General features: G+C 41.0%; 6 protein-coding genes across 12 annotated transcripts in view; 2 read left to right on the top strand and 4 right to left on the bottom strand.

Moving 5' to 3' along the window:
- Nucleotides 1-1,882: 1,882 nt before the first annotated feature.
- Nucleotides 1,883-2,493, bottom strand: LOC116883414 (histone H2A type 4). The gene has a single exon (XM_032884542.1). The coding sequence runs from the start codon at nt 2,450-2,452 to the stop codon at nt 2,060-2,062; it is 393 nt and encodes a 130-aa protein (XP_032740433.1). The 5' UTR covers nt 2,453-2,493; the 3' UTR covers nt 1,883-2,059.
- Nucleotides 2,494-2,569: 76 nt separating this feature from the next.
- On the top strand, nt 2,570-3,182 carry LOC116883415 (histone H2B type 1-A). The gene has a single exon (XM_032884543.1). It carries the CDS (start codon nt 2,760-2,762, stop codon nt 3,141-3,143), a length of 384 nt encoding a protein of 127 aa, XP_032740434.1. The 5' UTR covers nt 2,570-2,759; the 3' UTR covers nt 3,144-3,182.
- Nucleotides 3,183-28,425: 25,243 nt separating this feature from the next.
- Nucleotides 28,426-50,793, top strand: Slc17a4 (solute carrier family 17 member 4). Of its 4 annotated transcripts, XM_032884520.1 has the most exons (13): nt 28,443-28,516; nt 29,467-29,632; nt 39,596-39,722; nt 41,828-42,027; nt 43,031-43,264; nt 43,350-43,437; nt 43,891-43,977; nt 45,289-45,407; nt 45,521-45,682; nt 46,600-46,732; nt 46,806-46,953; nt 48,106-48,196; nt 49,706-50,793. In XM_032884520.1, exons 3-13 carry the CDS (start codon nt 39,632-39,634, stop codon nt 49,838-49,840), a joined length of 1,488 nt encoding a protein of 495 aa, XP_032740411.1. In that variant the 5' UTR covers nt 28,443-28,516; nt 29,467-29,632; nt 39,596-39,631; the 3' UTR covers nt 49,841-50,793. The 4 variants fall into 4 exon arrangements, with proteins under 4 accessions (XP_032740410.1, XP_032740413.1, XP_032740411.1 ...); XM_032884519.1 differs by lacking the exon at nt 29,467-29,632 and having other exon boundaries at nt 28,426-28,516; XM_032884521.1 differs by lacking the exon at nt 29,467-29,632 and having other exon boundaries at nt 28,507-28,586.
- A 3,318-nt stretch (nt 50,794-54,111) lies between these two features.
- Slc17a1 (solute carrier family 17 member 1) lies at nt 54,112-87,069 on the bottom strand. The gene is made up of 13 exons (XM_032884517.1): nt 86,473-87,069; nt 83,530-83,598; nt 81,294-81,466; nt 78,954-79,187; nt 78,786-78,873; nt 78,000-78,086; nt 76,065-76,183; nt 75,802-75,963; nt 74,383-74,515; nt 74,144-74,291; nt 62,065-62,155; nt 58,848-58,984; nt 54,112-54,396 (listed from the first exon to the last, which is right to left on the bottom strand). The coding sequence occupies exons 2-12, from the start codon at nt 83,555-83,557 to the stop codon at nt 58,850-58,852; spliced, it is 1,398 nt and encodes a 465-aa protein (XP_032740408.1). The 5' UTR covers nt 83,558-83,598; nt 86,473-87,069; the 3' UTR covers nt 54,112-54,396; nt 58,848-58,849.
- Nucleotides 87,070-100,031: 12,962 nt separating this feature from the next.
- Nucleotides 100,032-122,404, bottom strand: Slc17a3 (solute carrier family 17 member 3). Of its 3 annotated transcripts, XM_032884839.1 has the most exons (13): nt 122,353-122,404; nt 115,254-115,370; nt 112,621-112,763; nt 111,698-111,931; nt 111,261-111,348; nt 105,899-105,985; nt 102,500-102,618; nt 102,213-102,374; nt 101,806-101,935; nt 101,564-101,711; nt 101,205-101,295; nt 100,254-100,390; nt 100,032-100,173 (listed from the first exon to the last, which is right to left on the bottom strand). In XM_032884839.1, exons 2-12 carry the CDS (start codon nt 115,342-115,344, stop codon nt 100,256-100,258), a joined length of 1,428 nt encoding a protein of 475 aa, XP_032740730.1. In that variant the 5' UTR covers nt 115,345-115,370; nt 122,353-122,404; the 3' UTR covers nt 100,032-100,173; nt 100,254-100,255. The 3 variants fall into 3 exon arrangements, with proteins under 3 accessions (XP_032740730.1, XP_032740729.1, XP_032740732.1); XM_032884838.1 differs by lacking the exons at nt 100,032-100,173; nt 122,353-122,404 and having other exon boundaries at nt 100,256-100,390; nt 112,621-112,832; nt 115,254-115,344; XM_032884841.1 differs by lacking the exons at nt 100,032-100,173; nt 111,698-111,931; nt 122,353-122,404 and having other exon boundaries at nt 100,256-100,390; nt 112,621-112,832; nt 115,254-115,344.
- Nucleotides 122,405-142,058: 19,654 nt separating this feature from the next.
- The window catches only part of Slc17a2 (solute carrier family 17 member 2), an 11,475-nt gene continuing 9,354 nt past the window's right edge, over nt 142,059-144,179 (bottom strand). The window contains exons 10-11 of one of the 2 annotated variants that reach the window (XM_032884774.1): nt 143,615-143,705; nt 142,059-142,429 (exon numbers count right to left, since the gene is read on the bottom strand). In XM_032884774.1, the coding sequence (XP_032740665.1) occupies nt 142,295-142,429; nt 143,615-143,705 (226 nt within the window). In that variant the 3' untranslated portion in view covers nt 142,059-142,294. The remainder of the gene's footprint in view (nt 142,430-143,614; nt 143,706-144,179) is intronic. The other variant, XM_032884775.1, reaches the window with a different exon arrangement.

The raw sequence follows: 144,179 nt of genomic DNA, 5'->3' as shown, positions 1-144,179 counted from the left end.
GAAAAACTAATTTGATGACAGCACTTTGAGATTTATTTTGCCTCATAACTTGAAGATAGTATTTAACCATTCTGACTTCAGTGCTCCCTAATAAGAAATCCATGAATTTTCAGAGGAGACAAAACTACCTTTCCTTTAAGATTTTTCATTTGATTTCAAGAGTTGTTAAAATCAAATGAATAGTAAAAGTATATGTGAATACATTTGCCATAAATGATATAGAACATAATGGTTAAAATCTAGCTCCATTTCAAACTGAATTTCAAACTGAGTTAATTGTGTAAAAAAGAAAAACCTGAGAGTTAGCAGGACCTTAGTCTTAGCCTAAGGATTGTTAACTACAGGTTACCTAGACAATATGCTGGGGCAAGCGTCATCAGCAGTTGAGTCTGGACTACAATTTGAAGAGGAGACTAGTCTTAGAGCCACCTTATCGCCCCAAATTGTTTTCCCTTCTGCTTATTGTGTAATTGTTACCCTAAAATATTGACCAAACACTCATTCTGCCTCTGTAATCTCACCTAACTTCTGCTAGTTTGGGGGCGGGTGTGGGGAGGTATTTCATTAGCAGAGTTCCCAGAGTTGAGAGCCGTGGTTTGTGCAGCAGCTTTCAGATTGGCAAAGGAGGCTTTTGTCACAGCATTACTATAAATAAAATAAACACGTTTTTAATCTTTTAAATTGAAGTTTTGTGTTGCCGGATATTTGATCATACTGTGAACCCTGAGATTGTGTTATTTACTTAAAAAACCTGTTGCTAGTTGTGGTGCGGCTCAGCCCTCACACACTTTTAATTCCCACTGGCTGGGATATAGACAGGCCCTTAGTATGACACCTTTAATCCCAAAACAATGGAGGTAACAGTTTGTAATGAAGGTAAGCACTTGTGTTTGAAAGTGATGTCTAATTGAGTGCCAGACAAAGTGGTGATAAAAATTTGACAGAATAGGATGCCCAACTCTCCCGAAAAGAGAAGAAAGCGAAGCTACTTAAGGGAAGAGAGAAGAAAAAGTTTTATTGGGATAGTTTCACAGAGGTTGAGGAGAGGACAAGTTAGACACAGGTGAAGACAGAAGAACCACAAAATTAAAAAGGAGCAAGATTAGAACAGATTGCCAAATTAGTATGAGGCCAAGAAGAGCAATTCAGTGAGAAACTGAGAGAAGCTAGATTGAATCAGTCAGCTTGGAGAGGAGTTTGAGCCAGAACAGCTGAGTTGAATCAGCCAGCTAGAGATCAGAAAGAACTAGAAAAGGTGAGCTTACTCAACATCAAGTCTCAGAGGCTGAAAACATTCTAGGTTGAGATAAGATTGTACAGAGGCTAGAAGCTTCCAGAGCTAGGCCTAGGTTACCAGATGGAGGCAGTAAGCATTTACAAATCAAATGGTTCTATTTTCTAGCTAAAAACTTAATATTCCTGGATTTCAAAAAAGTATGACAGTTGGGCTGGAAGACACAAATATTAAAAACACTTGCTATTGCAAAGGATCTAAGCTTGGTTCCTAGTATCCCTATGGTAGCTCCCAATGGCCAGGGGCTCCAGTTGTAAGGCATCCAACCTTGTGTCCTTGGTAAAGGATACTCCATGCAAACATTCATAAAAGCTACAAGTTGATATGCCTTGTACTTCAGCCCTCAAAACTGACAGGAGTAACTCATTCTTCCAAATGAGCTTGTGTGATCATTCTAGCCTTTTTAGTCCTTTTGTTCCACTGATACTACAATAGTTCTTAAAGGCACTTTTGAGAACTACTTTCAGCTAGGAAGGAGCTCAGTTAGTGGCTTACTTTTAATTCAGTGACACTCAAGTCCCTGAAAGAGCACTGCATTCACACTACCCTAAACACACACCCCCACTTTCCATGGAAGGTCTTACCACCGTCTTGAGTTAATAAAATTGAACAGCTGGTTGAGGTCAAACGAAGCCTGAAATTGAGTCATTGATTATACCTGTTCAGGAGAAAAATTGTCATGCACAACTTTTCGTGAAAACGAAAGGTGGCTCTGAAAAGAGCCTTTTTGTTTTAAGCTGTTAGCTGCTGTCACAAGTGCGGGAGTCACTTGGTCTGGGACTTGTGGTGGCTCTCGGTCTTCTTGGGCAGCAGCACGGCCTGGATGTTGGGCAGGACGCCGCCCTGCGCGATGGTCACGCGGCCTAGCAGCTTGTTGAGCTCCTCGTCGTTGCGGATGGCCAGCTGCAGGTGGCGCGGGATGATGCGCGTCTTCTTGTTGTCCCTCGCCGCGTTGCCCGCCAGCTCCAGGATCTCAGCCGTCAGGTACTCCAGCACGGCCGCCAGGTACACTGGTGTGCCAGCCCCAATTCGCTCTGCGTAGTTCCCTTGGCGAAGGAGCCGGTGCACACGTCCCACAGGAAACTGCAAACCTGCTCTGAAAGAGCGGGACTTGGCCTTGGCACGAGCCTTGCCACCCTGCTTTGCACGGCCAGACATGATTCTTCAAAAGCCTTAAAGCCGTAACCGAGGTAGTGCGTCCACGCCTATTTATAGTCTAATGGCAAATTACACTCACCACCTGATTGGCTGATTGGTGATGAATTAACCAATCAGAAAGCACCACTTGAATTCCCCTTATTTGCATACACGGAACATTTATTGTCCAATCATATTTCGCGTGCTCATACGTCATCCAAGGTCCACGCCTATAAATACCTCTCTTCTTGGCTTGCAAGCGGTGTGTGTTTTCTCAGCAGTTGGAACTGTTTTGAGACGTTGGAGTGGAGAAGCTTATTTTACCGCGATGCCGGAGGTGTCGGCAAAGGGGACTACTATTTCCAAGAAAGGGTTCAAGAAAGCAGTCACCAAGACCCAGAAGAAGGAGGGCCGGAAACGTAAGAGATGCCGCAAGGAGAGTTACTCCATCTACATTTATAAGGTGCTGAAGCAAGTGCACCCGGACACCGGCATCTCTTCCAAGGCCATGAGCATCATGAACTCCTTCGTGACGGACATCTTCGAGCGCATCGCGGGCGAGGCGTCGCGCCTGGCGCATTACAACAAGCGCTCGACCATCACGTCCCGGGAGATCCAGACGGCTGTCCGCCTGCTGCTGCCCGGGGAGCTGGCCAAGCACGCTGTGTCCGAGGGCACCAAGGCGGTCACCAAGTACACCAGCTCCAAGTGAGCCCACAGAGCTCACAACAGACCCAAAGGCTCTTTTCAGAGCCACCCACATCTTCTGTTAAGAGTTGTGCTTACTTCTGTTCCTACACTGCGGTTGGGCATGCGGGCTTTTGACTAGCAGCGCCTGGCTGAGCCTGTGTCCAGGGCTCTGGATTGCCTGCCTTTGAAGCGGCTTTTCAAATGTGGCTTTCACAGGACCACATGACACCAAAGTAATTCAGCACTTAAAGCCAAGGGCTCCCTGGCCTGATCTCTAGTGAGGGAGTCACGTGTTAGCTTACCTGGAAATAGAAGTCAACAGGGCTGCCTTGTAGTGTCAAATGTTTCATAGTATAATATGTTAGCCTTAGCCAACTGACAAACGGTAATAACGGCATTTCTTGCTCCTGCCAAAATGGCAGTTTCGCCGTATGCTTTTGGGTGAGGCTATCTCTAGTCAGGGCCGAGTTGTCAGAAAACACTGAACTATTTCTCCAATCTTTCTGATTTTTAAAAACTTTTCAAACTAAGGTTTTAATGTAATGAAAGCATCGAAGGTTCAAGTTAAATCTTCAAAATAGTCTTTTTTTTGCTCTCGGAGAGACTAAAGATGACGAAGAGCACATCTTTTACTCAGAATCCCCTAACTAGAATATGAATAACCTTTATTCCCATTAGTACTGACGAACACAAATACCACAAGAAAGGATCTTGTCATAAAGGTGAGCCAAGCACAAATTATAACAATGCAAACTGGCAGGCTCAGTGGACAAACTTGATTTCCATTACAAATGATTTGAAACAAGATTTCATATTCCTACTTGGATTGCTTTGTAAGGAGACCTCAACAAATGTGCAATGTTAGAATACTGTCTCTATAACTTGGGCTTAGTAGCTCTAAAGGGGCTGACCTACAGGGTATATTTCCCTCTACACATTGACAACAGAGAAAATCTTTGGTCCTATGGTAGGTTTCCCCAAACCTGCAGCTCTGGCTCTTTTGTCTCTGGTAATGCTAATTACTGAGAGGGCCCAGGAAAGGACAAGCCACCCACGCTTTCATGCAGAATATCCCAGGCTTTCATGCAGAACAGCCCAACCTGATTTACTTGGGATCTGAATTTTCCCAGAAAAATATGGCAATAGTCATTTAGATAGTTAAAGATAGTCTGATTAGGAAGCAGTTTTGCCTGATGAGCCCACCACATCAAACATTACTGCTAACACCAATTTTGTTATCCAATCTATGAGGTCCAGGCACACTACCCAAGTCAAAAGTATGTAGTTCATTATAATATGTGTGAACTTGATATGGCTGTTGACCAGTTTTATTTGGACACTGAATAACTGTAAATGACCTCAGTCTTGAACATGAGGTACTGGGTCAGGCATGAAGCTGTGTCCATCTTCCCCACCATCACAGGTAGAGGCTTGCTGAAACATATTAGACACACATTCCACCATGCAATGCAGAGCTGCTGCTGGGTAAGAGCTTGGTATCCCTGTAAGGCCCCTTTTAGTGAGGTGCAGACTCTGACTGGCCCCTTGTGCTTCCTGGCTCTGCTGAGTGCCAGTAGCCTTCTGGAGCATTTGGTGGTAAGCCTGGCATGGCTTAAATGAGGCTGTGGAAGGACAGCAAAAGGCAAGTGGAATCTGAGCTGGAGTGAGATAATGACCAAGCTCACAGGACCAGAAGCAGGTAGGCAAATGAGGTAGTACTGATAAGTCTTTGGGTTGCTAAGAGACTAAGTGTCTAAGCCACAAATCTGGGTTTAGTGTCAGGGTGGACAGGAAATGTGCTTTAATAGTCACCCATTTTCTATTTTCCATTTAACAGTTACATTTATGGGGAAGTGAACAAAGATTAATTGCAAGAGCCCCACAGACTCGCCCCACAGTCAGCAAAATAAATTCTGTTCCAGGGCGCCTCAGCCGTTGAGATCACAGTCAGAGGAGTGAGATCTGGAGCTGGCCTGCAAGGCACCTGGCCACAAGAAGGTGGCCACCTTCTCTGTCTGTATTCAGCTTGCAGAAATGAGGACAAACTCAAGCTGTTTGAGAGGAGAGATCATTGCTAGGAATGCTGCCTTCTCCCGTGTGCAAATATTAACTGATCAATCACACTTTTGAGCAAATGAACACCCCCCACATGGCAAAGGCCAGCCAGTGATCTGGACTTGGATAAGGGGAAGCTGAAACCAAAGAATCTTGTCAGAGCTGCTTGCACTTCCACAAAGAACATAGCTGGATTGCAGGATCACAGAGCATTTGATTCATAGGTCATAAGTTTAAGAGACCACTGTTTACACGCAATAACATGACTGTGCGGAGAATTTAGTGCTGGTGGTGGGAACGTCTGAAGGGGTTTTCTCTCCAGTGATGGGTGATTCGAGGGTGTAATTTATGATCATGGGTGAGGCAGGTAAAACTGGTCAGAGCAGATCCCGGTAGTGATGTTATTACTGGGGAAAGGAACAGGTCTATATTGGACATTGTTGCAATGATCTATACAGTTCCCAAGAAAAAGTATGGTATTCTAAGGGTAAAATAGTAGCGAACGATTGGATTAGAAACAAAATTAAATTTTAGCTTAATTTTGGAGAACAGATGTACAGGTTAAGCAGTAAAGTGCCTCTCACATCCAGGCGGTAGTCGTCAACATCTGCTAGCCAAGACCTTTGAGGCATCCTGCATCTGTAACTGGACCATGAAAATAAAAACATAAAGACACTTGCAAATCTGTGAAGCCATTTAGTGAAATAATAGTTTCAGTTCTTTGTATTAAATAGGGGTTATATGTCAAGAAAGACGTTTTAATAGTGAAATGTGTCTGATAGGAGGCTCTAGTGCTGGGTAGGAATACTGATCACTGAAGACTGAGCAGTGAGAGCAAGGCAACAGGCTCCGTGATTCCCAGGCTCTGTGATTTCCCAGCACACACCATAGTAAAGAGAAAGAAACAGTCATGCAGCCAGCAGAGCACAGAACAAATCGAAACTCTGCTGTGCCAAGCTGCAAAAATTCCCTTAAACTTTACAAAGTTAACAATTGTCTTAATACCCAGACCCACAGAAATGAACATGAGACACCGCTAAGGGAAATGACTAATCTGAGAGCGTCATGTTGATAGAACTGGAACATAAATTCAGAGATATAGTTTGAAAGAATGTGAACATATTTAAAAATGTCGATGTAATGCAAGCCTCCCTTCCCACAATGTTTAAGGTGACTCTGGAAATCAGCCAGAAGTGTGATGGGCAGGAAGGAAGCTGAAATCAGGGGTGGACTTGCACCCACACACCAGCTTAACTGCTCAGTCTTAAAACTTTAAGGAAAGGACTAATGGGGCCAAATAAGTGGTTAGAGATCATAACAAAACCCTATTTTTGTTTTAGATATATGGTAAGATCCAGTGAAAGCTACAGACTGTTGATACTGTGGAGTTCAGCATAGCCTCCATTGTATGAATCTACAAATCTTTAATATGAATGACAATAACATAAAAATGACAATAACAAACCAGAGTCCATCAAGGAATACAAGGATGCTTGAATATTGTATAAGATACAAATGTTATTCATTTTATAAAAGTAAGAGAAAAGAATTCTATGTCAGACTCAGTAGATGTTTGATAAATAGGATTAGTTCAATGACTTACTGATTATGTTGGTTGGTCTTAGGTCAGCTTGACCTGCAAAGTAGAGTTACTGAATGTCAACTGAGAAAAATGTCTGCATAAGATCTGGCTGTAAGGTGCTTTTTAAATGAGTGATTGATGGGGGGAGGATCCTGCCCATTATGGGTGGTTCTATCCCTGGGCTGATGGTCCTGAGTTCTATATAACATAGCTGAACAAACCATGAGGAGCAAGCCAGTAAGCAGCACCCCTCCATGGCCTCTATATCAATTCCTGCCTTTCAGGTTCCTGCCCTGTTTGAGTTCCTGTCCTGACTTCCTGAACAACAATGTGGAAGTGTGAGCCGAGTGAGATCTTTCCTCCCCAACGTCCTTTTTGGCCATTGTGTTCTTTTGAAGCAATAGAAACTGGGATAAATACTTGTAGTTATTAGAGGACTTCCCCTGCCACTAGTAATATTCTAGCATATCAGATAAACCTTTGAAAGGAAGTTAGTAATATAGAACACCTCAGAAGAAAAAAATAACATGTCAGTGACTTTTGAGATATAATGCCACACAAAACACAAAAGTCACATTGGGATGGATCATTCCTCTCAGAGATTCATGATTTCTGAGAAAAGTTATGGTTACATTTCAAAATAAATTTGTTCCAGTGAATAACATGTGCTTGATGTAATAATTGTACTCATTTCAAAATGCCACTGTTGCTCTCCTTAGCTCATCAAAAATATACTATACAAGATAAATTTTTTGGTACAGAGACAGGCGGATAGATCAGTGGAACAGAACTGAAGACCCAGAAATGAGCCCAAACACTTATGGTCACTTGATCTTTGACAAAGGAGCTTAAACCATCCAATGGAAAAAAGATAGCATTTTCAACAAATGGTGCTGGTTCAACTGGAGGTCAGCATGTAGAAGAATGCAAATTGATCCATTCTTGATCCCTGTGCAAAGCTTAAGTCCAAGTGGATCAAGGACCTCCACACCAAACTAGATATATTCAAACTAATCGAAGAAAATGTGGGGAAGAATCTCGAACACATGGTCACTGGGGAAAATTTCCTGAACAGAACACCAATGGCTTATGCTCTAAGATCAAGAATCAACAAATGGGACCTCATAAAACTGCAAAGCTTCTGTAAGGCAAAGGACACTGTCATTAGGATAAAACAGCAACCAACAGATTGGGAAAAGATCTTTACCAATCCTACATCTGATAGAGGGCTAATATCCCAAGTATACAAGGAACTCAAGAAGTTAGACTCCAGAGAGCCAAATATCTCTATTAAAAGTGGGGTACAGAGCTAAACAAAAAATTATCAACAGAGGAATATTTAATGGCTAAGATGTACCTAAAGAAATGTTCAACACCTTAGTCATCAGGGAATTGCAAATCAAAACAACCCTGAGATTCCACCTCACACCAGTCAGAATGGCTAAGATAAAAACTCAGGTGACAGCAGATGCTGGTGAGGATGTGGAGAAAGAGGAACATTCCTCCATTGTTGGTGGGATTACAGACTGGTACAACCGTTCTGGAAATCAGTTTGGAGGTTCCTCAGAAAATTGGACATTCCACTACCTGAGGACCCAGCTATATCTCTTCTGGGCACACAAAAGATGCTCCAACATACAACAAAGACACATGCTCCACTATGTTCATAGCAGCCTTATTTATAACCAGAAACTGGAAAGAACCCAGATGCCCTTCAACAGAGGAATGGATAGAAAAATGTGGTTCATCTACACAATGGAGTACTACTCAGCTATCAAAAACAATGGCTTCATGAAAGCCATAGGCAAATGGAATGAACTGGAAAATATCATCCTGAGTGAGGTAACCCAACTACAGAAAAACACACATGGTATGCACTCATTGATAAGTGGATATTAGCCCAAAAGTTCCAATTATGCAAGATGCAATCCACAGACCACAGGAAGCTCAAGAAGAAGGATGACCAAAATGCAGATGCCTCCACTCCTTAAAAGGGGGAACAAAAATATCCATAGGAGGGGATATGGAGGCAAAATTTAGAGCAGAGACTGAAGGAACAGTCATTCAGATCCTGCCCCACATGTGGCCCATATACATATAGCCACCAAAACTAGATAAGATTGATGAAGCTAAAAAGTGCATGCTGAATGGGACCAGATAAAGATCTCTCCTGAGAGACACAACCAGAGCATGTCAAATACAGAGGTGAATGCTAGCAACAAATCACTGAGCTGAGAACGGGACCCTTTTTGGGGAATTAGAGGAAGGACTGAAAGAGCTAAAGGAGCTTGCAACCCCATAAGAACAACAATGCCAACCCACCAGAGCTTTCAGGGACTAAACTACTACCGAAAGACTAAACATGGACTGACCCAGGGCTCCAACTGCATATATAGCAAAGAATAGCCTTGTTGGGGCAACAGTAGAAGGGGAAGCCCTTGGTCCTGCTAAGGTTGGACCCCCAGTGCAGGGGAATGTGGGGGAAAGGGGAGTGGATGGGGGTAACAACCTTATGGAGGAGGTGGAGGGAATAGGGTGCTTATGAATAGGAAACTGGGAAAGGGAATAACATTCAAAATGTAAATAAGGAAATATATCTAATGAAAAACGAGATAAATTTTGGTGACAAAAACATTTTTAGTGAGTGTTGGCCGTTTTTCACTTAAAAAGTAAAAGGGTAAGTAGTAAAAGATGGAATGTTCTACTGCAATGAGGCTGTGGGAAGGGGGATTAAAGACTAATGAAATTGAGAACAAACAAGGACAGATAAGATTTGATCTCAAAGCCAAGGAGAACATAAGTATGTCTGATTACTCTCCAGTATGGGAGAATGAGGAGCAGAGAGATTAAGGGTGGATCGTCTCTAGTGTCTTCTTAAGAAAAACCCTAAAGGGGAAACTGCCTTGCTGATGCATATCTGGGGGAATGCAGAGAAAGCAACAGTACAGAGATCTCACATACAAAACGTGTAACAGGGTTGAGAAGTTTTATAAAATTTTTCCCCAAAACAGTCTAAGAAATATCATTTATATCCCAATCACAGTCCCCTTGCAAATCCATCCCCTCATTAATTGGAATATAAATACATTATTAGGGGAATACCATTTACTGTAAGACTAAGTCTCAGAAGAAGTACATGTATATGAATAACAGGTTGAAAAAAGGTTTTCTAGGACAATCTGCTATGGTAGACAAATCCTCAAATTATTCTAAATTATTCAGTTTTGTCCTGTTGCTCTCTCATGTATCACACAGTTGGGAACACCAGGAAAGGACTGTACAACCCAGCCCCCACTGTTGGTTCAGAGTACAGGAGCGTGAGTCATGCGATCCAGTGTAAACAATCTGGTTTACACTAGATCTTCCCAGAGACTTTGAGACATGAAGTCGAAAGGGTCACATTGGTGGTGTACAGGGCAATTTGAAGACTCAGAAAATGAGTGTAGGGTTGTCCCTCTTCCTGCAAGAGCCGCAGTGCTTGCCCTTGTAGTAAATCACATAGATTAAAGTGTCATAAGAAGTAAGAAACTCTGGCTGTTGGCGGAAAGGGTGGAGTACGGTGTGTTTCAGAATCCTCTCAGCAGATGTCACCAGTCCCAGCAGCCTCTGGTCCTGTAGTAAGACATCTTAAGAACAGTCCTTTCCATGGCTTCTCTTTGTTTATTTAATCTAGTTCAAACAGGTCCTTTCATTGCATAGACATCTCTCCAACAACCTCAAGCAATAGCTTTGAATTCCGCACAGTGAAAGTCCTCCCACCCCTGACCCCCAGGATCATGGTGGACATATCTTCCTGTACTGCCTTGTCCTATAGCAGAGCGGAGCACAGGCAAAGGTAGAGAGTAATGGGGAAGCACAGATTTAAGCTGGCAGATGGCAGATTTATCTCTGCATAGCAGAAGGCAATCAGAAGAAACATTCAGAAGCAGACAAGAACAAGAAGGCACAGCTGATCCTTTGGGGGAGGTTTGTTCACCCTGATTTCTTTTTTTGGGCTCATTAATCCAACCTCCCCTCCTGCTGTTAGGAATCCAAGAGAGCTGTGGATGTCAGGCCTGCTAAACAATTCCTTTTGCTGTGCTGTGGCTTCTGAAAGCCTGAGATGAATTAAATCTGGACCATATTTAACTACATCTGCCTGCAGGATCCTATGTAGCAGCAATAAAATCCACAGCCCACCGTTTCCACCTGGGCTTGCAGTTTCTTCTATGATCTAAACTCTCTTCTGTTAACCGACTACTAACGCATGCCTATTGTGTGGCATGTATCAATGACCATTGTGCTGGATAGTTTTATGTCAGCTTGATGCAAGCTAGAGCTTTCTGAAAAGAAGAAATCTCTGAAAGATCAACATTAAGGTATATTCTTAATTAGTGATTGATGGAGGAGGGCCCAGCTCATTGTGGGTGGTGCCATTCCTAGCCCAGTGGTCCTGGGTTCTTTAAGAAAGTGAAAGACTCTCAGATTAAAAAGCAGGCTGAGTAAGCCTTGTGGGGCCGTTCAGTTAGCAGCACTTTCATGGCTTCTGCATCAACTCCTGCTTCCAGGATCCTGCCCTGCTTGAGTTCCTATCCTGACTTCCTTTGATGATGGACTATGATGTGGAAGTATAAACCCTTTCCTTCCCAACTTGTTTTTGGTCACGGTGTTTCATCACAGCAATAGTAACCCTAGCTAAGACAACAATTGTGTGCTACCCAGTGACACAATGATAATAACCAAAGCTTAAGCCCGCTGCCTTTGCTGAACTGCCACAGCCTTATTGACACTTTCCCTTTTAAATCTATAGTAAATTAGAGACTTATCAATGAGCATGCTCTCCACTTTCTCAGAGAAATCTAAGTAGTGTGTCATACAATATGCCTTATTCTTTATTTTCTTCTTAGTAACTAGACCAGAATCACGAACACAAAACCAAGCTTATTACTGGCTGAGATGGAAAAGTCTTTCTTCAAAATTTTATTTATTGATTGATTGATTATGGGTGTTCTGTCTACATGTATGCCTGAATGACAAAGAGGGCATCAGATCCTGTTATACATGATTGTGAGCCACTATGTGGTTGCTGGGAATTGAACTCAGGATATCTGGAAAAGCAGCCAGTGCTCTTAAGTACTGAGCCATCTCTCCAGCCCCAAGCTGGAAGAGTCTTAAATGGAATGACTACAAGTCAATCAAAGGACAAAATTTAGGACCAGATGAGACTCAAGCATCTCATTAAGAAAAAAATACAGTGTGAAAGTACACTTAAAAGACATCCTTCCAGGCACTGGACAAGTGTTATGAGCATGAGGACAGAGAGTGCCACTGGGAAATTTGTTGCACATTAGACAGCGTTTCAAGGAGTTTGTGTATAAAGAAGTGAACAAATGAATCAAGTGAGAATTAGAAAAAAATCCTAAGTGTGAATGTAACTGTGGTTACAATATATTTATATACAAAACTTGCAGAGACTGTGGGGTTGACGTCTGGCTCTGATTTGAAGGGACTGGAGAGTAAGATAATATTTCCAAGGAAGAGAATGTTCAAGCCACATCTGGAGGATTGTGTCAGAAAATGCCACTCAGGGAAATGGTGAAGTTCAGTGAGGGACAGGGAAGACAGTCACCAACACTGAGGAGTGGCTAGAGACGAATTCTCTGAGTGATAAGAAGTGATCTAACCTGACTGGGGAATATGGGGATGCAGTGGGGTGATATGACTAGGGAGCAGCTGGAGGTTGCTTGCTGCAAAACTTTGGGTGGCTAAGGAGTTTGGAACATGTAATCTAAAGTGACAGACAGACAGACAGACAGACAGACAGACACCTGTGAAACAGATGGGTGAGGTTGTAGGGAGCTGGTGTCACCCAAGGGAATCAATGACCCATGGGGATGGATGATAGTGGGGGCAGGGTCTAAGGGAGGAAGAAGTCCACTTTTCCGGCATCTTTCATGTATACTAGAAACCTGGGCATCCCCTGAAGCATAAAACACTACCCAGGGTTCAGATTGCCCAGAGACAGAGCCAATGTTGTGAGTGCTGATGGTTAAGCTTCACCATTACCAAAAAATTAAATGGCATAAAATCACAATAGAGGAAGTTAAATCCAGGACAGTGAGAATGTCTGCTTGCTAGTACCTGGGGTTTACTGCCTAAGCACACAGGCTGCTCGTCAGTGATTCTCTCTGAATCCGAGCACTGCTGAAGGGCATGCAGATATGTGTGGCTACTGAGCTCCACTGTGGGGTGAGTGACTTTCCAGTAGTCTGTAGTCAGGCCACATTTGGTTCCACTCTAGAAATCAAAACTAAAACCCATAACTTTACATATTCTTTTATTGTCCAAACTCATAAAGATCTCGGAAGAAGTGTTAAAAACATAGATTGAGCTTAAAGGTATGATGGTGTATCTATAGTTACATCAGAAACAGCCTCCAGTATGAAGGAAATGTTCTTTTGGTATTCAAAAAACTGAACTGTTTTGGAAAAGGAATTGATCATTCCAGTAACACCTGGGCAAAACTCCAACTCACTTTCATTGTTTGTGGTGAGTTTGTCCTTTCTTTCTTTTCTCAAGAACCAGTACTTGTATCAGGATTGAGCTCATTTAACTGGGGTGAAGTGCCTACCAGAAACACCCCAGGGAAGGAGGATTTGTCTAGTTCACAATGTATATAGTGAGCTGGCTTTATGGCCTCTGGCCCTGGAGTAAGGCATCTGGCAGGAAGGTGTGGTACAGCAAATCTGTTTACCTCTGGGCATCAGGAAGCAGAAAGAAGAATAATCAGGGACAGGAAGTGGACCTTTCTGTGACATAGGCTTACCAATTAGACCCTTACCTGGAAGACTTTCAACCACTTCCCAGTAATACTGTCAATTTAGGAATCCTTCAGAGGACCAATCCACAGGATAGTCAAAGCCCTCGTGGGCCCAATCACTTCTCAGAAATTGAACCCACCACTTGAGGTCCACATCTCTAACACTTTATATCCAAATTGCAACTGTGAGTGTGTGGGTCACTGCTGTAATGAAACGCTAGTGAGGTGCCAGCTGTTCATGCTAATTTTGTGGCGCTTTTGTTGACATTACTTTTGTGGAAAGCAGATTTTACAATAGACGCCAGTTCTTGTAAAGCTCTAAATCAAACGTCGGGGAAGCATTCTAGCTGAACACTTGTTTAAAAATTACATTAAGGGGTTGGGGATTTAGCTCAGTGGTAGAGCGCTTGCCTAGGAAGCGCAAGGCCCTGGGTTCGGTCCTCAGCTCCGAAAAAAAGAACCAAAAAATAAATAAATAAATAAAAATTACATTAAGAAATACTTAAGGGGCTGGAGAAATGACTGAGCAGATAAAGATATTTGTTGTGTAGTCCCTGGAACCTACATAAAGGTGGAAGGAAAGAACTGACTCGCCAAAGGTGTCCTCTGGCTTCCACACATGCACCGTGGCACCTGTGTTGCCACTCCCCATCATGGACATACAATAATAAAGGAGGATTTAAGGAACTGAAAAAGAGAAAATTTCATTAAGGATTTTTTGGAATTTGAATGGTATGATTGTTTGTGGTCTGTAGGTTTATATGTGTATACATTCTTTTTTTTTTTTTTTTTAATCACCCAGCGCCTACTCTAACAAGCACCAGCACTTTGCTTTTTTTTTGTGTGTGTGTGTTTCATAGATGCAGTGTTTACAAAATCTGATCACTAATACTTTTTTTTAATCACATAAGTGAGTATTATAACTTACTTCATTTTTTAAATCTTTTTTAACTTGAGTATTTCTTATTTACATTTCCATTGTTATTCCCCTTCCCAGGTTCCCTGCCAACATACCCCTAGCCCCTCTCCTTCCCCTTCTATATGGGCTTCCCCTCCCCATCCTCCCCCCATTGCAGCCCTCCCCCCAACAATCACGTTCACTGGGTGTTCAGTCTTAGCAGGACCCAGGGCTTCCCCTTCCACTGGTGATCTTACTAGGATATTCATTGCTACCTATGAGGTCAGAGTCCAGGGTCAGTCCATGTATAGTCTTTAGGTAGTGGCTTAGTCCCTGGAAGCTCTGGTTGCTTGGCATTGTTGTTCCTATGGGGTCTTGAGCCCCTTCAAGCTCTTTCAGTCCTTTCTAAGATTCCTTCAACGGGAGTCCCATTCTCAGTTCAGTGGTTTGCTGCTGGCATTCGCCTATGTATTTGCTGTATTCTGGGTGTGTCTCTCAGGAGAGATCTACATCCGGTTCCTGTCGGCCTGCACTTCTTTGCTTCATCCATCTTATCTAGTTTGGTGGCTGTATATGTATGGGCCACATGTGGGGCAGGCTCTGAAATGGGTGTTCCTTCTGCCTCTGGTCTAAACTTTGCCTCCTTATTCCCTGCCATGGGTATTCTTGTTCCCCTTTTGAAGAAGGAGTGAAGCATTCGCATTTTGGTCATCCTTCTTGAGTTTCATGTGCCCTGTGCATCTAGGGTAATTCAAGCATTTGGGCTAATAGCCACTTATCAATGAGTGCATACCATGTGTGTTTTTCTGTGATTGGGTTACCTCACTCAGGATGATATTTTCCAGTTCTACCTATGAATTTCATAAAGTCATTGTTTTTGATAGCTAAGTAATTTCCATTGTGTAGATGTACCACATTTTCTGTATCCATTCCTCTGTTGAAGGGCATCTGGGTTCTTTCCAGCTTCTGGCTATTATAAATAAGGCTGTTATGAACATAGTGGAGCGTGTGTCTTTGTTATATATTGGGGCATCTTTTGGGTATATGCCCAAGAGAGGTATAGCTTTCTTCCATAGCTAGCTATTAAACCTTCACTAGTACATTACAATCTTTAGATTGTATATTTGGCAGAGGTCTGTAGATAGAATGCACATGTGTATAGGGGACACAGAGAGTCAAACGGAAACATTAGCATCTACTGAACCAGAAGAATCCTTCAGACTAAGCTAGAGCCTGGGATGAGCAGCATCTCCTGAAGTAAAGAAAAATAGATTTCCTAAGTTAGAGCAATTTTCCAGCTTTTCTATGTCCTTATATTACAGACCCATATGACAGTTCATCTTTAAGATAACAAACCTGTGATGGACTTCTCTCCTGGATGAGTGATCCAGGGACTAAACACATGCACACGCACACACACATACACACACACATGCATGCTTGCACACACATATATGTTTATGTTTCTGTATACTTATAAATTATATATACTTAACTTTAAGATATCCATATCTCTGTGTGTAGGTATGTGCCATTGTGCCCATGTGGAGGTCAGAGGACAAAGTAACCTATAGAATTTGGTTATTTTTGGTACATGGGACCTAGGAACGGAACTCAGGTCCATTTACGTGGCTTCTTTACCCACTAAGAGATTGTGTCATGCCCACTATTTGAGTATTTATAGCTTCACATTTTATTTTATTATAATAATAATAATAATAATAATAATAATAATAATAATAATAATAATAAATTTTACTACTGTGTGAGCGCTCCCTCTCTCTCTCTGGTGTGTGTGTGTGTGTGTGTGTGTGTGTGTGTGTGTGTGTGTGTTTGTGTAAAAGGTACTCATGGATGTGGTGGTCAGGAGCCCCCTTTCGGAAGTCAGTTTCCTCCTCCCACCATGGGTCCTGGAGATGGAGTTTGGGTCTCAGGCTTGCACAGCAAGAGCTTTTACTGAGTCATGGTTCTGCCTTTCTTATTTTGGGAAAAAAAAAACCCTCTTTTTCTATAAAAAAAAGTCCTATTAACAGATCCTTAGAAATGCATAAGAAAAAGTTTCTGCTTCAGAAAACTTTACAGATACACCTGGAAGCCAAGCTGTACTTGCCTCAGGCAGAGAGGAGAGAATCACACATGAGCAACCTCTGCAGCTCTAACACAAACCCAGCTGGACTCACCCTGGTGATCTGAACATTCACTATATCTGTATGTAAATCCAGTAAAGATGTTCTGTGTCTTACAGAATTAATTGCATTATTCATAACAGGGGCATGTGCTCTAGGGGACAGGAGTTAATGGCAGCTCTTAGTTTAGAAGCTTAGTGCTCAACAGTGTCATCCCTGATGATCTAATAAACTTATTTGAAACATGAGCACCATACAACTGCCTCACAGGACTGACTCTGGAATGCAAAATATTCTTGATCTCCAAAAAAGAAGATAAAACCCATAAAAGTGACTCAGGAAACACAATGAGATCAATAAAACATCATATTCATAAGAACAGATACTGAATACACACTGAGATCTTAGCTATGGTCCGTTGTAGTTGTGTATGCCTTTAACTCCAGCACTTAAGAGGCTAAGTCAGGGAAACTATCAGTGTGAGGCCAGTCTGGACTATATAGCAAGACTCTGTGGGAGAAAGGAAGGGAGGAAAGAAGGAAAGAAGGAAAAGGAAGAAAGATCAAAACGGAAGGAGGGAAGAAGGAAGAAATGGAGGGAGGAGGAAAGGGAGGAAGAAAGAAGGAAAAATAGGAAAGAAAGGAGCAAGGAGCTAGTTATAGCTTGTTCAAAGTTAAAAATCTTAGTAGGTTGGAGATCCTGATACAAATTCTAAAACTGTTGAAAAGATACATTCCCAAATAATTCTAAGAGTGAGTTCAGCACTGAATAGGTTAATTTTCACTGGAATCATCACCTTGCCTCTTCAAATATTCCTATCATCAGCACATGTCTTGAGGAGAATTAAGCCCAGAATCTAACCCATTAAAACCTCAATCACCATGATCCTTTTGGATGACTGAGTCGCATACCATCTTGTGAGGTAGCCAGTTTCCAAGGCAGCACCACATGTCTCTTGTATTTTGTGTTGCTCCCTGCCTGTGCTAGTTGTGTGTCCCTGGGAGTAGAGCATGCAGAAGTAAAGAAGTGATGATGCGCCGTTTTGGAGATGGCTTTGTAATAGTGACTGCAGCTTCTCTAAGTCACAACATGAAAGACAGAGTTGACCCAGCAGTTGATTGATTGACCAGCAATAGACTGCTAATAAAGAGATACCTTATCGCCACCTTGACGTTAATTCTACTTAGAAAGAACCTTTGATACTGAAAACAAAGTCCGTTCAAAACAAATTTCCAAAAGTATCACCAACAGAGAAATACTGGGTACTGTGGCTATAAAGAGGATGCTGGCATGCTTGTAACCCTATGTCTATGAAGGCAATGATGGGGTTGTCCTTGACATTCTTTAGCCAGACAATCTAGCCTAATCCATGTCCTGGGAATTAGAAACACACACACACAGAGAGAGAGAGAGAGAGAGAGAGAGAGAGAGAGAGAGAGAGAGAGAGAGAGAAGAAGAGAGAGAGAGAGGTTTTTAAAGGTTAAAAAAAGAGAGAGAATCTAAAAGAATGAGTGATAAGCTTAGGTTAGGAGAAGCCACCACATTTTGGCCTAAATAGAACCTCAGGACAAAGACCCTGGCCTTGCTGGAGAGTAGGCACAAGTAGAGTTCAAGTGATCTTGTGGAACTTGCTGGGCATCTGGCCTTTCTGGTGCGTGCATGTGTAACTACGTGTGTGTGTGTGTGTGTGTGTGTGTGTGTGTGTGTGTGTGTGTGTGTGTGTGTGTGGCTGGTGGAGGGGCAGCAATCTATCAATCAAGCAAGCAGTAAACCTAACTTGAACCTTTGTCAGCCACACGAGAATTACAAATTGTTTCCTTCCAGGTATGTTTGTTAATCTACTCAGGAATTTCTCTAAGTTTCAATATTTTTAACTGACAAAATGTTTAAACATTCTCAAGAAAGTGTACTTTCTTATGGTTATTAGAGAAGTCAATGAGCTCATATATGTAAAATCTTTGAACAGAGTCTATTCCATATTGAACACCATAGAAAGGCCGCTTTTGTGGTCTCCTTACAAACAACAGCCACTCATGTATGCTCTACACTCTCAAGTGTAGTTGCAGGTAAAATCTAAGTTTACCTGGAGTTCAGTTCTCAGCATATACATTAGGTGGCTCACAGTCATATATAAACCCAAATCCAGGGGCCTCTGAAGGAACCTACAGAATTGTGTACAGACACACACACACACACACACACACACACACACACACACACACACAGAGTTTTTAAAGGTTAAAAAGAATAGAGAACCCATGTTTTGACCACGTGTTGAATGACTGGGTCAAAGTATCTTGGACTTTTAAGTAGAGTGGACTTCTCAGAGTTTCTGTTTATATAGAGACCAGAACAACTTGCAAATTCATTAGATTTAGATTAGTCACCTCAGGCTGTTAGGACAAATCACCATGGACTGGGTGGTTTAAACAATGGGAAATTAAACTCTCATAGATTTGGAGGCTTCGAATTCCACAGTCAAAGTCTGGCTGGCTAAGTGTTTAGTGTCTCCTTCCTGTGTTCTAACGTATGTCCCCATATGACACAGAGATAGGGTAGAGAGAAGGGAGCTGGAGAAGTGAGATGGATAGAGTAAACCCAGGCTCCTCTTCCTCTTCTTCTTAGACACTAATATTGTTGCGGGAGGGGGTCACTCTGGATCCCTTATCTAAAACTAATTATATTTGACAGGCTCCAATTGTGTCTTGTGAAAGTTAAGGCTTCACATCTTAAAACTTGGGGATAGAGCCATTCAGTTCATATTACCCATCAACCATGAATCCAAGCCAGTATTTCCATAATTTCTAATTCAATTTTATCACATTTTTGAAAATCTACAATTTCAGTGCTAAAAACTGCCTCACAGTATTAATTTTTGTCTTATTATAATCTTCTATCTATAAAATCTATTTATAACCTTTATACTTTTTCATTTCCTTTACCAAATATCTATAGGGCATTACTATACATTCTCCACCCCATCTCCTTGGATGCTTTCATTCAAGAAGTCAATTCAAAAAGTAAGTTATAGGGACCTGAAGGGACCGATCAACAGCTCTCTGCACCCAAATCCCATGAGAGGGAGAGCTAAACCTTCAGAGGGGCAGACATGCCTGGGAGGCCAGAAGAGACTACACTCTGCCCACATTTCTGACTCCAGAGGAAAACACCTAACACCATCTGGGACCCCAGGACACAGGCCCTCCTGGTTGCAGCCCTCAGGGAGAGCTCAAAAGCAGCACCCCCACGAGCAACTTGAGCTGCGGGACCACAGGTAAGACCAACTTTTCTGCTGCAAGTGACCTGCCTGTTGGACTCAGGACACAGTCCCACAGGCACAACTGAAGACCAGTAGGCAAGAAAGACTACACGCCTGAAAGCAGAACACTCTGTTCCCATAACTGGCTGAAAGAAAACAGGAAAACAGGTCTACAGCACTCCTTACACACAGACCTATAGGAAGGTCTAGCCACTGTCAGAAAGAACAGAACAAGGTAACACAAGAGACAACCTGATGGCCAGAGGCAAGCACAGGAACCCAAGCAACAGAAATCAAGACTACATGGCATCATCGGTGTCCAATTCTCCCACCAAAGCAAACACTGAATATCCAAACACACCAGAAAAACAAGATCTAGATTTAAAATCACATTTGATCATGATGCTGGAGGACTTCAAGAAAGACATGAAGAACTCCTTTAGAGAAACGCAGGAAAACATAAATAAACAAGTAGAAGCCTATAGAGAGGAATCAAAAAAATCCCTGAAAGAATTCCAGGAAAACACAGTCAAAAAGGTGAAGGAATTAAAAATGGAAATAGAAACAATAAAGAAAGCACAAAGGAAAACAACCCTGGATATAGAAAACCAAAGGAAGAGACAAGGAGCTGCAGATACAAGTATCACCAACAGAATACAAGAGATAGAAGAGAGAATCTCAGGAGCAGAAGAATCCATAGAAATCATCGACACAACTGTCCAAGATAATGTAAAACGGAAAAAGCTACTGGTCCAAAACATACAGATCCAGGACTCAATGAGAAGTTCAAACCTAGGGATAATAGGTATAGAAGAGAGTGAAGACTCCCAGCTCAAAGGACCAATAAATATCTTCAACAAAATCATAGAAGAAAACTTCCCTAACCTAAAGAAAGAGATGCCCATAAACATACAAGAAACCTACAGAACTCCGAATAGTTTGGACCAGAAAAGAAACTCCTCCCGTCACATAATAGTCAAAACACCAAATGCACAAAACAAAGAAACAATATTAAAAGCAGTAAGGGAAAAAGGTCAAGTAACATATAAAGGCAGACCTATCAGAATCATACCAGACTTCTCACCAGAGACTATGAAAGCCAGAAGATCTTGGACAGATGTCATACAGACCCGAAGAGAACACAAATGCCAGCCCAGGTTACTGTATCCAGCAAAACTCTCAATTAACATAGATGGAGAAACCAAGATATTCCATGACAAAACCAAATTTACACAATATCTTTCTAAAAATCCAGCACTACAAAGGATAATAAATGGTAAAGCCCAACATAAGGAGGCAAGCTACACCCTAGAAAAAGCAAGAAACTAATTGTCTTGGCAACAAAACAAAGAGAAGAAAAGCACACAAACATAATCTCACATCCAAATATGAATATAACAGGAAGCAATAATCACTATTCCTTAATATCTCTCAATATCAATGGCCTCAACTCCCCAATAAAGAGACAAAGATTAACAAACCGGATACGCAATGAGGACCCTGCATTCTGCTGCCTACAGGAAACATACCTCAGAGACAAAGACAGACACTACTTCAGAGTGAAAGGCTGGAAAACAATTTCCAAGCAAATGGTTTGAAGAAGCAAGCTGGAGTAGCCATTCTAATATAGAATAAAATCTATTTTCAACTAAAAGTCATCAAAAAAGATAAGGAAGGACATTTAATATTCATCAAAGGAAAAATCCACCAAGATGAACTCTCAATCCTAAATATCTATGCTCCAAGTACAACGGCACGTACATACGTAAAAGAAACCTTACTAAAGCTCAAAGCATAAATTACACCTCACACAATAATAGTAGGAGATTTCAACACCCCACTCTCATCAATGGACAGATCATGGAAACAGAAATTAAACAGAGACATAGACAGACTAAGAGAAGTCATGAGCCAAATGGACTTAACAGATATTTATAGAACATTCTATCCTAAAACAAAAGGATATATCTTCTTCTCACCACCTCATGGTACTTTCTCCAAAATTGACCATATAATTGGTCACAAAACAGGCCTCAACAGATACAGAAAGATAGAAATAATCTCATACGTCCTATCAGACCACCACGGGCTAAAGCTGGTCTTCAATAACAATAAGGGAAGAACACCCACATATACATGGAAGTTGAACAATGCTCTACTCAATGATAACCTGGTCAAGGAAGAAATAAAGAAAGAAATTAAAGACTTTTTAGAATTTAATGAAAATGAAGGTACAACATACGCAAATTTATGGGACACAATGAAAGCTGTCCTAAGAGCAAAACTCATAGCTCTGAGAGCCTGCAGAAAGAAAGAGGAGAGAGCATATATCAGCAGTTTGACAGCACACCTAAAAGCTCTAGAACAAAAAGAAGCAACTACACCCAGGAGGAGTAGAAGGCAAGAAATAATCACTCAGAGCTGAAATCAACCAAGTAGAAACAAAAAGGACTATACAAAGAATCAGCAGAACCAAAAGCTGGTTCTTTGAGAAAATCAACAAGATAAATAAACCCTTAGCCAGACTAACGAGAGGACACAGAGAGTGTGTCCAAATTATCAAAATCAGAAATGAAAAGGGAGACATAACAACAGAATCAGAGGAAATTAAAAAAATTATCAGATCCTACTACAAAAGCCTATATTCAACAAAACTGGAAAATCTGGAGGAAATGGACAATTTCCTAGACAGATACCAGGTACCAAAGTTATATCAGGAACAGATAAACCATTTATTTTTTTTTTTCAGAGCTGAGGACCGAACCCAGGGCCTTGCGCTTGCTAGGCAAGCACTCTACCACTGAGCTAAATCCCCAACACTTTTTTGTTTGTTTGTTTGTTTGTTTGTTTTTTAAATAGACTTTACAACTTTTTTTTAAAAAGATTTATTTCTTATATATAAGTACACTGTAGCTGTCTTCAGACACACCAGAAGAGGGCATCAGATCTCATTACAGATGGCTGTGAGCCACCATGTGGTTGCTGGGATTTGAACTCAGAACCTCTGGAAGAGCAGTCAATGCTCTTAACCACTAAGCCATCTCTCCAGCCCCAGATAAACCATTTAAACAACCCCATAACTCCTAAGGAAATAGAAGCAGTCATTAAAGGTCTTCCAAATAAATAGAGCCCAGGTCCACACAGGTTCAGTGCAGAATTGTATCAGACCTTCATAGAAGACCTCATACCAATACTATCCAAACTATTCCACAAAATTGAAACAGATGGAGCACTACCGAATTCCTTCTATGAAGACACAATTACTCTTATACCTAAACCACTCAAAGACACAACAAAGAAAGAGAACTTCAGACCAATTTCCCTTATGAATATCGACGTAAAAATACTCAATAAAAAATTCTGGCAAACCAATCCAAGAGCACATCAAAACAATCATCCACCATGATCAAGTAGGCTTCATCCCAGGCATGCAGGGATGGTTTAATATATGGAAAACCATCAACGTGATCCATTATATAAACAAACTGAAAGAACAAAACCACATGATCATTTCATTAGATGCTGAGAAAGCATTTGACAAAATTCAACACCCCTTCATGATAAAAGTCCTGGAAAGAATAGGACTTCAAGGCCCATACCTAAACATAGTAAAAGCCATATACAGCAAACCAGTTGCTAACATTAAACTAAATGGAGAGAAACTTGAAGCAATCCCACTAAAATCAGGGACTAGACAAGGCTGCCCACTCCTTCCCTACTTATTCAATATAGTTCTTGAAGTTCTAGCCAGAGCAATCAGACAACAAAAGGAGGTCAAGGGGATACAGATTGGAAAAGAAGAAGTCAAAATATCACCATTTGTAGATGATATGATAGTATATTTAACTGATCCCAAAAGTTCCACCAGAGAACTACTAAACCTGATAAACAACTTCAGCAAAGTGGCTGGGTATAAAATTAACTCAAATAAATCAGTAGCCTTACTCTACACAGAACAGAAACAAGCCAAGAAAGAAATTAGGGAAATGGCACCCTTCATAATAGTCTCAAATAATATAAAATATCTCGGTGTGACTTTAACCAAGCAAATAAAAGATCTGTACTGATAAGAACTTCAAGACTCTGAAGAAAGAAATTGAAGAAGATCTCAGAAGATGGAAAGATCTCCCATGCTCATGGATTGGCAGGATTAATATAGTAAAATGGCCATTTTACTGAAAAGCGATCTGCAGATTCAATGCAATCCCCATCAAAATACCAACCAATTCTTTCAGAGAGTTAGACAGAACAATTTGCAAATTCATCTGAATAACAAAACACCCAGGATAGCTAAAAGTATCCTCAACAATAAAAGGACTTCCGGGGGAATCACTATCCTTGTACTCAAGCAGTATTACAGAGCAATAGTGATAAAAACTGCATGGTATTGGTACAGAGACAGACACATAGACCAGTGGAATAGAATTGAAGACCCAGAAATGAACCCACACACCTATGGTCACTTGATTTTTGACAATGGAGCCAAAACCTTCCAATGGAAAAAAGATAGCATTTTCAACAAATGGTGCTGGTTCATCTGGAGGTCAGCATGTAGAAGAATGCAGATCAATCCATGCTTATCACCCTGTACAAAGCTTAAGTCCAAGTGGATCAAGGACCTCCACATCAAACCAGATACACTCAAACTAATAGAAGAAAAAGTGGGGAAGCATCTCGAACACATGGGCACTGGAAAAAATTTCTTGAACAAAACACCAATGGCTTATGCTCTAAGATCAAGAATCGACAAATGGGATCTCATAAAACAGCAAAGCTTCTGTAAAGGCAAAGGACACTGTGGTTAGGACAAAAGCAACCAACAGATTGGGAAAAAGATCTTTACCAATCCTACAACAGATAGGAGGGCCTTATATCCAAAATATACAAAGAACTCAAGAAGTTAGACTGTAGGGAGACAACAACCCTATTAAAAAAAAATGGGGTTCAGAGCTAAACAAAGAATTCACAGCTGAGGAATGCCAAATGGCTGAGAAACACCTAAAGAAATGTTCAACATCTTTAGTCATAAGGGAAATGCAAATCAAAACATCCCTGAGATTTCACCTCACACAAGTGAGAATGGCTAAGATCAAAAACTCAGGTGACAACAAATGTTGGGAAGGATGTGGAGAAAGAGGAACACTCTTCCATTGATGGTGGGATTGCAGACTGGTACAACCATTCTGGAAATCAGTCTGGAGTTTCCTCAGAAAATTGGACATTGAACTACCTGAGGACCCAGCTATACCTCTCTTGGGCATATACCCAAAAATGCCCCAACATATAACAAAGACACGTGCTCCACTATGTTCATAACAGCCTTATTTATAATAGCCAGAAGCTGGAAAGAACCCAGATGCCCTTCAACCGAGGAATGGATACAGAAAATGTGGTACATCTACACAATGGAACATTACTTCGCTATCAAAAACAATGACTTTATGAAATTCATAGGTAGAACTGGAAAATATTATCCTGAGTGAGGTAACCCAATCACAGAACAACACACATGGTATGCACTCATTGATAAGTGGCTATTAGCCCAAATGCTTGAATTACCCTAGATGCACAGAGCACATGAAACTCAAGAAGGATGACCAAAATGGGAATGCTTCACTCCTTCCTTAAAAGGGGAACAAGAATACCCATGGCAGGGAATAGGGAGGCAAAGTTTAGACCAGAGGCAGAAGGAACACCCATTTCAGAGCCTGCCCCACATGTGGCCCATACATATACAGCCACCAAACTAGATAAGATGGATGAAGCAAAGAAGTGCAGGCCGACAGGAACCGGATGTAGATCTCTCCTGAGAGACACAGCCAGAATACAGCAAATACATAGGCGAATGCCAGCAGCAAAACTCTGAACTGAGAACAGGACCCCCGTTGAAGGAATCTTAGAAAGGACTGAAAGAGCTTGAAGGGGCTCAAGACCCCATATGAACAACAATGCCAAGCAACCAGAGCTTCCAGGGACTAAGCCACTACCTAAAGACTATACATGGACTGACCCTGGGCTCCAACCTCATAGGTAGCAATGAATATCCTAGTAAGAGCACCAGTGGAAGGGGAAGCCCTTGGTCCTGCTAAGACTGAACCCCCAGTGAACGTGATTGTTGGGGGGAGGGCTGCAATGGGGGGAGGATGGGGAGGGGGAAGCCCATATAGGAGGGGAGGGGGAAGGGGAGGGGTTAGGGGTATGTTGGCCGGGAAACTTGGAAGGGGAATAACAATGGAAATGTAAATAAGAAATACTCAAGTTAATAAAGATAAAAAAATGAAGCAAGTTATAATACTCACTTATGTCTTTTTGTTTGCTTGTTTTAGACTGGGTTTCTCTGTGCAAACTTGCAAACTTCTGTAGGCTGTGCTGGCCTTGAACTTACAGAGATCCACCTGCCTCTGCCTCTCTAGTGCTGGGATGCCACTACCACTAGCCTTTTTTTTTTTTAGTTTTAAACTAGAAAATGTTTGTTAAATTTTAATTTGGTATGATATGTTAGTCATTATAATCATGTATTCTGATTTTCTGTAGATAGGCAGAGATTATTTCTAATCCTATGGGAATTCTTTTTTTTGCTTATTAATATACCTTCTTCCCTCTTCCACAGTCTATTTCTTCTTCCTTCCTTCCATCCTTCCCTCCCTCTGTCTGGGAGTTAAGCCCAGGGCTTTGTATATGCTAAGCTAATGTTCTACTCCTAAGCTACGTCCCAGATCTTGTTTGATTTAATTTCCTGCTATGTGGTCTAGGCTGGACTTGAACTCATTATGTAGCCCAGGTTGGCTTCTAATCCATAATCTCCCTGTTTCTGAATCCTGGGTGGTGGGACTATTCACCACAATACCTGGCTGCTTCTGAGTTCACCCTTACTCTGTTCTCTCCCCAACACCATTCTGTTGTTCACTGCTTCTTGTGAGAGTAATTTGAAGGAACCACCTCTTCCTGGGTTACTGGGGCAGGAGTCAAGTCTTGTTATAGCAGGGCTGTAACAGTGTATTTTTATTATAAGCATATCCTACAGTACTCATTTTTCTTTTAAATAAGCTAAGGTATTGAGGACCACTTGACTTCCTAACGAATAGTTTTTATATTCTTCTGGTTGCTTTGGTAGAAGGTCTGTCCACCCCACAGCCAGCAACCCTCCATTCATGCCAGCTCTGCTACTTTGAATATCCCTAAAATCACTTGAGAAGGTAATTTATCAGCCACAGCTCCTAGCTGCTCAAATATAATCCTAACATTTCCCAGACTGTTTCAGAAGCCTTCCACTAGCCAGGGTGGGGTGGGGGTTGGGGGGGGGAGGTACTTCCCTTGCTGACCAAAAAGACTCCTCCACTTGCAAAGTCCCCTCTGGAGAATGCAAGTGTGGTTCATTTGGAAGAAGCATTGTTTGGAGGACAGGGCAGACTCCTTGTTGTACCTTGTTCTGTCTACATTAACAGACTGTTTGGTTCAATTTTTCACTGCTATGAGACAGCATCCTGATGTAGCAACATGAGGCCCAGCCTAAAGCAGAACTTCTCTTAGGTGATCTATTCTCTCCTGTGCTTGATATTTATCATTTTAGAGCAGGTAGAGTGAATTGGTAATAGGAAGAAAGGGTGAGGGGATGGAGGATTTGAGGATGACAGTTGCAATTGTGGATCAATCAGCAGCATTGGTTATAGTGGAGGTGGCAAAGGCAGCAGCGATGGTAGGATAGGGAATATGAAAGCCACGAAGAGCTGAAGACAGGAGAATGAGGTCATTGGAAGAGTTCTGGAGACCTATCAAAGGATCTCAGGTACTACAGGTCTATTAGCTGCAAAAGAGTCTGTCAATGTCTCAGAATCCTGAACAGCACATCTACCATCATGGGTCCTGAGGATCTGATACCTGTACAAGAGCTGCAACACTAGAGGGTATCGCTGGCTCTGTTTTATCCATTGCAGTTGGAAGCTGGGGAGTGCAGTAGCTGCCAAATGCTGAGACCAGTAGGTTAATCCTAGAGCAGTTAGAGGCTGATCTGAGAATATGTTAAGCTATAAGTATCTGGCTTTAATGAGGTCAGTAGGTCTATAGCTGCCCTCTGTGTAAAATCAGTTCTATTAAACATGGATATGGTGGAAAGCAGCCACATAAGAGACAAGATGTAACCCTATCCTATGAAGACTCTAATACCTGAGATCACAGACAGTGATGCCATCAGTGAGCTGCTCAAAGGGTTGACCTGATAGCTCGGCAGGGAAAAATATGTGCCATTGTGCTTGACAACTTGGATTGTATCCTTGAGATCAACCCGGTAGAAGGGAAGAACCAATTCTTGAAAGTTGTCCTTTGACCTCAACAGGTAGATACTCAACCCACACACACTCCAACACATAAATAATCACATAAAAAATAAACTTTAAAAATGAGGCAGGCAAGATATCAGGACACACAGACAATCAGGGAAGATGTATGTGACTTCAGATGAACTTAAAGTATGAGGAAGATTGAAGGAACTTGGTCATGTCATCAATTAAATAATAAAACAAAGTTAAAAATTAAATGGCTGAGCCAATAAAATCCTCCATTTGGAAAGAAAAGGGCTAAAGGCCCTGAGTAATAATTTACTCCTAAGGGTTAGACAGTTGCAGAAAACTGAGAAACCGATAGGATTGCAGCCAGGACTCAGCTCTCTGCCTTCCTCAGGTTTGCTTTCAAGTTCTTGCTGTGGTTTGATGGTGTGGGAACGGACCTTTTCCTGTTGAGATTATAGATGGTGCGCAAGACTGGGTTTCTTTTGGGAGATGGTTCTGATATGTGAGACAGTCTGCTGTCTTTTCCTAAAACAAATGAGGTCCTCAGAAACTCCAGAAGAAGAGGGAGGGAGGGAGATAGACATGAAGGAGGGAGACAAAAGCCAGCAGTGGGTAGGTGGGGACAGAAAGGGGAGGAAACAGGGTGAAAGGGAGAGAGGATACTGTTTGAAGCAATTCGAAAGGAACAGCAATTGTAAACTCAGGGCTTACATTCTGAGGGTTACTGATGCTAGAAAATTGCACATAGCACTCATGCATTTAACTTGCTTTTGTGAGATACACTAATTTGAAGAAACAGGACTAACCAGACTGAGGCGAACAAAACAAAACAAAAACCCCTCATGTCTTAAAGAACATTTTTAGCAGGCTTCAAAGATCAAATTAACCCAAACAGAGTAAACATGGGATTTCCACAGGAGAATGGGGGACCAAAGCAAATAAAACCCCGTATGACTTTATGCAGTGGTTCAGAGTGCTTTTTTCTTTTCCTTTTATGTTCCTGTGAGAGGACTGCTCTCTCAGCTCAGAGACAGCCATGGGACACCAGCAGACTGGGTGTTAGACTAGACAAAGCATCTACCATCTCAGTCAGCATTAGCCCCTTAGTCGTTATTATCCGTACACTTTTGCTTCCTTCCCAGGTAGGCCATTCTTACTTTTTTTTTCTTATTATATTGTACCCGGTGACTCACCAGAGCACGTGTCCTGCATGCGGTCTATAGTCATGTTTCCTGCCCTTCAGCAGCCTTGCCTGACCCTCTTCCTCTAATTGACAAACCCTAGTTACCTCACAAACTCAGGAGACTCCATGATCAGGAGTAAGTTTTTCTGTTTAAGTAGATACAGAGCGGCTAGTGAGATCAGACCTTCAGTCCTGCTGGATGGAGAAAGCTGCAGAAGCAAGTATCCCGTTTATTGCACACATGTTTACTGGATCAGTGAACGAGTCAGAGGTCGGTGAACTCTGAGGCATTGCATCATTGGAATGGTCTGCAAAACTAGAAAGGAAAAAGCTGCTCTGAATCCCATCTTCAGTTCCATGAGTGGTAGACTCTTCTGTTCAGCCAGTCTCCCTAAAGTATGAACAAAAGTCAACAAATCATTTGAGGTTTTCCAGCAGATTGTTCAGGCTTGATTCTGCCAGCCAGTGGTGGGTTTTGGATTTAAAGTTTTTTAAAGTTTATTTCTGAATTCTGATGCAGGCTTGCAGATGGTGTAAGCCAGAATCTTGTCTGTATCTGTTCACTTGAGGCTTTAGTAGTGTTGTGCTTCGATGTTAGGTAACATTTGCACTGTGAAACACAAACCCGACCCGTGCTAATCTTTAATATGAACACATTTTGTATTCCCTAGAGAGAAGAATGGTTTTGCTTCACCTGTACTCAACTTCTGTGTTCATGCTCAGGTAGTAAGATGGCCATTTTCAGACTCCAGATAATCCCAATCTCCTAGGTACAACAGAGAGCACAATGATCCAAACTTTATCTAAAAATAAAGCTCTCCCAATTCTAGGCTGGACCCTGGAAGGAAGAGACTGTTTGGGTAACCCCTCGTTCCCTTTCTTTGTCAGCTACTGTCCTCTCCTCTTATTCTAATTGAAGCTTCTAATTCTCCTAGGGCTGGTCTAGGGCAACAGAGGGTGGTGTGAAGCAGGCAGTATCTGTTTGACTGGGTGGACTGACCATGCTGCGTCTTTTGAATGAACCTCTGAGGACTTCAGTGGTCTTTCCATGAACAGGCTGATTCGTGTCTTCTGACTCTTTCCTCCGCAGCTGAGCATCTTTTAGTCTGCTTGTGCTCTGTGGTCACACGATACCTTCTAGACACTGCTTTTGGGCATATTTTAGAAAGTTGTGACTTTGATTTCTCTTAAGTCTTCCACATCTAGTTGGCTTGGAACATGTAGGTCTTTGCCCCAGCATCTTTTGCACCTGCTATTGTGAAGACATCACAAGCTTTCAGTGGGTACTTTCCCTCTCTGAAATGCATACCAGAGTTACAGCTTGTACCCTCTGATTCAAAGACACATGAACTTACCAGCTACTTTCTCTCTGTCTTTCTGCCTTTCTGCCTCCACCACTCACCCATAACAAACTCTATGGGACATATGTGTAACCCTATAAATGCCCCCTTGCAGGTAGCCAGTATGTGTTGGCCCTGCCTCTCTTCTTCTTTTATAATGTCAGGGTGGATTTTTCCTCCTGCTTGTCCGTCTCAGCCATTTTGTGTCCCTGAGCTTGTTTGGTTCAGTAGCCTCTTTCTTCTGAGATGGCTGCTTTCAAGTTCAGGCAGGGATCAACATGTACTATTTTCGTCTCAGTATGTATTCAATCTGGAAACAAGAGTCCCATTACACATATAGAGAGACACCTAAACACATGCACACACTTATACACATTGGGGTGTCAGCAGAATGAACACTTTCCATACCTATATGTTGTATTCAGAGGTTTTTTTAGGTGAATTTTTGTTACTATTGCTTTAAATTTTATTCATTTATATTTATGGAGTGTGTGTGTGTGTGTGTGTGTGTGTGTGTGTGTGTAAAACCCTAGTACAGACACCAGAGGAAGTCAGGAGAAGGTGTCAGATACCTTGGTGCTGGATTAACATGTGGTTGTGAGCCTCCTTGAACTCAGGTCCTCTTCTGAAAGAGCAGCGTTTTTAACCACTGAGATTCTAAAAAATTATTTTTAATCACAGCAATATTTCACAAACATTGATTAGACACCAGCAATGAAGCGAGACTTCTGTATGACCATTTTTACATGTCTTTCTCACCTTCGAGAGATAACAAGACCTATTAGATAAATGGATCTTAATTTTTCTTTCATAACTTTTAGCTCACTTATGTAGACATAAAATATGTTGTGTGTCTTTGTGTGTTTGTCTTATTCAATGTTTAGTTTACTACAGCTTAATTTTTACCTAACAACTTTGCTTACTTTTTAAAAAATTAATTCTTGGAGAATTTTGTATAGTGCGCATCTAACATAGACATCCCTCCTCAAACTTCTCTCAGATCCACTACCTACTTCTCTATATTCAACTTTGAGTCCCCTTTCTCCCTTTCCCTGCTGGTATTGATTGACAGTAGTTCCTCAGGTAGGAGTGGGACTTTGTGCATACCTCCCCTATCTTTGGGATTTAATGTGGCTGAGCTTGCTCAGGTCCTGTGCATGCTACCATGACCATTGTGAGTTCATATGTGTGGAAAACACTGCATTGTTTTCTTGTTGTCATTAACCACCTCTTGCTCTTAAATGTCTTTCTATTTCTTCTTCCACAATAATCCACGAGCCCCTTGTAAGGAGGTGGATATGATAGACATATATCTATATCTATATCTATATATCTATATCTATATCTATATCTATATCTATATCTATATCTATATCTATATCTATATCTATATCTATATCTATATCTATATCTATATCTATGTCTATCTATATCTGGTTGGCATGGAACATGTGGGTCTTTGCTCCAGCATTTTTTGCACCTGCTAATGTGTATATGATTATATATGTATACATATACACATACACGTATATGTGTATACATATGCATATATGCGTATATCCTATTTAGGGCCTAGCATTCGGCAGTCTCTTATTCTTCACACCTTCATCAATTGTGTATCTATGTTTTACTACAAGTAGGAACTTCTTGTAAGATTTACTAATTTATGGGTATATTAGGCAATTAGGAGTTGGTTTGGTAATATGTCCATTCAAAGGCATGTGACCTGTCTAGTTACAAGTTCTTGGCTTGGTAATGGTGTCAGGTATGAATTTTGTCTTATAGGGTAGGCCTTAAATACATGCAGAAGGTGGTTAATTATACATAAGATATTTATGCCAATGTTGTTCCAGTGGGCATGTGTGATTTGAGTGAGAAGATCTGCTCTCAGGCATTTGAATACTTCTTGGTGGTACTGTTGGGGAAAGATATGCTCCATGTGGCTTGGTTCTGCAACTCTGACTAAGGGTCCCAAGGGAATGAAAATGTGGTAGGCACTTGGGCCAGGTAATGATGGGTGTCAGTAGGGTGACTGTACCTACTTCTTTCGTAGCCCATAACCTTGGCATATTTGTTATGTACAGCACAGGGGAAGAAGTTATCTAGTCTTGATAGGAGGTCTTTGTAGGAGAGCAGTTTCAGGCTATAAACATTCAGGAGGAAGTACAGTTGCTAGATTTTATAAACATTTGATCAATCATTTATATACATGTACTTGGATGAAAGAAAACTTTGCCGATTTCGAGTCTCATTTACAAGGAGAAAGCTTTGTCAATTTCCCATGGATCTGAGGCCTTGGCCCTTGTCATGGCTGTGCCCAAGCCAACAATCAACACTTATTCAGGACCTCATTCATTTGGGCTTGCTCTGCTTCCTAGAGGGTACAGTTAGAGGTGTAAACTTTCTGGATAAAGTATGTTATGGAAGGCTCCATGTTCCACTTCCGGTTTGCACTCTCTACCTGATGCTTGCAAGTCAAGATGTGAGCCCTCAGCTTCCTGCCCCTGCTGTCCTGCCTTTGCTCCACCATTGTGGATTCTAATAGTCTAGAATTGCAAGCTCAAATCAATATCTTTTTCTCTCTGAGCTGCCTTAGTCTTGTTGTGTTAGCATAAGAGAAAGTGCATGATTTGCTTGGCCAGGAGTTGAAGACTTTACAGCTGGGTAAGGTTGATGATCACTTTTTTCTTCTGGTAGTGTTCATAGACCCTTCCAGCACTCTGAAACACAAACCAGGCCTGTTGTAAGAATTTAACTGCTATACCATCTCTCTAGGCTGTCTTTAATCACTTTGGGCATGTTTGTGTAATGCCTTTATGAATCTAGTATATTTACATCTGAGCATTAAGCCTGAGGATGTAGCTTTGATGGGCTTCTCTGGCTATTTATCATTTTGAACCACAAGCTCACATCAGGTGGAATTTCACCTGTAGTAATTGGCTGTGGTCTGTGTCTAACCAAAGAACCTAGCTTACAATCCTTGGTTTTTCACTAGAGGAACAAGAGTTCTTTTTTTTTTTTTTTTTTTTTTAACTTGAATATTTCTTCTATACATTTCTGAGTGTTATTCCTTTCCTGTTTCCGGCAAACATCCCCCCCCCTTCCTTATGGGTGTTCCCCTCACCCTCCCCCATTGCCGCCCTCCCCCCAACAGTCTGGTTCACTGGGGGTTCAGTCTTAGCAGGACCCAGTGCTTCCCCTTCCACTGGTGCTCTTACTAGGATATTCATCGCTACCTATGAGGTCAGAGTCCAGTGTCAGTCCATGTATAGTCTTTAGGTAGTGGCTTAGTCCCTGGAAGCTCTGGTTGCTTGGCATTGTTGTACATATGGGGTCTCAAGCCCCTTCAAGCTCTTCCAGTTCTTTCTCTGATTCCTTCAATGGGGGTCCCGTTCTCAGTTCAGTGGTTTGCTGCTGGCATTCACCTCTGTATTTGCTGTATTCTGGCTGTGTCTCGCAGGAGGATCTACATCCTGCTCCTGTCGGTCTGCACTTTTTTGTTCATCCATCTTGTCTAATTGGGTGGCTGTATATGTATGGGCCACATGTGGGGCAGGCTCTGAATGGGTGTTCCTTCAGTCTCTGTTTTAATCTTTGCCTCTCTCTTCCCTGCCAAGGGTATTCTTGTTCCCCTTTTAAAGAAGGAGTGAAGCATTCACATTTTGATCATCCGTCTTGAGTTTCATTTGTTCTAGGCATGTAGGGTAATTCAAGCATTTGGGCTAATAGCCACTTATCAATGAGTGCATACCATGTATGTCTTTCTGTGATTCAAGTTAGCTCACTCAGGATGATATTTTCCAGTTCCAACCATTTGCCTACAATTTCATAAAGTCGTTGTTTTTGATAGCTGAGTAATATTCCATTGTGTAGATGTACCACATTTTCTGTATCCATTCCTGGTTGAAGGGCATCTGGGTTCTTTCCAGCTTCTGGGTATTATAAATAAGGCTGCAATGAACATAGTGGAGCACGTGTCTTTTTTATATGTTGGGGCATCTTTTGGGTATATGCCCAAGAGAGGTATAGCCGGATCCTCAGGCAGTTCAATGTCCAATTTTCTGAGGATCCTCCAGACTGATTTCCAGAATGGTTGTACCAGTCTGCAATCCCACCAACAATGGAGGAGTGTTCCTCTTCTCCACATCCTCGCCAGCATCTGCTGTCACCTGAGTTTTTGATCTTAGCCATTCTCACTGGTGAGGTGAAATCTCAGGTTGTTTTGATTTGCATTTCCTTATGACTAAAGATGTTGAACATTTCTTTAGGTGTTTCTCAGCCATTCGCATTCCTCAGCTGTGAATTCTTTGTTTAGCTCTGAACCCCATCTTTTAATAGGGTTATTTGTTTCCCTGCGGTCTAACTTCCTGAGTTCTTTGTATATTTTGGATATAAGGCCTCTATCTGTTGTAGGATTGGTAAAGATCTTTTCCCAATCTGTTGGTTGCCGTTTTGTCCTAACCACAGTGTCCTTTGCCTTACAGAAGCTTTGCAGTTTTATGAGATCCCATTTGTCGATTCTTGATCTTAGAGCGTAAGCCATTGGTGTTTTGTTTAGGAAATTTTTTTCAGTTCCCCTTTTTTCCAAATGCTTCCCTAGTTTTTCTTTTTTTTTTTTTTAATTTATTTTTTTTATTAACTTGAATATTTCTTATATACATTTCAAAGTTTATTCCCTTTCCCAAGTTTCCGGCAAACATCCCCTTCCCTCCCCCCTTCCTTATGGGTGTTCCCTCCCACCTCCCCCCATTGCTGCCCTCCCCCTGACAGTCTAGTTCACTCAGGGTTCATTCTTAGCAGGACCCAGGGCTTCCTTCCACTGGTGCTCTTACTAGGATATTCATTGCTACCTATGAGGTCAGAGTCCAGGGTCAGTCCATGTATAGTCTTTAGGTAGTGGCTTAGTCCCTGGAAGCTCTGGTTGCTTGGCATTGTTGTACATATAGGGTCTCGAGCCCCTTCAAGCTCTTCCAGTTCTTTCTCTGATTCCTTCAACGGGGGTCCTATTCTCAGTTCAGAGGTTTGCTGCTGACATTCGCCTCTGTATTTGCTGTATTCTGGCTGTGTCTCTCAGGAGCGATCTACACTTCTGCACTTCTTTGCTTCATCCATCTTGTCTAATTGGGTGGCTGTTTGACTGTGTCTGGTTTGATGTGGAGGTCCTTGATCCACTTGGACTTAAGCTTTGTACAGGGTGATAAGCATGGATTGATCTGCATTCTTCTACATGTTGACCTCCAATTGAACCAGCACCATTTGCTGAAAATGCTATCTTTTTTCCATTGGATGGTTTTTGGCCCTTTGTCAAAAAATCAAGTGCCCATAGGTGTGTGGGTTCATTTCTGGGTCTTCAATTCTATTCCATTGGTCTATCTGTCTGTCTCTGTACCAATACCATGCAGTTTTATCACTATTGCTCTGTAATACTGCTTGAGTTCAGGGATAGTGATTCCCTGAAGTCCTTTTTTTTGTTGAGGATAGCTTTAGCTATCCTGGGTTTTTTGTTATTCCAGATGAATTTGCAAATTGTTCTGTCTAACTCTTTGAAGAATTGATTGGTATTTTGATGGGGATTGCATTGAATCTGTAGATTGCTTTTTTGGTAAAATGGCCATTTTACTATATTAATCCTGCCAATCCATGAGCATGGGAGATCTTTCCATCTTCTGAGGTCTTCTTCAATTTCTTTCTTCAATGTCTTGAAGTTCTTATTGTACAGATCATTTACTTGCTTGGTTAAAGTCACACCGAGGTACTTTATATTATTTGGGTCTATTATGAAGGGTGTCGTTTCCCTAATTTCTTTCTCGGCTTGTTTCTCTTTTGTATAGAGGAAGGCAACTGATTTATTTGAGTTAATTTTATACCCAGCCACTTTGCTGAAGTTGTTTATCAGCTTTAGTAGTTCTCTGGTGGAACTTTTGGGATCACTTAAATATACTATCATATCATCTGCAAATAGTGATATTTTGACTTCTTCTTTTCCAATCTGTATCCCCTTGACCTCCTTTTGTTGTCTGATTGCTCTGGCTAGAACTTCAAGAACTATATTGAATAAGTAGGGAAGGAGTGGGCAGCCTTGTCTAGTCCCTGATTTTAGTGAGATTGCTTCAAGTTTCTCTCCATTTAGTTTAATGTTAGCAACTGGTTTGTTGTATATGGCTTTTTACTATGTTTAGGTATGGGCCTTGAATTCCTATTCTTCCAGGACTTTTATCATGAAGGGTGTTGAATTTTTGTCAAATGCTTTCTCAGCATCTAATGAAATGATCATGTGGTTTTGTTCTTTCAGTTTGTTTATATAATGGATCACGTTGATGGTTTTCCATATATTAAACCATCCCTGCATGCCTGGGATGAAGCCTACTTGATCATGGTGGATGATTGTTTTGATGTGCTCTTGGATTCGGTTTGCCAGAATTTTATTGAGTATTTTTGCGTCGATATTCATAAGGGAAATTGGTCTGAAGTTCTCTTTCTTTGTTGTGTCTTTGTGTGGTTTAGGTATAAGAGTAATTGTGGCTTCGAGAAGGTATTCGTAGTGATCCATCTGTTTCAATTTTGTGGAATAGTTTGGATAATATTGGTACGAGGTCTTCTATGAAGGTCTGATACAATTCTGCACTAAACCCATCTGGACCTGGGCTCTTTTTGGTTGGGAGACCTTTAATGACTGCTTCTATTTCCTTAGGAGTTATGGGGTTGTTTAACTGGTTTATCTGTTCCTGATTTAACTTCGGTACCTGGTATCTGTCTAGGAAATTGTCCATTTCCTGAAGATTTTCAAGTTTTGTTGAATATAGGTTTTTATAGTAAGATCTGATGATTTTTTGAATTTCCTCTGAATCTGTAGTTATGTCTCCCTTTTCATTTCTGATTTTGTTAATTTGGACGCACTCTCTGTGTCCTCTCGTTAGTCTGGCTAAGGGTTTATCTATCTTGTTGATTTTCTCAAAGAACCAACTTTTGGTTCTGTTGATTCTTTCTATGGTCCTTTTTGTTTCTACTTGGTTGATTTCCACTCTGAGTTTGATTATTTCCTGCCTTCTACTCCTCCTGGGTGTATTTGCTTCTTTTTGTTCTAGAGATTTTAGGTGTGCTGTCAAGCTGACAGCACACCTAAATGTGCTGCTGACATATGCTCTTTCCTGTTTCTTTCTGGAGGCACTCAGAGCTATGAGTTTTCCTCTTAGCACAGCTTTCATTGTGTACCATAAGTTTGGGTATGTTGTACCTTCATTTTCATTAAATTCTAAAAAGTTTTTAATTTCTTTCTTTATTTCTTCCTTGACCAGGTTATCATTGAGTAGAGCATTGTTCAATTTCCAAGTATATGTGGGCATTCTTCCTTGATTGTTATTGAAGACCAGTTTTAGGCCGTGGTGGTCTGATAGCACGCATGGGATTATTTCTATCTTTCTGTACCTGTTGAGGCCCGTTTTTTGACCAATTATATGGTCAATTTTGGAGAAAGTACCATGAGGAGCTGAGAAGAAGGTATATCCTTTTGCTTTAGGATAGAATGTTCTATAAATATCCGTTAAGTCCATTTGGCTCATGACTTCTCTTAGTCTGTCTACATCTCTGTTTAATTTCTGTTTCCATGATCTGTCCATTGATGAGAGTGGGGTGTTGAAATCTCCCACTATTATTGTGTGAGGTGCAATGTTTGTTTTGAGCTTTAGTAAGATTTCTTTTACGTATGTAGGTGCCCTTGTATTTGGGGCATAGATATTTAGGATTGAGAGTTCATCTTGGTGGATTTTTTCCTTTGATGAATATGAAGTGTCCTTCCTTATCTTTTTGATGACTTTTAGTTGAAAATTGATTTTATTTGATATTAGAATGGCTACTCCAGCTTGCTTCTTCAAACCATTTGCTTGGAAAGTTGTTTTCCAGCCTTTCACTCTGAGGTAGTGTCTGTCTTTGTCTCTGAGGTGTGTTTCCTGTAGGCAGCAGAATGCAGGGTCCTCGTTGCGTATCCTGTTTGTTAATCTATGTCTTTTTATTGGGGAGTTGAGGCCATTGATGTTGAGAGATATTAAGGAATAGTGATTATTGCTTCCCGTTATATTCATATTTGGATGTGAGGTTATGTTTGTGTGCTTTCATTCTCTTTGTTTTGTTGCCAAGACGATTAGTTTCTTGCTTCTTCTAGGGTATAGCTTGCCTACTTATGTTGGGCTTTACCATTTATTATCCTTTGTAGTGCGGAACAAGAGTTCTTAATCCTCAATCTAAAACTGGTGCAAATTCAAAGCCCCAGTTCTCCAGGAATTTTCAGAGTTCCTATTTTTAGATTAGAGGTTGGAAATAGTGTAGACAGGGTCATGTATCACAGTGAGCAGAGATTCTTCATGTCCCTGGGGCTTCTGGATGTGTGTTAGGATCTTCCTCATAATCTCCTTCCTGGCATGGACCAGCTTTTGTCCTTCAGAGTCATTGGGCCGCAAACCTGCACCACAGAAATAGACCCTGTCTCTATGCCCCACTCTACATCACAGAAGAGTGCATGACTCTGAACTTTTCATTGCAGCCACAGAGGTAGCTCTCTCTCGCTTTGGAGCAATTGCCAAAATTGACAGTTGTCTGCCACATTTTACCTGGTCTTAGTGTTTTTAAGGGACAGTTTCCACCACCACAGAAAATTTAATCTGTTAGAATCTTTCAGATAAAATTTCAAATAAGTAGTTAAAATTTCATGTCCAGATGCTACAAGCATCAGTCTAAAACAGAGAACAGAGATATAGAAAGAAATGCATAATTGACCTAGGCATTTCAGGCTAGATTCCCCCATTCAAAGATAATAACTAATAAGACTTGGGATAACTGTATCTTTCCCAAGGCCTCACATTTTGTTACTAATAGAGCCAAGGGTGGGGACTACATCATATAAAATGTAAGGTGCTGTCCTGACCACGTTTGCTCTCACATGTTTCTATTTTAGTAAGTAGATGCTGGCCCTAAGGAGGAGAAAGTCAAAATGTCTACTGGAGCAGACCTCAAGGCGAGAGAGGGAGGCATTCCCAATGACAGCAATTTAAACATGACCCAAGAACAATCCTTCAAGAAAGGTAAAAATCACACATGGAACTCTGGTTATGAGAGAAATAGGAGACTCATCATCCCAGCTTCCTTTTTCTTGATTGATAGCATCTTTCTCACTGCTGCCAATAGCCAACAGTGCCAAATAATGATGAATCAGTTTTACTTTTAACTATTTCACTCCTCACAGGTAATCTTGAAGGCACACAGACCAGGTAAGAATCATGTGACCATTATTGGGAAGTGGAAACAAAAAACCCAAAACAACTCCAAAAGAAGTAAATAAGCAAAAACAAAACAATTTATAAAAACTAAATGACTAACAAACCCAAACCAGTGTCCCAGCAGACTCTGTCTGGATAAGAAAGCAAGCCCGGCCTTTGGCTTTTTGTCTAGTGCTGGACTCTATTATTATCTAAATCGTTTCAAGTCACTGTCAAGATTGAAAACTTACAACTTTTCTGTACAAAGCTGGCAAGGACAGAATAATATACATGTACGTGTCTACAGATTCTTCTTAATTACACATGCTAAATAAGATTCTACTAAAGTGTTTTGTCATTTGAAGCAGCCTGTGACTAAGAGGAGACTGTTCCAAGGATGCAAGGAGAGTCAAATGTTAGCAAGCCCATCATGAGGCATTCACAGGAGCCCTTCAGCTCTCCTCACAGCACCTACAGGAAGGTTCTTGTACAACCCTTGTGAAACAGAAGCCATGGACACTATTGAAAGTTGCTGTTAGTAGAACATTTGGGATAGAGATCCAGGTGACTGATTCCAAGATTAAAAGACATCTGTGAAAACCCATGAGCAATAACATAGGAGTAAGATAGTGTAGTGTAGTTCATGAGCACGTCACATGCACAAGATGCAACATAAAGGATTGTTTCCAGTGAATTCTCATCTTGCAGAGGTGCTCCCTTCACTATAACAAAATGAAAGGATGATTTCAATGTTGCAAACAGTAAAACAAATTGTCTTTCCTCATGATCGATACATAAATGTATATATATCACATGTCTGTCTGTCTATCCTCTATCTAATCAAAGCTCTAGGAGAAGAAGAAGCATGAAAATGACAGGCACTGTCAGGTATGGTCACACCTGTAGCCCCAACACTTGGAAGGTTGAAGTTGTAGGGTCTTGAGTTTGAGAACACCCTGTATCAACAAATAAATGAACACAGGGATAGTAAAATTAATTTAGTTACATAAGCAACACAAACTACTTGATACAACTTAGATGAGACTTAACTAATGAGTTCAGTTTCATGTTGGGGCAGAGAAAAGACTTGATCTATGGTGAAATCTGGAGTGGACAGCCTGGTCATCCTGTTTTATGGACTATGATGTCAAAATAACAATGACCAAAATGCCATTGTAAACTTTTTCAGATGAAGGAAGGAGACTTTTCAAAGTGATCCTAGACTTAGGCCAAAGGTGATATTTGTTAATTTAACAAGTGAATCTCCACACACAAGGGTGCAGTCCTAACTCTCCCATCTCATCTGTCCCTGACTGAAGCTAGGAAGCTGTAAACTCAGAGTTTGACCATGGTCATCACATGTTACCTCAGGATTTCTCTGCCTCTCAGTTGTGGTCACACAAAAGTGATTGGAACACAGGCAAGCTCTGTGTAAGCCTAGATTACAGTGTTAAGATGAAGACGATACACATCTTCAACCTAACACTAGCCTGCCACTCAAATTATGAACAAGTTAAATATCCTATTGCTAGTTATAAATTACACTAATCTCAGCTGCTTAAGCATGGAATTGAGAGTCATTTTCAACACCCCTGAGCAAACACATGCACATGGATAACCTCTCGCACACACACATGAGCATGCAAGCAACCTCAGCTTCCTGACAGTTCTTGTTTTACACCTGTTCCTGCCCTTGATGACTCATCCTAGAGCCATGAAAACCCCATCTCTGAGGCTGGCTCTCCATACATTCTTCAAGGCTCTTCTTCTGAGGGAAGTAGCACTCCCTCTTGGGAGAATGGAGCCTCCCAAAGAACAGAGTCCAGTCTCCCTATACTTCTGAGATTCCAGAGACACCAGTGTTCTGCCTCCTCCTGACTTAGTACAGGAAGAAAGAAGGCTGACCATATAAATGTTACTTCTTCCCCTAGGCTGCTGCTCACTGCGCCATGGTTTGGCTTTCGTCTTGCATCTCTGTAATTTTTCTGTTTATACCCAACAAATGAACCTGAGCATCGCCATAACAGCTATGGTGAACACCACAGCAGCATCCGGCCACGCCAACGCTTCCATAGAAAGGCCTACCACTGACTCCCAAGATTTCTGGAATGAAACACTACAGGAATCTAAGGTAATGGCTTATTTTGTGAGATTCTGAACTGTTTCTTTGGTTCAAGGGCCATCTTATGAGGAAATGAAATTCCTTTAGCATGAGAACATAAATGCATACCTGAGGAAATTTTTATCTCTGCTTAGTGTCTGTGAGTGAAACCATGACTAGTCAGAACAAAGCATGGTTAAGCACTCCATAAAATTAAATTCTTCTTCTATAAGGATGCAAAAAATCTTATAGAACCACAAAACCAGCTTCACAGATTATGTCTTCTTTTCTCTTCCACATAACGCTCAATATTTCAGCTGTGTTTCTTTCTTATGAGCTTTTCCTTCCATCTGTATCTATCTATAATATGCACAATATATATGTATCTATGTATAACATATAAGGTATAGTTCATATAGACCCTATATGTACATGTATATGATATATAAGTATTCATATGTGTGTGCATGTATACACACATACATATATATATATACGCATACATATATCTGTATGTGTATATATGTGTGTGTGTGTGTGTGTGTGTGTGTGTGTGTATGTGTATGTGTGGTTCGCCCTTCTGAGATGGTATTTTTTCTATGACCATTTTCAAATTCATTATCCTCCTGCTTCAGGCTCCTGAGTGCTGGGATTCCATACATGTATCACCACATATGATGAATGCATCATCGACTCCCTTATTTTAATTGGTCAGTTCCTTGAGTCAGCGTGATAAGAAAGAACATGATGTTCATATCTTTAGGTCTCTTTTTTCCTTATGAAACTAGTGGACTGGAAGAATTGAAGAGAGGTTAAAATGATCTTCGAATTGCTTTCTGTGTCTCAAGTGAATTTTGTGTCTCACTATGAGCCAGGTGTGAGGCCCAGCTGTAATCTCAGGACTCCGGAGGTGGGAGCAGAAGGACTAAGGGATCAAGAGCAGCCTGGGCTGCTGAGAACCTGTCTCAAGAAAAAAATAGAATGAAACGGGTCACCTGTGTATCCAAACAGTGAGAACCCCTTTGTTTCCTAGGCCCCTGTTTACGACTGGACACCTGAGATCCAGGGAATCCTCCTCAGCTCTCTCAACTATGGATCGTTCTTAGCTCCAATCCCTACTGGCTATGTGGCTGGAGTGTTTGGAGCCAAGTATGTGGTTGGTTTGGGCTTGTTAATTTCTTCAGTCCTGACTCTCTTCATTCCACTGGCAGCTGAGGCTGGAGTAGCCTTGCTCATTGTCCTTCGGGTCATCCAAGGCATGTCTCAGGTATCAAGATCTTTACCAAGTATAACTGGCATAAACTATGTTCTAGAATGATCTGATATCTCTAAGAATGGAAAATTTTCCCTAGGTTATGGTGTTAACAGGTCAGTACTCAATGTGGACCAAATGGGCTCCCCCACTGGAAAGGAGTCAACTCATCACCATCGCTGCATCAGGTAACTGGGATATTAATGTCATTTATGTGTACTGTCCAAGAGGATACTCAGCAATGGCCTGTTGTGAGAATGAACGTCTGTATAGTAGTTATTCCTCACTTCATAATACTTGCTTTTAAGAACTTGTGGTCAGATCAACATGTTAATAATACACCAAAAATATTTGTATTTTTGCATACATTCATTTATTTTACCCTCACAGGGACCTTATAAACTATCTAAGGAGTAAGTACATAGTGAAGAGATTCCAAGACACAAATAGATTGATCCAAGACACAAATAGACTGAGAAGTGTCTGAGATCATACAGTCCTTGAGTGAGGAGCAGGCTCTGCATTGTGGTAGTCTGGATCTAAGCCCATTCCCTCAGTCACTGTCACTCAACTCTGTAGGAAGTATACTGATTTCCAAGACCAGCTCTCTTACCCATAGTGTCCTCGTATGTTTTGCTCAGGGTCAATGCTTGGGACGTTCCTTGTTCTTATTGCTGGTGGTCTTCTTTGCCAGGCCCTAGGATGGCCTTATATATTCTACATCTTTGGTGAGTTTGTTCTTTTCTAAAGTCTCAAAATGTTTCTCTATGGCAGATGAATGTGTCTCTGGTTATTGATATCCTAATAGATAGCATTTATGTGAAGTTGGCAATGTACAAAATTAGTCAAAGTGTAACTCTTGCTGATAAAAGAGCATTTAAATTTTAATATTCTTGGAGCTGGAAAGATGGCTTAGCAGTTAGGAGTACTTGCTGCTCTTGCAGAAGACCCAGGTTCAATTCAAAGTCCCACAGGATCGCTCAAAACCATCTGTAACTCAAATTTTGGTAGTTTTCAATGCCCTCCTCTGATCTCCAAAAGTGTACATACATATATGCAGACAAAACACCCATATACATAAAACAAACCTGAAAAAAGAAACTAATATGAATTTCAGTAGTCTAAATATATAGCTGAAGAACCTTATGACTTTAAGGACATCAATATATGCCTTTCTAAGCTAGAGATATGGTAAAGTGATTGCTATGTAGGCACTAGAAACCGAGTCTGATTCCCAGAACCCTTATCAAACATTTTGCACATCTGTAATTGGGGAGGCAGAGACAGGCAGGATCCTGCACTTGTTGCCAGCCAGTTGATCCTCCTTGGTAAGTCCTTTGGAAATGCTGTGTCCAAAGACCAGGTGGATGACACCCGCGGGATGACAGTCAAGTTTAATGGGCCACATTGCTACTCAGTATTGATGATGCTGAGTTCTCCAATGCTGAACAAACGATGTATTAGATAAATTCTGTTTGATGCTTATTAATGTTATTCTATGTATAGAAATGGCCTAAGTAATCAATTGCACATAAAACAAGAAAGATATAAGAAAGGTAGGAAAGGGTTCAGTGAAGAAGGGAAGTACAAGCAGTAGGAGTGTAATCTGGTGGTTAGCCATGAAGGGGGAAGCACACCCAAGCGTAAAGGCATGTGTGGATCCTCAGTATAACAGTGTGCATGTGTGTTTCAAAGCCTCCGTGAACTCAGTGGTTTGAAGCAGCTATTATTCTTCCTGAAGTCCCATTGAACACCTGTGGGGGGGCTCTATTCTCTGTTTCTCTCATCTGCCATAGACCATGGATTCACTGGAGCACTTCCTCCCTAGAGGACAATGAACAAAGGCAGTGTCTCTTAATGCCTCAGCTGGCAGCTGCCCTAGGGCATAACAAAAGCAAGTTGTATGAGCAACACTAAAGTCAAGAGCTGAGGAAGTACCCTCCACTTATACAGAGCCATTCAAGGGTTGGGGCAAGGTATAGCTGGTTATCTATCAGCTATAGTAATCATCAAACTGAAAGAAGGGCCTTCTATCCTAGGTGGAATTGGCTGTGCCTGTTGCCTGCTCTGGTTCCCCCTCGTATATGATGACCCACAGAATCATCCCTTTATCAGCACTGGTGAGAAGAGATACATCATGTGTTCACTGGCTCAAGAGGTACACTAAGGAATTTCCATGTCATTTCCCTCTCCCTGGGTGTCTCTGAGGCAGGGTACAGCAGTGGAGCTCCTATCTTGTGATGGAGGGAATAATTATGGTTTGTCCTTTAGGATTGCTCGCTGGGCTGGTCTCTTCCCATTAAAGCCATGGTGAAATCTCTCCCACTTTGGGCCATTGTGGTTTCATATTTCTGTGAATACTGGCTATTATTCACGATAATGGCATATACACCCACATATATCAGCTCTGTACTTCAAGCAAATCTCCGAGATGTGAGTACAAAAAAAATTGACCTGGCTATTGCATTTCTCGATATGATCTCACTCATGCCCACAGGATGAGGGATTAGGCCAGGATCCTAAGAAATGCAGGTAACTTGGATTCACATTGACCTCAGGGTGGTCCACTTGGCACTTGGGCAGAGATATGGTTCCAATCAGGTCATACTTTTAAAAGTCTTAAAAAGTCTTTAAAAGTCTTATGCAAAAGTTTATACTTAATGAAGTCAACATTTATATCAAGATGCTCTATCGGCAACATTAAAATTTTAAGATGACTAATAAATTCTATTGCAAAGATGTTATTAGATTTTGCTTTTCTTGTCTTGATTTTTTTTCCTGAGATAGACTTTCACTAAGTAGCCTAGGTGTGTGTGGAATTCACTATGTAGCTGAGGCTAGCCTCAGAATATAGATCTTCTTCCCTCTACTGTGGGGATTACAGGATTAATCTACCATTAAGCATAGCTCATAATGTTTAAAATAACAATTTCTAAGTGATCTTTATATATGAAGAGAGCATTTGTTATTTTCTTTTATTAAAAATTAATGAAACCAGATATGGTGGTATATGCCTTTAATCTCAGCACTCAGAAGCCAAAGGGTATAGAATATGATGTGTGAGTTTGAGCCAACCTCCTCTATATAGTAAATCTTGGGTCAGCTAGGGCCACATAGTGGGAGCTTCTGTCAAAAAAAAAAAAATTAAGACCACGATTGAGTTATGTGCATATTTTTTGTAAAGAATTAAATTAAAATTAAAACTGAAGTAACAAAGACTTAATTTACATTGAAAGTGGTATGTATATAATGCAAAGCCACAGACATGGACCATCCATCCATCAGGTTCAGTCAGGTTCAAGATGGGGAAGTACTGAGGACACTTGTATTTACCTGTCTCCAATCTCCAGAGTGGAATCCTGTCTGCCCTGCCATTCATGTTTGGCTGTGTCTGCATTATTCTTGGGGGTCTACTGGCAGATTTTCTCCTCTCCAGGAACATCCTCCGGCTTGTAACCATCAGGAAGCTCTTCACTGCCCTAGGTAAGGGCCCTGCTGGCTACTGTGCTTGTGGGAGCTCAACAGCCACTTCTTAATGTCTTTTGTTCTGCTGTAGGGGTCCTTGTGTCATCCGGGATCCTTGTGCCCCTACCTTGGGTCAGCTCCAGCCTCAGCACTACAATGGCCTTCTTGGTACTATCTTCTGTCTTTGCCAGCCTCTGTGATTCAGGAGCCCTCATTAACTTCTTGGATATAGCTCCACGGTAAGGACCCTTTTGCTTCATCCTCATAGAAGCTCAGTTCAGGTGCAGGAACCCTACCTACCCTTGCTCTGATGCAAAGCTAAAGAGTAGTGTATGGGTCAGGTCACAGGGGGTCATAACATCAGTGCTACATCTCCATCATTCCTGGAAGGGACCCTGGCTATTGGCCATTGTGAATAGAGCCAATCCTAGCTGATTCAAGAGCAGTCTGTGGCCCTGAAAACACTTCACATGTCACATGTCAGTCTCTGCCAAGGAATGCAGCAGATTGGCCACTGAAAGGTCTCAAGAAATCCCATCATGAAGGTCTATGTGAGAATTAAATGAAGGGAAAACAGGGTTGGAAGGGATGTCTCAGTCAGTAAATGCTTGCCAGGTAAGCATGGGCAGTTGAGTTACATCCCTAGAACCCACATTACAAGATGATAAGATAACATAAAATAAGATAAGCCAGGGGTAGTGGTGTGTGCTTGTAATATCAGTACTGTGAAGGCACTCAAATAGGCAGAGAGCCCTGTGGTTTGCATGCAGCCTGTCTAGCTACGGGGCAATTTCCAGGCTAGTGAGAGACACTACTTCTAAAAGACGTATGGATGACACCAGAAGAATGACATCCAAAATTGCCTTCTGGTTTCCATGTGCACTACACATATATGCATGCATACTAGCACATATGTGAATACATATATAGCTACCAAAAAAACAATGGAAAAAGAAACATTACCAGGGGAAAAAAATCATTATGCCTGGTGCAAGCCATGCCAGAAAGAACTGAGACCAGACATAAAACTCCCAGAGCCTAATTCAGGCAACAGGACATACACAGGACACAATGGGTCACTGAGACATGTGGGAAATAGGCTGGTCTCAGAGGATAAGCATCTTGTTACATGAAGTTCTTTAATCAATAAGGAGGAGACTTTTGCATCCCTAAACTGGGCTACAAGATTGGTCTCAATAATAAGAACCAAAAAGGTGACATGTTAGCATAGGCTAGCCCCTGAAAGGCTGAGCCTGTAGCACAGGATTATAAGAATCTAATGATAGCATATTTTGTTCAGGTTTAATGTACACCATCCTAAGAATCCAAAGAGACAAAGATAGAGATAGGATAGGGCAACCTTGGCTTACATGTGGCTACCCATTTCCCAGGTATGCTGGCTTTCTCAAAGGACTATTGCAAGTCTTTTCTTACTTAGCTGGAGGCATAGCTCCTACTGTTGCTGGATTTTTCATCAGTCAGGTAAGTCCAAATGTTATAAGGAATATTAATAAAAGTAACTGATGGTGGTAGTTAGTAGAAGCCAGTCTAAGGCTCAATGAGAAAAAAACCCTCAAAACTCATGAGTCTGGAGCCCCCAGCATACCTTCATTCCCAGCTCAATTTATGTAGGAGAATTCCATATTGCATGGGGTTTGTGTGTGAGCAAACACTCAGTGTAGTGAGTTTATGGTTTGTGAATTTATATAAGGTGAGCATCTCATGTTAAAATGCAGGGTTCTCAGTAATATTCATGTCACTTCTCCTTCAGTGTCATCTGATCATCTATCGTGGTTTCCTCAAACTGAGGGGCCCAGGATTTCTGACAGCTTCTCAGTGCTAATATCTTGAATGCTCTAGGCAAACAAGGATGGAGTAGTTTTTCTATCTAGGAAGCTAACAAGTCTTTGGAAATTGATGTGCAAACTGTTTAATGAATGGCAGACTAAAAAGCTCCCCACGCCTATGTTCCCAAGTATTCGCTCTGCCATTCATGAAACATCTCAGAAGCTCCTGGGAGCCTGGTGCTGGGATGCTGCTTTTTCAGTCTGAAGCCTTCCATCTGGAAGGAGCACTTTGACATAGTTACAATATACAAGGCAAGGTGGTGCATGCTTATAATCCCAGCACTTGTGAGGCCAGTTTGGTCACATTGTCAGAGTCTGTCTCACAAACAAATCCCTGAAAGATGAGAAGGTAAAAATAAACAAATAATTAAACCCAATGACTTGAACATTGCCTAAGAATTATATAAACATAAACTTTACATGGGAAACAATGTCTGTGACATTTATGAAAATCTCATTTTTAACTTATCCATGATGGTGTGTCAGCAACTCAGAGAAAAGACAGGAGATTAACAAAGAAAGGATTTTTGTTTTAATGAAATCAAGTCCCCTCTTGCTCTCGAAGCTTCCATTCCTTTCTAGTCTCTGAAAGCACACTATTAGGGATTGGTTAAAAGGTAATTCTCATATAGACCTTGTTTCTCTTGTCACTTGACTGACTGATCAATTCATTCATTCATTCAACAAACTATTAAATATTAGCATGTACTAAGCCAATTGTTTTAGCAAACAAACACACAAAAGTCTCCCAGCCATACCCCATGAAATCTATATTGAAAAAAGAAATTGACAGAAAACTAAAGTGAATTATAGACATATTATTCTGAAAGAATATCATTCTGTAGGAAACATGTCTGATTTTTTATTGTGTGGTCCACGAGGAATCTTTGAAAAGGTGACATTAAGCAAGTACTAGAAAAGAAAAGTGAGGAAGTGACCCCAATGATGGAAAGTGCCTTCTTGCAGAGGGAAGAGGAGGTATGCGGGCCTGGTGTGGGATAGGCAGCAGTCTGTTCCAGGAGCAATATAGGAGCCATGAAGGCTGAGTTAGAAGAAGGAGCATCAAGGCATAGATCCACAACTGTTCTGAACCATGGGATAAGAAATAAGCCACCGTTACTAACAGGTAGTTTCCTGCCTCCAGGATGCAGAGTTTGGCTGGAGAAATGTCTTCTTACTTGCAGCTGCTATTGATGTAGTCGGCCTGCTCTTCTACCTCATCTTCGGCAGAGCAGAGGTACAGGACTGGGCTAAGGAACCAACATTCACCCATCTTTGAGCAAAGTTAGTAATTTGTAAAAAAAAAAAAATAAAAGGCCTGTTTTTGTGCCTACTGGACAACTAAAACCTTACAACTGGAAGAGGCTTCATTTCCAGGATCATTTAAGAGACTCTGACTATCCGATATTAAATGTATTTTTTTCCATACCTGGAGGCTTCGTAAAGGAAAGAAAAGACTGGTTATTTATAACTGTGTGCTCCTGAAATCACAGGTGTGTCTGAGGTTCTACAAATCCTTTATACTTTCCCCTGTTGCCATGGTAAAAGCATCAGGGACCGGAGGACAGTTTGCCATCAAAGCTAAAGAGGAAGCCAGAAGTACAGGAGTAATGAGTTGGAACCACAGGAGAATGGTACTCTGTAAGCTGTCAGCAAAGAGAACGGACAGCCTGGAAAACAGGATGTTTGTGAGCCGAAATTCTGTGGCAAGGGACCACTCATGCCAAGTGAAGGGGTTAGAGCCACTGTGGCTCTTGGTGTGTGTAGGACTTCTAACTGAAAACAGCCAGGATAAAGAGCAACGAAGAATTAATCTATCATGCAAAAAGGTATGGACATTCTCCAACTGCTATAAGAAGGGTAGTAGAATGCAGCCATTGCAGACAGCTTTCTGTATGTGGATCTCGGCTTAGAAGCAAAACCACCTCTGCAATATGAACACCACCCAGGCACTTTCCGGAGGCCACTCTTCCACCAACAGCTTCCTTCTTTCTGACCACTTTAACCTGGGTCTCTCATCTGTATGTATCTGTATGTAGGTCCGTGCAAATCCCTTATGTCTTAGTCTTAGTGAGTAGAATGGCCTTGTGTCTCTGATCTCATGCACTGCTTTGCAGCATCAGTCTCATCATGGATGCCCTTTGCCTGTTTCTCTGACTCTTATGATCTCAGTCACTGTCAGTGGGCTTCATTTGATGTAGAATGTCTCTTAAAAATGGATGTGAGACCCGTGCTTACTTCACTTCATTTCAAATGTCTCTTTTCATTAAGAATCCCCATGGGTGACACAGGAACAACAAAAGAGAGCCCAAGTGCTCAAACACTAAATGAATATTAATGAATATATTAGTGTGTATAGAGACATGGCAGACATCACAATTGTGAATAGCTTGTAGCAGTTTGCTATCACAAGTCAAGAACACACGGCATTGTGGACCCAGTGAAGAAAGAGTATTGGTCTTTACATTGAAATCAGTGGAGGTAAATGGTAATGGAAAGGGACATAGTTGGGTTCTGATTGGGAGTGAGTGCTGGTGAGGAAAAGGCCTTCTCCGAGGATTTTAAGGAAACAGCTCTCTTAAACTGCATAAGAAAGTTGGGTAGGGGGTTCCAGTGCAATCCAGGGAATGGTGGGGGTGGGGGAAATAAGCAAGGGAATAGCCTGGCTACATTAATACTCTATGAGAGCATAGATAATGTCTATAGCAACAGTTACATTTTGGTTTGGTTTGTTATTAGAACAATTGGGATGCTCGTCACAATGATAGTAATATAATCAATGAAGACCACAAATAGGAACATGGACACAAGGTTTGGATGGCACTTGTGACATCTGGGGTCTAGTTATGAATTTGGAAATAATTTAAACATAGGTCATAATTGACATTTTCAATATGAATGAGAGTGCCTGGGTAGACGGTAAACAGAGAAAGCCTGTGACTAATCCTTCAAGATTTCCAGTGTTTAATGGTCAGCTAGAGGGTGTTTAGAGAAAAAGAGGGAAGGAGGTGTGGGAAAGGATAGGAGGGAAAGGGAGGGAGGAAGAAAAGTATAGAAGTAAAACCAAGAGATTAGCATTAAGATGGAGACCCAAAAAAAATAAATTATGAAGAGTGAATAGTCAATATGGCACCAGTCTGCAGAGATCTGACTAATGGACAGGGAGAAAGAAGAGTGAGAAGAAGGGAGTCCACTCCTGAGACTTTGGAGGCAAAAGAGTGGGTGGGAGAAAGGTGAGAGGGTATGAGATTGAACACAGTGTGGGGCAAGCTTGTCTTCAACCACGAGGCAGAGCTCGTTGAGAAATGAGTGGTAGAAGCGAAAGCACCAAGCATGAATGCAAAGTTCCTGGGAAAAGGCTGAGGAAGGAATGGTGTGACCCAAAGCCTCACTAGGAAGATAAGGAGAATGGAATGAATGAGGGAGGCCTTGCCTTTTCACTAACGGTCCAAGGTCGCATCCATATTTGCTAGTGAAAAGTCTATGATGGGTTTCATTCTCAGTATCTTTTTTTTTTTTCTACTTGAAAGTACAGAGGTGGTTTGTGGGTAAGACAAAAGCTACACGGTTCTTATTAGACAGAAAAATGACAGGAAAGACATGCCCTGCAGGTGGCCAGCCAATGTCTTTGCCTCCCTACAACCCCTGGAACACCCACATTCTTCCTCTTCTGGCCCATTACCCAGCCTGAATATAAACCCAGAAAGTTTCACAAGCCAGGGCATGCATTATTTGAGATATCCTTAGCAAAGTGTGAGATTCTGTTTACAGTAAATACCGATAAACGTTTGATGAGTCCTTTATTGGAGAAGTTCTGGGGTGGTATAGAAGACCAGCTAGGGAGACAAAGGGAATGGGAAAGAGTCCTAGTTTCTTCCCTGTTCCTGTGACAAATACCATGACCAAAGCAAGCTTACACTTCTAGGTTATAGCCCATCATTGAGGGGAGTCAGGGCAGAAACTCAAGCAGGGATATGAAGCAGAATCCACAGAGAAAGGCCTCTTCTAGTTTGGTTGAAGGCTCATGCTTGCTGACTAGTTTACAGGCTCAAATTTTGATAGCTTTCTTATATAGCTCAGGACTATCTGCTTCTGGGTGGTGCTGACCACAATGGGCTGGACTCTCTTGCACCAGTTAAAAATCAATCAATGCCCCATGGACATGTCATAGGCCAATCTAATTTGATCAATACTTAAATTGGGACTCCTTTTGCAGGTGGCTCTAGGCTGTGTCAAGTTCACAGTTAAAGCTAATAAGGACAAGAGAAAGTGGAACCAATTTTGTGGAAACCCTGGTAATTAAGATTGCAGTCTACCATGTTCCAATAACTTCTTTGAGCTACATGCAAAATGGAATACTCTCTTTATCAGCAGGGCTTCTTTTCTCTGGCCTTGTCTGGTGAGCCCAACCCCCCATACCCTCTCCCTGGGGATGGTCAAATAGTCCTTGGCAGACCTAGAAGTTCAACTTCTCTTTCTTGGATAAGAAGGCACCCAGCAAGCACCTAGGATTCTCCATGCCTCTCCATGCAAATGAGGGAGTCCCAGTACTTTAAATTCTAACCAATGATTTTACAATCCCTGAAAACTCCTTCCCACTCTCCAAGTTTCATATCTAGCTCTTGTCCACCCTGAATAAAGTACATGCATATAAGCCCAACCTGAATAAAGATATGTGCACAAAGATAGTTTAAGAGAGCTGTTTCCTTAAAATCCTCGGAGAAGCCCTTTTCCTCACCAGCACTCACTCCCAGATGGACCAGGATCCTGCAAACCTCACCAGTTCCAGACTCCACTTCATCCTTCCAGTCTGGGTGTAGGGGCTCCAGGACATCATAAGGGAGAAAGCAGTACTTCAGAGCCACAGCTGGTCCCCAACATGCATACTACAAATTTTGCCCCAAATTTATACGCCTTGATTCCAGAGCCTACAGACTCTTCTTATGGTGTCAGGAACTTAGGTGTGACACCATCACTCTCTTTGGCAATCCTGGAATTGACCCAAGTCTCATTAAGGTCCAGAGTTTGCTATCCAAGTTCTTCTTCATTAATCCATCCTTTTTCCTCCCAAGACTCTTGCATTTCTTTTGTTGTTGTTTTTCTTTTTTCGTTTTTGAAATTTGCCTATTTTTATTTTATGCATACAAGGCTTTTGCCTGCATGCATGCCTAGACACCATGTGTTTGCAGTGCCCATAAGAGCCAGAAGATGGATGATGGTTGTTAGTTGCCACGTACTTGCTGGGAATCAAACCTAGGTCCTTGGAAGAACAGTTAATATTCTTGACTGATGAGCCACCTTGTCAATCCCTATTTTTTGTTTGCTAATCAATCATCTTCGGGTTCTGCATATAACAAGTTTGAGTTTCTCCCTGAGCCCATTGAAGAGGAAAACAAATTTTTTTATATTTTCTTTCCAAATGGACCATCCTGAAAGAATACAAATAATTTGAGATTTGTCAAATGGTTCTCATATTTACAACAAAGAGAAGTAAATGTTGAGAATTATTTCTAAAAAAGTAAATGGAAAAAATGAACCAAACCACAAACCTTTTCATAAAGTAGTGGAGTAAAATTTTGGCTTATGTTTGTTTATTGGATCATAGGAAGACAGATAAATAGATTCCTCTTTAAAGTCAGAAGTATAACTTGTTACATACAATACACAGTGCAAAAGAATCACTCAGACTAAAGTGGGAGGCAATGACTCCCTTAAAAGCTTCAGGCTACCGGTCTTCAGGTTCATGACTCCCATGACTGCAGTCCCACACAGAATCCTCTTCCTTTCAATATGGATGCTGACCTCATGCTTCTCAGGTGCTCACTCTTCTACTAACTTTTGTAGAAAAAGGAAACAAAAGACAGAGATGTCACTGGAGAGTCCTTGCACCCAGAGAGTGCTCCAACACTTCAAAGACATTTGTGTAGGCTAAAAGATCTTTCTCAAGTCATCTTTCTTGCCCAGTGAGAGGTTATCAAGGCCATTTTCACATGACTTCCCTGTGGACATAAAAATAAACATGACTGCCAGGTGCTCACATGCCACCTTCCTCTGCCCTGCTCTGCCCTGGGAAATGTATGTGAGAATATCTGAGCAGCTACAGCCTTTTGTAGGTCCACTCTCAAGGGCACGAGAACACTCAGTACTGTGAGTTGAGGCTGCATCCTGAAAATAAAACAAACAAATTAAAAACCTACTATGACCATCAGAGTTGGCATACTTGTAGTTTGACATTGCTGCTTTCAAAAGCAGCACCTTGCATTTATAGTAATAATAGGTACATTCTCTCTGTTCCCAAATTTCAGCTCTTAATAAGCTAATTTGTTATTAAGAAAATGAAAATAAAGCCCTTCTTGGTGATTCTCAACCGATCACACACTCCAACTTCTGTGTCCCTGCACTGAAGCACCATCTGCCATTTTCGAGAACCAACTGCCACCTGTAGGGATTGAGGGGTTGCCATCTGACAGCCTAGGGTGACCCTGCTATTTGCCTGTTAGTAGGCATTTATACCAGCAACTCTGACTTCATGCATCCTCTCCAGAACCTGGGAAGAGGTTGCAGCCAAGATGCAAAACCAGAGTGTACCACAGGGCCCTAACTGGAGCGACAGTGGAGAAAGCACACATTATTCTATTTTGTTTTGTTTTTGTGGTCAGGTTTTTTTGTTTGGTTGACTTGATTTTGTTTTTGTTATTTTGAGACAGGGTTTTACTCTGTAACCCTAGCTGTCTTAGAACTCAGTCTGACCTCAAACTCAGAGATATGCTAGCCTCTGCTTCCTGAGTGTCAGGATTAAAGGTGTATGTCATCATGTCCAGCCCTGTTCTAGTCTCCTTTAAATTGATTTTATTTATGTTTAACTTACAATTTCATATTATATATCCAATGTATACAGCACTATGCTATATAAGAAGGGCTGCACACAAGCAGGTAACATGCATTGTGTGCATTCCTCCATCACCTGCCCCTACCCCTTTAATTTATCTTCTTCTCCCCAGTTTGTCCTCAGTGTTACTCTAGCCTATTTAGTTATGATTTTCCTGTCCTCTATACATATGTGATTTTATATATCTGTATGTCTCTATTTTCCATTTAGACATTTTTAGTCTTGTGTGCATGTGTGTTTAAGTTTTACATGGCAATCATACATTGCCTAATGCCTGTCTATCAGCACCTTGTAGGCAGGACAGAACACTCATTAGCTGCAGGTGATTGCCAAGCATTCTACCTAAGGAGGGAAAATGCTGCAGGTATTTGAACACCTCACAACAATATTATCACTGCCTTGACCACAGGTTTTGTCTAGGAAGTTCACTTCTGTTCTCCTATTGTGAAGTGGCCTATCTGTGGCAACATGGCGAGTCTTTGCATAGTAGGCTGAACTGTAATGTTGCAATGGTGCCTCGGGTGTGGTGGGGAATACATAGCAGACACATACCCCAAAGTGAAGCTCTGAGAGAGTTGTGGTGCAGAAAGGCTTTGTAACAACTTGAAAATTCCCGTTTTTACCTGAAGGTCTGAACAATATAAATGTGCCCATCTTTAAATCTGGTCATAGTGGCACATTCATGAAACCCAAGCACTCAGAAATGCAGGTGGAAAACTCATGAGCTTCAGGCTAGCCTGGGCTACATAGAAATTTCAAGTGTAGTCTAAACTATCCTTATTGAGATATTATATTTTAAAAAAAGAAAGAAAATGTGTGTGCAGCCCCCCCAACACTCTAACACACAGTAACTTCCACACAACCCAAAAAATCACCTCTGAAGACAAACCAAGCCAAGAAAGAAAAGTACCAAATAAGAGATCTTTTCTTTTGTCCCTTGCATTGAGTTTTATAGCAAAGGTTCTAAGCAGAGCAATTAGAGAAGAGGAAGGACAAAAGAAGGTTATCCAGATTGGAAACTGAAGAAAAATTATTTATATTCATGGATAGCAAATTCATTTAACTAGAAGTTTGATGGTATCCACCAAAAACTAGTAGGATTTGCTCACTGAAACTGTAGGGCAGGAAATATATAAAAGTTAACTGTACTCCTATTGCATTTAATACAAACATTAAACTGAGAAAATAATTCCATTTAAAATGGGATTTAAGGGCTGGAGAGATGGCTCAGCCGTTAAAGGCTAGGCTCACAACCAAACATATAAAATGGGATTTAAATATCAGGCACAGTGATGTACATTTATAATGTCAGTGCCTAAGAGGATGAGACTCAAGGATCTCATGTTCCAGGCTAGTCTGCCTGGACTCCACAGTGAGCTTGAGGCCCTCCTACCACCACACACTGGATCAAGTTCTTCTATGGGAATTCTTGGGTAACACACATTGACCAAAGTAAATATAAAAATGCATTAACATCAACAGCAAAAAGGTCTGATGAGCAGTGGTTTGTATGTACAATTTGTTGGTTTATCAGCAAATGCATCTCCCCTCCAAGCAAGCAGCCAAGAGCAGCAACAAAACCTCTTTGATCCCATATTTCTTTCCAAGAGTAATTGTCTATTCTGACTGTTTGTATTTCTTTATCCCATTCTCTTCTTCCTTCCTTCCTTCCTTCCTTCCTTCCTTCCTTCCTTCCTTCCTTCCTTCCTTCCTTTTTCCCTTCCTTCCTTCCTCCTTCCTTCCTTCCTTTTTCCCTTCCTTCCTTCCTTCCTACCTTCCTTCCTTCCTTCCTTCCTTCCTTCCTTCCTTCTCTCTTTTTTCTACTGATTAAACAAACATCAGGAAACTACAGAAAACAAATACTTGGCTCAAAGGTTTGCAAGCACAGGAACCTGAGTTTGGTTCCCTGAATCCATGTAAAAGGCACACTACTGGGACACACACTAGTAACTTGAACACTAGGGAAGCAGTGCAAGAAGATCAATGGGTCTGATTGGCCAGCCAGGAGACTCTATCGTGCTGAAGACCAATAAAGGACCTTGTCTCAAAAGAGATGGGCAGCATAAGGATGACATCTAAGGTTGTCTTTGACTTCCATACACACAGACATCTGCATTCACAGGAGCCCATACACACATGTGCATTCATTTCCCTCATGTATAAAAAAAAAAATAAAAAGCAGGCTAACAGTCTTTTTGTCTCTCCTTCTGTGAGACACTGATGACTGATGGTAGTTATCAGAACGGCCTCTTGATTCAATGGGCCTTAAAAACATGGTTATTTCACAACTGCCAATTCTAATTCATGAGTCATTTCTTCTCCTGTCTACTCACTGTTTGTAGTTTACATAAAAAGCAAAGTACCAGATTCTCTCACCTTAGCTGACCTCTTCTCTTCACCATTCACTTAAAAGCTGTTTTTGTCTGGATCATCTTTATGATAGCTCTTGACAGTGGTGAGTTTTAGAACCAATGAAATTTAAGTCCTAGAGAGTATTTTGCAGGGATACTATTTCCTTCACCTCAACACCCACATTTCCTAACCCTGTTCCACATTCCTGAAGAGTGTTCTCATCTCTCTTGCATCTTTCCTCACTGTTCATTTTCAAGCTCAGTTTCCCAAATTTATATAGTAACTCTGATGTCTCCCCAGTGAGAGGCCAAATCTTTTAAGATCAGATTCCATTTTGGAGAAACTGACCTAAACTAATAGGCTGGTACTTAGCATTAGTTTCCAAGTTGCCCTCCCCAACAAAACCTTAGCCTAACTCCAGTCTCTATGCTCACCCCCAACAAGACCAGCATCTCCAGGTTATTGCCCCAACAAACCTGCACTCCCAGGTCACAAGCCCAACCCCTGCCTAATGATCACCAATGCAGAGAGGAGTAGAAATTAAGTTTATGATATGACTCCCAGCATGAGCTAATTATGTTAAAGGCCACAATAGTTCTCCAATTAGATGCTTGCACATGGACTCCCTGCTTGCTGCTTACCATAAAGCCTTGCCCCATAGACATTCAGGGCTCCTCCACCACCAAAACTGTCCTGTGTGATGGCAGTGCATTATGTGTTTGGGGGGATGGAGAGAGAAAGGGGTTGAGCTAGCTGAAATAGAATAAAGACCCTGCCGTGAATTGCATCAAATTGGCTCCTGTCTGGTTTTTTGGGGGTAGGGGTGAGGTGTGGGGTGGGGCACTAACATTTCCCTAGCACTACACCAGAATTACAGAGCAGGCTACCACTGGGCAGTGGTATCAGCATTACTGTTTCAGATTTAGTATGCTCCCCCTCCCCCAGCCCACAGCTCTGATTGCTCTCTATTTCAGCAATTCATCTCCAGCTGCTCTATCCCCTGATCTTCAACTTCAACACTGTCCTGAATCTGATAATGTCTCACCTTCACAGCCGTGTGGTTTTTGTTTCTTTAGCCCAGTCCTGAATATCTCCTTTTGCAAACAGAAGGTAGAAAGCCAGGCATGTCACGTTAATGCCTGCCATCAAGAAGAAGTTTTTATGCCAAGCATATTCTGGATCCTGAGGGATTAATATACAGAGTAAGTATGAGTGACTGATCTTAATCTTCTGTCTTATAACATTTAAAATATAGTATTAAAATAATATGTGTAGTCAACAGGTCATTCAAGCATTCAAAAACTTATAAATAACCAAGTAATTCATCATTTCATTCTACACAATTGTTTTTTGTCTTTCTGTATATACAATTCTGTTTTAACCAGCTAGTGATATACTTCTTTCTTCCTCTCTCTCTTGCTGCTGTTTTGTTTTTGAGACAGTTTCTCTGTGTATCCCTGGCTGTCCTGGAACTTGCTCTGTAGATCAGGCTGGCCTCAAACTCAGATTATTGTGCTTGCCTGATCCTGTCTGCCAAGCACTGAGATTAAAGGTGTGTGCCGCCACCACCTGGCAATATACTAGTTTCTTGTAATTCGTGTATCTTTTTTCTCATGGTTTATTATTTTAAACTCCATGTCTATTTTGAGATATCTTCCATAGACAACAGTATGTTGTATCAGATAAGCATGTATAGACAGGTATGTAGACAGTGCGTTTTCGAATGCAGTTTGCAGATGAATAATTTCTGTGCTCTATAACCAATCTATGTGCAGTAATGATTATTTTTGCTACAATGTCCCTCATATTATTCCACATTTACCGTGGCAGTGTTCTGATACGATTAAGGGAAAGTGCTCCAGGTTTCTTCTTCATGGTGTTCATGGTGTTGGATATGGTGGCATACACCTGAGATCTCAGCATTGGTGAGGCAGGCAAAGGCGGTAAGAGGAGTGCAAGTAAGAGGCCAGCATACTGAGTTCCAAGTCAGCCAGGCTGACACAGTGAAGTCCTGTGTCAAACAAAGCCCCAAAACCAAACCAAGCAAAGCCCCAAACTCCCCAGTTCTTCTTAGCCCTTTGCAAACACACACACCAAATTGTATAAAAACAGTATAATTTCCCACAAAAAAATAATTTAAAGTTTTGATTGGGATTATATTGAACCCACAGATCTTACAACAGAATTAGAAGGCATTTTACAATGTCTAGTCTTTTCCTATAAGAAAATGGTGTCTCCTGACATTTATTAATCTTTTAAATTTTTCTGTAAAAACTATCCTCTGGTTTTCTCCATATATATGTAAATAATTCATTAAATACATTCTTAAAAATATGATTTTTTTAAATTTAAGACTAAAAATGATACACTATCGTTAGTCTCTTCTTTCACTTCTTAAAATGTTTGCATTGTTTCCAGTATCTTTGAGGCTATAATTCTGTGTTTGTTTGTTGGTTGTTTGTTTCAAATTTCTTCAAGTGTTTTGTGATTTTTCAATTTTGTGCTAAATGTACTGAAACCCCAATGGAACAAGAATTCAGGATGTTTCTCTAGAAAAATTTAATTTGCTCCAACCAGAAAGCTAAGGTCCTGAAAAGCAATTCTCGGCATTTGACATTTAGAAGAAACAGGGTTTGATGGGGCTGGAAAGACAGGTTAGAGGTTAAGAGCACTTAATGCTTTTCCAAAGGACTGAGGCTCGCTATTTCTAGCACCCATACGATGTCTTGCAATGAACTGTAACTCAAATTCCAGAAGATATTTTACCTTCTCTTTCAGACTCTGTGGCCACCAGGCATACACATGGTACACAGGCACATATAAAGAAAAACCATCCATATGCATAAAATAAAAAAAATTAAAAAAGATCTGGGGGAGGAACAGGATTTGAATGTGGACCTCACAGTCTTGTTGGTTTATTGTTTCAAGTACCCAGGGGACATTCTATTCAATTTTTTTCTTCCCCCACACTTAGGCAAAGGCAAGATTCCTTCCTGGGCAGAGACAACTTTGCAAAGTTCTGAAATTTTATTTCCTCACACCTTTGAGAAATTAGCAGAAAAGTTTGCTCAGTTGACAATAATTAGGAATTTGAGTGGACTTGGTGGAAGAACATGCTCAGCAAACATTTGACCCCAGATGCCTTGAATTTCCCTTTCCTAGTGAGGCCATTGCTCTTACCAAAGAATTTCTATAGTTTTGTCGGTGTCTTCTGCCTTTATGACAACATAAGTCTGAGAAGCAGGATTTTGGAGGTTCCTCTATGAGCAATGTGGTCACGATGTGTGCTGACCACCTCACCTTGGCCCATGCTGTGTGAGGGAACAACCAAAGGAATTCCCAACACAACTTCTCCACTTGGAGCTTTCCCCCAAACAAACCAGTTTATGAGCTAGTTCAATTGATGGGGATGGGGGTTGAGGTAGATGAGGAGCCTTTTGTATTCTACATTGTAAAGGGTTCTTTTGTCCCCCATGTTGCAGAAAGGAATCTGCATGTGCATGCTATCAATAACGTAGAATGCACACAGTGCTAGCAGCTGGCTATTCTGAGTTAACACTGCAGCCCAGGTAAAGGGGAAGCACCTGGTTGATATAGGCAGACACTATTTAGACTTAGCATTTAAAGAACTGCCTGGTCTTGGGCTCCTATCGAATAAGGAGAAAGTGCAAGGCACAATATCCAGAGAGGCCCAGACATCACAAGTCTCAGAAATGTTGATCACCTGACCAGCAAGGCAAGACTGACCTCCAGAATGATTGACTGCCTCCTTGTAAAAGCAGCTGGTTGCAGTTTTTCTGAGGGTATTGACCCGCTGCCTTCTCAGATGACTGAATCCCACACTGTGAGTAAAATGCCACTTAAAGATGCAATTCCTGCCCCTGCTCACAGCTTCTGTGGTGGCAGGGAGTATGACCTCTGGTATTGCAGATACAGAATGAGGTGCACTCCTTTCTCACTACACACTTAAGCCAGCATGCACATCTGGGCTCTGTGGTTTTGGGTAATTGTTTGTCCATTCGTCCACAGCAGCCAGTGGGCCTATGGTCATTCACCTCTTTGGAATCAATTTTTCTGAATCTCTAAAATGGTCTCTTGTTTCTTTCAAGATGAGGCATGTATTTTAAGACTGTTATTATTTGGGTGTGTTGCAGGATGTGTGTGTGTGTGTGTGTGTGTGTGTGTGAGAGAGAGAGAGAGAGAGACTTTCTTTACACAATCAATAGTGAATAAATAAATATTCATATATGCATGCGACTTACCTGATTAAGGATCAACCCAGCAAGAGTCGAAGAAATTAGGCCCCCAAATATTCCAATTAAAGCTGTGACTGCCTTTAGAAATCCATAATATCTGTACAGAAAGGAAAGAGAACACAGATGGAAAGTGATACTAGCACTTTGGGTACAGCCACCCAATCCAATGGGGCCGGAGGAGGGATGGGGAATACTCATTCCTACTGCTTACAACCATTAACATGGCAACAGCATTCTCACTGTTCTACAGCATCAGAAAGGTTGACCTCCACCGAAGTAAAGAATCTATGACATTATGGAAATGGGGGCATACTTAGAGTAAAACTCGGCAGTGTTTGAGACTCCTAAGCACAGCTGAAGACATTCAGAAGGCGAGATGGGCTACTCGTAGGAACTGGGTGGAGAGTGATTGACTGAAGGACTGTATTTACTTAGTCTCATCACACAGGCCTAGAGTCACTGACCCCAAGGGCAGTTGCCAGTCCCTCGGTGGGAAAATGAGAAGGCTGTTTATAAGCAGCTGTGATTGGTCAATCTGAATGTTCATAGCAACCTTAGAGGGAAATGAACAAGGAAATCACAGTTCATCATAGACCAAGGAGAGGGCAAGTCCACCAGCCACGGAGGGTGAGTTGGTGCTTAGTCAGTAGGAGTTTCATTCAGGCCTGGGAGCTTTGGCCCATTAGCCCAGCCTTAGAGGTTCTGTGTTAGAAGGTCTTCCCTCTCATGAGCAAGAGAGTCTTCAGACTTTTTTGTCTTACTTCCTTTGGTCTACACTGTATCTACTTTGCCTTTACATGTTCAATGTGGGAGGAACATAGAGCCTTTCCTTTAACTTATCAGCCTCTGCTCAGGAACACTGTGAGGTTACAGATTGGAATTTTGAGCTAAGTCATGGAAGAGGTGAACAGTGCATCCTGTTCAAAGAATATCCTATTGTGAAGAAAGCTTAAGCCCCTGAGCAGCCACAGTGATCAGGCAGGAACCATTAGCTGGCCTCAGTTTCTGCAATTCACCTATTTGCCATAGCAACAAAACCCTTGGATGGAGCTGGAGACAGTAATGACTTTCCTGAGCTCTTGTTGATTCTGTCTTTATGAGCTCATAAAAAGTACTAGTTCACACACACACACACAAACACACACACACACACACACACACACCACTAATTTTCTATCACAAAAAGGTTGTATTTTTTCTCTTAATCTTAAGATAAATGTAAACACTTGTATGGGTCCCTAAAAGTATTTAAGGTCCTCTTGAGTCATGTCTTTTGGAAAGTCAATGTGAACCTGTTGTACACTATATTCCCAGCATCCTGTGCAGCTGATGCAGCTGCAGAATTAAATACGGGTTGGCTTTGGAGATGAATAGAGATGGTGAGAACTTCCTGTTAAAGCCAGCACATGCTTAGGCATTTTTTTTCTTTTCCTTTCAATGGCAGACCTATATCACTGCAAACAGAGAACACATTCTGGGTGATTATAGTCATGTCGAGCTAACTGCAGCTTGCTTTATGATAATGAATGTTTTGGCCCCCCTCTGTCGAGTCTTACAGACCATTGATCATTATGTAAACTCAGCTCTCATTAAGTGGTGTCTTACTATGTCAGTTAGGTTAGGTATGCTCATTTGTTCTAACCATCAATGTCATTTCCGATAGTTTTGTCTACCTCTTATTATGGATAATCTGTTGAGACCTGAAAGGCCCTTACTTGTAACTATGTCTAATTATTTAAGTGTAATTCAGTCAAGCCTCATAATTTTTTTGAATTCCTGCAGTGCATGATGAATATAAATAAAAATGTATGGGCTGGCAAGATGGCTCAGTGGGTAAGGGCATTTGCTGTGCAAGTCCGGCAGCCTGAGTTCAACTCCTAAGGTGGAAGGAGAAAACTGAGTTTACATAGTTGTCATCCGACCAACACACACACACACACACACACACACACACACACACACACACAAACATAATAATAAGTAAATTTAAATTACGAGTTTGAACAAAAGTAGGAATCTGATACACTTATCTTTACAATTCTGAATTACATTTTGGACTAAACTTTATTTTATCTGGTGTTATGACAGTATTGGTAGGCTTCCTATTATTCCATTGACTTTTGAATTGGTTTATTTAATCTGTGTCTCTTCTTAGCAGCAAAGTCATATTTCCTTGTAGATTTCATTTAACTAGTGCAAAAGAGTTGGGCACATGACTTATCCCCATTGTCCCAACAACTTTCTCTGAAATTCCTTATGGAACCACGAGATGACCCACCACCCTGCCATAGGCTGGGCAGGTGAGCTTGCATTTCACAGTCCCCCTTCCCATAGTGGGGGTTCTGACACCTGGAAGCATGGGAACCTTTAAATTGCTTGAATATAAGACAGGTTTTTGTACAAGGCTCAGCTGTAATTTGCTTATTCTTCAGCTGGAACAGCCCATGGTTCCATGGTTTAAAGTATTTTGTAAGAAAAAAAATTGCAATATTTGTTTTTTTTAGTTTTAGTTTTTTTGGTTTTGGGGGGTTTTGGTTTGTTTTTTTTTTGTTTTTTGTTTTTTTGTTTTTTTTTTAATGATTTAATACTTGAGTGTAAAATGGTTAAATAAGATCTGGAAAAAATTAAGATGTCTGAACTATGGTGCAGCCCCCTGTGGGAGGGAAGGAGAATTCAAAGGCATGTAACCCACTTACTAATTAAAATAGCTAAAATAATTGAAATTGCTGTTGCAGTTGCCTTAGGAGGACAATATTACTGCCTTATAGCACCACAGGTCATCCTAAGAATCTGCTGGTAACATCTCTTATTGCCCCAAAGGCTTGGCGGCTACTACATTGCCAGGCCGTCTGTCTCACTCAATCTTGTTCTCTCAATGTTTTCATGAACTTGTATCTGCATGACTCTTTTTCCCCTCAGAATTTTCTTTGCTGTTACAAGGAATTTAAGTCCATTGGAATGATGCAGCTTAGCGCAAGTTGGATGTCACCCAACCTGCTTAGATACCTTACATGCTGCTAGATGCTGACAGACAGCATCCCTGAAGCTGGGCCTCACTATAGCTAGTCAGCTTTGCAGAAAAACGTACCTAAGTGTGAAACCTCACTGTCTTCAACCTTTGTTTTCCTACCCATAACATGTGGATAAGATTATTATATTCATGCCGGGGCACGATATGCACAAAAGACATAACCTACATGATAATTATTCATGATTTTACAGATAGACTTATTTGCCAATAGCTTTAATTTTTAAGTGAACACATTTCAATCGATATTGACATTCTATACTTGATCTTAGCCAACAGGCTGAGAAGCACATTCTTTATCAAAAAATTTTAGTGTCTTATAGAGTTCTATACAATTAGAACACTTGGTGGCATTTTTAAGGGTAATTCTTGAAACTAAATAAATAACTGGATACTTTGTTTTGTGGACTTTATATGAACCTGAGGTAAGGACCAGTTTCTTTTCACATTTGTTTTGTTTTGCCTTACTCCATTAGAGGCTACTGCTTTGAAATAATCCTGTGAATATTTTGTCTGTGTTCTCCACAGAGTGTTAGCTCCACAGTTCAATGTGTTATATGTAAGCTGTGAATTATACAGCTGTTTCGGTTAGCCACATAAATCTCTCAAAGGACATTGGTAATAAAAGGCAGTTTTCACACTAAGCAAGTATGAACTAAACTCTTAGGTAGGATCATGCTGTGGTTTGCATGCATGCGCAAGAGGCTTGGTTGCTAGGGGCTTGGTTGCCAGGGACTTGGTTGCTAGGTTGGTACTACCAGAGGTGGTGGAAGTGTGTGACCTAAGGGACAGCTTTTAGGCCATTGGGAGATATTCCCTCAAAGGAGATGGAGCCTTTCTGTTCCTGACTCTTCTATGTCTCAGATGGAAGATGAGAAGTTTTGCTTCATGTTCACTCCTGTCACAAAGTGCTGTCCCCCCCATAGAGCCAAAGCAATGGAGTTTACCCATAAAGGCCTGAAGTCCCCGAACTGTGACTAAAAATTAACCCTTTCTCATTATAAATAAGTTTACTTCAGCTATTAAGTATAGTAGTAGCGATCTGACTAACACAAACTCCTCACCAGCAGCCACAACTTAGAAATTCAGTAGTTGAACATAGATCTCCTTGATAGTAAAATAAGTGAAGGTAGTTATGAGATTAGCATCTGAACATGCATTTAACATCAGAAACGATGATGTAGACAATCCCAGTGACATCTGCTATATGCCAAATATATATACACACTAAGTTATTCTATAAATAGCCCAGGTGGTCTTACTCTTGAAGTCCTGCTGCTGCTTCCTGAGTGCTTGGATTATAAATATGTGCCCAACACATGGCTCCTCAGTGCTCTCAACAACTCTTGAAGTAAGGATTCTCTTTCTGCCCCTTGTGTGTGTATGGATTAAGATACCAACCAGAGGTTTGCTTGACCATGTAGACTAACAATCCAGGAACCTGACTCTGAAATAGGTACCCACTGTCTCTGGCCTACTCTTTACAGGTCTGTTACAGGTGTACAGTCTGTCTCCATGTATAATTGTTGATATTTATATTTGACTCACACAGATATTCCCTCAGAACTGTAACTCTTCTGCCTGTGACCTTCAGAATATTTGAAATTCTGAAGTGCCCCTGAGATCAGGATTGGAGAACAAAAGAGATTTTTTTTTTCCCTTTTCTGTTTTGGGCATTTTGAGATAGGATCTTATATAAACCAGGCTGGCTAGAAATTTGCTTAATAGTTGAGATTGACTTTGCATTTTGCTCTTTTCGCTCTCACCTCCTATTTTAAAATGATTACTTAGTAACAAATTAAGAAAAATTGCAATAATCTCCCTTAAAGAACTAGGAAAGAAGTAGTTAGGAATAAGTTTAACCAAGGAGTTGGATGAGCTGCACTCTAAATCTGTGGGACATTGATGGATCAAACATATGCATAGAGTCAAGAAATAAAAGTAGATATTTATGGCAGGATTCATTTTTAGTAAAATTTCCAAGGGCAGAGAATTGAAAAAGAACAATATTGGAACCTATTAGTATTGGAACCTATTAGAATCAATGTGTGTCTACTAAAAGAAGAAAACAGAATGGTGTCCTTCCTTTAGATAATGTACAGTGCATTGACTCAACAGTTACTAAAACACTGTAGGAACTGGATGCATGCTTTTAATGGGAGCACTTGGGAAGCAGGGGCAGGCAGATCTCTGAGTTTCAGGATAGCCAGAGCTACACAGAGAAACCATGTCTCTAAAACTAAAACATATAAATTTTTTAAAAATGAAGAAAATAATAATAATAATAAGAAGAAGAATGATAAGAAGAAGACAAAGAAGAAGAAGAGGAGGAGGAAGAGGAGGAGGAAGAGAAAGAAAGAAAGGAGAGAGAGAGAGAGAGAGAGAGAGAGAGAGAGAGAGAGAGAGAGAGAGAGAGAGAACTGTAGGAAAACTCCAAGACTGTTGGGAGGGATGCCCTTGAAACCCTCCATTATTGATGTTATTATTATGGTTAGAATTAAGTATGACTGGGTTCATGGAAAATCCCCAGCCAGCTGCAGAAGACTAATACAAATCTGGTGGTCAAGATGAATAATAATATGATACATCAAGATACCCAATGTGATGACCTGTAGTAACCTTCTGAAAAACCAACATCCTGCTGACTAATAGATATGACAAACCTGTGACCTTTCTGACATCCTGTCAACATCAGCTAATTCCTTGACCACACGAATACTGTGTCCTTGGCCTGCATAAATGTTTCATACTCCCCCCCCCTTTCTGTTACCCCTGTTATGGTATAAATTCAGCCTTGGGGAAAAATAAAATTGTCGCCTTGATCAGACTCTTGTCCTGGTGTCCTTCTTCATGTCTCTTGTTCCCCATTCTCTTCCTCAGCACCCTCGTTGATAAATGGCGCCCAATGTGGGGCTGTTTGGAGGTCTCCTGGAGGAGAACATCATCCCCTGTGAATAGGAAAGCTTGTCTTCCTTGTTTGTCGGAGCCTTTGCTCCCCCTCAGAGCCTTTGCTCTCCCCTTGGAGCCTTTGCTCCCCCCTTGGAGCCTTTGTTCCCCTGCTTCTGGCAACCATGGACTGCCGACCTTGGTTCAGAGGCTTGGTGTGAGTTTCTCCCCTGACGACGCAGATCTCAGTGGTGAGTGATGGGACAAGCATTCTACAGTCACCTTTTGTGACAGGACTCAGGGAGTCACTCAGGATGGGAAGAATAGGGTTAAGAAAAAAAAATTAAATAAATTCTTAGATTTTGTAGGAAATATTTGTCCATAGTTTCCCCAGGATGGAACAATTAATACAAAAGATAGTCCAGAGTTAGTGATTGTTTTATGGGCCAGCTAACCCTGTTACTGAAGTCTGCCTTCTATAATGAATAAAAATTGTGTGCTTTTTGGGTTCGAGGTTGCCTCTGCCCGTGTGGATGAACAACCCCACGTATGTGGATTAAAAACCTTATACCCTCATGCTATTGCAGTGGTCACTTTGTCAATCTGTGCTCTGTGGGTGGCGCTCCTGAGGTAGGGCCACTATGGGGTCTTACAACATTTTGGTGCACTTGCCAAGAACTGTGCTCCCCCCAGACCTCAACTGGCAAAAGATTGGAGGTAAGCTCAAGCAAATCTGTGTTCTGTGTTTTGTGTTCTGTGTTACTTTCTGTTTTGTCTCTGTGTCATGTTGTCTTGTCTTTATTTCATGTTGTCTTGTGTTGTCCACGTCCGATGTCTGAAGGGTTTAAGTCTCCTCTGGAGAGGGGTTAGAGTCCCCTCGGTGGTTGCTGTGGGTCCGGTGAAGTGCTGCGACAGGCAGACGTGCTAGTTGTCACAGACCACAGGCCCTAAAGGATGCTCTAGGAGGAGAAAGTAATCTAGAGGACACTCTGGTATCCTATTGGGAGGTGGGATCAGATAGTCCGCCTCATCCCGGAAGCAGCTAAGGTTAAGCTGCAGTTTGGGCCAAGTACTGAAGGTATCAGGCATCTGTGGAAATTGATAATAGGACACCTTGTCTTGGTCTTGTTTGTCTAGTTTGTTTTCTGTGGTATTGTGGAGTGTCTTTTTGGCTTTTGTTTTGTTTTTGAACTTGGACTGACAACTGTGTTTGAAATCATGGAACTGTTTTGTTTGTCAAGGAATTTTACTTGGTCCCTTTGGTATTTAACTTGGAAATAATTTGCTTGAGAGAAATTGTTTTCTGCCCGGGAGTTTTGTCTTTCTCTCTTGAGCCTCCTCCCCAAGGAGAAATGCCCCTCCCTTTGCTCCCCTTGCCCAGTCTAGCAAGGCATGTGTATGAAGGACTCCAGATTAGCGAGTGATCCTGTCTGAAGCAGGCATTAACAAGAACCTGAAAGCTTTGCCTTGGATCCTAAAGAAAGGATCTCCCTGTTGCTTAGATATTCACAGCTTCTAAAGAAGGGATGGCACAGAATAGAGAAGTGTGGGGCTGAGGGTGACAGGCTGAGGGTAACAACTCCAGAGCTGCAGGCTGCACGTGGGCAGTGGCACAGCTCAGGCCTAGCTGTCACAAGAGAAGTTTCAAGGTGATAAGCCCAGCCGGGCTGATGCTTTGACAGCAAAAAGATAGCATGGAGTTAGTTTTTTTTTTTTTTTTTTTAAAGACTATTATGAGACTTTTGGCCCTGAAAAAAAATTCCAGTCGCTGCCTTCAGTAGCTAGACCTTCAACACTTGTTCACAGAAGGAGAGAGTTCATTAAGAGAAGTTCTTTAAGGGAGTCTGCCTTATCTGCTGGCCCTATTCCAAGAGAGGAGTTGATCTCCAGCATTAAGTCACCTTTCCCATCAGTCATCACTGACACAGAGAGTGCCTCTGAATCTATCCCTGCAGCAGCAGTCAGTTCCTGCCCCTGTGGTCAAAATGTCCCAGGTTGGGGGGCAGAGAACCCCCTAAAGTAGTTTCAGAAAGAGTCTGCAGCAGACTGCGAGGAACTTTGTTTTGCCAAAGAGAACAGGCTTTACTCTAGAATGATAGGAGAAAGTCTTGGCACCGGCTCTTCAGCTTACTCCAACTGGAGGCTGTGGCCAAGGTCAGGATCAATGTTTTCTTTTCCATGGCCCTCTGACCCAGTGAGACGGCTTGGTGAAGGGCTGCTACTGAAGTCCTAGAATTCAGAGGCTTCTAATTCCAGGGGAGGCCTATATTTCTATTAAAGATCAGTACTCCAGTGTTAGCAAACTCTTTATTATATATAAGAGACAGGAAGCCCTGCTCAACTGTGACTCCTGCCTTAGGAATGGCAGTGGAAAGAGTCCTTACAGCTAGTTATCTCTAACTATAGCTTACTCTCTGATACCCAAGGCTTCAATCAGATCACACCCCCCTGGGTGAGCTTCCTTCAATACTCAGATGCTATTTTCTTCTGGTCTTTTGGCTCAAGGTCGCCAGGCATGTCTGACAGCCTGGAAGAAACTTCCCCCCTAAAGCGGACAGAGCTATACAATTCTTTTGTCAGCCACGTGGCATCTACCACCCAGGTCCTACCCATCTCTCCATCCTTTTGTTATTAGTTTTTACTGGAAGCCTAGTGTCCTTTGGCGACTGGGTCTCTTAAGAGGCAGAGCCACCGAGCTGACACAGACGGGAGGTACTCCTTAAGGGAGAGTCTAAGTCCAGAGAGATAGCCAGTAACAGACTCCAGCTGCCCCTCTGCTCGCCTTTCTGTTTCACAGGCACAAAGCTTTGTGCTTGTCTTTGCACTGGCCTTTTTGTCCCAAGAAAGCTTCCTCGTTTAGCTGTGTGACTGAATGCTACTTGTCACCTGATCTGGTTGTTCCACCAGCTCTCAATGGACCACCCCCTAGATTTCTTGCCCAGCCCCTTTCCCTTGTTCCTAAGAATTTTATCACCTAATACACTGTGTTGTTTGACTTATAATACCTGCCATCCTACTAATGTACATGTCTCAGATTCCCGTTGTGAAGGTTCTAATTCTAAAACAAGGGGATGTTGCATCCCCTAAATATTAAATTTACCTCTGTGAGTCAAAACCAGGATTGAACACGTTAATATACTTGAGATATTAGAATGTTTCGGTCAGGTGCTGATACAGGGATTATATTTACCATAAAATTGTTAAAAGAACCTGTACATTCCTACTCCTCGGCTTCTGGGCACTCACCCCAAGAAGGAGTCCATGGAGGCACTGACCACGGTGCAGGGCACACGCGACTTCATCTACAGCCTGCACTCACCCGAGAGGAGCTGCTTGCTCAAAGAACTGCACCATTGCCATCGCATAAGAAGAACTGGAAGCTCTGCCACCCACTCCAGGACAGCTGAGATATGTGTTCTTCCACAATGAGATACCTTTCTTAGGGTTTGGCTTTTTGGATAATGCAATTACGATAGTTGCAGGAACCCAAATTTAATTGTCTATTGGAATTATTTTCTGAATGTCAACAATGGCAGTCAACATGTTATCTTTTCCCTCCATGTTATTTAATTTTCAACATATTATTTAATTTTCAGTTATTGATATTGTATAGCACTGAGTTGGGGTTTGCTTTTTCTGACATAACATGCATGGGATACCTATTAATGTCTTTTTTCCCTTGATGGTTATAATTCAATGCTGAGGTTTCTCCAAATTATTTAAGGTGTTTAATATCAGTGAAAATTGTAGTTCCCTGCCTGGTGGCATCCCTTCTGTGTGATATTTCATGGTAAACATTTACAATCATATAAATTCATTCAATTTTTAAACTTTCACATCTATCAAATATGGAGCAGAGTTTCAAGTATATCTGAATATTTTAATTTTGAACCACACTGTCTTTAAGAGTCAGAGGTTAATCAGAAAGAACAATTGTCTGGCCCCTCTTTTACGTAAACCATACATGCTAACAAGTGTATTTATTTCTGATTGGCTTTCTATCTTTAATTTCTCAACTTTGAGTAATCACACTGAATTCTGGTTTGTAAGAGAAAGACAGTGTTTGGATACTTCCAGTGTCTTAGAATATGGTTAAAGAGAGCATGAAAAAGGCCAGAAAAGGATTAAAGAAGAGAAAACAAGAAAGAGAAAAGGCTGAGTACTGGTATCAAAATTGGTTCTCCACCTCTCCTTGGTTGTCCACCCTGCTTCCCTCTCTGTTGGGCCCCCTAGTAGTCCTTCTTTTGCTTATATCTTTTGGTAGTTGGACATTTAATCATTTAACCAGCTTTATTAAACAACAGGTAGATAATATAGCAACAAAACCTATTCAGGTATATTATCATAGGCTAGCTATGGAGGATGTTTTGATGATGGCCAAGCTCACCTACACATCTCCTCCCAGCCTTGGCAAGGACATTTTTGTCCTCCAGCCAAATGAGGCCAACATTCTTTTCTGCCTGCTGTCCTGATGCCTTTGCTGAAAAATCAATGAATTGTCACCCCTGCGTGCTGAGCTGGACAGTCAATGACAGGTAAGAGAGTGATATATTCACGAATAAAGGGCCTAAGAGGGCCGCCATTAGCTGCTGCCTTATCCCATGACAGACCCTGGTCACAAGATTCTCTTGGCTATGTGACAAATATCACTCCAACCTAAGACAGACGCAGTTCCCAAGGGGCTCATTCCAGGACAGCACAACCATTTGGCTACCTTTTCATTTGACTAAAAGGAAGGGGGAGATGTTGGGAGCGATGCCCTTGAAACCCTCCATTATTGATGTTATTATTATGGTTAGAATTAAGTATGACTGGGTTCATGGAAAATCCCCAGCCAGCTGCAGAAGACTAATACAAATCTGGTGGTCAAGATGAATAATTATATGATACATCAAGATACCCAATGTGATGACCCGTAACCTTTCTGAAAAACCAACATCCTGCTGACTAATAGATATGACAAACCTGTGACCTTTCTGACATCCTGTCAACATCAGCCGATTCCCTGACCACACGAATACTGTGTCCTTGGCCTGCGTAAATGTTTCATACTTCCCCCCCCCTCTTTCTGTTACCCCTGTTATGGTATAAATTCAGCCTTGGGGGAAAAATAAAATTGTCGCCTTGATCAGACTCCTATCTTGGTGTCCTTCTTCATGTCTCTTGTCCCCCATTCTCTTCCAGGTACCCTCAGCACCCTCGTTGACACAAGACTTAAGTCTGGACAATGATTTTTTTTTGATACAACTAAAAAAAAAATCTCAAGCAATAAAAGGAATTACTGCAAACTATAGGTATTCTACAAAGCCAAGGAAACAATGAGCAAACAACCAATGCAATGGGGGAAAATGTAAATTACACACTTGAAAGGGGATCATTATTTGAAATACACCAGAAATACAACTCAGTGTCAACCTAATTAAACTTATTCAGAGAAAACAAACAGATACTTCCCCAAAAGGACCTAAAAATGGCCAACACACTCACACAGAGACATGTTTAAGATCACTAACTATCAAAGAAAAGCAGGTTCAAAATATAGTGAGAGTCTACCTTGTACCTACTCCTCCTAGATGGCTCTTACAGAAAAGATGAGAGAGAAGTGTTGGTGACAGGTAGAAACTTGAATTAGTGCAGCTACTAGAGACAATGGCAATCTCTAAATGTAGAAAGGCTATGTGGTCTGCATGCACATTGAATGCTGTCAATTTTTTTAACAATATGGATAAGCCTTGAAGATATAATGTCTGAAATAAGCAATTCACAGACAAGTGACATAATGTCATGTATATGTGAAATATAGAAAAGTTGAATTCATCAAGCAGAGATTAGAATGGGTGTTATAGAGTCTGGGGGTGAAGGGAGATATTTAAGAAGATACTGGCTGAAACATACAAAATTTCAATCAAAAGGAATAAGTTCAACAGATCATCAAAGAATGCAGTGACTACAGTTAACAGCAATACATCGTATGCTTGAAAACTGCTACTATGGTAGATTTTAAACATTCTCACCTCAAACAAAAAGGAACTATATGAACAATATATATGTTACTTAGTTCCATTTAACCATTCTATAATGCATCCATTTCAAAACATCATGCTCTACATAATAAATCCATGCAGTTTTATTTATTGACACAAAAATAAATAAGTTTTAACAGAACCCTACCTGGGAGCAATATCCAAGGCATTGATAAGTTGTCCACAGAAGGAAAAGCTAAGTGTCGAGTTGGCAAGTGTAAGGAAAATGACGGTGCTGTAGAAGTTGTAGCTCAGGTAGAGCAGGCACACGACAAAAATCACAGGACAGAAAATCCCTGCAGAGAGATCCAGAGCATACAGCTAGGTGCTTCTGCACAGAGGGCTGAAGGACTGCCCATGTGTTTGTCTATCCTGGCTGTTCCTTACCTAGTGTGGTGAAGAGTTTCCGGACGGCAACTACGCTGAAAATCTTCCTGGACAGGAGGAAGTCTGACATCTGACCTGCTACGATACCACAGATGTAGGCAAGCAGATAGGGGAGGCTGGACAGCAGCCCATTCTGAGGAGGAAACATCATTCTGAGTGCAAATGGTGGAGAAGGTATCCTGGATGGTCACTGGTTCCATTGAAATTCAGTAACTAATGTGTACTCTGGAGTTGAGGATGTGACTCTGTGATAAGAGTTCTTGTAGGTCATGCACAAGGTGCTGGGATCAGTCCCTTGTCCCATATAATTAACGAATGAATTAAGCATGTACTTTGATACAGGAAACCATCCAGGTATATACAGCAGGGCTGTGACTGGGACCATGAATTCCAATGCAAAGAGAAACATTTTGAGGTTAGTAAGAATTGTCATCATCTTCTATAATTTTTGTTTGTTTGTTTTTGGTGTCATGAGATCTGAAAAACCGCAAGAAAACACAGCTGAGAACAGGATGTGTCAGCCCTGAAGAAAATGAGAGAGATGATATAGATTGTCTTGATGACAGACAATCGCAAGAATTCTCTAACTGGCCATGGTAAGCTCTAAGAATGACTCCATGGTTTCATTAAGATGAAGTTGAGTCAGTGAGAGCATGTGTGAGCAAAGCACTTTTTTGTCCACTAGGACAAAGAGTTAAGTACATGACAGAAAGTTCGACTGCTGGGAGTCCACACTCCATTTTCATCCTTTTTTGATACTTTGATATCAAATTGTGGAAAGTTCCTAGCATAAGCCTGCGAGTTGTGGTTTTATTCTGAGACAATGAGTTGACAAGAGTTGTGAATTATTCCTCTTTATCTTTCCGTGTCCTAGGACCATCATTCAGTCTTTGCCTACTTCCTGCACTGACTAGCCACCTAGTCATGGTGGCCAGCACTGGCTCAATAACTGCTATCATCCCCCTGAAGGGAATGGTACTGTCAATTTTTCCTCCTCCTCCTCCTCCTGCTCCTCCTGCTCCTCCTCCTCCCTTTCTTCTTTGAGATAAAAATCTCATACTGTGACCCAAGTTAGCCTCAAAGTTAGAGCAATCTGCCTACTTCAGGTTCCTAGGTGCTGAGATGGTAGGCAGGCATTCACCACTATACTAACTTATGTGTTAAGTAACATACCAAAGACATATATTAAGGGGAGCTGGGGAACTGTGTGAACGTGGATACATGTGGATCATTGATGTTCCAGACATGATTTATACCAACACCCTTTGTGTGGGCAGAGCACACATGTAGGAAACCATGCATCTCCAGGTGACTAGTCAGTGCAGGAAGTAGGCAAAGACTGAATGACGGTCACAAGACACGGAAAGATAAAGAGGAATAGTTCACAAAGTTAAAAATGAGAACAAATGGTACACTTACCTCTCTAACATTAACATGAAGCGTGGTGCTAATAAATGTTGGCGTGTATGTAACCAGAAGATTGTTCGACCATATGAAAGCAAAGCTATTGAGGATAATGGCCCAGAGTGGAAGAGACTTAAGCATAGCTTTGATTGGCAGAGATTGTCTGCCCGAGTGCACCTGGAAAATAAATCAAGAATCACTCTGAGTGAGTATCAGCTGGAATGTGTTTTGTTTGGAGCAGAATCTAGAAGATGCCCAAAGAGAGCTCGGAGTTCTACCTGTTGCATGAGAGAGGATGTGATGTAATCCTTCTCACTGCTGCTCATATAGGGGTGGTTGTTGGGGTCATCAAAGAAAAGGATGAACCAGAAAAGACTCAGAACACACCCAACAATACCTGTTAAAGAGATACATGTTAAAAGGAAGCTCTATGTAGAGTTCTGGATCAAACACATTTCACAGCATAAGTCTAAGATTCCAGGTGATTTCTTTCCTCTCTAAAACCCTGTGAGGCTCAGACTTTGACAGTCTTCTTTGTAATCACAGCTAACCCTTGATGTAGAATGAATTTTACTGAAATGCTGAAGTGTTGGTGAGCCCAGTGGTCCTAATCCCCCACTCACCTAAGGTTCCCTAATATTGGACCTTGGTAGTTCCAGACTTGTAGTGCCTCTTTACTTCAGGAGCATTCCAAACCAGGCATTTACAGAGCCCAGTTCCTAATCACCATTGCTATTGAGGATGAGTGTGGTGCCCGATAATTGCCCGATAATGACTGCCTTTAGCATAGTGTGGGGAATAGGCATTTGCTGTGGCCCTGCATTCAATCTGTCCCTCTTCCCACTGACTTAGCCATAGATGGCATAAAGAAACATCAACAGCCCTTCCTTCCACCCCTGAGCTTTCCTGTAATTTGGTAAACAGAAAGTCTGGAAAGGGATGAGAGGGAGAGAGTTAGGGAGTTAGGGTATCTTTTCAAACCTGAAACATCTCCCCCCTAGAGATACCTCCTTATGTGTGTTCTTTGCGAATAACCAGGCATTCTTCAGGCATCCAGTCTATGAGATTTTGTGATGGGTTTTGACAACTCTGGCTCACTTGTTCTCTTAGGATTAGGAACAGTGGTATCTCTTGTAACCTAAATTTACATTGTGACTTGTCTCTATAATTCCACAGCCTGTCTTTCAAAGTAATTGCTTGGTAAATGTAATGGTTTGAATGAAAATGGCCCACATAAATTTACATGTTTGAATGCTTGGTCCTCAGTGTGTGGGAAGAATAAGGTGGCCTTGTAGGAGGAAGTATGGTCTTGTTGGAAGAAGTGTATTACTGGGATTGTTTTTGTGGTTTCAAAAGTCCACGCCACGCCATTCCATTCATTCTCTCTCTCTCTCTCTCTCTCTCTCTCTCTCTCTCTCTCTCTCTCTCTCTCTCTCTCTCTCTGCCTCATGTTCTTAGTCTCATAATGTAATCTCTCTGATACTTTTTAGTGCCATGCTTGACTGCCTGCTGCCCTGTTCGCCACCATTATAGTCATGAACTTACTCTCTTAAACTGTAAACAAGTCCTCTAATTAAATACTTTTGTTAAATGAATTGCTTTGGTCATAGTGCTTTGGTCAATAAAAAAGTTACTAAGCCAGTAAATAAATCCAAAGTTTGCCAAAAAAAAAATTCTTATGTTTGAATACTTGATTCCCAGCTGGTAGCACTGGTGTGAAAGGTTGAGAAGTGGATGGAGTCTTGTTGGAGGAAGTTAGTCAGAAGGGGCAAGCAGTACAGCTTGAAATCCAAAGGCAACATCATAATTCACTTGGCAACATATGTTCTTATTCTGTTTATTCTTGTGCAGTGTATTTTTCTCTGGAGACACATTATGTTAGGTTATGGCCTAGCATTGCAGGTGTAGATTATATATAACATACGCATCCTATGACCTTTCAGAAATTAGTATAGGTAATGCTATGACAGTTTGTCCCCCAGAGAGCTTTCTACATAAGATGTACCACACTGTGAACATGTTGTTATGTAGACTGGGTAAGAGATTATGAATTGCATTTCTGGTCATTGGCCCTCTTCAATGTTGACTTCTCTTTCCCTCGGTGAAGACTATGAAGATTTTTAAGATAGGGGTTTCATATAAATAGTAAATTTGGATTTTTGTGTATTCTTATATTTTAATGACTTGCTGAGGTTTTATAAAAAGAGACTCACCAAAGATGTAGAAAACCATGGGCCAACCCAGAAGATCACAGATGAAGCCACTCACAAGCAGGGCAATAAATGGTCCCATTACAAACCCTAATCAAAAGGCACAGAAGACACCCTTGTTAAATTGACAAAGACATCTGAAAGTTGAGCTAATAAGCATCTGTAATGAACAATCTCCAATGAAAGAAGTTAATGTTTCATAATGCTCAGGAGGATTGGAGAAAGTGTTGTTCTCTCTCTCTCTCTCTCTCTCTCTCTCTCTCTCTCTCTCGTTTGAATTAAGAACACCTCTTTTTCATTCTAAACAGATTCCCTGTTTATGCATGTGTGTGTGTGTGTGTGTGTGTGTGTGTGTGTGTGTGTGTGCGTGCGCCCGCGTGCGCCCGCACATACACACACATGTACATTCATTTGGAGGCTAGAGATTGATGGAGTTTTTTTTTCCTCTTAGTCTCTACATTGTTTGAGATAAGGTCTTCCACCAAAATTAGACCTCACTGTTTTAGTGGGGTTGACTGATCAGTGAGCCCCTGGCCTGTCTCTACACCAACTGTGCTGGAGTTATAGATGTGTGCTGTTGTGCCTGGTATTTGACATTGGTCTAGGGTTCTCATGCTTGTGTGGCAAACCCTTTGTTCACTAAGCCATCTCCCCATCCCTAATTAAAGCAAGAATATTGCAGGAGATGTTTCTGAAGAGCCCAACAATTCAAAGCATATGTTTTTAAAGGCTCTCAGAAAGAACATGCCATAAGATGAAAACAGGGCCTGGCCATTCTTAAGTACTTACCTGATAGAGTCATAGAGGTAAGTCTGCCTCGTTCCAAGGGAGGTGCCCATTTGACCCATATTCCATGCTGGCCTGTTGACACTGCTCCCTGAAATGAAATGATGAGGACCTTCTAATTCTAATACTCTGAATTCAAACTCTGTGTCTACTTTAACCATGTCTTCATACCTGGGCTATTCCTTGGAGTACTCGGCATACAATGACCAAAGCTGCTCCGACTTGTGCAGCTGGTGGGATGAGCAGGGACAGCACAGAGCTGAGGAACAATGAAGACCCAATTATTTTCTTCATTGGGTATGCTCCAGACAGGTACCCAACAGGAACTTGAATCACAACCATACCCAAGAAGACAGAACTGAGAATAAGCCCTTGAATATCAAGACTCCAGGAATGCACAGGGTTCTAAAAGAAAGAAAGGGAGACAAGTCTAAGAATCCTGCATTAGAGATGTAATCTGGTGCTTATGGGGCCCAGGAGTGTGCAATCCCTACTCAATCTCTGTAAAGGAGTTCCCACTTCTTTCTAAAGATCCCCCCCAACAACTTTATCATTTTATAATGTCATTTTGCATATTGATATTTATATATTTATATATTTATATATTATCATTGATGTTTCCAATTATATGTTTCCAAATATATGAAATGCTTGGGACCAGAAAGGTTTCAAATTATTTTGGGTTTTGGAGATATTAACAAACACATAATAATATATCTTGGGGATGTGAGCAGTATAGACATAGAGCTTTTGTTTGTTTTTATGTGCTGTGTTGTTTGTTTTTCTCTTCAATGTCACAAAATACTGAACAAAAGCAACTTAAGAAAGGAAGGTTTTATTTTGGTCATAATTCCACAATGCTGGTCATCCCAGCAAGTCAGTTATGACAGTATGGGGGGCAGGACGGGGGGATCCATAGTTATGTCCTTGCATCCATAGTTAGTAAGAACAAAGAAATGAATGGGAATGCCCAGCCTGTTTCCTCTTTTTATTCATTCTGAGACCCCAGCCTACTGAATGCCATTGCCCACATTTAGAGCTTAAGCTTCATTTTCTTTTTTCTTTTTTTTTTTTAACCCTAGCCAGACTAACGAGAGGACACAGAGAGTGTGTCCAAATTAACAAAATCAGAAATGAAAAGGAGACATAACTACAGATTCAGAGGAAATTCAAAAAATCATCAGATCTTACTATAAAAGCCTATATTCAACAAAACTTGAAAATCTACAGGAAATGGACAATTTCCTAGACAGATACTAGGTACGAGTTAAATCAGGAACAGATAAACCAGTTAAACAACCCCATAACTCCTAAGGAAATAGAAGCAGTCATTAAAGTTCTCCCAACCAAAAAGAGCCCAGGTCCAGACGGGTTTTAGTGCAGAATTCTATCAGACCTTCATAGAAGACCTCATACCAATATTATCCAAACTATTCCACAAAATTGAAACAGATGGAGCACTACCGAATTCCTTCTATGAAGCCACAATTACTCTTATACCTAAACCACAAAGACCAACAAAGAAAGAGAACTTCAGACCAATTTCCCTTATGAACATTGACAAAAAATACTCAACAAAATTCTGGCAAACCGAATCCAAGAGCACATCAAAACAATCATCCACCATGATCAAGTAGGCTTCATCCCAGGCATGCAGGGATGGTTTAATATACGGAAAACCATCAACGTGATCCATTATATAAACAAACTGAAAGAACAAAACCACATGATCATTTCATTAGATGCTGAGAAAGCATTTGACAAAATTCAACACCCCTTCATGATAAAAGTCCTGGAAAGAATAGGAATACAAGGCCCATACCTAAACATAGTAAAAGCCATATACAGCAAACCAGTTGCTAACATTAAACTAAATGGAGAGAAACTTGAAGCAATCCCACTAAAATCAGGGACTAGACAAGGCTGCCCACTCTCTCCCTACTTATTCAATATAGTTCTAGAAGTTCTAGCCAGAGCAATCAGACAACAAAAGGAGATCAAGGGGATACAGATCGGAAAAGAAGAAGTCAAAATATCACTATTTGCAGATGATATGATAGTATATTTAAGTGATGCCAAAAGTTCCACCAGAGAACTACTAAAGCTGATAAACAACTTCAGCAAAGTGGCTGGGTATAAAATTAACTCAAATAAATCAGTAGCCTTCCTCTACACAAAAGAGAAACAAGCCGAGAAAGAAATTAGGGAAACGACACCCTTCATAATAGACCCAAATAATATAAAATACCTCGGTGTGACTTTAACCAAGCAAGTAAAAGATCTGTACAATAAGAACTTCAAGACACTGAAGAAAGAAATTGAAGAAGACCTCAGAAGGTGGAAAGATCTCCCATGCTCATGGATTGGCAGGATTAATATAGTAAAAATGGCCATTTTACCAAAAGCTTCATTTTCTAATTATTACTATTATCTTGCCAATAATATTTGACCTCTGTAGAAATTAGCTAACAAGTTGAAGTTTTAAACTTGCACTTTGTACTCTCAATATACCTTTACATTATCCAGCATCTCTGCTACAGACTTGTTAGATAAATGGGGTGGCTCTGTTTTATTCACCATGGCTACCATTGTGAGGTTCAGGCACACTCGCTGAGCCATGATGACAATGTTACAGAAGTGCAAAAGGATAGCCAGTCCATACCGAAAGGAACAGAAACCTGGAACTGAGAAGTCAAAAAAAAAAAAAAACTCAATTAGCAACACAGTTAAAGTTAAATATTCAGATATTTGCAACCCTAGATATCATAGATAGTAAATTAAAATTTTGTTAACATCCTTCTAGAAATTATCATATAACGGGAAAATGTGGAACTGATTTAATAATTTCCTCTTACTTTAAGACATGGTTCTAATTAGAATGTCTCAGAATATGTCTCACCAAATGTTTTGGTGTACGTCTATTTTAAAGGGACCTTTGATGAATACCTTTGGAATTAAGTCCCTTTACCAATATCAATGGCATTTTCTCTCAAAGAAAACACTTTCATTTTCAAACTGATATGAATACTCTCGTTGAGAAACTCATATTTGCACAGTGAGAAAATTTTTTCCTCAAGAAGGTAAATTTACTGGGACATTATCAAGCTATAATAAAAATGTAGTATTGGTATAAAACCAAGCACATTCACCAGTAGGAAAAAGCAGGGAGTCCAGAAATACATGTGTGTCTACAACTAAATAGTGTGTGTGTGTGTGTGTGTGTGTGTGTGTGTGTGTGTGTGTGTGTGTGTGTGTGTAGGTGTAGGTCTGTGTGTGTACCTGTGTGTATATGTAGGTGTGTGGGTGTGTATATATGTAGGTGTGTGTGTGTGTGTGTGTGTGTGTGTTGCATGTTTGCATACATGCTCATATTGGGGGAAGGTGGTTGCACATATGTGGAGTCCAGAGGTCAATGTTGAGTGTCTTTCTCTTTGCTCTTCATTTTTATCCACCTTAGTTTTTGAGAAAGTGCCTCTCTCAGAACCTGGAACTCTCTAGTTAGACTAGACTGTCTGCCAACAAGCTCCAGAAATCCTCTCCTATCTGTCTCCCCAGTACCAGAATCAAAGGACATATTATCACACCTCTCTTTTTATATGGATGGGTGCTGGAGGTCTGAACACAGGTCATGGCTCTAGTGCTGCAAATGATTTTCTGATAGATCCATCTCCTCAGCTTCTAAACTTTTTTTTTTTTTTTGGTAAATGAACTAACATAATTCAATGAAGGGAAAGAATGTCTGCTTCGAAGAATTCTCCCAGGAAAAATTAACATATGCTCATAAAAAGACTTGTAGGAAAATGTTTGCATCAGTTTTATTCAAAATAACAGAATGTTTAGAAAGAATAAACACACTGTGTTGTGCTAACATAAAGCATATTGCTCAGAATTAAAAAGGAAGGAGGCACTGAAAGACCCAACCATCTGGATTCATCTTAGCCAAACATGCTAAGCTAAAGAAACTAGTCACAAAAGGCTGTTTTGAAATCCCCAAACAGACAAAAATAATCTGCATGGCCTCTTCTATCTTCAAAACTAGCATGGGTTAATCTTTACCATGCCAGACCTGCCTCACATCTGTCTGATGGCTCCATCTGTGACCTCTAAAGGCTCACGTGATTCAATCACTTTCACCTGGATAATTTCCCTATTTAACTGGGAAACCCTTTGCATGTACCAGGGTTGGGATCTCTTAAGGGCAATATTAGAATTCTGCCTATCGTGGTCTACCCGTTTGTGTTTATCACACATGTAAAACACAGTCAACTCATCCTAAGCATCCCAAACCACATTTAAGCCTCATTAAAAGCTCATTACTTCAAATTTTAAAATCTCACCATCTTAATCAAAACCTTATAGGAGCAATCCAGTTGGGGCACAGTGTCTATCTGTGGACTGGCCAAAGTAACAGAATGGACCCCCCTATGACTGGCACCATTAAATAATGGGACAGGCCTGGGACACAACTAAAAAGATTAAAATTCTATAAGAGAAAAATGACACGAATCCACAATGGTTTGAAGTTCAGCTGAACAAATATTGAGTTTTAAACTATAAATTTTAAATGCAAATATTTGTGTTGTTAGGTGCATCATAGTTATGGGATGTCAGAAAAACATTAAGCATCATGTAAACACACTGTCTTTCTTGAAATTTTCTGTTTATGTTTCCAGAGAACATATCTCCCTCATGCCATCAGTGGTATTGTGTTTAGAGGGTGGACTGGTGGACAGTGGGACAGCACTACCTTTCTTGGGGAGGCACCGGTTCTCCATTTGAGACGTATCTTCTAATTGATGGACTTGGTCTCCATCCACTGTAGGTACAAAACACACTGGTCAACACAATTCAGGAAGCAACTGACCAAGCGCCCAGGACTTCTCTCTGACTGAAAACCAGGATCAAAGGATGACTCACTGAGAGAGGCAGTGTCCTGTCACCTCCCCTGAAGGCCTTAGTTAAATTCCACTCTCATGATTTTTGTTGTTGTTGTTTGTTTAAAGTATATAGAAAATCTGATAACTATAGAAAACAAGCAGCTCTGACAACCCAGGGATTTTTTGTTTAACCCAATAAAAAATAGAAATAAAATTAAATTAAAGAAATAAAAATTGAGGACATTTGCTGCCAGTAGGCTTGCCCAGCAAGGCAAATTGACAGAAAGCCATTAGGAGAAAGACACTGTAGTGGTTAGAAATGTATATGTACAAAGTGGCCAAATACTGGGAAAGACGTAAATATAAGTATAACTCATTTTCTGTACCTTAAGAGCAGTGAAATATGACTGTCTTCTTATTATCTTATCTCTCTGGAGATAGATCATTCCCCACAGCCCCAAGTGAACCTGTCTGTAGCCTCAGTGACTTACTGCAGCCAAGCCTGCATCTGCTGCTGCTGGTGGTGCTGGCGATAAGGATAAGTTAAAATTCAATTGCCACATAAGCTGTGAACCTAGAATTTGGGATCTGACTTTATCAGTTCACATAACCCTCACATGTCCCCCAGACACCTACAATTTGTGTATTTGAAACATTCTAGAATGAGTAGAGCATCAACCATGATTTTCACACATTGGAGCTTCTTTTGAGCTTCTGTTTATTGTTATTGTAAGAACACATTACATACACAGTACACTAAACACTATGCACAAACCCAGTACATGCATACTATATATCCAAATATATGACACACACAGCATACATACACAAGTCACATGCAAGTGCATATCTTACACACATATACAACACACACAAATAGTACAACACCCCTTCTCACATGCAGCAGAAACATCTCCATGCACAAACCAAACCTACATCTATCTCTATAACATATAATGACACATGTGCACAAATTACACACACCACACAGGGTACCCACTCGCAGCCAAGGATACACACAACACAATACAGATTCACTACACATGTATACACACACAGACACACACACACACACACACACACACACACACACATGGAAAGAGAGAGAAATATTACACACATACTATATATAGAACACAATACACAGATACTACACACACACACTTTTACACATATACACTACACACAGAAACACTATACATATACTATGCATATAACAGTACACAAATACTTTACACACATATCATACATAGAAACATTAGCATTACAGACACATAAGCAATATACCTATGCTAGACATATATACAATCACTACACACATATTACGTACACAGAGAAACACTAAAATGCTATACATACAACACAGAGCACAAATAATACATACACAGAAATATTATGCACTCATAAACATACTATAAACAGAAAGAAATTATATACACACAAACACTACACACAGGAAGAAGCACAATACATATGATATTCATATAATGCAATCCCTGAATACTACACATACACACAGACAGAAAACCACATACACACTATACATGCAACACAGTATACATATATGTTATCCACACAATATGTTCTTATCACACATATAACTATACTACACACAAACTATATGCACAAGAACACATTACATACACAGTACACATAAACACTATGCACAAACCCAGTACATGCATACTATACATCCAAATATATGACACACACACCATACATACACAAGCCACATATAAGTGCATATCTTATACATGTATACAACATACACAAATAGTACAACACCCCCTCTCACATGCAGCAGAAACATCTCCATGCACAAACCAAACCTACATCTATCTCTATAACATATAATGACACATGTGCACAAGTTACACACACCACACAGGGTACCCACTCGCAGCCAAGGATACCATGCCGGCTATGCACATTTACCCTGTCCCTCCACTAGTGTCACACCACAGCAGTCACAGACAGTTCATTACACAGCCCACCTCATTGCTTTCCTTATGTCCTTGAGAGTAACTCACACTTCACACTCATTCCTAAAACTCTTTTCCCTTTCTTCAAGAGAAGCCTCAAAAGACAAATGAATTCCTCTAAAATATTTTTTTGCCCACATTGTTAATTACCTTGGGAAATTATCTACCAGGAAAGGACCCCAAAAACCCTCTGGAGAATTAGATGTTCACTTCATTTGGCACACAACAAGAGTCCCACTGACCTGATTAAGAGAGAACAGCCCTTCCTCCTTCCAGGGAGACTTTTCGCTCCACTTTAGTGAGGAAGTCCTCCTACTTGCTGGTAAATTCTATACCAAATCCTTTGACCTCACCATGACAAGGATAATGTTTAATTTTTAACTTTACATTTGCTCTGGCCTGTGTCTTCTGAGGAGAAGATGAGTCTTGGGATCTACCTGACTAGAACCTCCGGGAACTGATTGGAACAATTTCAAGATTTAATAAACAGATCCCGTACTCTTCAGTCAAGGCAGGATGGAGAATGCCTTTTGGAAATGTTCCTAAGATGTCTCCATTGAGGAGGCCTTTGGAATTCCATGGATTGTCACTAAAATGCTACGGCTTTACACATTCCTTTCAGCTTTATTATCTTTTCCCTCCTCCAACCATCTCTTCCTTCCTTTTCTCCTCCTGCATATTCTTTCCCTTCTACCCTCTCTTCCCTTCCTCCCTCCCTCGCTGTCTCTCTCCCTCCTTCAATCCTCCTCTCTCCCTTCCTCCTCCTTTGCCCCCTTTCCCTTTCCCTTCCCATACCCTCCTTCCTCCTTCCTAACTCCTCAGAGATCATACCTCTTTGACATTTGATGTGCTCAGAAAGCTGCACCTTTTCTTAGGGCCTGCCTCTCAAAGCCGTGACATGTTCTGTGGCTTCTCCTGGTTCAGCTCCGGGCTCTTCCCAATCTTTTGAATTGAATTGTAATCTACTGATCAGTTAGGACCATCTACGCCTTGAGTTGGATAATTTTCACTGTTGATGATTCACTAATACACGTAAACGTTTTAATTTTATTATGCTTTTTCAACGCATGTCAGTAGTTGACAGCAGATTCTCCATGGCTTGAACCACCCCCCCCCCGCCTTAAATAAATGCTGTGGCCAAAGGTGGTGAGGGCCTGTGAGCCCTGTACTTGAGGCCAAGGCAAGAGGATCATGAGTTTGAGGCCAGTCTGGGCTACATAACAAGGGCCAGGGAAGCCCCAGATGCATGATAAGACACGATCAGAAAAGGAAGGAGAAGGGAGAGAAGGAAGGGAAGGAGAGGGAGGGGAAAGAAAACCTTTGCCAAGGAGCTTTGTCCTGTTACTCGGCTGGAGTTGTGATTATTAGATGTGTTGATCCTCTGTGTGCCCAAGAAGTCTGTACTATCTACTCACATAGCTGGCGGCTTCTGGTACTTTCTGGAAAGGGGAACTTTTTAATGATTGAAAGCTCCAAGTTAGTAGTTGTCCAATGTTCACCTCGTGAGTAGACAACACTCCCACTTGGCACCAATGTCCTAAGTTCTAGGTACAAATTACACAAGAGGGACCCATTTTTCTGTTTGCTGGCTCCATTGTCTATTGCCTCACGACACTCTGAAATTGCTTCATCCGGATTCCATGTTTCACTCATTAAATTTTTACCTTAGGGGTTTATCACGGAAAGTTTTCAGACATACAAAAGAAACAGAACAGTCTAGTGTAACCACTGACCTATTAACTACCTTAAACTCTCATTTAAAATTCTCTGTTCAATAGGGGTTTTTTTTGAAGTATTCTAAATCGATTATTAGACATTATATAGTTTCTTCTACAAGAACTTAGCATAGAAACTTAGTTCATTGGAAGAATTTAAAACATAGCTAATGACAAGCCATTTCTTCACCACCACCAATTTAAGCCAGAATAGATTATATTAAGCGCAGGTTTATTGGGAAGCTGCTCTCGGTGAATTCACTGGCCCCCTAAGAAAATCACCATGGGCAAGGGGCAGGGGGAGAGAAAGAATATGCAGGTAGAGAGAAGGGCAGCCAGGTTGGGGTTGTGGTCGGGTTTGGGATATGCCAGGTAGGGACTAAGGGATGCTGGGAGAACCTGGAGGCCAGGCCTGCTTTGGTATAAAATATGCATCTTAGTCCCCTGTCCCTGGGTTCCAAAACCAAACACTAATAACAAAACCACAACCCTTTAAATCTCTTCAATTGCTTCAAAGTTGTCTTCTCTATTCTTGTTTGGTTTTTGAGACAGAGTCTCATGTAGTTCAGACTGGCTTGGGAGTCACAAGGTAGTCAAGGATAGGCTTGAATTCCCAAACCTCCTGCCTCTACTCACCATGTGCAGCAATTTCAGATACGTGCCACGGTACCAGGTTGTGCTGGGCTTTGTGCATGGTGTTCAAACACTCTACCAACTGAGCCACATCCTCAGCCAGCATGTATTATTTCTTTTTAAAAACTGTAAAGGATGTGTATATGTGTGCCTATGTATTAGTGGGGGGCTCTAGAGTCCCTGGTGTCTGTTGTGGTTGTGAGCTGCTTGACGTGGGTGCTGGAAACTGAACTTGGGTTCTCTGAAAGAGCAGGAAGCATTCTTAATCCCCAAACCATCTCTCCAGCCTCCATCATTTCTTGAGAATGTACTTGAGAAATGTACTACCTCAATGAGATAGATCATTGGTTTTACCTTTAAACAAGTCCCACTACTGTAATTGCTAATTTAGGCTCTCTGCCAACCTGCCTGCCTTCAGCGACTCCAGCAGCAGCTTATGTCATCACCTGCCTCTGCCAAGTGTGGCCTGTAAATGGATCTCTCTCTCTCTCTCTCTCTCTCTCTCTCTCTCTCTCTCTCTCTCTCTCTCTCTCTCCCCCTCTTTGTTTCTTTTTCTGGCTGTTTGTCTCTCTCTAGCTCTCATGTCTCTACTCTGAGCTGGCTTTTTGCCTTCCTTCCTTCCCCCAATAAACCTTTCCCACTAAATCTGTTGCCTGGTGTAATCTGTTTAGCAACACGCCTTGTCAAGGGCCCATCAAAGGTGCTCCCCCACTCCCACCCCACAAGTGTTATCCTAACATTACTGTAATGCTATGTATGTTTGTGTCTAGGGGGTGGGGGTGTCTCTCCTGGTGTCTAGCCACACCGAACCCTACTGGTCCACTCCATCCTCAACGACAGAAAGTGGTTAATTTCTGGCCCACCCATCTTTGCATCCAATCCAACACTGGCAGTTGGTAAATTCTCCCCCTCAGTTGGCTTAAATGTTTCTCTGAGTCTCTGGTGGAGGTACCTGTCTCTGACCAATTTCCTTGGGTGAGGCTTTGTTTTTTTGAGCACAGTTTCACACTTTTCACCCTCTGGCTCTTAGGCACTGGCCCCGTACAGTGAAGGTGACAACTCATTGGGCAGCTTGTGCCTTCTCTGTTCAGTCTTCCCTGAGTCCTTGGGATGCTTCAGGACTTTGGGTTTGGGACCTCTCCCTAGTTCACCTATCAGAACTGCATCATTCGTCTCCTCACTCCCTTTGGGATGTCTTTCTTTGGAGACCCTCCAACCCCCACCCCTTTTCCAGTTGAATCTGACCTCAACTTGCTGCGGAGAGATCGGGAAATGTGAAAAAAAAAATCCCCTTTCCTTATTTCTTTATTCCTTGCTCCCTTTTTGGGCCTGATCTCCCTCCCTACACTGCAAAAACTGTTATGTCTGTCAGTTTGTTCTTAAGTGCAACTTGTAACTGATCAGGAGTGGAAAAACCAAAGAAGCAGACCAGTTAGTGGACTCAGCACACTCATCTGTTCTTCCCTGCAGCCTCTGCTCGGAACCAAGCTGCTAATCTAGCCCTGCCGAGCTGTGTTCATTTTTTTGTGAATTTGATGCCAAATTCTAGAGTCCAGTTTTTCAGCTGCTGCTTCTCTCTAGCCCTGTGTTCTCCATGGCTCTAGTTCTTTCAGCCTGCTGACCCACGTGGATGGCTTCCTTCCCTTCTCCCCCTCTTCTGGCTTTCTGCAGCCAGGCTTTGAGTCCACTACGGACTCACCCACAAAAGGCAGTCCTGCAGCCCGCTTGCACTCTCAGCTCTCTTTTGGCGCATACAGGATAACCCCCCTACACCCCTCTAACAATCACACACTCCCATCCCTACACCAGCACACGGTGTTCTGCTTTGCTCCCCCCCAACTCCCCCCCGCCTTTCTCTCCCTGGACTCAGATTTTGGAACTTGATTTTGAATTCTCACAAATCCTTAATAACCACTACTGTCAAAACCAAATCTCCAAATACCTTTTATCTAAACTTGCTCTGCTCTACATTCCCAAAGTCTCTTATTTCTAGGGTTCTATTTCCCTGCTCTTAAAAATATCTCTAATCTCTAGGATTTCTTTGCACTCTGCTCTCAAAAACAGATAGATTATGCTGTAAACTCTTATCTCAGGATTTGTAAATTTCTAGTTTGGTATGGCTAAAAAATCTGTATCATCAGTAACAAAATTTGGCTTTAAGCTTATAGGCTTATAATTAAAATCTGTGTGTGTGTGTCTGTGTGTGTGTGTGTGTGTGTGTGTGTGTGTGTTTCAACTCTTGTTTAGGATATATAAGTGTGTATGTAACTCAAATTCAATTTATATATATATATCTTGGATTCAACTTAATACACACATATATAAATGTGTGTATTCAAATTTAATACACACATATAAATCATTTTTATATTTATATATAAATATATAGTATATGTTTCCTAGTATATATATTCTTGATCCATATATATATGCCGTGTGACTTCACCATCTTAAGATGACCACCTGGTATAAAGCAACAATTGTGAAACTTCTTAGCACTAATTAGCTCTTTATTATTGTATTTCCTTTTAGACTAAGGAAGCAATAAGAAGTCTCAAGGATTGGCATGGACTTTTGTGTGATAATAGAAATTCAGAGTTATATTTGCTACACCATATTGTATATGTGTATATGTATATGATGTATATACTGTATATGATGATGACATTTTAAGACTATAAAGGTCTATTCAGATTAACAAAAGTGAATTTAAGATTTATGTCTAACTACTTATCTCTTTGGTAACTATGTGACACTAAGCTGCTGGAAAAGTTACATAAGTAATAACATATGTTATTGATTGATAAATAAATATATTTGCTAATCGTGATCTACAAACTCCTAAGGTCTACTCAGGTTCACAGCAATATTTGTTTAGCTTCTTTGCCTTTTAAGTTTTGGCTACTTGGATAAACGAAGCCACATTAACTACGATGGATATAACGGTACACCATAAAATGATCGGTAAAGTTGTGAGTCTCTCTATGGCCTTGTTTTTAATATTAGAAGAGTTTCAATTCAGAATCATTATTTTAACAGCTAAACCAAATAGGGGTGGAATGTAGAGTCCTAGTCTTATGAAAAGTATTAATTTACTGTAAACTGTTAAGGATAATTAAGATATACAAGTAATAGCCAGTCATTTTATAAATGACCACATTCTTTATTGTGTTCAGAACTAAACTTGTAGTCCTGCTAAGTACTATCATAATTAATTACAGTAACACAGTTTATTTAGCCTCCTGCATATGCTTTCAAAGTTAACTAACTTTGAATCAAGTAACTAGAAGCAAGCAAATGTTGTCTATTCTGATATACTTACTAGATAGATGATCCTCAAATGCTTCAGAGATTTGCAAAATATGACATTTAAATTTTTTAATAAAACAATAAGCTTTCTGTGATTGTCAGCTTCTGGCAGCATCCTGGTCTCCTCCAAAGAAGATAATGGGCACAGAAGAGCCCCTCCCCAACCTGGAGCTTGATTTAAATGTGGCAAAGATGGCCATTGGATAGAATGGATTTTGCTCTTTACCTAGTCTGCTAACAGCATGCTGTACAAGCTGTACAAAGCAGGACACTGGGGAATTGATTGTCCCACTTTACCTAGGCAAGATAGAACAGTCCCCTTAAGTTTCTACAGGAAAGTGTTGGATCTTCTGGCCTGGCATCTAAAGACTGATTCTGCCTTGGGATCTCTGTTCCCAGTGGCCACAGAGGAGCCTAGGGTGATTGTCCAGGTATCTAGTTTGGTGTCATTATGCAGGTGAAGGCAGGAACAGGATAAAACAAGGCCTGTCATTGGATGAGGAGGAAGGATAGGCAGGAGAAAAGTTTGAGGGAACAGGAGGAGAATGGAACGGGAAGGGAGAGGAAGCCGCGGGGAGAACATGGAGGTTGATGTTAAGATTCCTCTCTGCACATTTACAGGTTGTTATGAATATTCTTAAGGGATGGATGTGCACAGGGTTTTGTATTTCTAGATGAGCAAATTATATCTTATCAATTGGATCAGTGTTATTTTGTTGTGTGTTCTTTCATGTGGCAATTTAATTGAGTTCAAGAGAGTATGAGGTGGCTGGACGCATTAGGCCACCATGGAATTGGGATGTGTTTATCTTGCATGGTAGCAACCTGCCTTGGGAACTAGATGGGTAGAGAGATTGTTGCCAGGTTCAGAGAGTAGCCATCGCTGTGTGATATGGGATGGAGCCTAGCAGGTGAGACATTTTGATGATTGAGATGAAAAGATTTCACAGATGCAATGTGGCACTATACTGCTGGCTATAGTGCGGGATAAAAGAAAACTTTTTTTTAAAATTTTACCTCAACAAAGACTTTTGTCATTTTTAATAGTGTTGGAAACTGGTCTGTACTTCTGGTTTACTGAGGGGAAATTCCTTCTCCGGTCTCTGATGGGGATGATGACTAGACTAGTGATAGCTTTGTCAGTGTAGCAGCAGCAACCAAGGCTTCAGCTGCCTTCTCCGTTCTCTTCATGTGTAACAATCAGGCCTCGGGCCTCACTCCCCTAGAGCTGCTTTCTCTGTCTAGATACAGTTTACCCTGTTACCAGACTCAGAAAAGAGATAAACTCACAAAACAGATTTCAATGTAACTTTTTACTGTTTCTTCATTTAAAGGAACCCACTTTACAGTGGTTGCTCCTAGTAATCGACCACCTGTGGCTCATAATTAATAACTGGATAGGGGGAAGAGTGTAAAGTTTATGTTAGTTTTAAGCATACAAAAGTTTAAGTTGTGAGGAACTAAAAAATGTTTGGGGGTATTTCAGATATGTAAATACAAGTTATAATGTACGGCAAGTTATAAAGGTCAGAGGACAAAAATAATGTGTTGTGATAAGAAAGTGATTAAAGGTATATAAAAAGAATGAAAAATGCTTCAGATTTCTTTCCCTCAATAAACTGCTGTTATATTAAACCTTCAAAAGTTCAGAGTTTTAACATTCGTCAATGGAGTTCTGATAAGCTATTAGTCTGATAGTGACAAGCTTTATTTTTATTAGATTGCTGTCTAAGTATAGACTTAAAGGAACTTCTCATTGTGTAAAAATAAAACCACCTGTCTAATTTGTATCTTCTGCATAAAGGGAAGAAGATCCACTTTTATTTTCTGTATTCATACTGAAAATCAAGATAAAGCAAGCTCTTGCCCTTCTGCTCCCTCGAAGGCTTCTGTCTTCCCTGAGCTCACCTTAAAATGTCTTCATGTTTTTAACCCAAATTGTTTCTCAAGCTTCTACTATGATAATGTGGGTTTCAGTACAGATTACAAACAACAGAAATGCTGACATTACCATTAAATTATCTCTTATAAACTTAAAAAAATTCTTGTAAGCTTCAGTGAATCGACTTGAACCCACCTCTCATGAGTCAGATGGACTTCAGATAAGTTCCCTTGTCAATCAACAGACTAAGGTTCTCCATCTATTACCTATTTCTGAGGGTGGAACATCTCACCTTTCCCTGGTTTTGGACCTCCCCTTCCCCAATTACAAGGATTATGGCCCTAAAAGTTTCAAATGCATACATAAGAAAAAGCTTTCCCCCTAAATTCCTTAAATTTATCTTCTGCTTCTAATGTAGGGTGTGTGTGTGTGTGTGTGTGTGTGTGTGTGTGTGTGTGTGTGTGTGTGTGTGTGTTCCAGCATCCTGGACAGCTTCAAAGCAACTAGCCTCAGCTTCTCCACCCTCTTATGCTTTCCTAGCTCCAGAAGGTCCCAGAGAGCTTACACAGTGAGTGAAACAGCCAGGTCTCCCAGGACTTGGCCAGTGTCCTAGTTTTCTTGGATCTCAAAGATGCCTTGCCTCCAGTCAGCAGGAAGCAGCCTAAAGAGCACTGCGCCCTCCCTCATTCCTGCCTCCTCGCCAGCCCTTCCTATGCACTCACCTTTTGTAATATACGAAAGGGAGGAATGTTGTGATTTTGTCACAACCTGCCTTTAGGGACTCAGCTGCAGCAGCTTACATCATCACCTGCTGTCAGGGCCACATATTAAATACAAAAGCACTCACAAAAACATAAACAATAAAAATGTATGCATATTTTTGCCTCTACAGATAAGGGGCTTACACAGTAGCCCTAATTATCTAATGTCTCATTAGGAGAACCTTCAGGGCTGATGAGAAGGTTCCAAGTTTGTTATCAATAATAAAGTGAGCCCATCTAAGTAATAAAACTCTATTGATTCAAAAATTCATTACATAAGTAAAAGAAAAGGCATATGAAAGTACTGGGCCGTTTGATGTCATATTTAACAGGCTACTGACTCCCTGGTTCAATGAAACAGCTGATGTTCTAGAGAGTTCTCACAGTGCTCATTAGATATCTCCCTCTAATTCTACTCAGACTGTATTTCACTTTTGAAAACAGTTCCGCATAAATGTAGGCACCGGCAGGCAATTATAACACAAATAAATGGTGTAACTGTGAAGTGAAGGATAGTCATCTCTGGGAAGATAGGACCTAGAAAAGCCTAACCCCCCAAAAAAAAAAAAAAAAAGATGTGGTGGTTTGAATGAGAATTGTCTTCACAGGCTCACATACTTGTAGACAACTGGGGAGTAGAGCTTTTAAGGATTAGGAGGATTGGGAGATGTGACCTTGTCTGAGGAATTATGTCACTGGGAGTAGGCAGAGTATTCAAAAGTCCATACTAGGCCCAGACTGTCTGTCTCTCTGTCTCCATTTGTTCCCTCTGCTTCCCCTTCCTCTCCCCTTCTCTTTCTCTTTCTCTCTTTTCTTTCTTCTCCCTGACTTTCCTGCAGATCAGGATGTAATTTATCAGATAATGCTGCAGCTCCAGAACTGCCAGCTTCCTACCATGATGATTAACTCTACGAAAGTTGCCTTGGTCATACTGTCTCCTCACAGCAATAGAATAGTGACTAAGACAGGCACAAAGAATTTCTTTAAGTGGAATGTCAGATTGCAGTTCAGTTTGGGATAGATCATGTTCCATTTAAAAACTTCTAGGCAACATATTTATGTCAACTAAAAATGGAATTGCAAATATACCAAAATATCGGTTATTTTTCCAAGAATTGTGAAATCTGTTTTCATTTAAATGAGCCAATAAGGCTTTTTAGCAAATGCTACATCTTTTTATCAGCAAATTCTGGTACAAATTTCTGTTTTGATACCATAAATGAATAGATAACATGGAGAAAATCATAATCTCTTAACCAGTGTCTTTGAGTTAGCTATCTTACATCCAAATAGAAAACAATGGCGTTACCATAGTCAAAGCACTGACATTTCTAAGTAATTCTTGGACTTAATGATGATATGGCCCTTAGGAAAGTCAGATTTGGTTATAGTTTGCCTGATGTTATCTATTTTTAATGCTTTTGTGTATAAATTACCTTGATAATATCTCATTAAGCATGAGATTGGGACACCAATCTCTTTATCTTCTATTAATTTGAAAAGTCCCCTTTGTTTACCTATTGTTAAGGTTTCATCCAAGTCTTTAATCCCAGCACTCAGCATGCAGAAGTAAATGGATCGCTGGAAATTCAGGTCAGGCTGGTCTATAAAATGACTTCTAGCCCAACTAGGGCTACACAGCGAGCTACTCGAAAACAGACAGTAACAACAAAAAAGACAAAACAAACAAACAAACAAACCTGGCACCAGATATATTGATAGTGGACAAAGAAAATTAATTTTAGCATATCCTTTTGTTGCTTGGTATAAATCCTTTGATTTAGATGTGTTTCTATAATCATATTTCTTATTGATATCTTTAATAAAAGTGACAAGTTAAGCTGTTATTGTATCATTAGCACTGACATGTATTGCCAAAGCATAAGAGTGAGAAGCTACACTCTATAAATGCCATTTAGTAGATTTCATCGGAAAAGACCTTGGAAATCCTCCTTCTTTCTCAGTGTGGGTTAGGTCTGCCCGAATGTCGCTTACAGACCATCACTTACATTGTTTCATAATGTCACTATTGATAACTGATTCTGGTATTGTTGCTGTTCAATATGCTACCATATAGCTAGCTTTGATAATAGAACCTGCTTATATTATAATACTTTTTTGTTGAGAAGACAGACTCTTGTTCAGCTCTGCTCATTTGTTCTTACAATCCTTGATAAGAACCAGATTTGGCAGCATGTTTTTATGTGCAATGCATTTTCAAATTGCCATCTTTGAAAACTTAGGGAAAGCCCTTGCAATTTAAGCAGACTAGCTATGCGTTTCAACAGTTTAACCAGAGAGATTATTTGCCTCAACAGAAATGTGTTCACTTTCATTGAATGGTCTTCTTTCACTGATGTTTCTTTGGGGCTGGGAGTTGGGTTTCTGTTTCCTTTTGAAACTTTGTAGAAGCCATGTTGGAATTGAAGAATAGGTATGAGGCTATATGTGCTTTTATTATAAAAATGAATTGGCAGGGAAAAAGAAAGCAAGGATTGGGTCCTTCATAACTTCTCAACTGCTGAAGCAATTTTTAGTAGAGGGTGGCTTGTGAAGTCTGGCAGCCAGCACATAAGGTGCTGGGTGAGGTATATATATAACCTCAGTATGTGACTAGGGATCCTTACCTGTCTTCTAAATAATGCTGAGCTCCACCAAGTTCAAGTAGTGAGTTAAGATGTCCGGGTCCTTAGGGAAGGACACATGGGCTCGCATAGCAGAACTTGAAATGTGTCAAAGGTGAATTCATGTGAAGGCCAGAAAGAGAGAGACTACCACCCTTGGTTATGCCCATCCTCAGGGGTGAGAGGTGTTTGAGAGAACTCTCTTGTGAGATTCAGGTGATATTTTGATGACTCACCTACGCATAGAATGTCTTCTCCCCAGGGTCTTCATTGACCATGGTGAAATAGAGGCTACCCTGTGTGCCAGAGAGACAGCTAGCTGGGGGTCTTTGTTCTGCAATAGCTCCTGAGCTAGTGAGGCAAATTTTCATTTACCAAGACCCAGCAGCATAAGATGATGCATTGCTTAGTGCAATACCTGCAACTTCTTTAGAGATTAATAGAAATATTAACCAAGATTAATAGTATGTTTATTCTGTGCAATGAAATTTTAGCTATGATTAATTTTTTGCCTCTAATGTATTACTTTGAGGTGGCTATTCAACTTCAGAGTTATAGGAAAAATTGAAATAATAAATGCTAGTCTATGGGGTTGTCATAAAGATTTAATAAAAGAACAGGTACAGTTTGTTGACTTTTGGCAAGTGTTTCTGATCCAAGTAGAACACACCTTCATGGGTGGCGTGTGGTAGAAGCTTCAAGCAGTCTCTTGGGTTAGACTGCTCAGGACTGAACCCCACCCTTGTTGCTCATAGCTTGGCCTTCGCCATGCTACTAAGCCATTTTTGGACTGTTTAGTGATGTTAATTATTTTTATTACTCAGGAACAATCAGTTTTCTCCTTGGTCATTGTCCTGGTTGATTTATTGTGTCAAGGTGACACAAGCTAGAGGTGTCTGGAAAGAAGGACTCCAGATGAGAAAAGCTTCCATCAGATTACCTATAGACAAGTCTTATATAGTATTTTCTTGGTTAATGACGGATGTTGGAAGACCTGGATCACTTGGGGTGGTGCCATCCTTGGGCAGGTAGGTGGTGCTGAGTTGTATAAGAAAGCAGCATGAGCAACCCATGGAGAACAAGCCTGTAAGCAGCACTCCCCATGGCCTCTGCTTCAGTTTCTGCCTGGAGTTCCTGCACTGTCTTCTCTTGGTGATGAACTGTGGCCTGAGAGTTGTAGGGTGAAATAAATTCTTTTTGTCCCACAATGCTTTGGCCATGATGTTTTACCACAGCTGTAGAAACCTATGGCAGTCATTCTCTTCTGCAGTTGCACTGAGGTCCAGGATTAAAGCACCAGTAATAGACATCTTTATGACAAAAGAGCCAAACTATAGTTTGCAGGATAAATTTCCTGCTCCCAAGTGAGGATAATTATCAGTTACCCAGGTGGTGAGCAGGTATCATCACTCCATGGAACTCAGATTTCTCCCCTCAAGTGGTGACAGCAATGACAACTTCTCCAGAACTCCATACAAGGACCAGCACTGACACGATGACCAATAGACCACTGGCACTTTGAAGACAGACTTGGGGGCACTGCTTCCCAATGTAGCCATGTCTAGTTAATCTTCTTTCATTGTCCTGTACCACCACTCAGTAATCTCTTTGGAAGGCATGTGGAACAAATGGTGGAGTCTCATCCTTGGATACTCCTGGAAACCAGGACTTTTAGCCTAAAACTCTCTAACCTTGAGAAGGCAAAATCCAAGCCAAAAGATTCCTGAAGCTACAAAGAAACTAAAATAAAAGTAGAGAACAGATCCTCTTTCACATTCCTTACAGAGAAAGAGCCCTGTCAATCACTCTAATTTCTGAACTAAGGCAGTAGTTGAGGCAGTAGTTGCTATTGTTAAAGTTGCCTGGTTGTAGCAGTTTGTCAAAGCAGAAAACTGATACCTGTGGCTACTCAACCTTCCCAACATCACTGCTAACTCAGCACAGCCCAGTCAGCTCATTATCTTTCCTCTGAACAGAGATCATCTTTTTCAGTCTCTGTCTAGTATTCTATCTTGTCTCACCTTCTGTCTGTTTCCTCTACCATCCATCCAGTTAAATGGTAGGATCTTCAAATCCTTCCACACAAATATTTTCCACCCCTCTTCTCTTCATTTCCTGCCTTATTCCAGCCCCTAAAACTGCTGTTTTAAAGACCAGTATACAGATGCTCACTTGACGTGTCATTCTAACTCTGAAATTATAGGAGAATGCACCATCTAGAAAGATTTGCCTATGTAGCTATTGCTATGAGCCCCACTTCACTGCTCATATAATGTTCTCAAGCTCTCTCCCAGGAGCACTGCATGTTTTACCCACTCATCTTCCTTTAATTTTGAACTTTGTATTTTTCTATGAATATACAGACAGGGGACTCCCTTTGGAATTCATCGTGTTTCTTGCTTTTGTACAAGTACGGCAACCCATTTAGTATGTACCCCTGGAATTGCTTCACAGACAAAACCTCCCCAGTGTTTTTCAGCATGGGATTGCAAATCTTCATCTCTGTCCCATGCGTGTCCCTTTGCTGCTGTGCCCTATTCTGCATGATAGAAGAAAAACTGTATTTAATTTACTCTAGTGTCCCAACAGACAGAGCAGAACTCATGTCAAGATCACAGTCATTGCTGTAAACACATGGTTCATGGTTGGCCTCTCTAATCTTGGCCTGATCTGTATTTTGCTACCTCTGTAGGATATGATTTGAGGAGAGTAATCTCTGTCTTAGACAGTACAGATCAGCATGGGGAACAGTTCTCAATGCTGTCCTGGTTCTCTGAATATGGTCTGACCATAGACACCTACAAATCATTACTTTACAAAAACACTAAGTCAGTTTTACTTTTGTTCCTTATGAGTGATTTAACCATAAATTAGGCATATCTCACAGAAGAGAGATAACAGCCACACTGGGCTGTTTTAGGACAGAGAAAAGAGATAATTTTCACAGGATCAGGCAGAGGGTGAGAAAACCACAACAGGTTCTAGAGAGTATCAGAGATGGCACATACAAAGACAAAAATAACAAACAGACAAAGGGAAGAAGTAACCAGAACACATAGGGGGTTGTCGGTTAGGGTTGGGGACTGCAGTGATCCTCTGTGCTAAGTTCTTCAGACTACATTTTCCTTTCTCCATCAAGAGTCTGGCTGAAGCCAGTAGATAAGGGAGTATGGGTACAGGCCACACAACTCACTGTCCAGTAGCCTGAGCACAGTGAAGAAGAATGGAACATATGTGAAATGTGTCAGTGCCAACCCAGGAAGTAGAAATTGCAGGCTAGGAGTGAAAGCCAGTCAAAGAGTGCTTGTTCTGTACCACAGGCATAAAGAGTAATGGCTATTCAACTTGACAAATAGAAAATAAACAATTGCTCTAGTAAGATTAGCACTCTGGATCAAGGGTTCATAAACTTTGGTCCCTAAGAAACTGAAACTACCATGTCAGCACCAATTTCTCGATTCAAAGATTACTTAATGTTTTATTCATCTCATGTTTTCTCCAAAAGAACTCTAGATGGAAGGGGGAAAATATATGATGTCATTTTTCATGAATGTCTTCCCACATAGGAACCAGTATATGTGATGACTTCTTTACCGAAAGTGGGACAGCTGAGGAAGGAAAGTGATGAGAAATTAACAATTGGAAGTCCTGCTTCTGTGACTGTAACTCTACTAAAAATCATTGTTACCTTCACAAACGGGTGAGCTTCCTCTCTCTAGCCCATTCTTGGATATCTGCTTTCGCAAACACGAGGTAGATGATTAAGCCAAATAGGTTAATCGCAAATAGAACAAAAAAGAAATTCCTCCACCCGAATTCAGAGTCCTGGGAACACAAGACCCAAAATGGGTATTACTTCTCTCATCTCTTTTCCTATGAATCACTAATTCAGAGGACACTTTCCAGAATGTTTCCTTGATGAAGTTAATTTCTTAGAAAGTGTCTTGATATTTACAGAGAACTCCAAAATATGCTCAAAATGTTCTAAATAGGAGAGATTTGAAGACCCTCACAACTTACCTATAGAGCTATGTTTGTCTTTATCATCAAAGTGTCACACATATTCTCTGTTGGCCAACCTTGCTACAACCGCTATGCTAAAACTGGCTCTAAGATTCTTCCATCCATGCTGTGATGTAGTGAAAAGACACCTGGGACTTCAGAGCTATGTCCTCTGAGCAGAAAAGCTCATTCTACCAGATTTTCAGTTTAAGTATTACGAGATAAGGGTGATAGTATTAATTTCCAAACTGATGCGAGAAGGAAAAGCCAAGCAGGATTGTGGGTGTATAAAATACCTGTTGTGATGCCAACGTGCATCAGGCACTTAACCATGTTTGCTCTCCAATTCTTCTCTCTGTGTGCTCACTTTCACAAATGAAAGTTCAGCCTCAGATGACTTGGCAGGAAACATTCTCCTGAGATTTCCATGGCATTGTTGGCCATTTCAAGCGGCCGATTCTAAGTGATTCACTGATTAGTTCCAGAGTGACCTCAACTCTGGTTCATTCTGCTCTACACTTCATGGTCACCCCCAAAGTCAACACTCTTTCCCAACCCTTGAATACACTCGTTAGCTATTGCTTTTACAAATACATGTGGAGAGCATTTTAAAAGTCTGTCTTAGAATGGAAACTACCTGATTGAGGAAAAAGCCAGCTACCATGGGTACCATTATAGCAGATGAATGTGCGAGCCCTCTTGATGTTCCCATGAGAAGGCTGGCATACCTGTGAGTGACAGCAACATCTCAAGTTAAATCCAGACACACCTGACCGTGTCTTTCAGCCCTGCTTTATGTGTGAATCCATCAAAAGGACTTGGGTCATGCATAGTCAATAGGAAGCAGTTTGACAAGTCCATATTTCACCAATACACTCAAGCCCAGCCATGGTCCATACTTAGGATTTATTGTCTTCCAAATGCTGAGGCTCCCAAACACTATAGACCATTTTCCCCCAGAAAATGTGAAACTGAGAGTAGATACAAGAGTCTTACCTTGGAGCAATATCTAATGCATTAATATAGACTCCTGACTGACATAGAGGGCTTATTCCACAGGAAAGTGTCAGAAATGTAATTGTTGCAATATAGCTGGATTGAACATAGGGCAGAGCCACAATGAGGGCAGCAGGGGGAGTATTTCCTAGGAAATGTGGAACAGACAAATGCAAGAATGAGATGCATTCTTTGACCGTTGAATGCTTACATCATTTCAAATACCACACCCCCATTCTTACCTAAGATTGTGATGATTTTTCTCACAGTTATGAGCCTAAAATTCTTGCTTAGTAGGAAATCTGCCAGCAGGCCTCCCAGGATACCAATGACCCAGGCAACAAAAAAGGGAAGAGAAGACAGGAGCCCATTCTGAGGTGAGAAGACTGGGTGAATGGCCATAATTAAGGGATGGAGAAAACTTGATAATCCCCTAATCATCCTGACACGCCGGAACCACTTTTTCCCTTGGAATCCTGGCAACCTCTTAAGTCATACTCCCAGCAAGGTTACTGTCTATCATTAGTTTTAAATATCAAATTATTTGGGGTAATGAGACTTAATGTCCCGCAGATAGAATTTTTGTGACAGATGAGTAACTGAGGGGGTCATGCAAACATGGAGAAGGAATGGAGTAAAATTTACTCACATCTCTGATGTTAACTTTGAACACAGAACTGATGTAGGTTGGAGTATATATTATAAGGGTGTTAACAAGCCACTGATGGGTCATACTGCAAAGACACATGGACCAGAGAGGCAGAGATTTGAGCATAGCTTTGATGGGAAGTGGTTGCTCTTCTGAGTTGAACTGAAAATAAATGCATTGGTCTGAGTAGTAATACCAACATGAGGCTCAGAGTCTGAACCACCATTAGGAACCCAGATGTGAATGTAAGGTTTCTGCAGAGGCTGGAGTATATGGAGTATATGTACCTGTTGGTCCAGGGAGGATAAAATATACTCCTTTTCTGGGCTACTTATCCATGGGTGAGAGACAGGGTCATCATAAACCAGAATGAGCCAGAGAAGGCAGCAGACCAAACCAATACTTCCTGCAAGCAGAGAGGAGTTCATCAAGGAGCCCATTTCTATAATTCCTAAGGTGGACTTTAAATTATGCAACAATGTTAAGTTTGTTTAAATGTTGCAAAGATAGCCCAGAGTTTCCACATACCTCCTGTCGTGATTCCACATGTTGCCATCACAGTACATCTGCCAACACTTCCTTGATTCATTACTACTAAATCCCACACTGTCTTGTTTTTAATTGGTGTAATAGTCACTGTATACAATGTTGGTTTGTAATAATTTCTTTTAAATGTATCACATGTTTTGATCATGTCAGTTTCTTCTTATCCTTCCCCAGTCATTCCTGTCCCTTTCCTTCCCTCCAGCTACTAATCTCCTCCCTTAGCTGCCTATCTGCTTTTATGTGCATATATGTATGTTGTGATTCATATATAGACATATATGTATGTGTATGTTCAAGACCAATATGTGCTTGTATGTATATGGATCTTATGACCTATGAATGCATATGTATGCTATGACCCAAGTAAATTTGCATGTATATGTATGTTATGGCCCAAGCATGTATGTATGTATGTATACATGCATGCATGTACATGTATGTTATGACCCAAGCATGTATGTATGCATGTATGTATATGGTATGTATGTTGTGACTTAAGTATGTATACATATATGTAGATAGGTAGACAAGTGTGCAGTTGTAAAGAATTTTAGTTTCTACAAATGAGAGAAAATATGTGGCTTGTTTTTCTGCATCTAATTTATTTCTCTTAATATGATGATTTCTAGTTACTTAGATTTTTCCAGAAAATGACATAATCCCATTCTTCTTTCTGGCTGAATAAAAATTCCACTGTGCATCATTGTCTTTATCTGCTCTTTGTTTCTGGAAGTCTATGCTGGTTCTATCCCTGGGATGCTGTGAATAGTGCAGCAATAAATGTAGATGTGTAAGTATCTCTGTGCTGGTCTGCCTTAGAGTTCTTTGGGTATACTGAATGACTTCTTCTCATGTTGGGACATTTTCCAGGCTAAGCCACTGCCAAAACTCATTCTGAACTCTTCTCAGTTCTCAAACAAGATGTCTCAACATTTCCTGTTTATTTGTTTGTGGGAACACGATCATAGACCTTAGGGACAGCATAAGAGTGTCAATGTTTTCAGTATTAGCCATTTTAATAGGTATATGGAGCTATCTCATTGTGATTTTAATTTCCATGCCCCCATGACTAAAGGTTCTTAATTAGGTGTCTGGTCATACATGTGTGTTCTCTGTGTATGCATTTGATAAAATGTTTCTACCCATTTTTCAATTGAGGGTTTCATATTCTCATAGAGTTTTTAAAATTATTTACACATTTTAGGAAAATCTCTAATTTAGTGGTTTGTAGATATTTTCTCCTTGAACTAGTCTGTTGTTTCATTGTCTTAACAATTCCCTTTAAAGATAATATTTATTTTTTAACTCTGGTGATTTCCAATTTACTGATTTCCTCTATGGCTCATAAAGAACAAATAAAATTTCTCTGCTTTCTTCTAGAAGAATATTTTTCTAGATTTTATATATAGGTCTGTTAGTATCTCTCTCTCTCTCTCTGTGTGTGTGTGTGTGTGTGTGTGTGAGAGAGAGAGAGAGAGAGAGAGAGAGAGAGAGCAGACAGAGGAGAGAGACAGACAGACAGAGACAGAGACAGAGACAGAGGAGAGACAGACAGAAAGACAGAGACAGAGGAGAGAGAGAGAGAAAGAGAGAGAGAAAGAGAGAGAGAGAGAGAGAGAGAGAGAGAGAGAGAGAGAGAGAGAGAGAGAGAGAGAGAGAGAGAATTGGGCATCTTCCTTGATAGTTCCCCACTTTACTTCCATCACACGATCTCTGACTTTGGAACTCACAGATTTGGCTAAGGTGGCTAATATTTCCTTAAGTTTTTGTTTTCTCATTCTACTTCCACTCCATAGAACACTGCTCTTTATATCCCAGACTGGTCTCAAAGTTTCCATGTCGTCAAGAATGACCTTGAATTTCTGATCTTCCTGTTTCTGTCTTCTGAGTACTGAGATTAGAGGTATGTGTCACCATGCCCAGTTTTCTGTGGTACTGGGGACTGAGCCCATGGCATCATCCTAGGCAAGAACATTGCCAACTGGGCTACTTCCCACCCTCATCCAGTAAGGTTTTGCATGGTGCATTTGGGAGCTCTGCTGTTGGGTGTGTATGTATTTCAGATTCCTGTTTCTTCTTGTTGAATTGATAATACTCCTTGTTCTGAAGTTATCTTTGTTTGGTATTAATATGTCCACCCAATTATCTGTGGACCAGTATTTTCATTTTTTTGTGAACTCTACAGAGTCTTGAGACCTGACAATAAGCCATCTCTGTTTCCAAGATACTCACTATCTCAAAGAGGAGCAGGCTTGTAAATAAAACAAGCTGATGGGAAGTTTGAAAATAAAATGCAAGGCCACTCCAGTGGAAACTGTAGGCGAAGCAGTACTTTCTTGGTTCCTAGTTAAATGAAAGTCTTGGGGTCAATAGTGAAGTTATTCCAAATTACTCTGTGTTTGATATGTTCTTTTCTTTGGGAACCTCAAGGCTTGCTAAGGACTCTACCCCTTGGCTAGGCTTAACCAAGACAACCCCATAGCCACATTTACCTCTGTGGATTGTTTTCTTCTGTCTTTTAGAAAGCACTGCTCTCCAAGTCTTCCCCTCCTTCCTATAAGGCACACTGACATCCTGATGGCTGTGTTTTATGGCAGGAAGCAGCATTTTATATGAAGCCAGAAGATTTCCTCATCTCAGTTAGTGTGGTGGTTTGAATATGTTTGGCCCATGAAGTAGCACTATTAGGAGGTGTGCCCTTGTTGGAGTGGGTGTGGCCTTGTTAGATGAAGGGCATCACTGTGGGGGTAGACTTTGAGACCCTCCTCCTAGCTGACTGAGGATGCTCAGTCTTCTCTTGGTCACCTTGAGTTCTTCAAGATGTGGGACTCTTAGCTCCTTCTCTAGCACCAAAGTTGTGTGGACGCTGCCATGCTTCTAGCCTTGATGATAATGGATTGAACCTCTGAACCTGTAAAGCCAGCCCCGATTAAATGTTGTCCTTTATAAGAGTTGCCTTAGTCATGGTGTCTCTTCACAACAATGGAATCCCTAAGACAGCTAGCAAAATTCCTTTTATTTTGATATTTTGTTTCCTTAACATTTTTATATTTTGATTCTCTTCCTTTAGAAAAGTACACATGGGTGCACAAACTCAAAAGCACATTCCTTAATATCCCAGAAACCAGCAAGCAGCTTACCAAAGATATAAAAGACAAAGGGCCACCCGAGGGCTTCACTAATGATGCCGCCCACAAGGAGCACAGCAAAGATTCCCAATATCATTCCTGCAGAGAGACAGAAAAAAGGTGATGGGACTCCTGCCTTCCACCAGACAGATATTGTAGTCTGGCAGATGAACACAGAGAGGCCACCAAACCACAGAATAAGCACATGCATATGTAAAACCTTCAGACTGATCCTTTAATTCATATACCCCCAGGGAGTCTTTTTTCCCTCTTTATAATTCCCAAGTGACATTGCAGGTGACTGTCATACTACCTTTAATGTTGTCTTAATTTACAGTTATAGGCATATATTATGGAAATAAAGAACCATGAAGAGCCAAGGTTCTGGTACACTCTCCACTTTTACCCTCTCTACCCCTCTGAACATAAACATCACATCAATTTATTGTGCAAGTCACAGTCGCTCACCTTCTTTTCTCTGCACTTGTATGCTATTTGGAGCTCAACATGCATTCATTCTCTTTGTAAATGTATTCACAAGAAGCTGTTTCTCTATAAATATGTTAATGACACTGTTTTAATTTCCATAACTTCACAGAACATTCTAATTAATAGTAGGCATTTTCCTGTTTCACAGCTTTGCAGATAATCCTAAGATACCTCACTTTTTATGTTTAGCCAACATGTCAAATTCCGTATGGATATGGAGTTGTTATTTTAAAATAAACAAGATCATAATGGCCCGAGGGTTTATGTAACAGGTTTTTTATTTAATTTTTGAGTTATGTTATATGTCTGTCTACAGTGTGTGGCAGGAATAGACTATGAATGAAATGCTCGTGGGGGCAGAAGAGGATGGCAGATCCCCTAGAGATGCAGTGGCAGATATGGGTACTGGGAACTGGACTTGGGCCCTCTGCAAGAGAAGTGCATACTCTTAACCATGGAGCTATCTCTCCAGCCCCAATGTTCATCTTCATTGAATAATGGTTCTTACAAAGATCTCTACTGCACGATAGATTATAAGTCTAAACAGGCATCATTTCCTATTTTTAAATGAAAACACAATTTATTTTTGTGACTAAAGAATCAGAAGATGAGCTGCCAGCTCAATGGTTATGCAAACTTTAAATTTTGGTAACTACTGCAAAAGTTCTACGCTGAAAACTGTTCAACTTAAGTTGCCAACGTAGTTCTTTCTTTCTCATCTCCTTGATAGTGTCTAGTATTCTCAAAAATTTTAAGCACTTTTCTTCCAATAAAGATAATTTAGTTGTTTTAGTGAAGTTGAGTTTTTCACTGTTTACCAACTTTATCATTTGTTGTCTTCTTTCTGTTTCTCTCCACTGTTTCTCTTTGCCTCAGCTATTGACTGTGCATTGTGAATCGTCCCTATATGGCTTGCTGGCCACAGTTCTTTCCTCCTTAACTTTGTTTACAGTGTATTTCACAGTCAGCACTCACAGGCATTTGTGCAATCAGAACTATCTATGGCCTATAGATTCACTCTTTTGTTCAAACTTCTTTTTATCCTACATTGCAAGGTAGAAATGATTGTTAATATCTTCTTTTTCTTTTATTCATGCTCACTGAAGCACATTGTCTCTGCTACCTCACTTAAATGCCAGCAATCAAACTTGCATTTGATCAAGTGCAGCCAGACAAAGTTAAATAAACTGTCCCCTGTTGGCCTTTTAGCAACAAGGAAGGGAGCATTTGAAAGAGAATTCCAAATTCCAGGAAACATGGAAAGAAAACCGGAAGTGAGTACCTTTTCTGCCCTCAGGTCCACCCAATCAGTACCTTTCACCTAAATGTCTGCCTTTACCTTGATTATAAGGAAATACAGACTCCTCTATCTAAGCAAGGCCATGTTCTTTCCTGTCTGCTTGCCTTCACCCCTCCCATCTACTTCAAGACTGGGCTCCTAAGTGAACACCTCACTTCTTCACCCCTTCCTTCTCTACTCTCGGCCCTTACCCATCTGCATGCAATGCTAATGCATAGGATCCCAGTTGTAGATAAAGCATAAGTTCTGGTGTTCTCTTGCATAGTAGCAGGCAGAGGTTAACTAATGAGAACACACTACATTTCAAAAAATAAACTAAGAGAGAGAATTTTGAATAATTTCACTAAAGAGAAATGGTAATGTTAGAGGGGATAGATATGCCTGGATTTGAACATCAGTAAGTGTTCACATGTGCTGAACTATCTCATGATACCATGTCCTTAATATAGATTATATATACATATATATATATATTATACTTTTTGTGTTAATTAAAAAGATTAACAGTTAAGATTTTTTTTAATAATCTAGAAAATAAAAAGGGAGTAAAACCAAAACAGATACTTATCTCTTTAGAGCCCCCTCTGTACTCTCTGGTATTTCTCTGTGAGGAAAAACTGTCACAGCCTGTGACTGTGAACATGGAAGAGGCATGTGAAGCACCAAATCCCTGGAGTGCTGGGCTCTGTGACATTTCACTGTACCCATCTTCTCCACATCATTCTGTATCTTAAGACTGATATCTCAGGGGACTCTTTGGCATAGGCATTGATAAGTACTGTACACTGGCTCTGATCAGCATAGCACTACTGACTCAGTATGTGTAAAGGCCCAGGCTAACCATCCTATGGTGCTGTTCACTCTGCCCTAGGTACTCAAGAGCCAAAACACAACAATTATCAGGATCTCCAGTTGACAAGCTCTACTCCTTCATGTGTCCCCTCCCAAAGAGCTAGCAGGTGTCTTTGGTTCAGGATGCCTTCCCTTTGGGGACATTCTTGCTTGAACTCTAACTTTGTTTTTCATAACCACGACTTCAGTTGAGAAGGCTGAGGCAATAGAAAGACAGGATATCTAGGTATCTGAGAACAGATGGCCCTTCCGTATGCTTGCCTCCTCTCTCCCATGAGATAACTATGCCACCCCCCCCCTTGTGTGCATGTCTCTACCTCTCATCATCCCCTTTTCTCTGTCTCTCTCCCTCTTACCTCCCCTCTATTTCACCCCATGTTTTAAATTAACTCAGAAAGCTGTGCAATGAAGTCACTCAATTTGCTTTGAGAGTCTGCTTGTTTGTTTTCTGAGCTCTGGGCTAAGCTAGCAAGACATTTTTTTATTATTATTATTATTATTATTATTATTATTATTATTATTATCACCTTAAGCATGAGCTACAAGTCCTATTTGACCTGCTTAATTCTAAAGCTCTGTGAGTAACCATAAAATTCCCTACTCATGTATCTTTGTGGACCCTGAAAGCATATCCAAGCTATGCCCCACAGACTACCTCCACCCCAGAATAGCTACATATACAGTCTAGCACAAAATCTTAAACATTATGAGATAGTCTATGATTATTTTGTCTCATTTTATTTTAATAAAATATGCTCTTTGAGAATATCATGCAATTATTTTGATCATATTTACCTCCTTAATTCTTCTTAGGTCCATCTGTCCTTCCCAGTCCACCCAACTGTGCCTGATTATCTCTAAACCAAGTCCAATTTGTGTATTCTTGGATGTGTGGCTTTCACTAGCGGGTGGTCACCACAGCAGGACCACATCCTTAAAGAAAACTTGACTCAGCCCTTCAGTTTAAGATGAGACTTCATGTGCTAATCATTCAGTCTTTTTCCCAGGTGTGAACTCTAGGTGACAATGTCAAAGATTAGACATACCAACAGGGAACATGCAGTATGTTTTGTACTGGAGGCTGTCAGTAGCCGGGCCCTTTGGCCCTAGACAGGTGCTTTTCTGTATGTGTTTCTCTAACTTCTGGATAGAGAAATCCTATCTTTCAACCAGATGTTGCCATCACTGGAAGTGATATCAGTCTTACTGGAGCAAGAAGGTGGGCTCAGGAGCCTCTGTTTTGATGGACTCTTTCATCTGCTCTCTCTGTGCCACCTTCAGGCAGCCATGTTCCTGATGCTTTCTGAAATCAGAAAAAAATTTCTTCCTGGAGTTCCTCCAGGAAGCCTGAGAGTTTGTGGGCTCCTGACATATGTTAGCTCCATAAATATGGCAACTGATTTGTTTGGTCTAGGCCCTATAGATCAATAAGTGAAGGGCCAGGGAGATACTAGGGTTTCAAGCTCACTGTCTTTATTCTGTTTAAAAAAATGGTTTGTGCCTTTTGTTTTATGTTTGTTTTGTTGAGATGAGGGCTTGCAACTCACTGCATAGCCCAGGCTAGCCTTTGTGGCAATCCTCCTATCTCAGCCTTCTGCGTGTTGACATTGCATGCATTTGTCATCACATAAGCTTACATTCATGCATTTTATCTCCTGTTGGTTGGGTTTCTCCCACAGCTGCTGTGTCTGCGCTCTCATACTTTTATTCCCTTGTGTCTTGCATTCTGAGATCCTCTCACAGTTGGGTAACTGAGGCAAATTTCTTTTGTCTAAATTGTACTCTCTTTCTGTCTGCTAAAGTGAACTCTCCAGACACACACTGGATACTATCGTTCTGGGTTTCTGAGGGGGCCTTCAAGGCCTGCTGAGAGCAAGCTCCTCTAATGTGTGTGACTAACTCATGGTTTTGTACTTGAAGAGTTCTTGATTATCTTTGAACACACACATTGCCCACTGCGTTACCCTTTTTCTACCCAGTGCTAACCTTGTCAGTGGTCATTGTTAATTTACACCATCTGTTCTCCACTTTCCCTAGTATGTGTTAGGGGTCTGCCTCCAGAATGTTCATTATGGCCACATTACACTAACAGGCCATTTTCAGAGAACAGTTCTCAGGAACTGGCAAGATTGAGTAAAATGCTTCCTGCCAAGCTTGATGACATGAGTTTGATCCCTAGAACCCACATGGTAAAAAGGGAAAATTAACTCTTGGAAGTTGTTCTTTGACTTCCAGCTCTATGCTGTGACATGCATATGCAGTAAATAAATACATGCAATAAAACTTTTTTTAAGTAACGATATTCTCAGAAAAATTTAAGGCAATTCCAAAAATTATTAAATTGAATCCGTATATCACAAGGAATGAAAATATAAGTTTCACATGACTGTCAAGAATCAATGTATAAAAATGAAACTCTAAAAATTCACTAAACACATGGATAATTGCTTTCACAACATTTCCATGAGTGGGAATTTCAAATTCAACAAAAGGGATCAATTTAACAGCATTAAAAACATTTTTTATAGGTAAAAAGTCATATCACAAGCAGTGTTATGCCACAAATCATAACGCAGGGAAAAATAAGTCACATCACAAATAAAGGATTGGTTTCCTTAATTTATATAAATACTTCTTATCATCAAGCAAAAGAACTGTTCAACAGAAAAATGTTTAGGAGCCCAATAGGAAGCACTGAGTTGCCAAGTACCCATCTAGACTGCACATTTTTACCTGACATGGCAATGCTGCAGAGTCGGCTGCGTTCATTTGGAGGAGCCCATTTCTGCCAGAGTGCAAACTGTCCCCCATATCCAGCGCCCTGAAATAAAAATAACTAGCTATATTGATGTAGTACTATGTAGAACTATTCAGCTCAGAGTTTGAAAATGCTCAGTATCTGGGGCTGAGTGTGCTGACACATCTTTAAGTCCAAAAATCAGGAGGCAGAGGCAGGTGGTGGATCTCTGTGAGTTAAGAGACCAGCCTGGTTTACATTTGGGGGGAGGAAAAGGGAAGGAGGAGGGGAGGGGGGATGAGAAGAAAGAAAAGAAGAAGAAGAAGAAGAAGAAGAAGAAGAAGAAGAAGAAGAAGAAGAAGAAGAAGAAGAAGAAGAAGAAGAAGAAGAAGAAGAAGAAGAAGAAGAAAAATACTTTTGAGATACTTGGTACCTGGGTTAAGCCCTGAACTGCTCGAGTTGCCAGGAGAAAAGCTAGTCCGAGATTGGCAGCCAGTGGAATGCAGAGAGTGAGCAGTGACGATCCCAACAGAGCAATTCCAACCACTTTCTTTGTTCCTAATTTCCCTGCCAAGTATCCGCCAGGACCCTGCATCAGCATCATGCCATACTGGACAGAGCTGAAGATGATTCCTTGGGTTTGAGGACTCCAGTTATACACAGGGGCCTTTGGGAAACATAAAATGCCTCTATGAGCCACATACTGAAAAGTACTTACCTACCTTACCTACTCTAAGAAGACTCCTTAGATCCAAATTTTTCTCAATTAAAAAATTTGAGCACAGCCAGGCCTGGTTACATAGACCTGTAATACCAGCTACTCAAAAGGCTGAAGCAGGAGAAGCACAGATTCAAGGCTAGCTTGGGCCTCAAAGTGAGCTCAAGGCCTGCCTGGACAGCTTAATGAGGCTCTTCCTGAAAGTGGAATTGAATGGAAGAGAAAAAGGAGAGGACTGGATACTAGTTCAGTTATAGAGCAACCGGTCTAAAATGTGTAAGCCCCTGGCTTCTCTTCCCAGAATTGTAAAAAGGGCTTTTGAAGGTATAAACTCTAGAAAAATAAATATAAAAAATGAATAGCAAAAGTTTGAGTCCAGAGGCTGAGGAGATGGCTCAGTTGGTAATGTGCTTGCTGTGCAAGCATTAAGAGCTCACTTTAAGTCCCAGAACCCACATAAAAAGCCCACCACTGTAGTTTGTATCCCAATCACTGAGGAAGCAGAAGCAGGGAAATCCCTGGAACCTGCAGGGCAGTTAGCACAGTCTAACATTTAAGCCTTCAGGTCCTACATGCACATGCGTTTGCACACCCACGAACACAACTGGGAGAACAAACTTAAAATTTGCATTGCCTACCTTTATAGAAAGATGCTTTGAAGCTTCATGTTGATCACCGTTTAAACCATCAGGAAACCATTCAGTAGAGCTATTGAGGTGGGATGGGTGGTCCGTGTTGTTGACCATGGCTACCATGGTGATGCTTATGATGGAATTCTGTGCTATCAATGTGAAGTTGCAGATATGTGCGATGAAGGCTATTGAATAGCGCATGGAACATAAACTCGGGACTGGAAACAAGACATCACATCATGGCTGGCTTCATTGAGCTAGCATTAGTTTTTCACAAGATATAACAGAAAGCTTGGCTTGGTGGTATAAGCCTTTAATCTCAGCACTTGAGAGGTGGAGGCAGGAGGATCAGGAGTTTGGTCATTGTTGGCTGCTGTCTGGGGCTAGGTAAACAAAAACTGTCTCAAAAAAAAAGACAAAATGTAGAAAGTCATTACTGACCATCACCTGATGACTTAAATGACACTTCTGATTCTTCTGGAGTGAGGAAAATGATTGAATCGATCCAAGTAACATTTGATACTATAGGTATACAGAACCTGGCTTATACTGGGTCCTTCCTGTAATTTTCTCTGTCCCATTTCTGAATCATTCAATTTGAGCCAATGAAATGATTCACAGTAAATGTAAAATTTACATTAAAAGATAAATGTATATAATTACACAACACATAATATATTATGTGAAAGTTGCATGCATATGTACAAATATAGTATGTGTAACTGGTAACATGCCATATATGTTTATATTACATATGACAAATATAATTTTTGTAACATATCATGCCTAATGCATGCAAACGAAGTTTCAAGTTTGAAGAAGTTGCTCATTAAGACAGCTGATTTTAATTAACCCTCAGGCATTGAGGATAAACTTTCATTTGAAATGTAATATTTATTTTAAAAAAGAATCAAGTTTAAGATTAAAGTCCTAGAAAGATTTCCTCACTAGGGAATTTGGGACCCTCAAATGCTGAGAACCTGTAGTGAACCCGTAGTAGAAAAAGAAGTGAGCAGAGCAGTGAAATTATATCCTCTTCCACCTTTCCCAGAGCTTGGCCACGATGTCCTAAGAACAGAAAACAGGTGACACACACACACACATCTGTGAGTGAAATGAGAGACTAGCTCAGACAGGGACCTCTAAGGAATGCTGATTGCTTCCCAAGCTCTTTCTACTGCTTCTGAGGAATCCCTGCTGTGCTGCACTGGGTAGATGTCCTGACAGTATACATTAGACAGACCAACTTGATAATCAGAAAATGATGACTGCAGGAAGCTATATTTATGCCAAGGTATTATTACAGATGTGCTTCATCAGAGAGTACTTCTGATCTCTCTGTCTCTGTCTCTGTCTTTTTCTCTCTGTCTTTGTCTCTGTATCTATCTCCCCCCACTCCCTCCAGGAGAAGTAGATTAGGTAGCAACTGGGGTAAACAAGCCAAGAATTCAGAGCTCAGCATCTTCTCAGGGTATCAGAGAGCTACATGGATACCTCAGTGGACTAAATGCCTGTCTCTCAGGGAAGCCTACGTCTAGCTAGGCCATCCTGTGCCTGAACAAGTCAGTTGATTCACTTCAGAGAACTGGGCAGGAGCTGGACACACACTGATCATTCTCCATGTGTAGTGGCACACAGATAGCGGAGCTCATGTTCCCAAGAGGAGAACAACAGACAAAGCCAAACAGTAAGTCTGTCTTAGACGATGTCAGTGACAGCAAGCTGTTGGGAGCTCTGTCCCCAACTCCTTCCACAAGATAGTGTGGTGGTAAAGACAAGTGGTTTCAGGCTATTGACTTTAAGGTGATATGCCTACGGGGATCACTGGGTGACAAAGACTGAAGCAGGAAGACATTGAGCTTGAGACTAGCCTGGGCTATCCGACAGGTAAGGAAATGTGAAAGTTGGACTTGCTAGAATGCACCAAGTGTGCCTTAAGTGTGACATTCTATTCCTGTCCTTCCTCCAGACAGTAATCCCTTCGGCTTTCACAACATCAGAATTCCATCAAAGGAAGGAAATGAGCCACAGGTGCATGGGGGACTGGGGCAGGGGAGCAGAGCAGAGAGGAGGAAGATGAGCAAAGTATGACACAAGGAGGAAAATGCCACAGTGAGACCCACTCCTTGGTCTAACGTGGTACTAACTTTAAGGAATTAATAACATTTGAAAAGGATAATCTTATAATGCAATACTGAAAAAATACAGCAAATACAGTCAGTATAGAATTGTATAGAAATCATAGAGAATAAATGCAGTAAAATTATATTTGGTAAATTAAGCTTACAAAACTTCTTTGATTTTGGATATTTATGTAATTTGTTACTTTAATCAAGCAACACAATTATGTTTGCATTATTGCAATCAGGTATTAAAGGAACAGGACATGAAGCTGTCTGCCAACAAGTTTGTTTACAATTATGAAGAATAAACTCATGGATAAAGACGAGAAAGTAACTGTGAAAAACTACTTTTCTGAGTGCTTTTTCTTCTTTCACATAACTGTGAAGTGTGCATTAATGTTAGTGTGTTTCAAAAGGAATCAAAATTTTAAGTGATTAGTCAATTGTTTCATATGAATACATTACAGAAAAGAATGTGCCATAAAGTCAGTGGGTAAGCAGCTGTGCATGGTTTACCTTTCCGGGGAGGGGTCTTCTTATTCACTGGCAGACCTAGGACAAACTCACACTGCTCACTTGTAGGGCTCAGTTCTACCACTGTGGCCATTGTCGTTTTTCCTTCTGGATAATTAGCTTTCGTTAGGAAAAAAAAGAAAGAAAGAAAGAAAGAAAGAAAGAAAGAAAGAAAGAAAGAAAGAAAGAAGGGAAGAAAGAAAGAAAGAGGGAAAAAAAAGTACAGACATAAAATTACCCTTCAGTTGAACTTTATGGAGAGAGAGAGAGATGGAGATGGGAGGGGGGAGTTTCATGGGTCACTATTATTGGACCCTAATGTGGGAAAGCATTAGAAGAGACAGAATATCATAGCAGTAGGAGCAGGGGTTCAATTCTAGACAATAAAGGGGGCTTTTAAGTCGCACACCACATGATCTAGTTTGCCTTGGCTTATGTAACAGAAGTCAGGAAGGCACTGACAAGATTAGTGTGATTCAATGTTGTCAGTTAGGGGTGGGGGCAAGGCTGGGTTTGATCACGGCTGTAAATGAAAGAGGGACTGAAAGCCAGCACAGCATATTTTCTTATCAACTCTTCATCCCAGAGAGCTAGAGGAGTGTGTGGGCTGATTTCTGAGAGAGAGAGAGAGAGAGAGAGAGAGAGAGAGAGAGAGAGAGAGAGAGAGAGAGAGAGAGAAGAAGAGCACTAGATGCTCTGTGGTCTATCAGGGCAATATATAACCCATATGTGTTAGTTGGGGAAAAATGCCTTTGAGACCTTTGAAGAGTCGGTACCAATTAGTCAAAACCAGGCTCCTTCCATCTAACTGGGGTGCAGGGTGGGGTGGAGCTGGTCACTATCTCCCACTTCAACACCATAGGCCTTCTGCCACTAAGGTTTGGAACTGCTATGGCAGGATTTATCAGAGTCACTGTAGAATGCTTGAAGACCTCTGGCGGGTTCCAGTACAACTTCATACCAACCTACTTTGCCAAAGTGACACAGGAACAAATCTAAATGCCTGTTTTTCTGTCTGCTGTTAACAGCAGTTGCACTGGCTTCCTCTGGCCTAATGTCCTGGAGGACCCCCGTGCTGCTGCCCCATATAACTCACTATGAGTGTCGAGGAGAGCTGGGAAGCAAGTCTGCACAAACAGGTGATACAATTCTCATTCCATATTGGTATTCTCCAGACGTTGATGCTATGTCTGTAGAGTTTATTGAATAACTAATAGACCTCGTCTTCTCCACATGGAAAATCTCACTGCTGTGGTACAATATTAGGGTCTCTAGGCCAAAGGAAATTGCTATGTAGAACACTGTGTAGAACTGGAAGATGTGTATACTATTCAGTGCTCAACTTTCCTAATGGATTAGTTCAAGAAAAACATTTTGTTTGTGCCTTAATAAACTGACTAAGTAGTGTCACTGAGCAGCCCTGCCAGTGCCCTGCTCTCCCTCTTCTGTTATTGGTAACCTGCCTTTGATGGCAAGTAGTAGTTGATATTCCCCAGACATGCTATGGAAACTGAACAGTGCAGAAATGCTTTCTTTTCACTCAGAATACTTATTTTGAAATTTATGTGGTGTGACTTTAACCAAGCAAGTAAAAGATCTGTACAATAAGAACTTCAAGCCTCTGAAGAAAGAAATTGAAGAAGACCTCAGAAGATGGAAAGATCTCCCATGCTCACGGATTGGCAGGATTAATATAGTAAAAATGGCCATTTTACCAAAAGCACTCTACAGATTCAATGCAACCCCCATCAAAATACCAATTCAATTCTTCAAAGAGTTAGACAGAACAATTTGCAAATTCATCTGGAATAACAAAAAACCCAGGATAGCTAAAACTATCCTCAACAATAAAAGGACTTCAGGGGGAATCACTATCCCTGAACTCAAGCAGTATTACAGAGCAATAGTGATAAAAAACTGCATGGTATTGGTACAGAGACAGACAGATAGACCAATGGAATAGAATTGAAGACCCAGAAATGAACCCACACACCTATGGTCACTTGATTTTTGACAACGGAGCCAAAACCTTCAATGGATAAAAGATAGCATTTTCAGCAAATGGTTCTGGTTCAACTGGAGGTCAGCATGTAGAAGAATGCAGATCAATCCATGCTTTTCACCCTGTACAAAGCTTATGTCCAACTGGATCAAGGACCTCCACATCAAACCAGATACACTCAAACTAATAGAAGAAAAAGTGGGGAATCTTCTCAAACACATGGGCACTGGAGAAAATTTACTGAACAAAACACCAATGGCTTATGCTCTAAGATCAAGAATCGACAAATGGGATCTCATAAAACTACAAAGCTTCTGTAAGGCAAAGGACACTGTGGTTAGGACAAAATGGCAACCAACAGATTGGGAAAAGATCTTTACCAATCCTACAACAGATAGAGGCCTTATATCCAAAATATACAAAGAACTCAAGAAGTTAGACTGCAGGGAGACAAATAACCCTATTAAAAAATGGGGTTCAGAGCTAAACAAAGAATTCACAGCTGAGGAATGCCGAATGGCTGAGAGACACCTAAAGAAATGTTCAACATCTTTAGTCATAAGGGAAATGCAAATCAAAACAACCCTGAGATTTCACCTCACACCAGTGAGAATGGCTAAGATCAAAAACTCAGGTGACAGCAAATGTTGGCGAAGATGTGGAGGAAGAGGAACACTCCTCCATTGTTGGTGGGATTGCAGCCTGGTACAACCATTCTGGAAATCAGTCTGGAGGTTCCTCAGAAAATTGGACATTGAACTACATGAGGACCCAGCTATACCTCTCTTGGGCATATACCCAAAAGATGTCCCAACATATAACAAAAACATGTGCTCCACTATGTTCATAGCAGCCTTATTTATAATAGCCAGAAGCTGGAAAGAACCCAGATGGCCTTCAACAGAGGAATGGATACAGAAAATATGGTACATCTACACAATGGAATATTACTCAGCTATCAAAAACAATGCCTTTATGAAATTCATAGGCAAATGGAGGGAACTGGAAAATATCATCCTGAGTGAGGTAACCCAATCACAGAAAAACACACATGGTATGCACTCATTGATAAGTGGCTATTAGCCCAAATGCTTGAATTGCCCTAGATGCGCATTACACATGAAACTCAAGAAGGATGGTCAAAATGCAAATGCTTCACTCCTTCTTTAAAAGGGGAACAAGAATACCCTTGGCAGGAAATAGGGAGGCAAAGATTAAAACAGACACAGAAGGAACACCCATTCAGAGCCTGCCTCACATGTGGCCCATACATGTACAGCCACCCAATTAGACAAGATGGATGAAGCAAAGAAGTGCAGGCTGACAGGAACCGGATGTAGATCTCTCCTGAGAGACACACCCAGAATATGCCAAATACATAGGCGAATGCCAGCAGCAAACCACTGAACTGAGAACGGGACCCGGTTGAAGGAATCAGAGAAAGGACTGAAAGAGCTTGAAGGGGCCGAGACCCCATATGAACAACAATGCCAACCAACCAGAGCTTCCAGGACTAAGCCACTATCCAAAGACTATACATGGACTGACCCTGGGCCCAACCTCATAGGTAGCAATGAATAGCCTAGTAAGAGCACCAGTGGAAGGGGAAGCCCTTGGTCCTGCTAAGACTGAACCCCCAGTGAATGATTGTTGGGGGGGCAGTAATGGGGGAGGATGGGAGGGAACAGTCATATATAGAAGGGGAGGGGAGGGTTAGGGGGATGTTGGCCTGGAAACCGGGAAAAGGAATAACAATCGAAATGTAAATAAGAAATACTCAAGTTAATAAAGAAAAAAAGAAATTTATGCACATCATACATATTCGTGGCTTTGTCCTTTGTTGTCACTGGACAGTTATATTACATTTTGTGTAACCATTCATCTGTGGATGAACACCTGTAATATTTATAGATTTTTTTAAGCATCGCAATGAGGCCCTTATGGATATCCATGACCAGGACTCTGTATAGCCATAAACTTTTACTTCTTTTAGACAAATACCTAGTACTAGAAGGTTTATGCTGTGCAATAAGTGCATATTTGTTTTCATAGGAATTTGGCCAACTGCTTTTCAATGAAATTGTGCCATTTTACATGTTCGCTAACAGTGTTTGAGGCATCCACACAATCAATTGGTATGGCCAGACTTTGAAATGTGAAGCATTCCAGAAGTCAGTTGGTATGCTTTGTCTTGGCTTTAGTTACCCTTCTCTAGAGAAGCTGGGCATCTTTTCATGGCATTATTTGCTATCAATATATCCTTAAGGAACTGACTCTTCTCAACATTGGACATTCTAATTCCATGATGTACCATACCATTTTAAAAATCAGCCTTAGGTGGGCTGCCAAGATGGTTCCACATGGACATATATGTTGGCCATCAAGACTGAGTTTGATCCTCAAGACCTACAGGAAGTAATGAGAAAGTGACTTCCCCAAGCTGTGCTCTGACCTCCACGTGCATGCTGTGGCACAAGCATACTCCTCAAAGCACAAGCGTGTGCATGCACGTGCACACACACACACACACACACACACACACACACACACACACACACAAATGGGGTAAGAGGTTTAAACATTGGCCTTTAATTTCTAGAGAAAGTGCTTTGCTTTTCTATTAAAAAAACTGGGAAATATTTTCCTAAAGAGTCAAAGGTAAAGCCACCTGCAACTAATGGTGACAGAACTTGGTTGTCCCAGGCTGAACACAGTCTACCCTATTTTCATGAGCAGTGTTCTCCAGTGAGTTAAATAGCTACCCCCAGCCTGATGATCTTTTGTGATGTCAGTAGATGTAGCTGTGAGAGCTGATTCCCATTTTTAGAATTCCGTGATTACTTCTCCCCACTCTCCTTAGGCCACCAACCATCTTCTGATGACCCAGACCACTGTTACAATGGTCTCCCTTCTCCATTTCTTCTTCTATTCCAAGCCATGTGTTCATTTTCTTTTGGCTAATGTTGTGGGTCAAGCCCAGACCCTCATATATGTTATATAAGCATTGCATCTCAGCAGTAGATCCCAGCCATTTCTAGCATGAACATACATGTATGTGGCTGGGAATGTTTACATAAGGATGAGTGTGTGTACTCACGTATGTGAAGGCAAAGTTGGGGGTCTTCCTCAGTTACATTCCACCTTATTTTTTGAGACCAGATCTCTCACTGACCCTGAAATTCAAGACTGGCTAGGCAGGGAACTCCAAGGATACACATGCCTCTCTAGAACTGAGATTATAGATATATGTCATAGCACTCAGCTTTTCGCATGGGTGCTGGAAATTTTAGCTCAGGTATTTACATTATACAGTAAGCACTCTATTACTGAGCCATCTCTCCAGTCTCCTCTCAGACATTTTAATTTGGTTAAGGTTCATTTCATCTCATTGGTTTTCTTAGTCCAGTGTTCTTAAATAAGAGCAACCCTACTCCGGCTTATGCTATAGTTCTGTCTCCTAATTAATCTGAATGGGGAATCTGAAGCAAAGAATTAATTTGATTATGAAAGGCTGCACTTCTTCCAAACACCATGGTAGTCACATTGCTGAAGCACATCTGTCTAAGAAAAAGAGCAAGATAATCTGGAGGACAGGGCATGTATCTTTGCAATGTCAGTGAGCGTTCCTGGAAGGCGGGTGTGTCTATAAAGACTGATTCACTGATTAGAGCTGCAATAGTGTGGAAAGGTTGAAATATTGTAAGTTCAGAGGCTAGTTATCTTAACTTGGGATAGATTTAGCCACCTCAACAACCATTCTTTGGTCAACTCTGTGTCAGAACTAACGTTCCATGATTAATAAATTACCTTTTGAAATCTATTAACTTTTAAAGATGATGATGACAGCTACTACACAGCTACTACTAGCTTGTGCTAATCCAAAAGTCTAAGGATTTCACCAGACAGCATCTGAGGCCTACAGGAAAACTTCCCCCTCTTGCTGTATCTTCCTCTCTCTGTACACTCCAATGTATTTTAAACTTGCCTTGATTTATGATTTTTGTCATTCTCTAACATTATAAAATTCATGAAACTGCTTCTATGTTGGGACATGAACATCTGGCATAACCTAAATCTGTGTTCCAAGACCATGGTTTCTCAAACAGGGCTCCAGCCTAATCTTGTATTTGCTGTAAGGTAGGAGCTGGGTGCCTTTTGCATTGACAATGTAACAGGCAAAGAAGTGATTGTTCACACTATTTTGTCTAGAGTGGTTTTCACAATGCTTGCACCATCCCTTATGTCCCCAGCAGTTGTCAGGCTAACAAGTCATTGTAGCCACTTGCTGTAAACTCAGGACCTAGGCAGGGCCATCGACTTTAGAAAACTCACTGTCTCTCTTCCCCTAGGCCACTCAGTTCATGAGCTAAAGAACAGATGTTTGTTCATGAGCCACTTTGACTATCTCCCTACCATTCATTCTCCCTCTCTCTCTCTCTCTCTCTCTCTCTCTCTCTCTCTCTCTCTCTCTCTCTCTGTCTGTCTCTCATTTTTTTTTTAATAAAAAGTTCTGTTGGGTATGGTAGACCTACCTCCTTGCTTCTCTGGACAAGTCACTTCTACACACATGCATGATTCTATGTGACTACATGGAAGTTTTAAAAACATTCCTTTATATTTATAGCATGTGTTTCTTGGATCTGTCTCCATAGCTGCCATTGTCTCCACCAGCTAACAACAAAGCTCTGGTGAGTCTGGCACAAAGTCTTCACTTCTAACCTCTTCTCTCCTACTCTTTCTTCTCCTCCCTCTCCTTTTCTACTGCCTCAATATGCTCCTCCCTTTCCCCTCCCTCTTGAACCCTCTTTTTCTATCCCTTTCTCCTCCCTCCATTTCTCCTCCCATACTTCTCTTCTTCCCCTTCTCCCTCCCCCTTCCCCTTCCCCTTTTCTTTTTCCTCTTCCTCCATTTTTTCATTTTCCTCACTCCTCCTTCCCCCACTGCCTTTGTAGATGTAGAGTTTTACATTTATATGCACGCATTTCATTTTGTCAACAGGAGGACATTTCAAGTCAGAGGAGGGATGTGTAGAAACCATCAGCTGGTATTCAAGAAGGACAGTGCAGACCTTTTGCTACCCAATGAAAGTAAGTGACTTACCAACTTAGTGCCTGAGGTAAGGCTTTCCAGTGTTTCCTCAGCAGGCTTCTCTTAGCCTCTTGCCAGACCGCTCAGTAGCTCAGTATTCTTTGTTACTCCAGTACCTGAGTCATTAATCATTAATGAGAGGCTGAAGCACCCTCTGCTTTCAGTTGTGATCTTCACAGCCTCCCTCCTTGTCTAGAGTCTCCCCAGCACCCCTAGGATCTACTGCACGTGGTTGTTGGTCACATTGCACTTCAATGTTTCTAAAGACTTTCCTTTCTAAAGGCTTGAAATGTTAAAAAGTCAAGAAAGAGAAAAGTTACAAATTAAATACATGTTCACTTTCCTCCTCTTTGTTGTTTTTGCTCCTTCTTTAATTTCCTTCTGCTTCTTTGAACTAGGTGAGCCATAATTTTATTAAAAGTCAGTCAGTATGTTGTTTCCTTTTTTTTCTCCATAGCTCTTTGTTAACCAAATCAAACAAAAAAACCCACAAGTCACTCTCACAAATTCAGTGTTTATTCCCCATAGGTTTTTCCCCCCTGTTTTAACCACTGCTATGTTAATAAACTACATAAAAATAATGCTTGGAGTTATGTCTCAATTTGCATACATGCTACCATGTACAATGGGAAATTCTCTGACTCATTTTAAGTAATTCTTTAAAACTTAATACACGCACATGATGCATTATGATCAAACCTCACTCATTTTCTATCCCCCCAATTCCTTCCTATCCCCCACTATCACTTTACCCTCTCAAGTTAATGCTGCTTCCTCTTCCTCCTCCTCTTTCTCCTTTTCCTCCCCCTCCTCCTTCATATGCTGAATCACTTAGTGTTGCCTGTGTCTTCATGGGTGTTGAACTATTTACTGGAGTATGGATAGCATCTTAGAGTCTGAATCTCTGAAGAAAACTGAAGCTCTCACAGGCCAGCAGCCAGCAGTTGCCAATAGTTCCTTGGCCATGGGTGGGACTCCATAAGCTCCTGCCCTGACTGTGGTGAGATTTTGGCTGACTGGATCTTGCTCAGGTCTTGTGTTTGTGGTCACAGCCGCCATGAGCTCATGTGTACAACAGCACCGACTTGTCTGGCAAATATGGCTTTGCAGTAGATGCCTACTACCTTGGATACTTAAGGTGTCCCTTCTTCTACAATGCTTCCTGAGTCTTGTGATCAAGGAAATTTTCACTGTAGCTTTAAGTGGCGTCCCGCTTTACAGTCTCAGTGCCTCTTCTTTGCTTTTTGTGTTTGATTATAAGTACTATAAGAGGACAAACCAGTTCTCAATAGCGGAAAGCCGAGACTAAGGACTTACAGTTGCTGGATCTGTCACTGAAATCAATAATTCACTGAGGGTTTTCTTGAGCCTATGTAGTATACGATCTTCATAGTATACAATCTTTCACTGTAAGAGGAAAAAACGTGCAGACACAGTCTATATACACCTCTGGAATTTAAATATAGAAAGGTCTAGGTTCATTATGGAGTCTTATGAGTTTTACCTCCTGTGTCAAATATTTTTCCCTGAGTCATTTTTAGAGAACTCTGTACTCTGGGATAAATAATCAACGACTTTAGAATTCAAGTATTTCTAATTCTAAATTAACCAAGTTGGAATATGTGGCTTAGTTTCACAATTTAATTTTTAACTTTACTTTAAAATGTTCGTGTTTTTTTAACCATGTTAAATTAGAGCTTAATGTTCTACTTGGTTTAATTTGTAATTCTACACTGAAAGCAATCCAACTTTGCCTCACCAATACAATTAGTTTCTAAACAATAGAGTATGAATTGAAATATTTCCTTGACTTAGTTCATTTTACTCACCTTTTAAAGATTACACATTTTCCTCCCGGGTGAGCTCAAAATTACTTTGTGTTGGTGTGAGAATCTTCAGAGTGAATAGAGTACCCACTTCCCCACTTTGATTTGAATATCCAAGGAATGCTCTCCTTAAGTTTGTGAACAATTGTACTTAATGATTATCTATATGGCAGCTCCATTTCTGATTAACACCTCAGAGGCAATCAGTGCCCAGTTGAGACAATCACAGAAGCCTAGGCTAGAGGGCCAGGCCAAGCCCTGATGGAGGAAGGACAATGTCTGTGTGCTCTCTGCCTGAAGCTCACAAAGTCCAGCAGTGATCAGATGACTCAGGGGCAACCTTGCACAACCACATGGAGTACGCTGAAGCTTGACATAGAGGTTAGGCTCAATGACAGTGGGCATTCCCCTGTAACCTCAGAATCTAAGCCATGAACCCAATTGCTGCATCATCTCTACTCAGCATCTAAGTCCTCATTAGCATTTCTGGCAAATGTTTTTGCCTCCATCCGTGGTCAAGTTAAAGTCTTATTTGCCTCTTGTTCTCCATGACAAATTGGGTCATGGACATGAGTCACAAATCTAATATGAGGTCAAGTACTGGTGCTACATTGCTCCTAGTGGAAGGCCATCTCTGTAATTTTGCTTCCTATTAACTGAGTAAACTGATGAATGTGTTTTCTGTTACATTCATTCCCATGTTCAATCTACTGCTGGACTGTCTCACTGAGAATATTCCTCATCTCTTTTCAGAGATCAGACGAGACCAGGCATATTCAGGGTGGTATAGCCGTAGACCCTCACCTTTTTTCTTAAACATGCTGTCTTCTGGTGCACTTTATAGTTTGAATGCAAAGAATGCCAAGGAACATTCACCCAAAGCTGTAAAACCACACAGTACCAGAGATAATGGACAAGAAGAGAAAAACATGTGTGATAAACACACTCTTTAGAGAAGATACAGACAAAATCAGTGAGGTAGGGACAGGACCAGCTCTTCAGCTCTCATAAAAATCCAAGTCAGCTCACCCATGCTTCCCAGGCAAGGCATAGGGCTGGCTCTAACCAGTGTTAGCTGGTGAGGGGCAGGACTAACTCTAAGCAGGTTTCAGACATTGAGATGATTCTAGGAGGCAGCCCAGACCAGGAATGTCTGCATGGCCTTTTGTGGTAACGTGGACCACACACTTTAACATAGATCCCCTTGCATGGCCCTCAGCAGCAGCACAGACCAGGACTTCACCATGGCCCCAGGTAGCAGGCAGATTACTCACATCAATCTGTTCCTCTCTACCCTGAGTCTCCTGTTCTCCTTTCCTCAGTGTACACACTGCTGTTCCCTTCTTTTCTTCTCCCATCTCTCCCCACATACTTGCAAACCCTAGTGGTGCTTCAGGGTGTCTTCATCATGCACATGCACCCCAGCCACTACATGGCAGCTGACACCCCAAGTTGGTATTTGTAACATAAAGAGATTTTGTAACTGCCAAAGCAGACTTCTTTTCTCTATTTTCTTTTCTCCATCTCTCCTTTGAGAACTTCATTCGTATATACAGTGTACTACAATCATATCCACCAAACATTTTTCATCTCCAGCTCCTCCTGAGCATGTCCCCCTCCCAATATAATGCCCTTACCCTCTTTTAATATTCTACTGCATCCAATTAGTGTTGCCTGTGTGTGCATGTGCATATTTACTTGTTGTAAATATATCAGCAAATATTTTTGATAGGATTAATTAATTAACTGTGAGACAAGGTCTTACTGTGTAGCTCTAGCTGTCCTGGAGCTGACTATGTAGAACAGGCTGGCCTCAGACCACAGAGATCTGCCTTCCTCTGCCTCCTAAATGCTGAGATTAGAGGTGTGTGTCACTACTCCCGACAGGATTATAAATGTAACTACTTATATGATTACTTTTTCATTTGTGAGCATACTTTTTCTGTTAACTTTGGTGTTCTATTCTTGAAGCTATTGAGTTGACGTTGATAATTGATTTGGGACCCTGAACTCCTGGATAGATGCATATATTCCATAACTTAAATGTCAATTATTGCTTAGGTGTGAATTAATTGCTTTCCTGGCACTTAAGGTATGCCTTGAGAGAAGAGAGTAAAGATTGACTGGTTGTGTCACTGAACTGAGTAAGATCTAGCATCTTGAATCTGGGTATACTGCTCTTGTCTGGAGATAAAGGGGGGGGATAGGTCAGAGGTCAACCTTGGATTCTATTTTTCAAGCTCTATATGTCTTAGTTATGTTTTTCTTGGTGTGATAAGACACTATTACTAAGTAACCTGATTAGGCAAGGGTTTATTTTGCTACATTTCTATGTAATAGTCTGTTGCTAAGGGAAATGAGGGCAGTACTCAAGCATGGCAGGAACCTAGAGGCAGGAACTGAAGCAGAGGCAATGGAGGAGCACTGCTTACTGGCTTGTTCTTCATAGCTGGCTTAGCCTGCTTTCTTACAGCATCCCAGAACTACCTTCCCAAATGTGGCGACAACCCACAGTAAGCTGGGCCCTCCCATAGCAATCAGTAATTAAGAAAATTCACTATACACTTGCCTACAGGCAAATCTTTTGGAGACACTTTTTTTAATTGAGTCATTCTCCCTAAATGACTCTTGCTTGTGTCAAGTTGACATAAAACTATTCAGTTCAGATTATCCACCTTACTTTTAAGACAAGGTCTCTCAGTGGCCTTCTACTTGCCAAGCATGCTAAGTTAGTTGCCAGTCATCCTCAGGGATTCATTTACCTCATCCTTTCCGGTGCTTTGATTACAAACACAGGTCACTAGACCTTACACACTCACATAAGTTCTAGGGATGGAACTTGCATCCTCATGCTTGCTGGGCAAATGTTTACCCACTGAGCTCTCACCTGAGACCATGAAACAATTTTATTATTCCGAGTGTTAGTTCCTCAAGATGTAGGAGGATTTTAATTCTGTACTTTTAAAAATGCAAAGGATAACTAACATCTTCCTCCTCCTCTCTCTCTCCTTCCTCTCCTTCTCCTCTATTTATTTTTGGGGAGAGAAGGGGGGTAGGAGGAAGGGAATGGGGTTAAAACAAAGTGTGCAGTAAAAGTCACACAGATCTGCCTGCTTCTGCTTCTCTGGCACTGGGATTAAAAGTATGAAAAAATCACAGTGGACTTCTCCTCCTCCTCTTCTTCCTTCTCCTCCTCCTCCTCTTCCTCCTCCTCTTCTCCCCTCCCCCTCCTCCTTCTTTCCCTCTTCTCTTCACCTTGTCCTACCTTACCTCTATGAAGATGTGACGTTTGCCTTGGGATTGATTTTTGCTCCTTTCAAGTTCCAATATTTATATTAAAGGTCTTACTTGGTTTGGTTCATTATGTGTCAATACTTGCCTTTCAATCAGAACAGAGATCTTCTGTGATCAGCCAGTAAAAAGGATTAGGGGTCAGATCTATTTACTGACTTCCATACTATGCAGTTAAGTTTTAGAAGTTCAGATGAAATGTTTTGAGGAGTGAGCCTACCCACACGTGAATGAGCATTCCCAGCAAGAGCTTGGTCAGGTCAAGGACCCTAACATCTCAGACACATGAATGGCAAAGCCTTCTTCATCAGGGAAATGGTAAGGCCTCTCTCTGCTTCAGATACTGATGCTGATAAACTGTTGATCATTAACTCTAAAATCAGTGCATAAAAAGTAACAGTCACAGCTTCCTCCTCCCAGATGAACGCAGCCCGGGACTGCTCTACTAAGATTAGCCAATTGCCTCCTCCCTCAGCTGTATACAATAATTGTGCTGAGTTTCAGCGATGCAGGCGCCTCTCCATCAGAGACCACAGCTCTTCTGTCTGTGTGTCTGTATGTCTGTGATTTATCTCTCACCGCCCCATTCAGGTTATTCCCAGAGTCGTTGGAAGAGAAAAGAGATGTAGGATGTGGAAGGGCACAGGGCACAGAAGGACAAACAATAGATAAGCATAGTGCTGGGAACCATAGTGACGAGAACTAAATCTCTTTTTTCCAACACACTATCAAGAGCGTACTTTTTGCCACCTGTTGCTGCTGCTGCTTCTTCTTCTTCTTCTTCTCCTTCTCCTCCTCCTCCTCCTCCTCCTCCTCCTCCTCCTCCTCCTCCTCCTTCTTCTTCTTCTTCTTCTTCTTCTTCTTCTTCTTCTTCTTCTTCTTCTGCAGGAGAATATAAACAGATCTGCTGCCACTTCTGGGATCTCATTTTTCACAAAGGGGAAGAAGCTCAGGTACTAAGTCTGAGAGAGCCCAGGAAAGGGTCCTATTGACTCAGCTCAGACTATGCTTTGAATCAATTGCTGGGATATGATAGCATCAAGTCCTCTGATTGGCTACTCTCCTTATCACAACACATAAAGCTATGAACTATCTCCCTTGTAGATGCGGTGCCTCAAAAAGATTATTATAAATGAATAAACAGGCCAGGGACAGTGCCCCATACATTAATCCAGCATTTGGGAGGCAGAGGCAGACATGTGGATCTCTGTGATTTTTTGAGGTCAGTGAACTACATAGTGAGTTTCAGGCCAGAGTTATACACTGAGATTCTATCAAAGAAAAAGGTAAAATGAATAATCACAAAAGAGTTAAGCTACTTAAAGTAAAAAGGAATAGATTACTGTTCACCCTACAGAGTAAGGATTATTTTGTAATTTTTCTTGTTTGTAAATTTTAGATAACATACCTTTACATTCACCTGGGCAAAGCCTTGGAGGAAACTGATGTCCAATTGCTGAACAATATTGTCTTATGTTAAACTATTTAAAGGCCAAGTAATGTCTCAGCATATCAAATACAATTTATTAGACACACGGTTTACACTTGGAGAAAGAAATGCATCAAGAGTGTTTTTTGTTGTTCTTTTTAATTTGTTGTAACTTAATTGGGATGGGAGATAACATTTGAAATGTAAATAAATAAAGTAACCAATAAAAATAAACAAATAAAAATTGTTGTAACTTGACTGCCAGTAAAAAAACTAAGCTTTAAAGTACTTTATAGGCAGCCACACCAAACTGTCGTGCACAAAACCACAGGATGCATGAAAATACAATGCTAATGTTTTAAGAAACTACTGGTAGGTACCTAATGCTGCAGAAAACAGATCAAGCAAAAAAACTGCCGAAAGAAATGGTTGGAACTGGAAAATATCATCCTGAGTGAGCTAACCCAATCACAGAAAGACATACATGGTATGCACTCACTGATAAGTGGCTATTAGCCCAAATGCTTGAATTACCCTAGATGCCTAGAACAAATGAAACTCAAGACGGATGATCAAAATGTGAATGCTTCACTCCTTCTTTAAAAGGGGAACAAGAATACCCTTGGCAGGGAAGAGAGAGGCAAAGATTAAAACAGAGATTGAAGGAACACCCATTCAGAGCCTGCCCCACATGTGGCCCATACATATACAGCCACCCAATTAGACAAGATGGATGAAGCAAAGAAGTGCAGAAGTGTAGATCGCTCCTGAGAGACACAGCCAGAATACAGCAAATACAGAGGCGAATGCCAGCAGCAAACCACCGAACTGAGAATAGGACCCCCGGTGAAGGAATCAGAGAAAGAACTGAAGAGCTTGAAGGGGCCTCGAGACCCCATATGTACAACAATGCCAAGCAACCAGAGCTTCCAGGACTAAGCCACTACCTAAAGACTATACATGGACTGACCCTGGACTCTGACCTCATAGGTAGCAATGAATATCCTAGTAAGAGCACCAGTGGAAGGGGGAAGCCCTGGGTCCTGCTAAGACTGAACCCCCAGTGAACTAGACTGTCGGGGGGGGCGGCAATGGGGGGAGGGTGGGGAGGGAACACCATAAGGAAGGGGGGAGGAAGGATGTTTGCCCGAGACCGGAAAGGGAATAACACTTGAAATGTATATAAGAAATATTCAAGTTAATAAAAAAAAAAAAGAATAGCTACATTCAGCAGGAAAAAAAATGTTCAACATCTTTAGTCATAAGGGAAATGCAAATCAAAACAACCCTGAGATTTCACCTCACACCAGTGAGAATGGCTAAGATCAAAAACTCAGGTGACAGCACATGCTGGTGAGGATGTGGAGAAAAAGGATCACTCCTCCATTGTTGGTGGGATTGCAGCCTGGTACAACCATTCTGGAAATCAGTCTGGAGGTTCCTCAGAAAATTGGACATTGAACTACCTGAGGACCCAGCTATACCTCTCTTGGGCATATACCCAAAAGATGCCCCAACAGATAACAAAGACACGTGCTCCACTATGCTCATCGCAGCCTTATTTATAATAGCCAGAAGCTGGAAAGAACCCAGATGCCCTTCAACAGAGGAATGGATGCACAAAATGTGGTACATCTACACAATGGAATATTACTCAGCTATCAAATTTTATGAAATTCATAGGCAAATGGAGGGAACTGGAAAATATCATCCTGAGTGAGGTAACCCAATCACAGAAAAACACACATGGTATGCACTCATTGATAAGTGGCTATTAGCCCCAGTGCTTGAATTACCCTAGATGCACAGAACACATGAAACTCAAGAAGGATGACCAAAATGCGAATGCTTCACTCCTTCTTTAAAAGGGGAACAAGAATACCCTTGGCAGGGAATAGGGAGGCAAAGTAAAAAAAAAAACTGCCGAAAGAAAAGGAGGGAGCCTGTGAAATCCTGCGACGAACTGTCTGTGAACCCCTGGTTGGCTACCAGCAGTCTTGGGGTCCATTCTTTCTAAAAAGTAGGTTCACATATGAGCTTTATTATCTAGTGGCTCTTAGCCTTCTTGGGTACAGGCAACATTCCAGCAAGGCTGCCAGGTACTGGAGCGCTGGCGTCCACAGGAGTTGCTGTTGCACAGGAGCGAGCGGGCTATCCTAAACTATAGACTTCAGAGGACCAGATCCAGGTCTTCGTTTGTCTGTCCGCATAGCGCCCTCTAATGTTGAAGCAGAAGCTTGCAATCAGTTTTTTTTTTTTTTTTGCCGCAACCCAGCAAAACAAAACAGAAACAGAAACAAAAACAAAAACAAAACAAAAACCCAAAAGCCTGTCAGACACCTTGATTCTTCTGTATGTTTCTTTCAGTGAGCTGTTCCCTTATTTTTAAGACTCATTTGAATACAAAGACCCACAGTACTCTCTTTGTACCATCACACGTACACTCCCAACCAGCGGGGTCTTTTCTGTAGGATTCAAATTTCATACAGCAAAGATGTTTTTTTCTTTTCTTTTTCCTGGAGATACCTTCTTGGATGTATCTCAGGTTGACCTTGAACTCACGATCTTTCTGCTCACCATTGCCAGAGGTTACAAATCTGGCTCCTACCTTGGTTTTTAAATTTGAGTCCTAATTAATGTGCCTTTCTGCTTGCACTTTATTGGCTGCAAATCTTCCAGTTAATTCTTTTTTGTTGTTGCTGTCTCAGGGTCTCATGTAGTGGTATGTACCTGGGGATCCGACTGTGAACCTCCCCCATCTACCTTCCACATGCTGGTATTACAGGCTCAAAAGTGTGGCACCTACCAGGTTTGTGCAATGCTGGGCTCAAAGCTGGAGGGACTGAAGCATGCTAGACACTCACTCTATCAACTGACCTACATCTCCACACCACCTGTGTCTTTTGATAAGCCCATCAAATCATGGCTTAATTTCTCCAAAAGGCCAGATTCCTAATACTATCATTCTTATGATTAGGATCATAGTACTGATATTTTGGGGATTCGAACCATAGCATGAATATTTGTGATTAGTGTTGCTACAAGGATATTTCCTTCTGGGTTAGGATTGTATCATGGATGTTTTATGGATTTGGACTGTAGCATGGTTGTTTTGGGGTTAGGACTACAGCATGGATATTTGGGGGCCATAGGACTGTGGCATAGGCATTTTGTTTGGGAATGTATTGAATATTGGTGGTATTGAAACTGTAGTACAGGTGTTTTGGGGTCTCAGACTGTAGCCTGGACAGTTAAGACCATATTCAGCTTACAGCACCTTTCACTGCTTTTATAAAAAAAACAAATCTAATTGAGACCAGCTTGATGTTACATTACTGTTTTATTAGTGTCACAGGAAGTTCTCGGATTTCCTGTGATAAATGACATAGGCTACCGGTTCATGAGTCACTAGAAGACAAGTCTAAACCAGAGTGAAGAAGAGAATCGGCTCTGTCTCTGAAACCAGGGGTGGTGTGAACATACTTCCTGAACAAGCCTTCCAGTGTACAGAGCCCTTTTATTCGCATGTAAAGTGATGGTGAATGAGCTTGGAAAGTTCCTCTCCAGCCTGCCCTCTCTGCTCAGGGAGAACTGTGGGACATCCTGATGTGGGAAATCATGAAGTAGATGCAGTTTGTTCATGTGCAGACCAGGGGAGCTACTTGGGTACTGGGACAGAACCAATCTGCTTTATAAACCATGTGTTATTTCCTTGTTATTGTTGTTGGTGGTGCTGCTGCTGTTGTTTTCCTAAGTTAAGTCACATAAAAATGCATTATATAATAGTCAAGCTATTTTTAAAAAACTCATAATGATTATCACAGATTTAATAGCTTTATTTCATATATATTGTTCCCACATCATCAACTTAAATTTTTATTTTTAATTAATTGTTACCACATGTGCACTTAGCAATTGCTAAGATACATGTGATTCTCTTCTCTTTTAATGTGTACATGAATTATCTTTGTGACAACAAAATAACCCAACACCATGAAATAAGATCCCCAAAGCACTCATACAAAACACTTTGCAATCTAGCATTTTCTGCACAGTTAAGTGAATTCAAGGGTGACGGTGAAACAAATACATGAACACACACTTAAAGAAAGACTAAGGGCTGGAGAGATGGCTCAGTCGTTAAAGGCTAGGCTCACAACCAAAAATATAAGAAAGACTAAGAAAATCTTCTGCTCAGAGAGATATTTAATGTAAGGTATAGTGAGTGGAAATAGCAAGCTTATTTTCACCATTATGATTTTAAACATTACAAAGTTTTAGAATAATGAAAAGACCGTTGAATGCGGTATAATTAAAAATGGTGCTACCGTTCTCATGAGTTCCCACTCAGCGCAGATCCACACGCTCTTGCTGTTTCTCTGTCGGCCGCTTTCACACTTTCCCCTGGGTGGGTTGTTACCATGCCTGATACACACATCGAGTTCCGTGGCTGTACTAGCGTGGCCCCACGCCACAGAAGCCCCAAGCATTCTATAGCTTAGTATGGCTTCCTGTCACAGACTCTGCTCACATTCTCAACAAAACAGTTAAGTCATGACTCAACAAACTGGAACCCTACCACCAGATTTATATGTTAAATGTTCAATGTACAACACATCCACACAATTAATTTACAACCAATTGATAAGGATATAAACCGCCCACCTAGATAAGATGTAATTTGTTCATCTAGACACACAAAATTCTATACACATCCATCCCTTAAGAATATCATAATAACCTGTAAGTGTGCAGAGAGAAATCTTAACATCCACCTCCACGTTCTCTTGACTGCTCTTCCCCTCTCGATCTGGTCTTCTTTCCTCTCTAAATCTTTTCTCCCGCCCATCCTTCCTTCTCGTCCAATAACAGTCCTTGTTCTATCCTGTACTGCCTTCACCTGCATAATGACATTAACCTACATTGCCCACTGATGGGTTTTATGTGTAGAAGAGACCATGAAGCAAGTATGAGGGATACATCTTTCAGACAGTGATGAATGATGCATTTTTATACATATCTCTGCCTTTCCCTGTGTGAAGGTGGAACTTTCCTACATGGCTTTCCTTGTCCTTGTCCGATGAAATTATGACTCAACCAATTCTTTTATCTCTCCCCATAAGGCTACCCCTTATGTTCCAATAGAGCATCTTCTATCAACAAAGGTCCTGAATGGAGGAGCACAGATCAGGGCTACAGCCAATCCCAAAGAATCATGCAGTATGAGGGAGGTAAATGATTGATTCTGAGATTGTATGGCTCCTGCATTCCTCCATGCCCAATCTTTATGCATAGTCATTTGATGCATATTCATACCAAACATATGGTCTTTAAGCAGGGAAATATTTATAGGTTTGTTTTTCATTTTTTTTTTTTTAGATTTTTTAATTGTCTCAGGATGCCACTAATTGCAAAGGAGACTTCAAATTTTAATTTTCTCTTCTAATGGTTTTTATCTTGTTTTATTTTATTTCTAAATGAATATTAATAAATGAAGTAGGGGCTTTCTCTTAGATACTTTTCAATTGCTGTGACAAAATATCATAACTAAGACAACTACTAGGAAAAAGAATTTACTGGGGCTTACAGGTTCAGATGGCTATTAAGGTAGGGAGCATAACAGCAGGCAGGCAGGCATGGCAAATTGGAGCAGTAGCTGAGAGCTTACACCCTTATTCACACGTAGAAGGTAGAACAATTAAAAGCTAACTGGGAACAGCATTTGAAACCTCAAAGTCCACTCTCAGTGACACTCGTCCTCCAAGGCCACACCTCCTAATCCTTCCTGAACAGTTTCTCCAATTGGGATCAAGTATTCAAATTCATTCACTCACTCACTTTCAAATCATCACAGGCTTTAAAATAGTCTGGTTAAGCCCCAAAATAATATGGAGCAGAAACTTGACTGGGAAGTCTGTTTAGTGCATGTTTCAGATGCCCTGAAATACCATTCAGACTGCTTTTATTTAGGCCGTACGTGTGTGTGTGGGGGGGGTGTGGGTGTGGGTGTGGGTGTGGGTGTGGGTGTGCATTGAGATCAGAAGTCAATGGTCAGGTCTTCCTCAATTTCTCTGCCTTATTTTTTATGAGAGTTTGTCATGGGACTAGTTGGCCAGAGGGCTCCAGGGATCCTCCTGTTTCTGCAGTCACTCCAAAGTTGGGATTGCAAACATGTCAGTTCTCATGGATACTAGGGATTAAAGCTTAGGTCTACATGCTTGCAGAGCAAGCTCTTTACTTACCAGGCATCCCCTGAGTCCTCAGACTACATTACTTTTATTGCCTTTATGAGTTTTCCATAGACAATGAAAGCAGGACTATTTTAGGTTTTTGTCATAGTGATAGATCACTTCCGGTATGAAAAATTATCTACTGTTAAATCACTCTGAGGTCACAGTGATTTTAAAAAGTGAAATTTGTTTCTTCCTGGAATTATTTCTTGTTTAGAGAGTATATCTAAACATGCATTCAGTGTCTGATGCGAGTGGTTCAGTAGAGGCAAAGTGATGGCCAAGTAACCCAAGATAAAAATGGATACCTTAACATTGAAAGCTATTCTACAATCAATAAAACCTTCAGAACACAGCTTTAAAGTTACCTATCAATGCTGTTCCTTGGTTTCCTCATCTGTCACATCAGATGTAGATAACAGAAGACATAATCAATGGGTTAATAAATGGACAGCACTGAGAACTGGACCTTCACTGTCTTAAATGATACAATGTTGTGTGTTGATTTCTCTCCTTGCTGTTAACATGCATTGTAAACAGCACACATTTGTGCAAGTGAAAACTTCAAGGTTTCAACTTCTGTTTCAGCAATTGTTAGCAAGCCATGTCAAACTACTCTCCACTAAGAACAATGAAGACTAGTGTAGAGCTGGACCATGTAGCACCCATCTTCAATCTCAGCACTAGAGAGGCAGAGTCAGGCAGATCAAAGTTAGCCTGGTCTACAAAGTGAGTTCCAGGATACCCAGGGCTGTTATACAGAGAGTCCCTGTCTCAAAGACAGACAAACACAAAACAAAAGCAAACAAAAACCCTTACATACACATCACTAATGCCTTGTTTCACTGCTTATTTGCTGCATTCTTTTAAAGATTTTTATTTTTTTTATGATTTGTGTGTGTGTGTGTGACAGAAAGACAGAGAGACAGATAGAGACAGAGAGGCAGAGAGACAGAGACAGACAGAGAGACAGAGAGACAGAGAGAGAGAACATACATGCCATGAAGTTATGTAGAGGTCAAATATGAACATGGGTTACTGTCCTTTCCTTCCACCATGTTTAAGACAGAATCTCTTGCTGTTGGCTGGTGTTTATACCCAGCTATCTTCCAGGGAGCTCCTGGAGATTCTCTTGGCCCTGCCTTCTACTTTGCATAGATATGCTAGGATTTCAGGTATGTGTAGCACTATGTCTGGCCTTTATGTGGGTTCTGAACTGAACTGAACTCAGATTAACAGGCTTACACAATCAATACTTCACTCACTGAGCGAACTGCCCAGTCCCAAAGCAGCATTTTAAGTTCTAAAGAGTCACTGTCACCTTCAGCTCAGGCTGACCAGTTATCAATTCATTTTGGTGTAGTCCTTATTTAATTAGAACTAATTGCACATGCTGACCTACGCTCCTCTTACATGTTAACTCATCCCTTTTCCTTTAAGTCCATCTGGAAATTTCTGGTCTTCACTCCAACTCTTCATCTGAGCTCTGTATAGCTCAAGTTTGCCCAGCTTCTGTGGGAATGTCCTCTATTCTGTTTTCTGAGTTATTTTGTTGAATCCAAACTTGAATCATGGGCATGTAATAGTTTTAAACAATGAGTTGTGCGAATCTTTCATTGACGTTGGTTCCTGTCATGAAAATGATTTTTAGCGGTTTTTAAAATCATTTCTCAATAGAGAGGAAGTTTTGTCTTTCAAATATACAAGCATAAAGATCCCCTAACTGGCCAGTTATTTACTGGTTTTATATAGTTTGTTTTTGAGTTGTTATTGTTGTTATTAAGTGTGACCAGTAGCAATGAAAGCACACTACTAGAGCTGGTGACATAGCTTAGTTGCTAGAGCATTCGATGTTACACATGGTGGCCCATCCTTGCCATCTTGGCATTCTGGGAGAGGCAGGAGGATAATAATTGAAGGTCAGTCTGGGATACAAGGCAAGACCTTCAGAGAGAGAGAGAGAGAGAGAGAGAGAGAGAGAGAGAGAGAGAGAGAGAGAGAGAGAGACAATGAGCAGGGAGAAATAAAGAGGCACAGCCCCAACATATTTATCCTAATCACTCCATCAAAATGAAGACTCTCTTAAGAAATGTAAAACGGTAAACACAAATGAAAATGTCCCAAGAAACTCATTATTTTATATGCTTAAAAGATTCACATGTGGTTTATCTTCTCATTCAAGTTGCTCTGTGCATACGGTGTGATCCTGAACATGACATGTCTGTGCACACACATGTTTGTCTGAGGCTGGGACATCTCATACTGTTCATAGCCCTCAGGACAGATGAGGTTAAACAGAAATGAGGAAAAGAACTTCCAGAATTCAAGGCTTACAAGTTTATATTTCACAGAATATGACCAAGGGTAAGCTGCTGCTTCCTTTCTACCTCACCTTCCTGCTGGATGCTGGAAAGTGTGGTACTTCCTCTCTAGGCATCAAGTCTCACATGTGGGAAGAGAGTGTGTGGGAAGAATATGAAGAGACCCCACACCACCTCATACTGTTACACTAAATGTGTAATGTCCTCACACTGGCTCATGTGTTTGAACACTTGTCTCTCAATAATGGGGCTGTTCTGGAAGGTTGTGGGGCTTCCAGAAGATGGGGTTCAGTTAGAAGAAGCAAAGGGTGGGGGGACTGACTACCCTTGAGGTTTACAGCTCAGCTTTGCTTCCTATCTAACTCATGAACTGAGTTTTTAGAACTACTAATTTATTATTAGTGTATAATATGGAGTGAGGCATTACGTGCTACAGCATGCCTGTGTAGGTCAGAGGGTAACTTTGCGCAGTCAGCTCCCTTCTCCCATCCTTCCATAGGTTCTGGGACTAGAACTCAGGTCATCAACCTTCAGTAACAAATGCTTTCTCCACTGAGCAATTTCACTGGCCTGTGGTTGGTGTGTGAACTCTAGTTACCTAGCTTCTGTTTGCTCCTTACACAGGACTGGTGGGCAAGTGAAAAAAAAGTCTACATATAGTACTGAGAGGGACATCAACAAGGCATGAAGAGAGAAAGGCAGAATGGCCGAAAGGAAGAATGTTGACAGCCAAGTCTGAATTGGGAGGAGGATGGCAGGCATGATGACATGAGGCAACAGGGCAATGACCATGGGTTGCTGAGTTAGCAGTCTTGTCAGAATCAGCGCCAAGTCCCAAATAGAAAACAAAGTAGGCGGAAATGGAGAAAGCCCAGTATGGAGTTTTTAGTAGCAAAGAAATCCTCTATATCCATGGGGCTTTCTAAAGCTGTGGGGCTCCCTCCCAGGTAGTAGTAGCAGCCTGGGAACTAAAAGAAACAGGCCTAGTGGGTTCAGGTACAGAGACAATGTAACTTAGGACATCCCTTTCCAAATGCCTTTTCCAAATGTGTTTACTTAGACCTTATAATAGATCAGCTGGCATTTTTCTGATTTTAGGAAAGAAAGGAAGTAACCAGTAAGAGAAGTGGGAGTTAACTTGATGCTCTCTCTTCCATGCACACTACTCATGCATACAGGGACCTGGAAGCTCTGATTGAAAAGAAGCCAGTGCAACACTGGCAACAACTTTGGAGATATGTGTGAATAATGATTATATTTTCCCAAGAGGAAAAGGTTTCTTGATTTAATTTTACCAGGGTTTTGAGTTACAGTCTATGCCAGTATCCTGAGCCTCTTGGACATATTTTAATTCATCCCTCTGAGTGTGAGGCCAAAGACTCATAGACATCCAAATTCCATGTGCCAGGCTCTCTACATTATCTAGATAGTCATTCATGGATAAGAATGTTCACAGGGCAGAGTGACTGCAGAGACACAGATAAGGGTGCTATGCATTGATCTTCGTGTCATTCCGTCTCTGCACTCTTCTGTGTCTTCCTCTTTACATCCATGGCATGTTTTCTGATAGTCCCCCAGGTGATAGTGTTACACATAGGTCCATAAAGTTGGACCATTGGAGATAATTCACTGATACCACTAGATGAATTGCTTTCTAGAGCTGAAGAGTTACATATCAAAAGAGGTAGGGTAGCTGGGAAGATAGCAAACTGCTTGCTGGGCAAGCATTGGGACTTAAGTTGGATTCCCTAAAAGCTGTACTTAAAAACGTGGAGCATGAGAACATGTGCTTTTATCCCCAGTGCCGGGGAGGCAGAAGCTTGTAGATCTCTGGAACTGATTGGCTACCCAAACTGTTCTACTTTGTGATTTCCGCAACAATGAAAGGTCTCAATACAAAAATAAAATCAGTGAATGATTCCCTAATAGCAACTCTGAGGTCGCCCTCTGACCTCCACTTTACCTGGTTTCAGAAAAGCAACTGAGCAGCAAATCTGATGGTGTAGGCTGGCCATCTTAGCACCCAGGAGAGTGAGGAAGGAGGATCATGAGTTCAAGGATAGTTTGGGCTACATAGAGACCTTGTGTATCAACCCTTCTTCCTCATAAAAGCAACAATATTTGGCCACTATAAAAGTGGTTTCAACAAACTAGAATAGAACAAAACATACAAAGAGGGAGGAAAGAGTCAAAGAAAAAGCACAAGAAACACAGAGATGCAATGATACACATTCATGAAACACAGAAATTCTATAAAAATATGAAACATAACCACCGGCTCTTACAATCATTCCCCTAGTTTTTCTAAGTTCTCTGAGTCCCGTGGGGAAGAATTTGATGGAGACATCCTATTTAGCCCGAGCGTTTCAAGGTCTCTCACTTTCTGAACATTGTCTGGTTGTGGGTCTCAGTATTTGTTCTCACCTACTACAGGAAGAAGCTTCTCTGATGATGGGTGAGCAAGACACTGTAAAGCAGAAGGTCACTAGGAATCATTTTATTGCCATGTTCCTTGAGATGAATAGTAGTATTTGCCTTTCTCTTTTCTTTCTTTTTTTTTTTTTTTTTTTTTTTTTTTTTTGGGGCTGGGGGCCGAACCCCGGGCCTTGCGCTTGCTTGGCAAGGGTTCTACCACTGAGCTAAATCCCCAACCCCTAAAATTTTTTTTAGATCTATTTATTTATTACATACACAGTATTCTGCATATGTATGACAGACGAAGGCACCAGATCTTATTACAGATGGCTGTGAGCCACCATGTGGTTGCTGGGAATCGAACTCAGGACCTCTGGAAGAGCAATCAGTGCTCTTAACCGCTGAGCCATCTCTCCAGCCCTGCCTTTCTCATAGGTCTATGACCTATCTAGTCTTGGGTTATTAACGAACTGAGAATTCTCAGCCATGGGGTTTTTTTCTTGTGGAATGGACCACCTTAAATACAGTCAGATAGTTTGTTACTCCCACAACTTTTGTGATACTATTTACCAGCATGTCATTCAAGCAGATCACTATTGTAGATCCAAGGTTTTTAGCTGGGTTGGTGTTTCTTCTCTGGTAGCATGAAGAGTGCCTTCTTCAACCGTGGACTAGACAGTAAAGTTCTAGGTGGGCACCAGTACAACTTTTCAGTGTTCATGAGTAATGTAGGTGTCTTCAGCAACATGGCCTAACCCTCAGTTTATGGAGAGCCACCAATGGCCTTGGAAATAGCTTGGGTTATTTTGAGTTTCCATGGGACATCTCCACACAACAACTCAATTAGATGTAAGCCATTTCTGGTACTAAGATGTTTCATTTGGTAGTAAAAAGATGTCTAATTAGAGCTTTGTCTCCTGTTTCTTGGTGATTCCATTTGTATTTCTTTTATTCATATGTGTATATATTTTAAGAAGCTTCTATGGTAGTAGGTTTCCATATGACTGCTCAAATGGGCCTGAGTTTTAGCTGTCTCTCCCCATATCTTCTCTCTTATCCACTTCTTTCTTCCCTCCTTCCATTTGTGGTCCCCCAGACTATAGTCATTCCTTCTTTCTAAGCTCTCTCTCTCACTTCATATGTAACATGTCAATTCATTATATAATCTCTCTCTTTCCCATCTTCTAGTTTTCTACAGACTCCTTTGCTCTGTGTATTATAAACATTTAGGAAGCAGAACCAATAGATTATCTCAGCAGCACCCTCAGGACCTGACACCAACTTTTATCCTTACAACTTCTGGTCAAAATTACCTTTTGGTTCTAACTCTAACCTGATTAAAGATTCTCTTCCTCTTATGAATTAATCAAAGGTTCTTGACCTGCAGTTATTTTGAAATTACTAACATGAATTTAAAAATACCTTTCTAAGACAATTGAGGCAAAAATAGAATAAGCTATCTATATGGCATACCTTATAGTATATTGTATACATTAAAACCCCAAACCAATTACTACTGTATTTTAATCTGTAGTTGAATATGACTATTTGGAAGACTATGAGGGTCACATAGTCTATCTTCAGGATGAATGTCTCTTACACAATTTCTTTCCAAGCCTCTCTCCAATTCATCTTACCCTTATAAATTTCTTCCCTGATGTTCACTTAAGAGTGTTTCTATCTTCTCTTTCTGTTTTCACCACATGACTAAACTCTGATAGTGTTTTAAGGGGTCAACTTTGCCCTTTCTGGTATCTATTCAATCTTTCTTCCTGTATTCCATTTTAACCTCATTCATTGAATCTTTTTCTTGTTATTTTCTGGTCATAACCTCCAAGAAGTTGGCTAGGATTTTTAAATATTATTCCACCTTTAGAAAGAATCCTAATGTACATAGCTTTAATGTACTCTGTTTAATCTTAGCATGTTTATTTTAACAGCATCTAACTGCATGCATGTTTCCTGGAGTATTATAAAAGGAATAAAGTTAATTCTATCATTATAGGTTTCAACTCTGTTCTTTGCTGAGTTTTATAGTTTATAGGTACAATTCCTATAAGACCTTTTCTGTTCTCCTAACAGTCTCAATGAAGGTATTTATCAGATTATTTCAGATAGATTTTTATTCATCTAGTACTTCCCAAAGAGGAAAATTCAAAGGCAACTAAAATTGACTTCAAATTCCTCTACTAGTTATCAACCACAGTTGCGTGTTGGAAAAACTCCCAGGGAGTCTAAAACTTAGTGGCACCTGGGTTCCACTCCAGACTAACACACTCTGGAGTGTAGCCTGGGATCTATTTCTGAAGCTCTTTGAAAAAAAACTAGCACCCAGCCAGAATAGAGAAGTGTTGTTTCTATGGACATAAGTACAAAGAAAGAATGGTGATAAGCAAAATATGTTAAGGGTCAGCACTTTGGTTGGATTCCAACCCTACATCCTCAGAGGCGGGTGAGAGTCCTTTCTTTGGCCCAGTTCTGGATTTCTGCTTGTCCAAATATGAGATAAAAGATCAGACCAAACATGTTGACAGCAGCAGACAGGAAAAACACATTCCTCCATCCTGATTCAGAATCCTGAACACAAAAAAATACACAATGAGTTATTAATTATATAAATGTCTCTCCTAAGGATTATACAAGTCCTCTACTTTGCATATTGCAATGCTAATTACATGCACACAGATTAGGGGGCAAACATAGAATACACTTAGTATCCTGTTAGCCAAGAGGGGTCATGAAACTGTTGAGAACCAATGACTATAAAAAGCACATTGTTGTGGTAGCTATTTCCCCAAAAGAAAACAAATTAAGCAACATTGATGCTTCTCCAGAAATCTGGATTTCAATGATTATAAAAGTGAAGCCTTACAATTATGTCTAAACTGAAGAGTTAAGGTCTGTCCTTCTTGCTTTGTTTAGTTTTTAGCTATTGACTTCAATCAGTTCAGCTCCTTACGTGGGCCTCTCAATGCAGTGTGAGCTACACTTGACCTGTTTGATAAACTCTGTCAGGCCAATTCATTGTTGCCATTGTCATCATAGTGAATTCTTATAAATTACTCATAAATTAGCCCTGAATCTATGCCACCTAGCTGTACTAAAAACAAAACAAAGCTCTGCTTCTTGGGCTGACTGTCCACTTCTTCCATCCTCGCCTGAGTTTTCCATTACTGCCTTCCCTCTTGCTCACTAGACCACACCTGAAGGCTGAGAGCAAACCTCTCAACCCTAAAGTCATACAGCCATTCTCTTCTCCCCTCTGTCTACAGATTAATGTCTTTATTAATTAGGACCTAGGATATTAGTTTTCCCTTTAGTGATGTAAAAACTGTCTACAATTGATCCGATTTATGAACCCCTCCTATCTCCATCATTTACTAATTCTTGGCATGACTTATTTACTCTGTCACGATGAAAGCCTTTCTCTTGTCTCTTTGGTTGTGAGCTTAGTCTTTAATTGCTGAGCTATCTCTCCACCCCATCTCATTCTTTTTACCTCATGGAAGTCATAGAAAAACTGTTATTTGTACCCAAACAGCTCATTTTCACGAAATGAATAGCAATTCCCTTTGATGAACTCAGCTTTCACTTTTCTTTCCCTGGAAAGCATGGCATGCCACATTTTGATTTTCATGAATTGAGTGTTCAGATCCATGCTTGCTTCCCCTGGCCACCTGTACAGTCTTTGAGAGCACAGTGTATATTTTCAATGCCTAAAACAATACCTGCCACTTGCAGATGTTCAATAACATGCCCAACCTGACTGATGAGGAATCCGGTGGTAGTGGACGAGATGATTCCTGCTGTAAGACCAAATCCCCTTGAGATGCCCATGAGGAAACTTGCATATCTGTGGAGAAGACGATTTTATGTAGAAAACCATTTATAGCAGATGTTCAACTTTCATGAAACACATTTTTAATGGCAAAGCAACTTGGCCTATACTTTAGGTAACTTTTCGTTACCTAAAGACATCCAAAGAGATGTTTATTTACCAATTTTGAAATCATCCATCCACTGAATCAATAGCTAGAGTAACCAGAGAAGTAGTTTGTGTGGGAACTTTTTTTCACAACACTGTTCAGTGCAGAGGGCAGTTTGCATAACAGACAAGTATCAGTCTCTAACTCTGAAGCCAAACTGTACGCCTTCAGATCCTGCCTCTGCCAAAGGTCTCATACCCATGTACTTCAGTCTCCTCTCCCCTAATTAGGGGATCAGAATAGTATCTACCTAATGTATTTGTGATGCTGACACATATCGATTTCTGAGGATGTGTTAGCATGGGTCTGGTTCGTGGTGAATAGTCTATGTGTGGTAGCTG

Source organism: Rattus rattus, chromosome 14 (assembly GCF_011064425.1).
Source record: "Rattus rattus isolate New Zealand chromosome 14, Rrattus_CSIRO_v1, whole genome shotgun sequence".
Taxonomy (NCBI): Eukaryota; Metazoa; Chordata; class Mammalia; order Rodentia; family Muridae; genus Rattus; species Rattus rattus.
This window is presented reverse-complemented; position numbering and strand designations above follow the sequence as displayed.

Excerpts from the sequence above, each read along its gene's own strand:
- Slc17a3 (XM_032884838.1), bottom strand. The coding sequence starts at position 115,344 with ATGGCCACAGTGGTAGAACTGAGCCCTACAAGTGAGCAGTGTGAGTTT. Across the intron at positions 112,833-115,253 it reads GAAGACCCCTCCCCGGAAAG|TCCCGAGTTTATGTTCCATG; the intron begins GTAAACCATGCA and ends TCTTGTTTCCAG. Across the intron at positions 105,986-111,260 it reads CTGCAGCATTGCCATGTCAG|GAATGATATTGGGAATCTTT; the intron begins GTAAAAATGTGC and ends GTCTCTCTGCAG.
- LOC116883415 (XM_032884543.1), top strand. The coding sequence starts at position 2,760 with ATGCCGGAGGTGTCGGCAAAGGGGACTACTATTTCCAAGAAAGGGTTC.
- Slc17a4 (XM_032884519.1), top strand. The coding sequence starts at position 39,632 with ATGTCTACTGGAGCAGACCTCAAGGCGAGAGAGGGAGGCATTCCCAAT. Across the intron at positions 43,438-43,890 it reads CATCACCATCGCTGCATCAG|GGTCAATGCTTGGGACGTTC; the intron begins GTAACTGGGATA and ends TGTTTTGCTCAG. Across the intron at positions 45,683-46,599 it reads TTCAAGCAAATCTCCGAGAT|AGTGGAATCCTGTCTGCCCT; the intron begins GTGAGTACAAAA and ends TCCAATCTCCAG.
- Slc17a1 (XM_032884517.1), bottom strand. The coding sequence starts at position 83,557 with ATGGAGAACCGGTGCCTCCCCAAGAAAG. Across the intron at positions 78,874-78,953 it reads TACTCCAAGGAATAGCCCAG|GGAGCAGTGTCAACAGGCCA; the intron begins GTATGAAGACAT and ends ATTTCATTTCAG. Across the intron at positions 74,516-75,801 it reads TTCATGTTAATGTTAGAGAG|AATGGGCTGCTGTCCAGCCT; the intron begins GTAAGTGTACCA and ends TTTCCTCCTCAG.
- LOC116883414 (XM_032884542.1), bottom strand. The coding sequence starts at position 2,452 with ATGTCTGGCCGTGCAAAGCAGGGTGGCAAGGCTCGTGCCAAGGCCAAG.